Here is a 144179-nt window from a genome sequence, read left to right as displayed (position 1 = left end):
GAGTGATGGAAGAAAGACTATCTATATGCCTCCATATGAAACCTAATTTCTCCAATCTTCATCGTCCTTATGCCAAATATACATCGGTGGTGGTAGAATGGTACTGCAATCAGCTTTAAATGCTGGTCCTCTAAATTTTCTCAATAGTTTTCCACAAAGAACATTGTTTTTCCTCCAGGGATCCTCATATGAGTCCGCCAAGCATCTTCATAATACTTGCATGTTGTTTGAACCCACTGGTAACTTATCTAGAAGCCCACCTTTGAGTTGCTTCAATGTGTTCTGTTAAACGTTTGAGCAGTACTCATGAATAGGTCAAGCTAGTGTTCTGCACAGGTGGTCTAAGTTATCTTTCTCTCTTTCCCAATATTTCGAAATACATGCATCTTCCCAGAGGAAGGAACTAATAATCCTGAAAGCTAGAAACAGATTTTTTTATTCAAGTGCTGTTTTCTCTCATACTTCATACAAAGCTACATAATACAGTAACGTCATTGTGTTTAATACAAACTTTAATATTAACCAACAGATGCATTCTCCAGTCTAAACATCATTGTTAATTGTAATTAATTATAGAAGGAGAGGGTAATAAAATAATCTTTTACTTTGTATTTTTTTTAATATCTTGGTATTTCCAGCTTTCTGCCTGACGTTCAGCAAGCAATCTGTTAAAGACTTTTGTATCAGAATGTAAAATTCCATTCTGAATCGCAAGCAGGGATGCATAGTGTATATGGACATTATTTTCACTTCCTGTATTTTGCAAGTTCATTTCACTGAACATAGTGAAATTACACTTATTATTAACAACAAATACTATTAGGGAGTAAATATATTGACATGCAAGTGTAAGACTCCCAAGGACCCTGAAGAGATTTCTCTAAGATGCTCACTTTTCAGTTTTATGCAATTATTTTACTCACATGGATAAAAACTTCTGTCAATTTGCCATGTTAGATTTTCATAACAGTCTTCATCACCATCAGCAGGGACTTGTTTCATAAAGGGCCTAGCATCCAGCACACATTGATCTATCAATTACTCTTATGATTTTTAACGCACCACTGTTGGTTTTTGAACATTTTTGAACAAATTCTAAGTTGATTTTTGAATGAATCATAAGTTGATTATTGAATGCGTGCATTGTGTATGCAATGTCTTTGCCAGGGGAATCCCAGTCGCATCTAGAAATAAACTATCCTGCACAAAAGGGGACAGGTTTATACGAGCTGAGCGGAATACCGAAAGGGTGGATACCAATTGCTGATTATGTGGTTGACTGGGTTTACAAATGATCAGCGTTGTTATAATTACTAGCGTATTCCATAGATCTAGACTCCCAGAGTGGAAATAAACGACTAACAGGAATAACAAACAACAAAGATTACGTATTGTCTTCTCCGTGTATCCAAGAAAATGAAATTTTTACAGAAAATTTTTGTCCAAACCGCTATAGTACTAAGGGCCAGTTATACAGTCTCCAGCTAGCAGCCACTAAAGTTCCATTCTGGGAGTAGCGCGGAAAACGATTTGTACAAACACATAACGCCTAAACCGGAGAATAATGGCGGGATAACTAAATCGGTGATTGTAGCAGGGTTAGTGAAGTTCATCAGAGAATAAGTTTTGATACTGGCAGGAAGAGTTACAGAATTAGTGATGACAATATTGTTACTTAGAACGAGGAAGGAGAAGAAACGGGGAGTCACACAAAGCTTTTTGCTTGTAGTAGGACAAATAGGTATTTGATATTGGTACTTCATGAATTATATTCTGTCGTGTTATAAAAATGACCATTTGTGCCAAAAAGGTGTGTGTAATAATTGCTGCAATATTAGGCAGGCCCATTTTGTTTTATCTAGCAGACAGTGACAAATACGTGTAATCAGATCGAGAAACCACACCAGTCTTACGTACTATTTGTATTTAACAGCGTTTCCAGTATTAGACGACGACGTTTCTTTTTTTTTTTTTCCTGTAGCAAAACGTTGACAAATTTTGATGAGGACTTAAGGATTGAAGAAACATGTACTACCTTGCTTGTCTCTTGTCTTTACTCACTTTATGTCTCCTATATTTAATTTTATGTCACACAAAACAGCAAGTTATTAGCTAATAAGCAGTCAAGACTGCAAATTTTCTGAAGAGTTCTTGTTCTGCCGGTTACAAATAATCCCATCCCTGGGAGCAGGAGAGGCACCACAGGAGATTTTAATTTCCACTGGCCTGAATATAATTTGATGGCACTCATTGCAAAATATTAGACGTTTGAATTCCACAGAGCGAAATACAGAGACGTGCGATGGAAGAATGCTGTGTGCAGAGGTGTAGCACTGCACTTTGGCACACATAAGATCAAATAACATGTCTTACGTACCCTCTAACATATATGTTGTATGTACCAGACTCTTCAGAAAGATGTGCGCTACAAAATGAACATATTTTTGAAAAGACGATTTTTTAAATTTTTCGTGTCCTACCTCAAACGCTCGAGAGAGGGGGAGTGCCACTATCCAATATTGCCCCGGTTCGGAAACATCAAAGATCTGGACCAGATGCACAGAGCAGTCTGAGTTGTAGTGGGCAGGTTTAGTCTCCACGTGACCCATGTTTACCTTAAGTGATTTTGCGGTTTCCTCTTCGTTTATTGCTTTCATGTCAAATAAAAACAAAACGGATTTCTTGTGGCCGGAAGCTATCAAGTAAATTAAAATACATTCACAGGCTAAAATATGCTATTAGTTTCAGATTTTATTTTGTTTCCGCCTTTCTGACAGTCAAACTATAATCCCCATGCAGAACAATGTATTTATTTTTGTCGGTTTGCTAAAAAAAATTGACTTATTAATATTTTCTGCTGAGGCAGTCAATTTATTTGAATCGAAGTGTTTAATTCCACACTATTGGCTAGTTTCAACTGTTCGCTGTATTTCAAGTTCACGTTTTCATGTTCTAGCACGTATGGCGTTATGCCATAATAATATGCTGTATTTTACTCCTGCCACCTTCAGTATTCCAGTCAACATTGCCAAACCTTTCTCCAAGTCTACATATGCTAGAAATGTAGGTTTACCTTTCCTTAATCTTTCTTCTAAGGTAAGTTGTAGGGTCAGCACTGCATCGCGTGTTCCAACAATCGAAACTGGTCTTCCCCGAGTTTGACTTCTTCCAGTTTTTCCATTGATCTGTAAAACATTCGTGTTAGTATTTTGCAGCTGTGACTTATTAAACTGATAGTTTGGTAATTTTCATTCCTGTCAACACTTGCTTTCTTTGGGATTGGAATTATTATCTTCTTCTTGAAATCTGAGGGTATTTTGCCTGTCTCATTCATCTTGATCATCAGATGGTAGAGTTTTGCCATGGCTGGCTCTCCCAGGACTATCAGCAGCTCTAGTGGAGTGTTGTCTATTCCTTTTTTTTTTTTTTTTACTTCTTTCGGTGCTCTGTCAAATTCTTCTCACAGTATCTTATCTCCCATTTCATCTTCATCTACATCCTTTCCATAATATTGCCCTCAAGTACATCGCCATTGTGTAGACCTTCTATAGACTCCTTCCATCTTTCTGCTTTTCTGTAATGTCTTAGTAGTAGTAGTAGTAGTAGTAGTAGTAGCTTTATTCGTCCATATATCTCTTTTTACAAGGATATAGGACATGTCAAAATATTTACAAGTTTAGACCAATTTAAAATAAGCTAATTCATACACACATTCATTTACAGACTTCTAGTTAGAGACAATCATTGGATTTACTCCTGGTATACAATCCTTTTTTTTTTACAAATAACTTATTAAATAATGTAATGCCACACTGTTCACTCATATCCCACTATCAGTCACTGCACACACTATACACACATTGTTTCATAACTCTTCGTTTACTACACATTCACACTGGTGATTTCTGGGCCATTTTCTGTACCACAACTTCCCATTTGCTATCCTGAAATGCAGATGGATAGGAAACACAGTTGTGTAATGTTCAAAATACAGCATTATAGTTAAGTTGTTTAAATTCCTCTTCTTTGGCACTACAGTCATTGGTGGGCCTTGGCCTCCTCAACAATCCTTCTCCATCTCTCTCTGTTCTCAGCCTTTTTCTTCCTTTCACAAATCCCCATCTTGGCAAGGTCAGCCAGCACATTGTCCATCCATCTAGCTCTTGGTCTGCCCTTCCTTCTGCTGGAATACAGTCTGTCATTCATTATTCGTTTGGGCATCCTGTCTTCCGCCATCCTCTCCATTTGTCCTAACCAACATATTCTTTGAGATTTGATAAATTTCACTATACCTTCCCTTTGTATAAGCTCTTGTATTTCATGGTTGTATCTCACTCTTCAACTTTCTGCCTCTCTCATAGGACCATAGATTTTTTGTAAGATGTTCCTTTCAAATGCCCTTAGGCAGTTACTGTCTGTTCCTGTCTCATTTCTGGTCTGTATGTGGCAACAGGTCACAAAAGGGAATAGTATACTCTCAATTTAGTTGTTCTCATAATTAGAGAATTCTTGAGTATGTTTAGGTTTGCATAATAGGCTTTGTTTCCTGCTTGCATCCTTTCTCTAATGCATTGTCTCATACTATTATTATTGGTTAGGCTTGCAAAGACACATAACAGCTACAAATGTCTTGGTCCTGTCTACTTCAACAAATTACCTGAAAATGCCTACACAGTGCCAGTAAATAAATTTATACTAGTCTTTCAAGGTGTATCAAAAGTAAAATAATTTACTCTGCCCAAGAGTTCCTTGAGTGTGTGATAAATGACCCACTTTCCTTAGAAGAATTAACTATAAATTAACTGAAAACTGTACATATGCCATACTGTGCAAGTATTTTTTTTACTATTTCATGTACTTATTGTTAATTATCTGTTTGAGTATTTATTTGTCATCCACTGAACTATGTAGTTCATTTATCTTGTAATTGACCTATTAGGAAACTTCCTGTTGTTATTTACAATTGCACATATGTGTATTGCATCCATCCTGGATTATTATGTTGTAGTTAGTAACATTTGTCATGTCAAAGTTTATAGTATTATTATTGTTATTATTATTATTATTATGTAAACACTGACAACACCAATTGCATGTAACTAATGCTCAACAGTGGAATAAAACATTTGTACTTGTATTTGTATTTCATGCCTAAATAATGGAAGCATCTAACAGATTTGAAGCATTTATCAGAGATCTTCAGGTGCTGCGGTGTTCTTCTACCTTCAGAATTGGACATAACCATATATTTTGGCTTGTTTTCATTTGCAGTCCAATTCTTGTTCCTTCTACTTCCATTTGTCCCTATATTTCTTTAAGCATTGTTACATCCCTTGTCACAATGGCAATATCATCTGCATATGTGCATATCTGGCTGGACTTCATCATTATTGTTCCTCTTTTATCTACTTTTTATATGATACTATGCAGCACTAAGTTAAACAGGAGTGCAGAGAGGCCATCACCCAGTTTCACTCCATCAAAATCAGAATTTTTATCATCCCATAACATACAAAGTCAAATCACAGATCTGATGTACTGGGGGACTTGTCAACATTACATTTGTATTACAATTACAATTTGTATATACAGTACTACAAAAACAATATATCAACACTCCAGTAATATATAACAACAGTGTTTACATAGTGAACATATTTTTACAGTCATTTGTTTGACACAAAACTGCTAAGCTTAATTTACAGGTGACGTTTCCTTGCTCAGACTTCCACATCACCATTCATAAATTCTTCTACGGAGTAATGACATTTCTGCACTAATAACTTGTGCAGATTTGGTTTCAGTTGCCCTAGCTCCATGCTGTTTATTTGTTACTTTTTTAGTTTGTTGAAGATTTTCATGCTCATATTGTTCAGCAGCATGATCTGTGTTAAGTTATTAGACCATAACACAGTAAGACTAACAGCTGGAGCATTTCATATCAGTCCAGTCAATAGCCCCCTTATGGAAGTGAGCATCCCACTTTTGAGAGTAACCGATCATTATCAACCAGCAACTGAAAAACCCCTGTTACCCAATTCTGTTTCAAAATGAAAGGATCTGGTTTCATATAAACCACTGCTGAACTGGCAAACCAGCTGAGGACATATATACAGAACTTCAACTGTCTCACCCATTTGTATGCAAAGAACCTCATCTCGAACGACTCCATGGTATGTTCAGTAATATGGATGGATATGCACTGGGGCACCAATGGAACTATAGAACTCACCATTTACTGGCAGACTTTCAACTCTGTATGTTATGATTGTCCATGTCATGAAGTCACATATACTGATGCCTCTAAGGTCTGTGACAGAGCCAATTATGTATATGTAAATTCGGGAGGATCTGAGAAATGATTTCTGCCAAATATCTGCAGCACATTTACTGCAGAACTGAAAGCTAAATTTAGAGCTCTCCAATATATCCAAAGTCACCTACACCTTAATTTCCTGGTATATAGTGTCTCATTGAGCACATGTGCATCCAGTAGACCAATGGTATCAACAAAATGTGTTGGTCCACAACATTCACTACCTGATCTATGACCTCAATAGAACAGAAACCTCATGGATCATTTTGCATGATGAATCATAATGATGTGGAAGCAGCCATTTTATATTCACATCACAAATCAATTTCTAAATATCGGTGCTACATTCCGAACATCAGTAAACTCTACGCACTGCCTTTCACACATTACAGTAATAGAAATTCTTCTACGGAATGGAAGGAGCTGTCAAGAAGAAACTTTTTCAGTTTGTTTTCAAATTTTACTTTCATATCTGTCACACATTTTATATCATTAAGTAAGTGGCCAAAATTTTTGTTGAAGCTTTGTGCACCCCTTTTTGTGCTAACGGCAACTTCAGTGTGGAGTAGTGAACATTGTTTTTCTTTCTGGTATTGCAATTATGTACATCATTGTTCCTTTTGAAATGCAGTGAATTGTCTATAACAAAGTTCATATGACATTACTGAATGACAATGTGCAAAATATGTCAACTTACTGATTTGTCTCTCACCGATATTTGCAATTATTCTAAGTGGAAATGTGGCTGAACTAAATTGCTTTAGGAGTTCCAAAATGTGCTTTTTCCAGTTTAACCATTTATTTGGCATGTGCAGAAATATAATGATGAACAAATATTAAGTTACTTGAATTAGATGTTCATGATCATGTGAACAATGTTACATGCATTCTTTTGGAGCACGATAAAAACTGTCATACTGTACATCATTCACTGTCACAGGAGCTACTGTTTTATTCTTCTTCTGTTCTTGGTGTCCATCCAGTAATCAATCCCAGGCTTCCTCTTCCTGGGAAAGATGAGCATATTTCCAATGTCCTAGGAAAGAATTTGCTAACACATTTGTGTAATAAGACTTGCCGCAGTGGTAAGCACTGTTGGGCTGGGCTAGCACTTGGATGGGTGACCATCTGGTCTGTTGAACACTGTTGGCAAGCAGGGTGCACTCAGTCCTTGTGAGGCAAACTGAGGACCTACTTGATTGCGAAGTAGTGGCTCCAGTCTTGTAAACTGCCACATGGTCAGGAGAGTGGCGCGCTGGCCACATGCCCCTCCATATCCGCATCCAGTGATGCTTGTGGTCTGAGGATGACATGGCAGCCAGTCAGTACTGTAGAACCTGCATGGCCTGTTTGGGTGGAGTTTTGTGCTTTTATTTGTGTAATAATTCACTTTATAGACTTCCTCTTTTCGTTTGAAGCAGTTTACATTGCAAAAGAAAAAACAGCACCACCAATGAGAAAGAAACTGCTATACTGGCAACTGATGCTCTCATTACTTGCATACTGTCCGCTAAAACTGGACACTATTCAGAAACTTTTCATCAGAGACAACAGAATATTGCTGTTTATGAGAGCTTAAAAGTGGTGTGGAAGCACCACTGACCATCCCAGGATGAAACCTTAAACATGTTGTGTAAAACAGGATGGAAGTTTGATGTTGCTTGAGAGCAACTTTGCCAATTAAAAGGTTAAATTCTCATCAGTATGGAAGCCTAAGAATTTTGACATTTCCACCATATTTATTATTTCCTCATCATGTGTTGCACTTGTCATTACTGTATTAGCCTAGATGTACAAAACTGAATACGTTGTATCTTTTTAAAACTGAGGGTGAGACCATTTGGAGAAAACCAGTAAATGATACTTTTAAGAACACTGGTTGCCATTTCGTCAGTTTCTGCATGCATGCTTCGACTGAATACAATACTAGTGTCATTCAGAGAAAAAAATGAATAAACTAATTTCGCTTGTTTATTAGACAGATGATCATTTACAAATACAAAGACAATAGTGACCTATGATTGAACCTTGGGAAATCCGACAAGTGATTTCTCCCTTCAGAATAATGTCCCTGGATACATTGGTTGATTCACCAAGTACAACTTCCTACAGTCTTTTGGTCAGACATGACATTGTCCATTAGTTGCCTATGTCAACAATCCCACAAATCTTTAATTTATCTAGGAGATTACTGTGAGTCACACAGTCAAATGCATTAGGACAGGTCACACAAAATACCAACTGGCACAATTTTATTAATTAATAATTGTCAAATTTGGTGAATGAACATGTATATGACTTTCTTGGTAAAACAACTCTTCTGAAATCCAGACCGTGATTTTCTGAGGATAATATTGCTCAGGTGAGATACTATTCTATAATACGTCACCTTCTCAAAAATTTGGGGTATTGATGCCAGCAGTGAAACAGTTCGGTAGTTATTGATATCTCTCCCATCACTTTTTTTTTTTTTTTTTTTTTTTTTTAATAGTGGTTTGACAGTAGCATAAATAACTCAGTCTCTCTGGAAAAATGGATTAAGCTAGTGATGCATTACATATTTCAGCCCAGGCTTATTACATGGGAACAAATCTTTAGTGGTCTATTAGAAACACCATCAAAATCAGATGAGCTTTTATTTTTGAGAGAATATATATTATTTTCTTAATTGCAGAAGGATGATACATTCTTTTGGCTGACTTTTATAAGAGTCGCTTTTTCAACACATTGCTGTCACTATACTTCCTAAAAGTTCTTGAACAGTTTACCTCAGATTCTTAGACAGATTTTTACACATTACTCACACCAACATTTGGACAGACATTGGCTACATATTTTGATATTTAAAGGGTAAAGGTTGTTAGCAAAGATCTCAAAAAGTTCTCTGATTAATTCAGATTTTCCACAATACTTTAGTAAGGGTTTGGGCATATGTAGGCTACATATTTTTTAATATATATTTAATATACAGTGGGGAAATGTTGTTATCGAAATCCCAAAGTTCTTGACTGATTTACTTGAAAATTTTACGTGATACTCAAATTCACATTCAAATGGACACGAGCCACATATATGATAAATGTAGTACTGATTTTGAAATGTGCTTGACCGATTTACTCGAAATACTGACAAAGACTATATATTTTTGCAAACAACAATTTCCATGTTTTCTGTTAAAAATAACTGCAAGAAAGAAAATGCTGTGCTGTGAAAATGTGCAGTTTTGCTAACATTTTCATGTCAGTTTCAAATACAATAGCAGGGTATTTAAATCATTAGATGGGTTCTCACAAATATATTCTTTGTCCTCAAATACAATTTTAAAGAAACATTGTATACACAACAATTCGCTGTTTTCTTCCCTTTCTCACAGATGATTTTTAAACAAAATAAGGATTATTGGCTTATGATTAGAATACTACTACAGAATCTGAATCATCTGGAACATTTTAATCCTACCCATCTGCAGATTAAAATTATACAATATACCATCATTGAAGCTGTTATCCTTACAGAGCCTGCAGCTGGAGAGGTCTCTCTCATATCCCACATACCAATTATACCAATCATTTTCCATTTTCTCATTCATTTTAAGAAAAGTCAACTTCGAATCAAGATTTCATTTGCAATAATAATAAACAAGACTCAAAATCAGAGAGAAAAAGAAAAAGGAGATGGATTGGGCGGAAGGGGGGAGGCAATGGATATAGAGATGGGAAGGAGGACAAGGACAGAGAGAAAGGGAGGAGGAAATGGAGAGAAATAGGGGGAAGAGGTTATGACCAGAGAAAGTGAGGCCAAAGGAGATTAGGAAGTCTATCCAAGTCCCAGGCATATTTAGCAATTGCGAAGCATTGCTGGGTTGACTAGTTAAATGTATTTGCTATCTCTGACTCATCATTTATAGCCTTTCCATTCAATTTACGGAGTGGCAAAATACTGTGCATATCGACAATCACTAACTGATTAAAGACACAACTAAAGAATGGGAACTTCACTCCAAAAGCAGCAGTTATCTTACCAATTACGTGTCACGCACATCAATCTTGATCATGAATATCTCTTGCAACAATGGCAACACCTCACCTCCCTCTCACTTTTGCACATGTTAAGAACCACTGATGCTACTTTATATACTCAAAGAATGCGTCATCCTAACTGACTTATGACGTAAATTGAAATTAGATGCACCTCCAGCTTAAATGCTAGCTGATGATGTGGCTGTTAAGGATATTTCTCATTTTTTAAGAGAGAGGGACAGAAGGCACTGCAATAAAATCTAAAGTATTTACTCATTGCACTGGCTTAGGGAGTGAGTGCGGAGATGGTGCTACTTGGTGGTATCCCAAATCCAAAAAGGCCCTTTTAATATATCATAATGTTTTATGCACATCCCTCTACATATTTTTTGTACTGATGTCAGTGGTGGGCAGGGGGGGGGGGGATGAGAGGTTGGGGGGGGGGGGGTGAATGTGGACGGAAATGCCTCTTGTCACAGATAATACACTGCACAGAGAGGTGTCCACCCTCACATTGGCACACAAATTCCCTTCTGCCTTCTAGATCTAACAACTTCCACCATTACGACTGAGGGTATTGCTTCTCGTTTTAATCCATCTTGTTAAAGTGAAACATGTCAGATATCAACCAAGATGAGAAGCTGGGTATGATTAGCAATCCAACAATTTATTTGTAATATCTTTCATAGACTAAAAATGAATAAAGGGACTGAAACTCATAGCTATGTCCCCTTTTAATCATCAATCATCATCATCATCATCATCATCATCATCATCATCATCATCAACAACAACAACAACAACTTCTACAGTGTGTTTGTGACTATACTTACAATTGCTGACCTACAGGATTCCAACCAATACAAATTGAGGTCAAAAGGCTTTTCTCCTTCCATCAGCCGCCTGTTACAGCCACACTAGGAAGTGTTTTAATTTCACAGGTGCTCCAAACGAATTTCTTCGTACTCTTCCATCAGGAACGATGGGGCGCTGGCAAGACAAGCAGCTGGTGAGCCATTACTTGTCCTGGCACAGTATGAACAAGTACGTTGCTAAGATATTCACACACTGCAAGGAGTGTAGCTCATTCCAGCCACCTCCCCATCACAGATGGTGCACAGAGAACTTCAGTCTGGCACCAAGCAGTCATCTGATGGTGACTAATAGGATGTGCCTGCATCTTGAGCTGTTTAGTGAGGAATGTTTAAGGTTGGTAATGACTGAAATGTTTCTCTAACAAATAGTTTTTGATACTCTGATGGAACCAGAAGGCTTTGCCTTTCTTGCTCGTGCAGTGGTCTCTCCTCTGTTGTGGTCAGGGTACCCACAGAGGGAAAGAAAGGATCATTAGTGGTAATTAATTCCAATGGCAGGCATGTGGTGGGCCCTCTTAGGGAAACAGCATCATGAGAGGGAAGTGAACCAAATGTGCACTTGGTGCGTATTGCAGAAGAAATTGCCACCAGATGGAAGAGGCCATCCTGGGAACATCTGAGAGCACAGATTAAGTCAGCTGCAGATCTTCACTCACTTCAGCACCAATGAAGTTTGTCACTTGGGTTGCAAGACCATTATCAATTCTTTCTGGTGACTAGCGGGAAGTAGTGGAGGCAGCAAGACTCATCATGAGATGCCTTCAAAGCTGTTGATTTGTACTATAATTCCAAAGTCTGAATGGGCCCCCTTGGTCTGTAACCAAGTGTGTGGAATAAACCTTTTCCTGTTAGGTCAGACGACACTCTGAGACCCCAAGGGGAAAACCAGAATCAGATAAACCAATTATTCCAGCAGAACAGATTGAAAATGTGGAGAGTAAGAATCTAAAAACAGCCAGAATATTTGCTATAACGTCCCAGAGCTCCCATCTCTCCCAGAAAACAGTTGTCCCCATATCATACTAAAAACTGAAGAGCTGGTTGAAACCCAAAGTAGAGAGTATGGCAGTTTTTTGACAACACATGGAATGAATGTCAGAAGATAGATTAGGTTCTGCAGGAGGAAGAGTATTTGTGGTGATAAGCAGGAGCATTAGGCCTAGCGAGGTCCAAAATGAATTCAATGGTAAACTTGTATGGGCAAGAGTTACTGGGGTCCATGGACTTAGATTAATAACTGAAAGCATCTACCAACTACAAGATTCAGACACATTGGTCGTAAACTCAATGCTTCATTAAGTTCTTGCTGCACCAGATTTGTCAGCCTCAAGCTTTCAATAACTTCCTCCGTCATTATAATCATGAGATGTTTCAATAGGCTGTTAGGTACTTTAGTCGGCCGAATTACATCATGAAAATGTCATGGAGTCTATGCTACCATAGATAATGTCAATGTCTGTAACTGAAGAAAACTAAAGAGTTGCTGCTTCCAGTAAAAGACAGTCTTGGTCTCAGTGTTTCTACACTTTATAAAATACTTTGTGGTAGCAGTTACATTAGTCAGTCAATAAGAATGATTTCAGAACACTGCACAGAGTACTGATGTCACATTAAATATTGCGATTTCAACATCTCTGCTGTTGGTGATTATAGCCTCATCAACAAACAAACAATTATGTCTGATGAAACAGAAATGTTATCCAATGCACTTACCTATCTATAGAAATTCTGTCATCAAAGAGGCCGCTGAAATCTGAATGTGTAACAATTATGATCAAGACAATGGCTACACCCTTACTAGTGCATGGAAATGGGCACTTGATGCTCAAAGGCAACAGAGAACTCTGCTGAATCACCCACCATCTAACAAAATCAACACTGCTGCCAATATTCTTCAGTCACAGACATTGACATTCTCTCTGGTAGCATACAGAGTTCCCTGACCCCATGATGTTTTTGTGATGTAATTCAGCCAACAAAAGTACCTAATGAACTACTGAAATACGAGGGTTGTCCACAAAGGAAGTTCTATCCACGGCAGTGCTACGATCTCAGTTCCGAGCATGCACAGCAGTTATTCTGACTCAAGCAGAAGACATGTATGCCATTTTCTGATTGCTGCTGCCGACGTGTTCTTTGTGGTGCTTCTTTATAATGTCAGCCGTAATTGAAAATACCGTCGTGTGTGAAATCAGATCTGTGACTCGTTTTCTAAATGCAAAGGAAGTTAAATTAAAGGAAATTCATCGGCAAATCTGCGAGGTTTATGGATAAAATGCTATGTGTGGTTCACACAACTGAAGAGAAGATTAGGCACAACTGTAAGTTTACACTTAGTGCCCTTGCAATGGAAGTTCCACAAATTTCACAATCACTAATTCATGAAATTGTTACTGAAAAACTGAAATTTCGAAAACTTTGCTCATGTTGAGTACCCAAAATTCTTACTGAACAATACAAAACACAACGGATGGGCGGTGCACTTCAGTTTTTGACACAATACAGTGAAGAAGGCAATGGTTTTCTTTCTTGGATAGTCATGTGGGATGTAACTTGGGTATCGTATGACACCCCTGAAACAAAACGGCAATCAATGGAATGAAGGCACACTTCATCCTCAATGTAGGTTAAGTCTAAGCAAATCTCGACACCTCGAAAAGTCATGTGCACCATTTTTTGGGACAGAAAATGCATTTTACTGATTGATTTCTTACCACGAGGTCAAACAATCAATGCACATGGTTACTCTGAGACCATTAAGAAATTGTGCCGCACAATTACAGAACAAACACCGACGATTACAGTCAGAAGGTGGTGTTTTTTTCTATGACAATGCACACCCTCACATGACGAATGGGACCAAACAACTCTTGCAGGAATTTCACTGGGATGCATGTGATCATCCGCCATACAGCCTGAACCTCGCTCCTAGCGACTTTCATCTCTTCTTGCACCTAAAATCTGCCCTTGGTGGTCAACACTTCAACAATGATGATGAGCTAAAAGAACATGTTACCACATGGTTGAATACACAGGCAGCAACCTTCTATGAACAGGGCATGCAAAAACTTGTGCCATGCTATGACAAGTGCCTACAAAATTTCGGAAGCTATGTAGAAAAGCAGTTTAACAGTTGCAGATTTTTGTACAATAAATATTTTTTCTGTATCTGTACACATTTGTTTTATATAACCAAATGGAACTTACTTTGTGGACATATCTCATATCTGCTGACAATTAAAATGGACGAATTCATTGAAAGCTTGAGACTGACAAATATGATGCACAAAGAACTCCATGAAGCATTTATACATTTATTTATAACTTAAACTTGATGGCAATGAAATAGCCTGAGCACCTGAGCATACTATAATACAATGGTGTGCAAAAGTTAAGGGCAAAAAAACTTTTGCAAGATGTGTCACTGACAAGAAACATAATTTGATGGAAGTTGGACTATACATAAAAATACCTGTTACAGTATAGTACATGAGGTGTCTGAGAGACAAAATGTCTGCTTGTGTCTGTGTATGTGCTGAAGGGTGTGTGTGTGTGTGTGTGTGTGTGTGTGTGTGTGTGTGTGTGTGTGTGTGCGCACGAGTGTATACATGTCCTTTTTTCCCCTTAAGGTAAGTCTGTAAGTCTTTTCGCTCCCAGGATGGGAATGACTCCTTACCCTCTCCCTTAAAACCTACATCCTTTCGTCTTTCCCTCTCCTTCCCTCTTTCCTGAAGAAGCAACCGTTGGTTGCGAAAGCTTGACTTTTGTATGTATGTTTGTGTGTGTGTCTATCGACCTGCCAGCGCTTTTGTTTGGTAAGTCACATCATCTTTGTTTTTAGATATATTTTTCCCATGTGTTTCCCTCTATTATATAACATAATGTATGGGTTGTTAGGGACAAAGACCAACCCCATGCAATTGCTGTGTCACTGTGGGTGTCACACTGCACACCTTGCAGTCCTGTTAAATGTGGTTACAATTGCACCTACTGTTTGAAAAGGATCCATTCTTGCCTGTTAAACAATGTAGCGGTCGCCTGCTGCTGTAGTTGACCATAGTCAACCACCTCCTTTCCTTTGGTTAGCAGCAGCAATGGTTCGGAGTGCTCTCCATGCATTCTGTGAGCAATACCCAACTCCTCAGCTGAACTCATCATATTTTGTCCTCATTTCAGTTTCTCAATGATTGTTCCCAGTGTGAAGTCATCAATATGATGTCTTTGGGCCATTTTGTAATGAAGAACACCACCACATTGCAACATAACTGCTCACTGATTAACACAGACTGTCTTCTCCCTTTCCTTCAACTGCATCATACTGCAAAGCAAGTCCCATTTGGCCCTATAGTCAAGCTATTTATTTATAGTATGATGACAGAGAACTATAGATGACTATTTACAACAAAGATATACATTTCTACGGGGATACAATTCTCCCCCCCCCCCCCCCCCCCCCCCCCCCCCGCCATGAACTACGGACCTTGCCGTTGGTGGGGAGACTTGCGTGCCTCAGCGATACAGATAGCCGGACCGTAGGTACAACCACAACGGAGGGGTATCTGTTGAGAGGCCAGACAAACGTGTGGTTCCTGAAGAGGGGCAGCTGCGTTTTCAGTAGTTTTAAGGGCAACAGTCTGGATGATTGACTGATCTGGCCTTGTAACAATAACCAAAACGGCCTTGCTGTGCTGGTACTGCGAACGGCTGAAAGCAAGGGGAAACTACAGCCGTAATTTTTCCCGAGGGCATGCAGCTTTACTGTACGATTAAATGATGATGGCATCTTCTTGGGTAAAATAGTCCCCCATTCGGGCGGGGACTACTCAAGAGGACGTCGTTATCAGGAGAAAGAAAACGCGTTCTACGGATCGGAACGTAGAATGTCAGATCCCTTAATCGGGCAGGTAGGTTAGAAAATTTAAAAAGGGAAATGGATCGGTTAAAGTTAGATATAGTGGAAATTAGTGAAGTTCTGTGGCAGGAGGAACAAGACTTCTGGTCAGGTGACTACAGGGTTATAAACACAAAATCAAATAGGGATAATGCAGGAGTAGGTTTAATAATGAATAGGGAAATAGGAATGCGGGTAAGCTACTACAAACAGCATAGTGAACGCATTATTGTGGCCAAGATAGATACGAAGCCCACGCCTACTACAGTAGTACAAGTTCATATGCCAACTAGCTCTGCAGATGACGAAGAAATTGAAGAAATGTATGATGAAATAAAAGAAATTATTCAGATAGTGAAGAGAGACGAAAATTTAATAGTCATGGGTGACTGGAATTCGAGTGTAGGAAAAGGGAGAGAAGGAAACATAGTAGGTGAATATGGATTGGGGCTAAGAAATGAAAGAGGAAGCCGCCTAGTAGAATTTTGCACAGAGCACAACTTAATCATAGCTAACACTTGGTTTAAGAATCATGAAAGAAGGTTGTATACATGGAAGAACCCTGGAGATACTAAAAGGTATCAGATAGATTATATAATGGTAAGACAGAGATTTAGGAACAAGCCTTTAAATTGTAAGTCATTTCCAGGGGCAGATGTGGACTCTGACCACAATCTATTGGTTATGACCTGTAGATTAAAACTCAAGAAACTGCAAAAAGGTGGGAAATTAAGGAGATGGGACCTGGATAAACTGAAAGAACCACAGGTTGTACAGAGTTTCAGGGAGAGCATAAGGGAACAATTGACAGGAATAGGGGAAAGAAATACAGAAGAAGAAGAATGGGTAGCTTTGAGGGATGAAGTAGTGAAGGCTGCAGAGGATCAAGTAGGTAAAAGGACGAGGGCTAGTAGAAATCCTTGGGTAACAGAAGAAATATTGAATTTAATCGATGAAAGGAGAAAATATAAAAATGCAGGCAAAAAGGAATACAATCGTCTCAAAATGAGATCGACAGGAAGTGCAAAATGGCTAAGCAGGGATGACTAGAGGACAAATGTAAGGATGCAGAGGCTTATCTCACTAGGGGTAAGATAGATACTGCCTACAGAAAAATTAAAGAGACCTTTGGAGATAAGAGAACCACTTGTATGAATATCAAGAGTTCAGATGGAAACCCAGTTCTAAGCAAAGAAGGGAAAGCAGAAAGGTGGAAGGAGTATATAGAGTGTCTATACAAGGGCAATGTACTTGAGGACAATATTATGGAAATGGAAGAGGATGTAAATGAAGATGAAATGGGAGATATGATATTGCGTGAAGAGTTTGACAGAGCTCTGAAAGACCTGAGTCGAAACAAGGCCCCCGGAGTAGACAACATTCCATTGGAACTACTGATGGCCTTGGGAGAGCCAGTCCTGACAAAACTCTACCATCTGGTGAGCAACATATATGAAAGAGGTGAAATACCCTCAGACTTCAAGAAGAATATAGTAATTCCAATCCCAAAGAAAGCAGGTGTTGACAGATGTGAAAATTACCGAACTATCAGTTTAATAAGCCACAGCTGCAAAATACTAACACAAATTCTTTACAGACGAATGGAAAAACTAGTAGAATCCGGCCTCAGGGAAGATCAGTTTGGATTCTTTAGAAATGTTGGAACACGTGAGGCAATACTGACCCTACGACTTATCTTAGAAGAAAGATTAAGGAAAGGCAAACCTACGTTTCTAGCATTTGTAGACTTAGAGAAAGCTTTTGACAATGTTGGCTGGAATACTCTCTTTCAAATTCTAAAGGTGGCAGGGGTAAAATACAGGGAGCGAGAGGCTATTTAAAATTTGTACAGAAACCAGATGGCAGTCGAGGGACATGAAAGGGAAGCAGTGGTTTGGGAAGGGAGTGACAGGGTTGTAGCCTCTCCCCGATGTTATTCAATCTGTATATTGAGCAAGCAGTAAAGAAAACAAAAGAAAAATTCGGAGTAGGTATTAAAATCCATGGAGAAGAAATAAAAACGTTGAGGTTCGCCGATGACATTGTAATTCTGTCAGAGACAGCAAAGGACTTGGAAGAGCAGTTGAATGGAATGGACAGTGTCTTGAAAGGAGGATATAAGATGAACATCAACAAAAGCAAAACGAGGATAATGGAATGTAGTCGAATTAAGTTGGGTGATGCTGAGGGAATTAGATTAGGAAATGAGACATTTAAAGTAGTAAAGGAGTTTTGCTATTTGGGGAGCAAAATAACTGATGATGGTCGAAGTAGAGAGGATATAAAATGTAGACTGACAATGGCAAGGAAAGCGTTTCTGAAGAAGAGAAATTTGTTAACATCGAGAATTGATGTAAGTGTCAGGAAGTCATTTCTGAAAGTATTTGTATGGACTGTAGCCATGTATGGAAGTGAAACAAGGACGATAAATAGTTTGGACAGGAAGAGAATAGAGGCTTTCGAAATGTGGTGCTGCAGAAGAATGCTGAAGATTAGATAGTTCATATGGCTCTGAGCACTATGGGACTTAACTTCTGTGGTCATCAGTCCCCTAGAACTTAGAAGTACTTAAACCTAACTAACCTAAGGACTTCACAAACATCCATGCCTGGGGCAGGATTCGAACCTGCGACCGTAGCAGTCCCGAGGTTCCGAACTGCGCGCCTAGAACCACTAGACCACCGCGGCCGGCGAAGATTAGATGGGTAGATCACATAACTAATGAGGAAGTATTGAATATGATTGGGGAGAAGAGAAGTTTGTGGCACATCTTGACTAGAAGAAGGGATCGGTTGGTAGGACATGTTCTGAGGCATCAAGGGATCACCAATTTAGTATTGGAGGGCAGCGTGTAGGGTAAAAATCGTAGAGGGAGATCAAGAGATGAATACACTAAGCAGATTCATAAGGATGTAGATTGCAGTAGGTACTGGGAGATTAAGAAGCTTGCACAGGATAGAGTAGCATGGAGAGCTGCATCAAACCAGTCTCAGGACTGAAGACCACAACAACAACAACACACAATCTCAAGTTTGTGTTGTAACTATAGACCTTTTGCTATGTGATGTCCAGCTTTCTGCGCATGACTGGGAGACCTCTGGCAACATGGTTCCGCATCTTCATTAATTTCCACCAAACTGGTAATATGTTAGGTTATTCTACCTATCTCATACTTAAGTTTTGCAGCTCAGTGTAGTTGGTAGTGACTCTAATCTCTCCAGTATCGAGTAGAAAAAACTAGATTAGTATACTTTATTGGCAGAAAGGACAAACAAGTCTTCAGAAGTAGTACTGAAAACACTGACTGTCAACTAGTTGAACAACCCATACACGAAAGATATATTTTACACCTTCTTATTACAACAACAACCTATCTTTTTGAGAGTGTCACCAAACAGGCATGTATTAGATTGCGATAAGCAGTAATTGGCACAAAAGACAAATGGTCATCAAGAAAGCTGTGAGAGAATTTGTGTTTGGCAGAACTGATCAAATGTCATTATCAACTTATTTAAGAAGGAAATGAGAAAAATTTAGTTCAGATCTGGTAAACAAAGAACAAGAATTGTAGTGAATGCTCAAAGATGTTGTAAATTGTGATTTGGATAAATATGTTCCAAATAAAGTAATAAACGACAGCAAAGAGCCATCTTGATTTAATGGTACCAGTCATTCAGAGAATGTTTTAACAACAGAAACTACTACTACACTGTTGTTAAACAAGAAACTGCAAGGAGCCTGATAGAGAGAAGTTCGTGGCAAGTCATACATTCATAAGAAGAGCAATGCTTGAAACCTACAATAATTTTCACAGTGACAGCCGGACGAAAATCCTATCAAAAAATACTGCCAAGTTCTGGTCATAAGTAACGTCAATGAAAAGGTCCAGTCCAAAACTTCCATTCAGTTCCTCGTGTATCAGTCTGGTGTTGGAACTGAAGACAGCAGACAGACAGCAGATATTTTAAAGTGTTTTTACGCACAAGGATACAATCAAACCAAAGTTTTACCATCGCAACACTCCCAAGTGAGAGCACATTTGTACTGAAAAACTATTAAAGTTACTTAAAATGAACAAGGCATTAGGCCCTGAGAGAAACCCAGCTAGATTTCACATTGAATATAATGTGGAATTAGATCCTTTCCTAGTTCTAATTAATTGAGAATCTATTGCTCAATGAATAATAGTCTCTGTCACTGGTAAAGACCTTACAAATAAAAGGAAGGGAAGAAGACTGGAGTTTAACATTCCCCAACAACTAGGTCACTACAGATCTACATCTACATCTACATGACTACTCTGCAATTCACATTTAAGTGCTTGGCAGAGGGTTCATCAAACCACAACCATACTATCTCTCTACTATTCCACTCCCGAACAGCGAGCGGGAAAAACGAACACCTAAACCTTTCTGTTCGAGCCCTGATTTCTCTTATTTTATTTTGATGATCATTCCTACCTATGTAGGTTGGGCTCAACAAAATATTTTCGAATTCGGAAGAGAAAGTTGGTGACTGAAATTTCGTAAAAAGGTCTCACCGCGACGAAAAACGTCTATGCTGTAATGACTTCCATCCCAACTCGTGTATCATATATGCCACACTCTTTCCCCTATAACACGATAATACAAAACGAGCTGCCCTTTTTTGCACCCTTTCGATGTCCTCCGTCAATCCCACCTGGTAAGGATCCCACACCGCGCAGCAATATTCTAACAGAGGACGAACGAGTGTAGTGTAAGCTGTCTCTTTAGTGGACTTGTTGCATCTTCTAAGTGTCCTGCCAATGAAACGCAACCTTTGGCTCGCCTTCCCGACAATATTATCTATGTGATCCTTCCAACTGAAGTTGTTCGTAATTTTAACACCTAGGTACTATTTATCGAGTAATCGAATTCCAACGGATTTCTTTTGGAACTCATGTGGATCATCTCACACTTTTCGTTATTTAGCGTCAACTGCCACCTGACACACCATACAGCAATCTTTTCTAAATCGCTTTGCAGCTGATACTGGTCTTCGGATGACCTTACTAGACGGTAAATTACAAAATCATCTGCCAACAACCTAAGAGAACTGCTCAGATTGTCACCCAGGTCATTTATATAGGTCAGGAACAGTAGAGGTCCCAGGACGCTTCCCTGGGGAACACCTGATATCACTTCAGTTTTACTCAACGATTTGCCGTCTATTACTACGAACTGCGACCTTCCTGACAGGAAATCACGAATCCAGTTACACAACTGAGACGATACCCCATAGGCCAGCAGCTTGATTAGAAGTTACTTGTGAGGAACGGTGTCAAAAGCTTCCCGGAAATCCAGAAATACGGAATCAACCTGAGATCCCCTGTCGATAGCAGCCATTACTTCGTGCGAATAAAGAGCTAGCTGCGTTGCACAAGAGCGATGTTTTCTGAAGCCATGCTGATTACGTGTCAATAGATCGTTCCCTTCGAGGTGATTCATAATGTTTGAATACAGTATATGCTCCAAAACCCTACTGCAAACCGATGTCAATGATATAGGTCTGTAGTTAAATGGATTACTCCTACTACCCTTCTTGAACACTGGTGCGACCTGCGCAATTTTCCAATCTGCAGGTACAGATCTATTCGTGAGCGAGCGGTTGTATATGAGTGCTAAGTAGGGAGCTGTAGTATCAGCGTAATCTGAAAGGAAGCTAATCGGTATACAATCTGGACCTGAAGATTTGCCCGTATCAAGCGATTTGAGTTGCTTCGCAACCCCTAAGGTATCTACTTCTAAGAAACTCACGCTAGCAGATGTTCGTGTTTCAAATTCTGGAATATTCCATTCGTCTTCCCTGGTGAAGGAATTTCGGAAAACTGCATTCAATAACTCCGCTTTAGCGGCACAGTCGTCGATAACAGTACCATCGGCACTGCGCAGCAAAGGTATTGACTGCGTCTTGCCGCTTGTGTACTTTACATACGACCAGAATTTCTTCGGATTTTCTACCAAATTTCGAGACAATGTTTCGTTGTGGAACCTATTAAAGACATCTCGCATCGAAGTACGTGCCAAATTTCGCGCGTCTGTAAATTTTAGCCCATCTTCGGGATTTCGCGTTCTTCTGAACTTCGCATGCTTTTTCCGTTGCCTCTGCAACAGCGTTCGGACTTTTTTTGTGTACCACGGGGGATCCGTTCCATCTCTTACCAATTTATGAGGTATGAATATCTCAATTGCTGTTGCTACTATGTCTTTGAATTTGAGCCACATCTCGTCTACATTCGCATAGTCAGTTCGGAAGCTCTGATTAGAGAAGGATGAGAAACGAAATCGGCTTTGCCTTTTAAAGGAATCATACTGGCATTTGCCTGAAAGGATTTAGGGAAATCACAGAAGCTCTAACTCTGGATGGTCAGATGAGGATTTGAATCATTGTCCTACTGAATACAAGTTCATTGTTGTGACCACTGTGTTATCACACTCAATGTTTGTACAGAGTAAAACACTAGATATACAGAATTACAGACCACTATTACTTGTGTCCGTCTCCTGCAGTATCCTGTTTTAAGTTCAAACATTTTGAGATTTCTGGAGGAAAACAAGCTTCTCTCAAAGAATGATTTCAGATTCAGGAAAAACCACTTGTATGACACATGACTTACTTTATGCATACATAATATACCCCATAAACAGAAGTTGCAGATTGTAATTGTTGCCTAGTCGTAGATATTGCTAATTGCTGTAATCGCACTATTTCACTCCCACTTACGGAGCTTGTTAGCACTTGATGTTAGGTTGGCACCATTAAAATGCATTGTAGTAATCACTGCTGCTTGCTGGATCGCTGCTGTGTCTCGATGTTGATCCTGGCTCTAAATCTGGTTGCCTAGGGGTAAAAAGATGAAGTCCTGTATTTTTTTATATGCTTTTGATGATAAATAACGAGCAAAACCCACAAATATTTAAACTTCAAACATTTATTACTCTGGTGGCCATCTTAACTCCACTGTCCACCAAAGACAATGACACAACCCAAAGTAATACTTCTTTTACACGTTCTTTGCATTGTTTATCCACCTCAAACAATAACACACATAGTACACACTTTACCAAAGTGACATTCCGACTGCGCCCCCGACCCTTCTTGCTGCTTGTATTTATAACATTGTCAAAGAACTACTAAAAAGAGATATAGTTTATAAGTCACATGTACATCTGTTATCATAATTTGTGCAGAAAAGTTATTAATTTACATCGAGTAACATAATTTAACATGTTATTAAAATGACAGACAGATTTGTTGACTTGACAGAATAATTCTTTGTTACAAAAAGGCCGTTTTTTTAGAAGTTTGTCAATAGACTTCTCTAATTTGCATAAATAAGTAAATAACACGAATTATTAAGAATTACTTTGGTTTTCGTCTAAAATAGGATTGATTACGTGAATACTGAGTGAAAACGCTCCTACTGAACAAATAGCTTTCACTGGGTGATTTTTATTTAAGGAGATCCAAAATACCTAATTGGCCACTATTTTTCGTACTTCATATTAATTATTTAAGATGCACTTAGTGTTTTTGCATGGTCACATTTGCTGCATCAGTGACCAAGTGATATTAACTTTTGTGTGGGTCAGTTATTCAGTATAATTTAATGGGTTGACTATTTATGGAGACGTGTTATGCAATCATTGTTAACATACACAATAACTTTTCTATAATCATAAATACTCGTTAAACTGATTGAATTTGGAGGGTATCGCATACTTCGGTAAAGTAAAGCCTTTAATATGTTCCGTTACAAGATGCACAGGTAAATTACATCTTCATAGGTTTCAGAAAGACACTGTACGACAGTGTAGACTGATGATTGGGCAGGCCAGGAGAACATGTTGACACCCTGTAGAGCACGTCAAGTTACAACAGTGGTATGTGGGCGAGTGATACCCTGCCGAAAAACACTCAGTGGAATGCTGTTCACGGGTGACACCACAACAGGTCAAATCACAAGACTGACACACAATTTTGCAATCAAGGCACATGGGACAACCATGAGAGTGCTCCTGCTGTCATACAAAATTGCATACCAGACCATAACATCAGGTGTAGGCCCAGTGTGTCTAGCATGCAGACACGTTGGTTGCAGGCCCACATCTGGCCTCCTCCTAACCAACACATGGTCTTCACAGCCTCGTAAGCGGACCCAGCTTCCATGAGAAAACACACCAGACGTCTACCCTGCCTCTGATGAGCTCCCACTTGACACTACTGAGGTAACAATGGTGGGGGTTTGCGATCGGTGGAATGCACTCTCTATGGCATCTGGCCTAGAGCTGTCTTTGAAATAACCAATTCATAACAATCCGCTGTGTCACTGTGGAGCCAACTGCTGCTCAAATTGCTGCTGCAGAAGCAGTATGATGTACAAGAGCCATACAATGAATACGTCGATCTTCTCTCTTGGCAGTGCCACGTGGCCATCAGGAGCCTGATCATCTTGCAACCGTACAGTCTCGTGACCACCACTACCAGCAATCTCGTACTGTGGCTACATTACTGGCAAGTCTTTCTGCAATATCACAGAATGAACATTCTGCTTCTTGTAGCACTATTACAGAATCTTGTTCAAACTCAGTAAGGTGCTGATAATGGAGTCTCTGTCACCTTAAAGGTATTCCCGACTAACATCAACTCACCACGTCCAATCTCAAAGGCAAGTAATGCTCACGATCATTAAAGCGGGTATTTAATTTGATGAGACATAATCTTTCAGATGTAGAAACACACTTATAAACTCCTTGGTGTTGCTTTTTTTCACAACTCCTTTCTCTCTGTCAGTGTATGTGGTTGCTCGAGGGATATTTGACTGATATAACTCAGTACATTATATTGGGCTGCAATGTTCTACAGAAACGAAATAGTGTATCACCAGGGAAGCATTGTAGGACCTCTGTTTTCAATATGTACGACAGTTTATCAGACAGGAGCAGTGGCATTACAAGAATTTTTGCTGACGTTACTGTAGTATACAGGAAAATATCACTTGACAACTTAAAGAGAGGAAAGAAGTAATAAATAGTAGGTACAAATAACTGTGGATGGATGTCAGATAATGTTTATAACAAACAGAAACATCACAAATGTAACTGATTACAAGATCAGTGGTGAATATTTTTAGCACATTGCATCATTTAAATATTTCGGGGCAATACTAACAAGTGCTATGAAATGGGACAATTAAATAAAAATAGTATCAGGGAAGGTTAATGGAAGGCTTAAATTTGTTGGAACAGTTCTCGGAAAACACTCCCTTTGTTAGAAAAGTTCCAGGACAGGGAAATAATGATCCTAGATCCTACTGAAGTATTTGCCTTGGCTATCTACACACAGGTGCCAATGTTTCTGGAGGTCTTGGAAGCAGGAGGGGAAATTTTCAACTGTGATGGTTGTAAGCTCATTTGTCACAGCCTGTGGGATGTCTGTGATATCTTCATTAAGCTTTCCTTTCACTCAAAGAAACAAGAAAAAATTGAAAGGTGACAGGTCAGGCAAATATGGCAGATGTGGGGCGACAATAACAGAATGTCTTGCCAGCTACTTGGTAAAAGATAAAGTGGTACTGGGTCCAGCATTGCCATACCAATCCTCACAATGCCACAAATCAGGATGGTTATATCGAATTGCTTGTCACAAACATTTCAAGACTTCAGTGTAAACAGTTTGACCTGGAGGAACATATTCGTAGTTGTCATTTGACTTTTGGGTACTGGTGGTCCAGGACTTCGCCATTCAGCACTTTGAAGCTTCATGTTAGGGTCATACTGGTAGCACCAACTTACATCCCCAGCAATAATCTTTGACAGAAATGTGGGACCATGTCTCGTTCTATCCAGTCGTTCAGCAGAAATTCTTCATCTTTCCTATTTCTGCTCATCTGTTAGTGTGTGAAGGACGAGTTTTGCATTAAGTCTCTGTTTGCTTAATTCTTCATGTAAAATCTTAAAACAAACATCATGATCCACATTAAGTTGTTCTAATATCACATGCAAGTTACATGACTATTCTTGCAATAACCACCTTAGATGCTCTACATTTGCATTGGTATGTGTTGTGGATGGGAGACCATCTCTGGGATAATCTTGCACTGAATCTCAGCCATCATGAAATGTTTTGTGCCAATCAAAAACACTTCTTGAAAGCGCTTCCCCTGCACATGCTTGCTTAATGCATAACTTAATGTTCATTCTTTGCTCCATTGTGTCATCATAAGTAATCTGCCAAGAACCCAAATGGTGTGTTGTTAAGCACACTATCAAGTAGGCATGACATCAGACATCAAAAGAATTCAGAGACATGTTAGGAATGTAACAACCTGCTGTAACCCTTAAGAAAAGTCACAGTAATGCTCAAGAAATTAAATGAGAATCCTCCAACAAAAAATGACAGAGTTCTCATGAAATGCTCTTAGGTAAATTTAGAGAACCTGTGTTAAACATAGACTTGCTAGCATTATTCTGCCACCATTGTATACACCCCACCGAGATCATTGAACTAAGGTATGAGACATTAGGAATGCACAGTGGCATATAAAAAGTCATTTTTCTCTCAACCACTATGTGAACAACACTGATACGATTAAACTTTTCCTGTGCACTATACAGTGACTTGTAATGTATATATGTAGAAGTACATATAGATCAGCAGTCTCAGACCTGACCACCACCACAAGGCATCTGGGAACACCTACATGTGGACTTTGCAGGCCCACTTGAATGAAGTATGTGGATGGCAATCACAGTTGCAATCTTGAACTTCACATGGTCCAAGGATCCTCCAACTCAACAGAAGCTGCCACTCAGGTGTTAGCCTACATATTCACATTAAAAGATCTTCTGGAGGTTATTGTCTTGGACAACAGTCCCAATTCTGCATTCAAGAGCCTCTGTGCCATTAACAGTATCTGATGGTTTGGCAGCATTGTGTCTTGAAAGAGAATAATGTTTTCTTTTGAAAAAATTCTGTTATTTAGTTGCAGATTTATTTGTTCTTTAATTAACTGGAGTTAATAGTTTTAATTTTTCAACAATGGAAGTAAATTAAATGTGTGGTTTAAATAGACGTAATGTAAGTGACAGATATATTTCCAATTTTAATATAATACCGAAAAACAATGAATTACAACAAAAATAAAGAACACACTTAAAAAATAAGTTAAACAGAAAATAACACCAAAATTGGCAAAAAATAGCACTGAATCCAGATATGCTCCTGGAAATGTTTTGCAGTTTAAAACCTTGTTTCTAAATAACTGTCTCTTGTTTCTAAACAACTTTCAGTACCTGTATGCCTCTTCGATGACTGCCACTTTCTGTTAGGCCTTTTAAACAAAATGTTTGGTTAAATCATGCTCTCTGCAAAATTGTACCAGGAGGTTTACCCCTGCATTCATCTCCCCCCTTACCAGTCCATGTTTTTCTTCAATTCTTTCTCCCACTATCAGATTCCAGTCCTATCACAATTAAATTTCCATCTCTCTTCTCTCTCCATGTACTGTTGTTTTAAAAAATCTCACAATACATTCTTTTCTTCTCTTCCTTAGTTGTGGAGCTAGCAGTTATGCACACTTGTATTATTATGGTGAGGCATAGTTTTGTCCTTATCTTGGCTATGATAATCCTTTTTCTAAGCTGTTGATGCCAATGGCACACTTATTTTCTTGTTCATTATTAGATATACTCCAGCTTTAGCCCTTCTTGGTGTTGTATTTTACTCATTTGACTTGTTCTTGCTGCTACTATAATTCATTAAATAATTTCAACCTATCAAATACTTGCTTCAATTCTCTACCTACTCATTCTATTAATGGAGTTAATATTCCACCCTCCAACTCACAGAAAAATAAATTTATATTTTCTGTAGACTACTTCCTCTCATCTGGGAATCCACATAGTGAATTGTCTTACCTCCAGAATATTTAACCCATTAATATAACAAGAATGCTATAATCATTAAACCATAAAGTACAGCTACATGTCCTCAAGAAATATAACAGCTGTAATTTTTCCTTGCTTTCAGCCATCTGTAAGCATCAACATAGCAAGGCCCTGCTGGCTAAAGTTACAAAACCAGATCAGTCAATTATCCAGACTGTCGCCCCTGCAACCATTGAAAAGGCTTCTGCCTCTCTTCAGAAACCATATATTAGTTTGGCCTCTCCTTTACAATCTAACCTATGGCTGCACTGTTAAGATATGCAATATGTTTATTTAGTGCAATATTATACATTCTAAAGAGTCTCATTGAGGTCCAAAGTATGTAAGGTAGAAATATGCAAGATATATTAAGATGTCGATACATTTCCAAAGAGTAAATGTTGCTAAACTTAGCTGTTTGAGAAGTTCAGATCATGTAGCTTCTATATCAAATATTTACATTCAAAAGCTGAAAGCAGCTTGTTTTTCAGTGACCTCAAGTGATAGACTAATTGTTGTTGTTACTCTGTTCACTGCACACTACTAAACATACTGGATTTTCCCCCCTAAATTAAGACAGATTCCATTGACAGAGAACCACTAAGTAGAATGAGATTTTCACTCTGCAACAGAGTGCTAGTCTGCAATTTTTGCAGGAGAGCTTCTGTAAAGATTGGAAGGTAGGTTAAGAGGTACTGGCAGGAGTAAAGCTGTGAGTACCAGGCATGATTCGTGCTTTGGTAGCTCAGATGGTAGAGCACTTGCCTGCGAAAGGCAAACGTCCCGAGTTCAAGTCTCAGTTGGGCATACAGTTTTAATCTGCCAGGAAGTTTCAACCACTAAGTAATTACTTGAAAAACAATCTGTGTGTATTTGTGCTGTAGCTCAAGAAAGGATTGCTACTCAATCGGCGACTCAACATTTCTGCTTTTTAGTGAGTGGTCTCCTTTACTTCTACCGTATTTTTGCAAAAAACATTCTGTTACTACCCTCTAACTGAACTAATTGTAACACTTGTGCCATTTTCAAAAAAGGTGCCAACTCTGTAGGAAGAAACATCAGGTCTGGTACCCACCAAGTTCTTTTCATAACTGCATCAAAGTAAATCTGCAGATAGGATAATTTTTGTGATAATTCAAGGTTCTATGGTAGCTACAGACGAGCATTTTGCAGACATTCCAGAATTGTAGTACACAATTAGAGCCCACACACGTCAAAGTTAAGGGACCCTCTATATCGATCTAAATGGCGCCATGTCAAAAAACAGGTTCATTTCTGACCAGTACGTCGATGAATTCATTCTCACTCATAATAGAAAATCATATTTCTGTCATACAGTACTCGCGAATTGCCTCAGGACAGTAATGAAAAGTTGGGAAGAAGATTTTATAAAATGAAATGACTAACTGTGTACACTGTTTAGTTTCCAAATTAAAAAGTTCCACAGTGTAAGCACTTGCAATATGGCATATATGCTCAAAACATATCCTTCACTTTTGGAGTAAACGACTTTTGGGGAGGTGTGAGCTGTGGAAACAAAAACCCATTTCTGCTTATTGAAATAAAAATTATTTACTGCTTGATAATTAATGTTACACATTTTAAAGTTTTCGTCAATGTGTATTTATCTTGTTTGGAGCACATTATTCACTTTCTTCTTTGCTCTTCTCACGGTCAGAACGACGTGACTTCTTCTTCCGATGACTGCGATGACCTGGGCTACGACTGCGACTTTTATGTCGCCTGGAACGTTTCTCTGTACTACGGCTCCTTGAACGGTGTCGATGAGATCTGGACATAAAATAAATTGCAAAAAATTAGCAAGTTTGCTGCTTGCTTCATGGCTCACATTCATAAAAAATACCTAATATAATGTGGGATGTGTTGAAAGCTTACGTAGGCATATTGTGTGTAACTCCAGTATTAATGTGTTTTCATAATTTTTGTTTTTATGGTGCATAATAAATTAATAGTTTCCACTCCTCAAGTATCTCTGAGGCAGTTAGCCAATGTTTTTCAACCAGTTTTGGGTAAAAAAAATTATAGGCCATATGTCATATATTGGGCACTGTAACAAACTTTTGCTTCTTAAAGATTATGTTATTAATAGCAACGAGAATACTGTCATTAAAAGGTCCTATTAAGAAAAATAAAGAAAATGAGTCAGACAAACAGGTAACATAGGAATAAGTTTACACTAAATTACAGCCGAAATTGGCAAGGGTACCTATTTTTTCATTGCTAAAATGACACTGCATTATTATTCATGATTAACGGTTAAAGGGGCCAACATACTGTTGTCTTGAGAGCTATTGTAACAGGCCAGCAGATGTGTCGCACACAGTTACCATTCAATCATACATCCAGACTTATGATATAATAAGGAATAAGAAATAAGAAATAAAGGAAATATGAACACCGTTCTATCACCACTATTTAGTATGTTTATAAGGACCCTGGAATCTGAAATTTTCTATTGGAAACCAGTGAATATCAGGTATCAAAAGCATTAGCTTCACTGGAACACAGAATCCACTGAACTGTTAGGACCTAACACACTATTATTCATTTGTTTTTTATTCTTCCCATGGCTACGGAAATAGTATTTAGAATTAAGTGAACAAACAACACATTACATGCTTTTCTATGGGCTTGGAAATGTTTCTTGACTTAATGCACACCACTTTAACAAAAGCTGTAAATCAACCACCAAATCTACAAATGGGTTTATTTTAAATTACTAATAATTGGAACATGTATGTTCAAGAAAGCTTAACAAAGTAAGAAAACTGAAAAATATTAAATCTGCACAGAACAGTTGCCTTTCAATTAAATTTAGCTTTTTCATAAACATTCAGCTATCAGCTGCACTCTCCAGTGCAGCCATAAACTGAAATAATCTGATGTACTGTTACTTCTGCCAGGAATGCTGAATCTAATATCCAGTTTAAATCATTCAGTCACTACATTTGCTCCTGCTTGTATTCTGATAAAAAGCACGATTTCATTCCAAATGACAGCGAAACAATAATAAATTTTTCCCAACTATGCCATGAAACTGCTTGATGGTAACCTACGTCCCAATTATCTGCTGCTACATCTTGCAAAAATTTTTGTACTGTGACAGAATATATATGGATCACCATAGTCTACATTATGTTACCAAGTTTCACAGTCTGCACTACGCCTTTGACTACAGCAATGAATGCTCAAAGTATCCTAAACAGAACAAGCGGAACTGCAGGATGGAATATCAACAATATTACAAAAGGTATAGATTTCTGCTCACCATAAAGATAACCAGATGAGTTGCACACGGGCGCAACAAAAAGATTGTTACACATTTAGTTTTTGACCAAAGCCTTCTTCAGAAAATAAAACATACACACATTCATACAAGTAAGCACATCTCACGCACAAATGATCACCACCAGCACCTCACACCAACCATCACATTAAACGTAAGTAGCAAGCAACCTGGAGTGGGTCGGAGAAGGGTGATGGAGCAGTAAATAGGTGGGAGGAGAGAAGAATGCTGTCAAGTGGAGCATGCAGGGACTACATGGAGGAGTGACAAGGTTGCTAGGCACAGAGATAGGAGACTGCGAGGCAAGAACGTGGGCAGGAACGGGGAGCACAAGCGGAGAGGAGCAGGGAAGGAGAAAGACAGGTGGGCGTGCTGGCACAGGGTGGAAAACAATAAGGAAGAGTCGACATGAATAGGGAGGACGTTATAGGAAAGGGCGGGGGTGACTGTTGGCAGGAGGGTGTGGGAACAACAGGTTACTGTAGGTTAGAAGCAGGATAATTTTGGGAGTGGAGAATTTGTTGTAAGGATAACTCTCACCTGCACAGTTCAGAAAAGCTGGTGATGGAGGGGAGGATACAGACAGCCTTGGTTGTGAAGCAGCCACTGAAATCAAGCATGTTATATTCAGCTGCATGTTGAGCCATGGTCTACATTGCTCTTGGCCACAGTTTGGCGATGGCTGTCCATTATAGCGGATAGCTGGTTGGTAGTCATACCACTATAAAAAGCTGTGCAATGACTGCAGCAGAGCTGATATCTGATACAGCTGCTTTCACAGGTAGCCTGGTCTGTGATGGGCTAAGATAAACCTGTTACAGGACTGGAATAGGAAGTACTTTGTGGGTGGACTAGGCAGCTCTAGCACCCATGTCTTCCATAGGGTTACAATCACTGTGGCAAGGGTTTGGTATTGGGAGCAGCACAGGGATGGACTAAGATGTGGAGGTTGGATGGGTTATGGAACACCACTTTCAGTGGTGTAGGAAGGATATTAGAGAGGAAATCCCTGATATCAGAGCATGATGATAGGTAATGAATACCCTGATGAAGGATGTAGTAGGGTTGTTCCAGTCCAGGACGATATTGGGTGATGAAGGGGGCACTCCTTTGTAGCTGGTTCTTGGAGGTGGTGGGAGGAAATGACACAGAAGATCTTTTTGCACACTAGGTTTGTGGTATAGTGCTTATCTGTCCAAGCCTTGGTGAGGCTTTCAGCATACTGAACAAGGGAGTTCTCATCACTGCAGATATGCCTTCCCCAGGTGGCCAGGCTGTATGGGAAGGATTTATTGGTGTGGGAGGGATTGCAGCTGTCAAAATGCGGGTACTATTGATGGTTGGTAGGTTTAATGTGGACAGAGGTGTGGATGGAGCCATCAGAGAGGAGGAAGTCAACATCCAGGAAGGTGTATGGCAGACTGAGGAAGACCAGGTGAGGGAAGTGGGTGAAGAGGTGTTGAGGTTATGAAGGAGTGAGGATAGGATGTCTAAGGCCGAGTCCAAATCATGAAGATGTCATCAATGAACAGAAACCAGATCACTGGTTTGGGGTTTTGGGATGCTAGGAAGGTTTCCTCTAGATGACCCATAATCAAAATGGCACAGGAGGGTGCCATGTGTGTGCCCATGACTGTGCTGTGGATTTGTGTGTATAGGAGTATGAGGAATGAGGCAGAGAGTTTAGAGTCTGAAGGATGTTGGGAAAGGTAATGTTCAATAGTGGCATGATCATGAGCATGAAAGATGCTGGTGAATAGGGAAGCAGCAACAATGGTGACGAGATAAAGGGGTGGGGATGTTGAAGATAGTGGTTGGTATCTTTGATGTGGAGGTTAGATTTCGGGCAACTGGTTGGAGGTGTTGGTCAATGAGGACCGAAATTCCTTTGCATGGGGGCATAATAATCAGCTACAATGGGGAATTCAAGATTGCTGTGTTTGTCGATTTTAGCGGGCACATAGAAGGTGGGCGGGTGAGGAGATAAGGAGATTCAGGGGAGAGGTTAAGGAAGGGACTAAGGCTTTAAGCAAAGATTGGATGTTATGTATGAATTCCGGGATGGGATCACTCAGTCAAAGTATATAGGAGGAGAAATCACATAAGTGGCACAAGTCTTCAGTTAGGTAGTCACTGCAGTTCATAATGATACTGGTAGAACCTTTGTCTGCAGGGAGGTTGAGTGGACAAAGATTTATTTGAGGCTGTGTATGGCTGCCCTTTCTTCTACTGAAAGATTGTTCTTAGGAAGGGGCCTGGAAAAGGATGGTGAGGCCACATTGAAAGTAAGGAATTCCTGGGAGATAAGCAATGGGTCGTTAGGTGGTGGGAAGGGAGGATCGCAGGTGGTTGGTGGTATGGACTGGGAGAGGCAGGGTTCTTTGTTGGGATTAGGTTGGCTTTTGATGGAAGAATTGGTGCAAGTAAGTGTTTTGATTGCAGGGATCAGGAGGAGAGTAAGTCTTTGAAAAGTCTGACAGGGTTAAATTTGGGTGTAGGGTTAAAGGTGGCACCCAAGCTGCTGGTGATTATAGTCATGTGTGTGACGTGCTTGCTTGTATGATTGCGTGTTGGCTTTTGTTTTCTTTACTGATGACGGCTTTGGACAAAAACTTATGTAACAGTCTTTTCATTGTGCCTGTCTGCAACTCCATGTGTCATTTATTCTTAAGTTTTCAGAGTCTTTCATATACATCACAAGCAGCCACAGAGCATGAGCTTGCCCCAAAGTGAATTTGATTGATTCGTTGAGGGGAAGGAGGGGGGGGGGGGGGGAGGGGGTTATGGGATCAAACAGCAAGGTCACCAGTCCTGCAATTCCAAGTTACTCATGGAAGAGAGAGCATCCGATAACAGTTGACGCATCCAGTCAGAGGAGTCAAACTATAAAATGAGGTAAAATGGTAGATCAAATCTAAAAACTGGAAAAATAGAGGGATAAAAGAGAGATTTTACAGGGGGAGTTGTCATGGGTTCCAGTCTGAGAAAACATGAAGAGTGACCCCTACCACAACCACACTGCCCCTGCTTCAATAGTAAAGCAAAACCTTTTACTTGAAAATAAAAACCTTATATATGAAAATAAAAACAACTTTCACGGAGGAAACAGAGGACCACTTCAACCATCCATGAATCATCTGCTAATATTAAAATTAAGGAATCTGGAAGACTATACCTAGCACAAACGGTCAAAAAAAGGGGACATTCCAGCAATATATGGGATGCCGTCAGTCTGACTCCGCAACCACATTGTGGGGGTGGTTCGTTACATAAGAGGAAACAATGGGTGAGCCTGGTATGGCCAATGCATAGACAGCATAAGACAGTGGACTACTACTGAGAGGAGCGGAAGCAAGAGTGCCAAACCACAGTGGTCTCCTTGCTTGTGTGGAGTTTATTACTGAGAGCAGTAGCGTCATTCCACTTTTGGGCTAAGAGTATTTGATGTAGATCCACATATCCACAGCTGGAATCATGAAAGGGAAAGAGGGGCTAAGTACTGCTTCTCTAGCCAAACAGTCAGCCAGTTCATTCCCTGGGATGCCCACGACTTGGGACCTAAAGAAAAACAACTGAGCAGGAGGCACGGCCAAAGGGAGAGAGGAGGTAAGCACAACAGAGACCAAAGGGTGACAAGAGCAGCATCGGTCGATAGCCTGCAAGCTGCTTGTTGAGTCGGTACATATTATAACACTGTGGAGGGAGGTCTGAGTAAGAAAATGGAGTGCTCTGCTAATGGCTAGCAGCTCTGCTGTGAACACACTACATGTTCCCAGCAATAAATGGTGTTCTAAGCCAGTAGAAAACATGAAAGCGAATCCCACCTTATCTATTGTCTAAGAACCATCAGTGTAAAAGATGGTACACTTTGGAACTCTGCAAGAATGGAACGTACAAGACACCAGGAGACCATAGGGGCAACAGACACCTTAGGACCCTGGAATAGGTTAGTCCTAATCCGTGGTCTAGGCACCATCCAAGAGGGGGGGGGGGGGGGGGCGGCACATTCCAGTGTGCAAATGAAGATCTCGACAAAGGTAAGTACAATGCATTCCAACCAGGTATCCCACCTGTGGGTGGTTATCAGAAAGGACACATACCTCATTTGCAAAGTGGTACACGCCGAACAAAACGAACGTGGTATCGTTCCAGATTAGCCCAGTTATTCTCATCAGTTTGCAGGATGAGGTCCCTATTAAAAATCACCCCCTGGACCATATTCAGAGACTGGTGAGGGGTAATAGACACTGGGACATTGACAAGATGATCACACGCACGAAGAACTACAGATTGGATGGCATTAGAAGATTTGGTCAACAGGGGGCCCTACCACATCTTACTAAGAGACTCCACTTCACCAAACTTGTCCTCTATACTCACCACAAAAGACAATGGCTTTGTGGCAGTGAATGTGTCCCCGTCTGTCCTAGTACACATGAGGTAGTGAGGAAAGTGTTCCATCCCCAGCCTGTGTGCCTGGCACTCCTCCCAGGGTGTAATCAAGGAAGAGAAGGCTACTGGGGCTTACAAAGCAGCATTGAATGATCCTTCACCATTTGAAGAGACCGTTGTTTATGAATGGCCAGATTTTTGCAGCTTGATATGATTCATGCACCAAGCATCAGCCCTAATACCAACCACTCCCCGTGGGCACCACCCAGCACAGCAAGGGCCATCCTTGCTGGGAGTTCAAATGCTCCAGGAAGACAAGCAGCCACTCCTTGGCAATATGGGGGGAGGAAACAGCTCAGGTATCAGTAGTGTAATTCCTGTGTTGTCAGCAGACTCAGCCAGATGGGTACACAACACCTCCACTACACGGACTGGCTACACGTGCTGGTGATCTAGCGGGATGAAGGGGAAGGAAGGAAGGAGGCAGAGGAATCCACAACATAGATGCGAGGGAGGGTGTTCTTCCCCCAAATGGCTCACACTACAAACAGAAAATTTAGAAGTGGAAGTCAAACTTCACACAGGGACCTAAACGATAAAAAAGATGAAAGAGAACAGGCAGGACGAACAAAACTGAAAGCAGTACAGGAACTAGGTGGATAGCCAGGTCGACACAAATCAGAACACAGAGAGGGGCAGTAGGGGTTAGTAGGGAAGGCGCGAGGTTAGGGAGAGAGGAGCACAGTGACAAAAATGCAATCAGAGAAGGAAGGATGGGCTCCAATAGCTCGGGGACCCATGTGCACTATGCACGAACTCACGAAAGAAGCACGAGCTCCCTTGGCGGTAAGGTGAATTAGAATGTGTACTTACTCACAAACAAATTCCAGGGTTTCACAACCTTCAGTTTCTCAAGCAACTTGCAGGTCTATAATGGCATCACCGACACAAATATTTTAGTAGTTTAATGAGTAAATGTAACAATTCAGCAAAAAGGAGAGGCCACAGTCATCTAAAGGCACAATAATGGCTGGCATAATACAGCCATTAAGGTATTCAGATTAATGCTTGGTAAGCATACATAAGTGCAATTAAAACTGCTGTTAATTCTGCTGCCATAATTCATGTTTCAGGATTCAATTGCATATTGTCCTGCATTTCCGAAGATGGAGACTATATAATCAGATATGTTACCTGGGAAGTCTTCTGCTCTGCATGTATATATTATTTAATCAAAAGCTACATCTTCTATGTACTACAACACTGGTCCCATGTGTTGGTATATCCATAGCAAATGGTGCTGTTCTGTAATATGTCAAACTTGTACTCCTGGCACAGAAACTTTTTTATCACCTTCCTCTACACAGGACTGAATACCTTACGATAAACAAGCACTATGGATGTCCATCCATACAACTGAGTCAAAGGGGTTTTCTGCACTGCGGCTTTGTCAATAATATGAGTGTTGTAGGATTTCCAATGAGCTATAGCCTCGAGGAAAGGTTCTAGGCTAAATCCGACAACAGTGCCGTGCGCAGTGGTTCCCCCACTCTTGATCCCTCCTGTCTGCGATTCACTACATTGCTCAGTGTTGGCTTGGCAGCTGTCAGAAATGGAAGTGTTTATCACCGCTCCTGCCAAGTGCAAGGTTCGAGCAGTAATCCAGTTTCTCCACGCAAGGAAGTTACCACCCGTGGAGATTTATCGGCAATTGACTGAAGTTTATGGTGAAGAGTGCATGTCGTTTAGCACATCCACGTTTGCTAAGGACTGCAAAGAGGTTCACAATGAAGAACGGAGTGGAAAACCCGCAGTTTCGGATGCAATTGTCCAGAACATCAATAGTGAGCTGCTCAAAGATCGGAGGGTCACTGTCTGTGAACTTGTTGACCCCATTCCTGAAGCTTCCCATGGCACAACTGAAAGAACTTTAACAGAAACGTTGTATTATTGCAAGGTGTGTGCTTGCTGGGTCCCCCAGATGCTGACTGATAGACACAAGGAGTAACGCCTTGACTGTGCTCGCACGTTTCTTCAATAATGCAATGGGGGAGGCAACAAGGAGAAGTTGTTGGACTATATCATCAAAGGAGACGAAATATAGGTGTTTCATTACACTCCTGAAACCAAACAACAATCTCGTCAGTGGCGTCACTCCAGTTCCCCACCACCAAAAACATTCAAACAACACAGTCGGCAGGAAAGGTTATGGCAACTGCATTTTCGAATTGGAAGGGGGTTCTCATCAATTTTATGCAACCTGGGACGACAAGAAACTCAGACAGATATTGTGAAACATTGACCAAACTCTGCTGAGCAATCCAGAATTGCCAGAGAGCACAACTGAAGAAGGGAGTAGTGCTTCTTCACGACAATGCTCAACCCCACGTCGCTCGCCAAACGCAGGAACTTTTGAAGAAATTTGGAAGGACTTATGCCCCATCCTCCATATAGCCCAGACTTAGCCCCCAGAGATTATCACCTCTTCACTAAGCTAAAGGAACACTGAGGTGGCAAACGCGTCAAGAGTGGTGACGAAGTCTGAGCAGAGGTCACATGCTTTCTCAGCAGGTTGGAGACGGGACTTCTTTGACTTAGGAATACGAATGCCAGAGCACTGTCTACAAAAGAGTTTAGAAAAAAATGGAGACAGTGTTGAAAAATAGACAAAACTGTAAGCTTTTAAACGATGTATAAATCAATAACAATAAACAATGTTTTCTATTTGTAAAATATATGGGAACCTTACTTTTGGTACAACCCTTGTACAAACATGAGAAAATTAAAGACATAACAGAAACTGCATCAGTTTGACCATCTTGTGAGCCAGTTCTGCACTAGTACAAGTGGTCACTAAGACAAGGTCCAACAACGTAATTAATTTCAAAAACACATCATATTCGGTTTTCAAGTAAATGTTGCCAATTCAGTTTGATTTTATACTCTGTGAATTTTCAAATGCTAAAACTACTTGAAAGACATTGACTCTAATTTTTGAATGGCCTGATGTGAGGAGTCTGGCAATAACAATGACATCTTCTGTTTAAATTAAAAGAATATGGAGATGTTGGTTAAAATGAATCTCAAAAATGGCAATATGGTACCGATATCTTGATTACGTAATGCCTAATTAAAATAGAGAATCACAATCAACAATATACACACAGTACTTTTCTATCAAGCTTACAATATAGATGTGTGTGAAACCACTCACTAAACATTAAAGGGAGTGTGTGTGTGTGTGTGTGTGTGTGTGTGTGTGTGTGTGTGTGTGTTTTACTGCCTTAGTGAAACAGTGTCACTTACTCTTACTCTAAAGTTTTTACTGAAGTTCACTTTTAACAAAGCAGACCAAATTGCAAAATAATGTTAGTAAAATCCTGGATCATGTACCTATACCTGTCTCGATGCCTTTCAGATTTGTCCCTGTCTTTGTCTCTGGTCCTCTCTCTGGGCTCCTTCTCAGAAGAATCTTTTGTAATAGATTCAGCTCTGCCGCCTGCCACAGATGCGTTGTCGTCACCATGGTCTCTCAAAGAACTGCGGGAATCCTGGCTGGCTGTTTCCGGAGGCAGTCCACCAGATGTTGCGGAGATGACTGGAGGCAAGTGGCTGACCATCGGCGATGGAGTGAGCACCTTCACATCAGAGGCAACAGGTACAGGTGTTGGCTGCCATGTCTGTCAAGCAAAGTAGCCTTGCTACAGGTAAATCGTTATTTCTGTTTTGAAATTTTTCCATGCTGTTGCTGAATCTCCATGAACGTATTTGGCAGCCAAAGGACATGAATGAAATTATTTTCTAGAAAGATGGAACTGTGAGGTACAACGAAACATCCAGTTTCTAAAGTAAAATCAATAGAAAAGTTAGAATAATAATAACCAGCAAGATTAAATAAAATATAAAAGGAAAAAACACAAACACACACACACACACACACACACACACACACACACACACACACACACACACACACACACAAATGCTCGCGGGCATGATGTTGTTGCGCCTTATCAGACCTTTATGACAGCCTCTCCAATATGAGTTCTGACACTAACATCGCTCCCTGACTCATTTGTGATATTCATTACTGCAGCTGCACACTTCTGACGCATGATCTGCATCTGGGGTCGTTTATTAGTCCCCCACCCATGCCGCCAGTATGGATTTCAACATTAAGAACCTCACAACATTAAGAAATTAGCTGCAATTGCTTAAAATTATTCATAAGTCATTTGCAACTGACTTAGATTAAAACAGTAACTGTTTTGATTGAATGGTTCTCAAATGTAACAGCAGACAATATTGTGGAAACTGCGCAGTATTCTGAAGCAGCTGCTTTTAATCCTTGAGTTTGTCATTTTCAGTTGCAGTTGAAGACCACAAGCACCTGCCTTAAATATTGTGCAGTTTGTGTAATTTAAAGTGAAATGACTGTATACAACCACGTGCAGTGAAGGTAGTTTCCTAACTGAGATTCACTAGGAGAGTTTTAAGCAAATGAAAGTCAACTTAAAAGGAGACAACCTCCAAAAGTACTGTTCAACCAATCCTTAAGTATTCCCATTAGCATGGGATCCTCACGAGTATGAACTGAAAAAGGAGATAGAGAGGTGTGTTTTGTCACAGAATTGTTCTGTAAGCGCAAGTACGTCACAGAGGTGCTCATCAAACTCCAGTGACAGACATTACAAGAGAGCTGTTGTGCATCAATAAGAAGTTTATTGTAAATATTGTCAGAGCTTCCATTCCAAGAATCGGGCACCATATTACTTTGTCAACATATACGGCAGGGAAATTGATTAAAATCAAACATCGATGGTGGCTTGCTGTTCTTTCTATACACCAGTTGTGAATGGCACATGTAAGAAGAAAAAATGATACCAAGAGAAACCATAAGGTGGTTTGGATAATGTAGCTGTGGACTGATTAATAAATAACTTCAGTCTCCTTAAGCTGCCTTCTTAATACCATAAAATTCAACAATTGTGTAGAATATCTTTGTATATGTGAGAATAGCGATGAAAGATCTCTGCCAAACTTCGCCTTCTGTCTCCTTCCCTGTCCACAGTACCTCCTTATATAATGAGAAGTAAATTGTTAAAAGATGACGAAAATCACCACCACCACTACTGGTATCTGAGCAGCTTACAGTTAATTTGGGTGTCATTTCAGGACCAAGCCAGCTTGATTCTGGTGCTTTTATCTTTCCAAGCAATACTCTTGAAATTAGTTATAATTAATGGTACCTCAAAGTTTACTTTTTTTGATAATAACAATGTAACAGTTTATCACGTAAGTAATTAACAGACTAATAAAAAAAATCAGCTTTAATGGGTTGATTGCACTTGGGAAGATTTATATGTAACCACCCACCCATAACTGCAAATAATTTTAGTGAGTTGTCAGCACTGATACAGACAGACTGCACATGGAAAATCAATAATAAATTGCTTAAGACATTACTGTGGCAAATAAGGCTAGCCCATATACCCATAGTTTTGTGATTATTTGCAATCAATACTCGGAAAAAATTGTGCCATGATATCTGTTGCATCATACAAACTTTTCTTTCATTTATAAAACAGTTCTCATGCTAATTAAAAATCCAACTGGGAATTTCCAAAATGGGATGAGGAAAGGCAAATACTCATCACAAAAGAAACAGTGTTGGGTATCAGATAGAAACATCTTGTTTATGTTTATAACTTGAACAACAGTGACCACGTCATTTTTATATGCTATCCAATGCTACCTTTAGACAACAAGTGGTTGTCTTTGCTCATAGTTAATCATTTTTAGGTTATTATTTAAGCCATGTGTTTATTTTCATATTCATAATATGAAATTTTATCTGAAAAATCCACTTTCACCACATTACTACAGAACAAGCAATTTACACAAAAGACAGGATCAGTTACAACTGCAAATATGAACGACTCACATCACAGAAGACTACTAAGTTGGTTGATTAATTAAAATGAGAGTATACCGCACCAATGAAGAGTCACATGCAAATATTTGAAGACTATTTAAAAGATTTATATTTTTTCTTAGTGTTTATTCTGTGGATCTAAGCACAGTCTTGCAAGTGTTGTTAACTTAGGGTATGGACAGTCATTCCCTCCCCCATCCTCCTCCTCCTCCTCAAGACACGAGGGAGTTCAGTTAGTGGGGAGGAAAGGCAATAAATCAGTCCATATATACATAAACAGCAGAGAAGGAATATGGATGCTGGCAAAGTGTGTTCAGTTACAATATTTTTAGAGGGATTAACCATTCATAAAAGCTTAATTGGCTTCTTACTGTGACAGTGTTACTCTGTAGAGTCATGAGCATTTGTTTCTGAGGCTGGAACATGTTGAGAAATATTATGTGCTCAGTTAAAATTCTCAAGTAACAAAGCACTAATTTTAACTAATGCTTGATCCAGAAAAAAAATTTACCCCTTTATTCATTCTCAGACCAAATTTCACTTGAGACTGCACAAGTATTAACCACAATTTCTTAACTGAATATGTTTAACTTTATTGTTTCCATGGAAGCAGTCAAGGTTTTAAGTATTACCTCAAAAAATAAAGTTACAATACATAATTCTTTTTTTGTTAGTTGGCACATGTCGAAATGGTGCAACCCATGATGATTCCTCGACTTGCGCAATAGGGTGGTGGGGTTTCAGGTTCTGCTGCATAGGTCAGGAGTCGACTACACACAGCAGGTGGCTACACGGGTAGCAGGGTTGTGTGGCATGGACTTGGGTGATTTTTTAGGTTAGATGGCCTCGGGCAAGTACAGAAAGGGCAATAGCCTCAAAGAGTGCGGGGCAAAGTCAGGACATGCGGGGACCAAGCCGTAATCTGTATTGTAATTGTAAACTGTCAAAGCTGCATTGGTAAAGTACAGGAACTTCAAGGCTGATAGAAAGCGCCAAAGCTGAAATTGTTATAGGTACGGAAAGCTGGCTGAAGCCAGAAATAAATTCTGCCAAAATTTTTACAAAGGCACATACGGTGTTTAGAAAGGATATATTGCATGCAACCGGTGGTGGCGTGTTTGTCGCTGTTAGTAGTAGTTTATCCTGTAGTGAAGTACAAGTGGATAGTTCCTGTGAATTATTATGGGTGGAGTTTACACTCAACAACCGAGCTAGGCTAATAATTGGCTCCTTTTGCCAACCTCCTGACTTAGCAGCATTAGTGGCAGAACAACTGAGAGAAAATCTGGAATACATTTCACCTAAATTTCCTCAACATGTGACATTCTTAGGTGGAGATTTCAATTTACCAGATATAGACTGGGACACTCAGATGTTTAGGACGAGTGGTAGGGACAGAGCATCGAGTGACATTATACTGAGTGCACTATCCGAAAATTACCTTGAGCAATTAAACAAAGAACCAACTTTTGGAGATAACATCTTGGACCTACTGATAACAAACAGACCCGAACTTTTTGACTCTGGAAGTGCAGAACAGGGAATCAGTGATCATAAGGCCATCGCAGCATCCCTGAAGATGGAAGTAAATAGGAATATAAAAAAAGGGAGGAGGGTTTGTCTGTTTAGCAAGAGTAATCGAAGGCAGATTTCAGACTACTTAACAGATCAAAACGAAAATTTCTGTTCCAGCACTGACAATGTTGAGTGTTTATGGAAAAAGTTCAAGGAAATCGTAAAATGCATTTTAGACAGGTACATGCCGAGTAAAACTGTGAGGGACGGGGAAAAACCCACTGTGGATCAACAACAAAATTAGGAAACTACTGCGAAAGCAAAGAGAGCTTCACGTCAAGTTTAAACGCAGCCAAAACCTCTCAGACAAACAGAAGCTAAATGATGTCAAAGATAGCATAAGGAGGGCTACGTGTGACGCGTTCAATGAATTCGTAAGTAAAATTCTATGTACTGACTTGACAGAAAATCCTGAGAAATTCTGGTCTTACATTAAATCAGTAAGTGGCTCGAAACAGCATATCCAGACACTCTGGGATGATGATGGCATTGAAACAGAGGATGACACGCGTAAAGCTGAAATACTAAACACCTTTTTCCAAAGCTGTTTCACAGAGGAAGACCGCACTGCAGTTCCTTCTCTAAATCCTCGCACAAACGAAAAAATGGCTGACATCGACATAAGGTGTCCAAGGAATAGAAAAGCAACTGAAATCACTCAACAGAGGAAAGTCCACTGGACCTGACGGGATACCAATTCGATTATACACAGAGTACATGAAAGAACTTGCCCCCTTCTAACAGCCATGTACCGCAAGTCTCTAAAGGAACGAAAGGTTCCAAATGATTGGAAAAGCGCACAGGTAGTCCCAGTCTTCAAGAAGGGTCGTCGAGCAGATGCGCAAAACTACAGACCTATATCTCTCACATCGATCTGTTGTAGAATTTTAGAACATGTTTTTTGCTCGCGTATCATGTCATTTCTGGAACCCCAGAATCTACTCTGCAGGAATCAACATGGATTCCGGAAACAGCAAAAGTGTAGGATCCAACTCGCTTTATTTGTTCATGAGATCCAGAAAATATTAGGTACAGGCTCCCAGGTAGGTGCCATTTTCCTTGACTTCTAGAAGGCATTTGATACAGTTCCGCACTGTTGCCTGATAAACAAAGTAAGAGCCTATGGAATATCAGACCAGCTGTGTGGCTGGATTGAAGAGTTTTTAGCAAACAGAACACAGCATGTTTTTCTCAAAGGAGAGCCGTCTACAAATGTTAAAGTAACCTCCAGTGTGCCACAGCTGAGTGTTATGGGACCATTGCTTTTCACAATATATATAAGTGATGTAGTAGATAGTGTCGGAAGTTCTTTTCGCGGATGATGCTGTAGTATACAGAGACGTTGCAGATTTCGAAAATTGCAGCGAAATGCAGGAAGATCTGCAGCAGATAGGCACTTGGTGCAGGGAGTGGCAACTGACTCTAAACATAGACAAAAAGTAATCTATTGCGAATACATAGAAGAAAAAGGATCGTTTATTGTATGATTATATGATAGTGGAAACAAACACTGGTAGCAATTACTTCTGTAAAATATCTGGGAGTATGCGTAACGAACAATTTGAAGTGGAATGATCATATAAAATTAATTGTTGGTAAGGCGGGTGCCAGGTTGAGATTCATTGGGAGAGTCCTTAGAAAATGTAGTCCATCAACAAAGGAGGTGGCTTGCAAAACACTTGTTCAACTTATACTTGAGTATTGCTCTTCAGTTTGGGATCTGTACCAGGTCGGGTTGACAGAGGAGATACAGAAGATCCAAAGAAGAGCGGCGCAATTCGCCAATGGGCTATTTGGTAAGAGTGATAGCATTACGGAGATGTTTAGCAAACTCAAGTGGCAAACTCTGCAAGAGAGGCACTCTGCATCACGGTGTAGCTTGCTGTCCAGGTTTCAAGAAGATGCATTTATGGATGAGGCATTGAATATATTGATTCCCCCTACTTATATCTCCCAAGGAGATCACGAATGTAAAATTAGAGAGATTCGAGAGCAAACAGAGGATTTCCGGCAGTCAATCTTCCCGCGAACCATACGCGACTGGAACAGAAAAGGGAAGTAATGACAGTGGCACGTAAAGTGCCCTCCGACACACACCGTTGGATGGCTTGCGGAGTATAAGTGTAGATGTAGATGTGAGCTATCCAGACCTAATGATCATCACAGCTGCACAGACAACCCTGGCATCCCTCCCGTGAGGCGCAATTTATCCACTAATTCCCTTACTACTGACTTAGTGCCCATGCCCATTATTCTCATTACTCACAACGTTTCACCAATTACTGTATGAATTAGTGTGAGGTGTGCACCTGCACTAAACGGATCATTAGCCACCATTCCCTTGATTGTATACGTGTGTTCTGTTTTTTTTCAGACATTCCCACAAGAAGCCAAATTAATTCCTCTGTGTGTTGATTCATAATGGCATCTGTTCTTTCAGACATGTGCAACAGAACAGACACCACATATATAATTTAGGTGAGGCTAGTCAGTGATCACTTCAGTGCAGATGTCCTTCACCAAACTTTTACGGGAATGGGCTAAACACAATGAGTAGTGAGGATAATGGGCAGGTGTATTACGCCAGTAGTGTTTGAATTAGTGGAAAATTTTGTCTGTGGGAGGCATGATAGGGTAGTGAATGCAGATGCAATGATCACTGTGTCTGTATGACTTAGTAGTCAGAGCGTCTACCTAGTGAGCAGGAGAGCTGGGTTTGAATCCCGATCTGGTACAAATTTTCGACTTTCCCCATTGATGTATATCAGTGCTCACTAGCAGCTAACTGTCATTAATTCCTTTGTGTGTATCAAAAGATTTATTTGTGTGTTTTATCAATGGTACATCTGCAAGTTATACCACTGACGAGTTACCATTCTACAGATGAGCTACACAAAACATAAAATACACGATTAAATGCTTTTCAGCTTTATTTTGCCTTCTCCATGTATATTCAAATAAATAAGTCAAACAACTCTTTGCACAGCCTTGGTCCTTGTAAGATTTATTTAACAGCAGCCCACGTTTCTTCAGTGCTGTTTGTCTGTGCTCCTGTAGTTGGGATTTTGATATGGAGTCTGTGGTTTGTGGAGAAGTGCTTGGAATCCATCACTTAGGCACTTGTATGAACCAAAACATTTAGACACTATAACTGTCCCGAGTAAGATATTTTCTCATATCATGTCCAAAAGTACCTCCATCGAGTTTTCTTTGACAAAACATAGTAAACACTTATCCGTGGCACTTTCAATAGCACCAAATACCCACAGTCATGTTGCACTATTTCTTCTCCCAAATTTTCTTCCCCATCTACGGATTCTTGCCCCCAGGGGACTCATGGCTCTTCTGTGAGTTTGTGCGTGATGCACTTCTGGCCCCAAGTTTTTGTGGCCCTCGCTTTCTTCCCGGTCTGTGTTTCCTTTCCTTTACCCCTCCCCCCTGTCCTCACTCATTCCCCTCTGCTCCTGCCTTCCCCTCTCATGGTGTCGTTGCATACATCAGCCTGGCTGTCTTTCTGGTTTCTGCTATCTCATGTGGTTTTGTTCCTCTTGTTTTCTCTTCACCTTTCCTTTGCCCCCCCCCCCTTTTGGGGTTTGATCTCCCCTTCTAAATTTTGTCCCCGTAGTGTGACCCAACCAGAGAACACCACCTTCATAGCATCTTCAGTGAGTGACCTTTTCACGTATTCCATCTTTTTCTTGATACTATTGTCCTTTAACAGTTTATAAACAGCACAGTAGCCAACCTGTGTGTTGGGGTTGTTATGTATCCTTTTGGTTGATCGCCCTAACAACACAGGGATTACACTTCTAATATCCGATTTGTTAACTTCCCGTGTATGTTTAAGAGCGGTTACTTGTCGCTATCTAGAATTGGAACTTGCAGCAGCAGCAGCCACCATGCCAGACGTCCCTTGCTGCGGTTGTGTGGTGCCCAGGGGGAGACCGCAGATTAGAGTGGGTGGAATCAGGATGTGCGCTTTGTGTGTGAAACACATTAAGCTTCAAAAAGCTGGCCATTCTTCTCTGGCCATCTCTCTAGTTGACAATGGAATTTCAGTGCTGCTTCTTATGACCCTGTTACCTTCCCTTCCCTGACTACCCCTTGGGAGGAGGGCCAGGCTTACTGGCTTAGGGTGAAATCCTTTCCCCACTGCCTGATCTATAACAGGCCTGAAGGGTCACTTTCGCCACCACAAAGCCATTGTTTTTTGTGGAAACTATCAAAGTCAATTTTAGTGAAGTATACTCTCTGAGTATGGGGCAGTTGGGCTTGCTGTTGGTCAAAACTACTTCCACCATCGAGTCTGCAGCCGTTTGTGCCTGTGACCATCTTGGCAACATCCCATTGTCCTGTACTCCTCACCAGTTTTTGAATAAGGTTCAGGGAGGCATCCTTCAAACTCATAAGGAACTACAGGCCAATCTGGAATGGGGGAGCATTAATTTTGTTCAGCTTGTTCAGAAATGCTGTAACGGCAGTCGCATTGATACCAGCACCTTTCTCTAGACCCTCCCAGAGGAGGGCAGGGCTATGGTTTATCAGTGTGATGTAAAGCTGTCCTTCCTAGCACTCATGAGGTTTTTTTCAGTGTTAATGTTTTGGGTTCATGTCCTCCCATTGGACAGTGGGCTCTTTATGTGCTGAAAGTGGACAGCTACTCCATGAGGAGAGCCCCTTTGTTCTGCCGCCCACCTGTATTAATTATCAAGTCCATCACCCTGCACCCTCAGTGGATTACCCGGTTTTTAAGAACAGAAAGAAGATACAGAATTATAAGACCATTGATTGCTCATCCTACACTGAGACTTATTGGAAGTATGAGAGTCCTACCCTGTGTCTGTGACTTCCAGCCTTGGCACTATTACGTATCTTCCCCCTCCTCCTTCCCTCTTATCTCAACCCTCTCCTCTCTCCCTCCCCTGCAGTTCCGACACATTCCTCTCCAGATGCCACTCTTCGTACCCATCCAGAGAAGTGTCCCCTTTCTTTTTTGCCACCTTCCACAGATGGAGCCACACCTTGAGCCCTTTCTGCCACAAAAAGTCGGCCACAGGACCTACAGTATGTGCACCTCAAGGTTGCCTATGCTCTCTCCGTCTTTCACTGGCCCCTGTCCCCTTAATCTATTAAAGAGAATGAGGAGAAGAAGAAGAAACGTAAGTCCCACAACAAGCCCCCCTCCCCCTCACGGCCTAAGTCTGACCTCTTTATTTATGGGTATCACCCTGTCCTTGTTGGTGATGGATGGTGATCCAGCAGCATGACTGGCTTCTGCCTACTCACTTCCCATTTGGATCCCCATTTCGTGCTTATTCAGTGCAATTGTAATGGATGTTACTATTGCCTTCCGAAGTTGCAGTTATGTCCTTTTACCCTGCAGATTGTATTGTTATCCAAGAATGTCATTTTACTTGTACTCACTCACTGGGCCTTAGTGGTTCCTCGCTTTGTCAGAACCAGGTTGGCCCTTTGATGGCTTCCAGTGATGTTTGCACATTGGTGCTTGTCGACATTGTTTGTACATGGATCCCCCTTCACACCACAATGGAAGCAATTGCTGTACTCTGCAGTCACGGTTTGCAGTCTCCATCTTCCTCCCGACAGGCCACCTGCCCTAACTGCCCCCCTTCAGCAGCTTCCCCATCCCTCCCTTCTTCCCTTTCACCTACTTGGTGATTTGAATACCTTTCACCCCATGTGGGGCAATGCTTTTTATCTAATCAGGGTTTCCTCATGGACAATTTTCTTGTGGACCTCGACCCTTCCTTACACTAGTTGTGTATGATGACCTCTCCAATAGCGACCACTTGCCATTGATTCTCTCATCCCCATCCCACCATCCAATGATCAGGTTATCCTGGAGGGCTGTCCATCACATTGGTTGGCCTCTATATATCTATCACAACATGTCAAGTTGTGCTGATGAAGTTTTCCGTGACCCATCCGACACAATTGTTTGCACCACTGGCATTGCTGTCTCCTCCTCGATGGATCCCTTTTGCCCAGACAGTCCTAAAGTAGAACCCAGCTATTCACATCACCATCCATTATCGCCACTGAGCTTTGCAATACCTTAAGTGGCATGCATCCTCTGCCATTCTTATTATCTTTGAACACCTTCACACCAAAGCTCATGACTTAAACAAACAGAGCAAGTGGGTATGTTGGGAATGCTTTGTCTCCTCCTTAGGTTCTCCTTTCCTATCATCACAGGTGTTCGCTACACTCTGCATTCTCCTATATTAACCAATGTTCATTTGGCATCATGGCCCTGCCCTCCTGGGTGGCCTTTGTATGGGTCCATCAGTTCTTGCAGAACACCTTGCAATGGCAGCAGTTTCCTATCCATGTGCCTTCCTCCTCCATAAACTGTGGGCTGATGCTTCCCAAATAAAGGGTGATTATTATTAAACTTTCAAACCGCTGTAGAAATAACATCACTGGTCAGAATGACATCAAATTGCAACGGAATATGATCTGAGAAGGGAGAAAATGTATGGCAGAAGAAAAATAAATAGTTACAAAATGTAGCAATAGATAGCTCCGTAAGCATCATAATTTTATAGTGGTTGACGACAAATGGCAAATGAATCATACAACGATGACCAAAGCGTACATTTGAATAAGCTGTGCTACTCATTGTGCATAGGTGTACAGGTGTGGTACTTTTAGTTATATAAGCAAGGCCATATCGCATCAGATGGGATAAATCGGTTTTTAATTACCCTGAGGCCAAAAGTTGCATAAAGAGCATCAATCAAAATCAGATCAGATTACTAATTTCCATGTGACTGGTGCAAAATGTTCAGTACGCTGTCCATCGTTTTCTGCAACTAGTTGAAATTGAGAAACAGCGTGTTCCAGAAGTGACAGAAGTGTTTTCGGGATCACGTTCAGAATGTGTTGCACAATGTGTACCTTTGATGCAGCTAAGTTTCCAATCAGAACACTGGACACAACATCTTTCAGATAGCCCCACAGCCAGAAGTCACACAGATTAAGATCAGGTGATCGGGATGGCCAGGCTGTAGGGAAATTGTGGTTGATGATACTAGCATTTATGAAATGGCGCTTCAGCAACTGCTTAACTGGATTTGCAATGTGCTGAAGTGCACCATCTGGCATAAAAATGATCCCATCCACGCTGTTGGAGAGCTGGAATGACGTGGTTGGGCTAAAGACACTCCTAGTGCTTACCAGTGACGGTACAGGTAACGGGACCAGAAGCAGCTTTCTCTTCGAAAAAATATAGCCCTATGATAAATCATGTCGTAAACCTGCACTACACAGTGACCTTTCCAGGATGAAGTGGTACTGGTTGATTTGTGTGTGGATTTTCTGTTGCCCACATTCGACAATTCTGTGTATTGACATATCCTGTCAGATGGAAGTCGGCTTCGTCTGTCCACAAAATCTTCCACGGCCAATCATTGTCCACTTCCATGCGAGCAAGAAATTCTAAAGCAAAGGTCTCTCTCTCTTGCTGGCAGGTCAACAGGAAGCAACTCATGCAAACAGGTTATTTTGAATGGATAGCAAAGAAGGATGTTTCGTAGGATTTTATGCACCGTGCTCACGGGTATGTCCAATGTTTGGGCAATTCTTTGTGTGCTACACATTTGTGCACCACCACTCATCTCCTCCTGCATTGCTCTGGCCGTTGCTTCCACTGATGTTCAATAAATTCATTTCCTCCCTCTGCCAGGTTGCACACCAAAAGAACCAGTCTTTTTGAATTTCTGAATCATTTTCTCCAGACCCACGGTAGTCATCGGATGAAGGCCCCCCCCCCCCCCCCCCCCCCAAATCTTTTGTGTCCGGAATTTCTGCAGAGTGACATGTGCACAGTTATCATTCTTGTAATGCAACTTTACAAGCAGAGCGCGATCATCCATTGAGACAATCATGATGAGTGCCACAGACACAAAAGGAGGAAAAGCCATGTACCCAGTGTCATTACACGAACTTCAGAGGGTTGTGTGCAGGACAGGTGTTTTCATTTACATATTCTGACACGTACAGCGCCATCTATTGATCAATTTTCACACTTTTTTTTTCTTCTGCCATACATTTCTCCTCATGTTTGATAATATTCAGTTGCAATTTGACAGCATTCTGACCAGTGGTGTTATTTCTACAGAGTTTTGAAAGTTTAACTTTAATTATAATCACCCTGTATGTTTTAGTCCTTGTCAAGCAGAATCCTACAGTGAGCTTTTGACTGAATGGGAACTCCTGCCCCTCCCCCCTTCCCACCATTCAGCCCATGGCCTCGATTCCATCCATAAACAATTGCTTCAACACCTCAATCATCCAAAACAACAATATCTTCTCCAGATATTTAACCTTATTTTGCTCCAACCTGTTTTCCCTCTCAGTGGAGGGACTATATTGTGGTTCCTGTCATCAAGCCCAGTAACGATCCGTTGATCCTCTGTAGTTACCATCCGATCAGTCTCACCAGTGTCCCCTGCAGGTTATTTGAATGGGTCGTGGTTCGTTGGCTCTTCCAATCTCAGGACCTTTTGTTGCCCCTACCAGAGTAGCTTTTGGGTGGAACAGTCTCCGATTGATCATCTGCCTCAATTGGAAACTGCAGTTTGGTAGAGCTTTTGTCAGCACTGCCACCTTGTCACAAATTTCTTCAATCTTCCTAAGGCCTATGAGACAACTTGGGACTTGGTGCCATCATATCTTACACTGCTCGAGTGTGGTATTTGGATCTCCCTCTTCATTTTTATTCACCAGTTCCTGTCATTCCACAATCAACTCCCCACAGGCCCAAGAGTATGGTGTTCCACAGGGCTCTGTATTATGTATCCTTCTTCTCTGTTGAACCATTGGTCATTCCTGTTCTGTATGTGGACGAGTTCTATATCTGGGCTTGTTCCCACTTGGTGACCTCTGTGGAATAACAGCTCCCGCATGCCATCAACTGCAATTCTGCCTGGACTCATCGTTTTTTGATTCAGCCCCCTTAAATCGCAGGTAGTGAATTCCTGTTGCCTTACTACTGTCCATTGCAGTCCAGAGCTCAATCTCAATGCCGAGCACCTGACTGGTGCCCCATTTCCATTTCTTGGATTTACCATTTGAAAAAAAAAAGCTTTTCAGGAATGGTTTTAAATTAGATTTAAAACTTGCTTCACTACCTGCCAGATATTTTATGTTATTGGACAAATGATCAAAAATTGTTGTCATATGTAAAACTACTCCTGAGCAACTAACGCCTTTAACACTGGGTTATAAAGGTCATTTTTTTCCTGTAGTGTTGTACGTACGCATGTCACTATTTGTCTCAAATTGTGACAGACTATTTAAGATGCTGAAAATTATTCAGTGCGATATTATTCCGTGGAAATATGCAAAATATTTCAGGAGGTTGATATGTTTGTTTTCAAGATTAGTAATTATACAGAGAGCAAAAGTAGCTGAACTTAATTATTTGAGGAGATCAGTAATATTATTCTTCCAGTTAAGGTTTTCTCAGTATGTAAACCAAATAATTTGGAGCATTCTACCCTACTTACTGACTCCTTATCACGCGCTACTTCAATTGATGGTATGGCTCTATATGTTATACAGAACCGAATGTAGTGTGTTTTTTGAAAATTTAGGGAGAGTCCGTTTTCAGAGAACCTCTTAATTATTCTTTGGAAAATATGATTTACTGACTCTTTTGTTGCTTTCTCTCAAGTGGGATTTATAGCAACAATAGTATTGTTTGCAAAAGATACCAGTTTTGCTTTATGACTCAACTGCCCCTTCCACACTGCTCCTCTTGGATCCATTGGAGATATCTGTTTTGCCCTCTGTCAGTAGTCTTGTGGTTGACTCTGGGCTCCCCCACCCCTCTCTCCCCCTACCCACCCCTTTGGTTGGTTAGTCCCAGCTCCTGCTTTCCTATGCCATAGCTATGGTTAGTAATTAACGCAGGTGGGCGGCAGAACAAAGGGGCTCTCCTCATGGAGAAGCTGTCTACTTTCAGAACATAGAGTGCCCACTGTACAGCGGGAAGACGTGCCCAAAACATTAACACCGAAGAAACCTCATGAGTGCTGGGAAGGACAGCTTTACATCACACCGATAAACCATAGCCCGGCCCTCCTATGGGAGGGTCTAGAGAAAGGTGCTGGTATCAATGCGACTGCCCTTACAGCATTTCTGAACAGGCTGAACAAAATTAATGCTTATGAGTTTGAAGGATGCCTCACTGAACCATATTCAAAGAATGGTGAGGAGTACAGGACAATGGGATGTTGCCAAGATGGTCACAGGCACAAACGGCTGCAGACTCGATGGTGGAAGTAGTTTTGACCAACAGCAAGCCCAACTGCCCCATACTCAGAGAGTATACTTCACTAAAATTGACTTTGATAGTTTCCACAAAAAACAATGGCTTTGTGGTGGCGAAAGTGACCCTTCAGTCCTGTTATAGGTCAGGCAGTGGGGAAAGGATTTCACCCTAAGCCAGTAAGCCTGGCCCTCCTCCCAAGGGGTAGTCAGGGAAGGGAAGGTAACAGGGTCATAAGAAGCAGCACTGAAATTCCATTGTCAACTAGAGAGATGGCCAGAGAAGAATGGCCAGCTTTTTGAAGCTTAATGTGTTTCATACACAAAGCACACATCCTGACTCCACCTACTCCAATCTGCGGTCTCCCCCTGGGCACCACACAACCGCAGCAAGGGACGTCTGGCATGGTGGCTGCTGCTGCTGCAAGTTCCAATTCTAGATAGCGACAAGTAACCGCTCTTAAACATACACGGGAAGTTAACAAATCGGATATTAGAAGTGTAATCCCTGTGTTGTTAGGGCGATCAACCAAAAGGATACATAACAACCCCAACACACAGGTTGGCTACTGTGCTGTTTATAAACTGTTAAAGGACAATGGTATCAAGAAAAAGATGGAATACGTGAAAAGGTCACTCACTGAAGATGCTATGAAGGTGGTGTTCTCTGGTTGGGTCACACTACGGGGACAAAATTTAGAAGGGGAGATCAAACCCCAAAAGGGGGGGGGGGGGGAGGGGCAAAGGAAAGGTGAAGAGAAAACAAGAGGAACAAAACCACATGAGATAACAGAAACCAGAAAGACAGCCAGGCTGATGTATGCAACGACACCATGAGAGGGGAAGGCAGGAGCAGAGGGGAATGAGTGAGGACAGGGGGGAGGGGTAAAGGAAAGGAAACACAGACCGGGAAGAAAGCGAGGGCCACAAAAACTTGGGGCCAGAAGTGCATCACGCACAAACTCACAGAAGAGCCATGAGTCCCCTGGGGGCAAGAATCCATAGATGGGGAAGAAAATTTGGGAGAAGAAATAGTGCAACATGACTGTGGGTATTTGGTGCTATTGAAAGTGCCACGGATAAGTGTTTACTATGTTTTGTCAAAGAAAACTCGATGGAGGTACTTTTGGACATGATATGAGAAAATATCTTACTCGGGACAGTTATAGTGTCTAAATGTTTTGGTTCATACAAGTGCCTAAGTGATGGATTCCAAGCACTTCTCCACAAACCACAGACTCCATATCAAAATCCCAACTACAGGAGCACAGACAAACAGCACTGAAGAAACGTGGGCTGCTGTTAAATAAATCTTACAAGGACCAAGGCTGTGCAAAGAGTTGTTTGACTTATTTATTTGAATATACATGGAGAAGGCAAAATAAAGCTGAAAAGCATTTAATCGTGTATTTTATGAATTGTGTAGCTCATCTTTATAATGGTAACTCGTAAGTGGTGTAACTTGCAGATGTACCATTGATAAAACGCACAAATAAATCTTTTGATACTCACAAAGGAATTAATGACAGTTAGCTGCTAGTGGGCACTGATATACATCAATGGGAAAGTCGAAAATTTGTACTAGATCGGGATTCAAACCCAGCTCTCCTGCTCACTAGGCTGACGCTCTAACTACTAAGTCATACAGACACAGTGACCATTGCAACTGCATTCACTACCCTAGCATGCCTCCCATAGACAAAATTTTCAACTAATTCAAACACTACTGGTGTAATACACCTGCCCATTATCCTCACTACTCATTGTGTTTAGCCCATTCCCGTAACAGTTTGGTGATGGACATCTGCACTGAAGTGATCACTGACTAGCCTCACCTAAATTATATATGTGGTGTCTGTTCTGTTGCACACGTCTGAAAGAACAGATGCCATTATGAATCAACATACAGAGGAATTAATGACATTTGGCTTCTTGTGGGCATGTCTGAAAAAACAAACATGTATACAATAAAGGCAATGGTGGCCAATGATCCTTTTAGTGCAGGTGCACACCTCACACTAATTCTTACAGTAATTGGTGAAATGTTGTGAGTATTGAAAATAATGGGCATGGGCACTAAGTCAATAGTATGTGAATTAGTGGATAAATTGGGCCTCATGGGAGGCATGCCAGGGTTGTCTGTGCAGCTGTGATGATCACTAGGTCTGGATGGCTTAGTGGAGAAACATCTGCCTAGTCAGCAGGAGCCCTGGGGGTTTGAATTTCGGAATGGCACAATCTTTAACTTTCCCCATTGATGTAAATTATGAGCCACTAGCAGGTAAATGTCATGCATTCCCTTGTCTTGATTCATAATAGCCACAGGATCAAAATGGTGTCTGTTCTTTTGGACACCATTTTGGTAATATATACATCTTTTAAAAGCCTACAGTTTGCTAACTACACACTCAAAAAAATTACTGTCATGCACTTTTCACTTTCATTTGTGTTACAGAAGTACCTTTTAACAGCAAACCTCATTTCCTGTACCACATTTCTATTTGCTCTAGTATTTGTTTTGTTGAAAGTTAGTCATGATTTATGGTGAAGTACTTGGATTTTTGTACCTACACAAACTGAAACAATCATGTAGTGGAATTATCCCTTCTAGCTCATTCTTTTTGTTTATTGTATTAGTGTTCCATTGCCTCTATGTGTACAACATGAAATGTCCAAAAGTATCTTTCTAACTTAGCAGAATAGCCAACTCCCACTAACCATTTTCTCTTCAACAATTTGCATTCCTATTTCTGCTATTATGCACTCCCGGCCATGCATTTCACGTTTTCCAAAACACGTTTTAGTACACACTTTTCTAGGTTCCTTCCAATTCACAGGATATTTATTTCCAAAACTAGTTACATAATGTAATGTCACTGCAGACTTATACAACTTTCAAAAATTATGATTTATTGTTAGTTTGTCATATGGAATCCAAATACCTTTATGATTAGAACATTCTTACTTAAGATGATTTTTCCAACACTTTCTTTCCTCCCATAGCTATAGTCTTTGTGAACGGCAGAATCACTGTATAATGCTACTTTTCACAATTTCTCTCTTTCTTGGTAACACAATGGTCTACTGTTGATGTGACAATATGAGTGCTAATTCATCAGGTAAGTTGTGAAATTTGAGTTGAATGATTTTTCCTCCTTCCCGTTGCCTCTGATGCCGCTATAAGAACAAGTTTCCTGGTAGCTGAACCATTTTAAATTTCTGAAATTATCAGCCAATGCCAACACTCCCTGCATATTTGAGATACTTTTCCTTATAAATTAATAAAAGTGAAAGATCATTTGAGAAATGTTGTTAACGCGATAGAGAAAACTCTTCCAATCATTCTTGTGCATGTTAAATATATATAAGCCATACTTCACTTGTAAAAAAATGGAAGTGGGCTCAAGACACGACATTTACCAGGAAATTTAGGAAATTTATGGTAAGTTCCTATGGGACCAAACTGCTGAGGTCATCGGTCCCTAGGCTTACATACTGCTTAATTTAACTTAAACTCACTTACGCAAAGGACAGCACAAACACATCTGCCCGAGGGAGGATTCAAACCTCCGATGCAGGGAGCCGTGCGCACTACGACAAGACGCCTCAGACCGTTAGGCTACCCTGCATGGCATTTACCAGGCGCTCACATAATGCAGTGGTTAGGTGGCACAGGCACTTCTAGTGTGGTGAAATGAGTCTGAATGACAAAGAACAAAGTGGGAGACCATCCCTAGGTGAAGAGCCAGCAATAGACTTTCTGGTGCTCTGGTGTGTGTACAAATTGAGGTGATACTGGGAAATGTGAAAAGTCAAGCAAGTCTTGCACATGACTCTGGAAATGACTAAGTTTGCTGTCCACTTAGTTTCACAACTGCTCACCCCCACTCAAAGAGTCTGCTGAACTGAGGCAGCAGCACAAATGTTGCAGCTGAGTCAGATCAAGCCAGATGACTTATTTAGCTGCCTACCACCACTGATGAGAGCTATGCCCCCAAGTAGTATGACCCACAAGGTGAAAGAGCAAAGAAAGCAGTGAAAAAGTAGATTCATTGCCATTTATAGAGGCAAATACTCAACTATCATGAAGCAAGGTGACTTGACCATTTTTTGGGAATGCCATGGTGTCATGCTGAAAGATTTTGGCTGTAAGGAGCAAACTGTCACATAAGCATACTACAAATATTGCCTAATGAGGTTACAGGAGTCTGTCCCAGAGGGTGTTTCTGCCCCTTTACAATGAACAGCAAAAACGCAGACTCCTTCAATCAAGGTCTCTGCCAAGTCATCTACCAACACGGAAAAAGCATCACAATGGAGGTTCAATACATAGAGAAGGATTAACATCACACCAAATTTCTTAATTGAAGTTTTATTTTTTCAAGGCTACAATTAAAACTTTATGTCCACCCCTCACATATGGTAAGTCATTATCTTTATTTTACACCTTATCTAGAAAAAATAAAAACAAGAAATAATTAAATGATACTTACAGGATCATTCCACTGAGAGTCCTGAGTTGGTTCATAAGACTGATAGTAAGGATCTGCCTCTGGCGTGTAGAATTCACTTCCATATGGCTCAATGTGTGGTGGGGGAGGTGGAGGAAATGATGTTGGTACTGGAGGTATTACGCCATGTGGAGGAGGAGGCAGTTCAAATGCTGGCGGAATTGTAGTTGGTGGTGGTACAGTCATGTCTGGAAATGGTGGTTTTCTACTATATTCCCGTCGATCTGCTGTCATAACCTGCAATGCAAATCAACATAAAGGAAGTTATTCAGTGATCGTATTTCTCACATATCTATCCCAAGAAAAAAGATACAAATAACAGCTTTGTCTGATGCAACAAGTGCATGAAAATTCTATACAAAATAAGGTGTGCTGTTTGCAAGAGTAAACTATGAATTTATTTTGATTTCTTCCTTATGGGGGATGATCGACTACTGGATGACACTAATGGCTGTGCCGGTCGTATGGAGTTTTAATGTGTTATGAAATATTACCCATCCTTCAGAAGTCAATTATTTTATCTTTGCTTTAGAGGTAGAGAAAGAGTGGTTAAATGGATCTGTTTTCACTTTTTTATGGTAATGTTCACTATCATACATGATTTACAATAAAAATTTTACTTCCCGAAGTCCCATTGGCACAATAAAATTATAAGCTCCCCAATATCAATTACTAATAATAAAGTGCTCAAGATACACATTCTGACATGAATCTTTTCTCCCATTAAATCCAATAACTTAAGATATTTTCTTGATAAGAACATGAATTCAAGAAAAATGTCCTAAGCGACTACGTTTTCATTTGTTTCTTTGTTGAAAATACACAAACATTACCAAAATCTCAAAATATTAAACAACAATATTCCAGAAAATTATTGTATGATGTTATCACATTTGGATTACTGATGATCAGGTAGTTCGGGTAAAAATCTTCTGTGAGCTATATACACCATACCATATATAAATCAGTTTCAGAAATTTATGTTCATTTAACGAAACTTCATATTTTAAATGCACATGTGTCAATTACCAACAATCATGAAAGCATAATTTCTATACTGGAGGTTCACAACAATCCCTTATAGGATATCTGCTCTCCTGCATAGTAGAAATATATACATAGTAGTTACACACATAAATGAAGCCCATCTTCTCTGCTTGAGTTTATTTGTACTAGCTTCCTGTTTCTTCATTATTTTGGCCCTTGTGTCATCTGATCTTTACATATATGATTTTTATTTTTGGCCTATTTCTTAATGAAGGATGCTCTTTTTCACCACAATATTCAAATACCATCTTCCATTTCTTTATGATCTAATGGTTATCACTGATTTCTTGTTCATCTATTACATGTGCAATCATAACATTCTCTTTTTGTTATTCCAATCTCCTCAGAAAGTTCATCAAGCATTTCTTCCATAGTTCCCATTAGTTATTCAAACCAGATTATTGGTATCCCTCAGAGCAGCTTCTTTGTTCTTTGTCTGTATGAGAATAAACCATTCACTCTCTTTTACATCCCAACTTTTTCATAGTGAAGAATGCAACGCTGGTGACCTGGCAAAACTCAGGTTATTCACGTGCTCTTTACTATGATACTTCCAACTACTATTTTCTCATTATTACTGTTTGGTTACAATGTGATAACTCTTAGTAATAAAGATTCAAGCGTCTACGCACAACAAACAAGAGGAAAACTTATGTATGAAAACTGCTAATAGAAAAAAATCCTTCCAAATATTGATAATTTTTTATCTTTTCTGAAGATAAACTACGAGTTGCATAGTGGTGCTCTCATTTGGCAAACATCTAGGACCCCTCCAGCTGTTGTTTGGATATAAAGACTGCATTGGACACTCTCTTATCATTCACTGAAATAACAGATGTGTTTGGCCAGTGTTGTCTTTTTAGTCAAACAGCCATCTGGGACTTTAGTTTAAATACATTTTAAAGTGGAAATTACTAAATCAACAAATAAAATGCGAGCTATGTTACAATACATTTACTTGCCATGTATTATCTACCTATTGGATACTTCTGCTTCTTACACGCTGAATTGTGTGGTTCACTGATAACTTACTGGGGCAAGAATCTCTCTGCTTCACCTATCCAGTATTCCATATCTAATATACACAACTACACGTAAATGGTAAGCTGATGTATTCAATATCAACAAAATAGTGCAATAAGTTAGCAAAATTCCACATTCTGGTCTTAGACATGCAAATTGGACCCAATGACCACCTTGTAATCCTCTGCCAATGGCATCACTGTATGTGGTATGGAGTGGCATGTGGCCAGCACACCGCTATCCATGTTTTTGTCTGGTTTCTTGACCTTGGAACTACTACTAATCAGTTGAATAGCTTCTCAGTTGGCCTCATGAGGCTGAGTGCATCCCATACCATCTCCCACCAATGAAAAAATTCCTGGCAGTACCGAAATCGAATCCCAATCCTCCAAATGGTAGTCAGCCAAGCTTACCACTAAGCTATGACCAAGCGAGGTAGTGCAGTGGTTAGCACACTAGACTCACTCTCAGGAGAACGATGGTTCAATTCCGCACCTGGCCATCCTAATTCAGGTTTTCTGTGACGTCTCTAAACCGCTTCAGGCAAATGCCGAGACGGTTCCTTTGAAATGACGTGGCCGACTTCCTTCCCCATCCTTCCATAATCTGATGAGACCAATGACCTCACTGTTTGGTCTCTTTCACCAAATCAACCCAACCCCAAACTAAGCTATGGAAATAGATTACAAAACAGTACTTGCAATGGGTCCCTACATGCATGCTGTACACTGATAGTCTAGTGTTGTGGCACATCGAATCCTAGTGGGTCTTTAAAGTTGTTAGTGATATAGCAAACTCTGTTGTCAAATTTGTGCTCACAGTCTATTTTTCACAAAGTTTGGACCAGATGTTATATGGCAGTTTTAATTGTTGGCATTCTGGATTTTGTTTCTGCATACAGCACTTCTCTGTTGGACACTCATTATTGTCAAGATTTTCCTGTTTTACAGTGTTCTGTTCTCCTGCATCATGCAGTAGGATGTAATATGGAATACTTGACATTTCTTCACTTTTGACTATGATCGCTGTTATTATCTCAAGAAGAAATGAAACTGACACAATATATCTGTATACTTAGGTATGAAGGTGACACTGCAAACATCCTTTACCTTGTTTACTCATTACATTTTGAATCTGATCCATGAATGTGCATTCACCAATGTCATTTTTATTCCAGAACCCTTAGAAAAATGGCACATATGTTCAGTTTTGTTTGTTCTATTTGGTAAATAAAGGTATTTTCAACTTTCTCTCTCTCTCTCTCTCTCTCTCTCTCTCTCTCTCTCTGTGTGTGTGTGTGTGTGTGTGTGTGTGTGTGTGTGTGTGTGTGTGTGTGTGTGTGTGTGTGTGCGCGCGCTGGGTGTACATATAATTCTTTTATTTTGTAGATTTATTCAACAGTAAAACACAAGAAAATTCCCACGGACAGTTCCCTATTATCAACAAAATATCTTTGACTTACATTGAAAAAGAAATGTAATAATACAACACAAAATGGAAAGTTACTTAATAAAATTACACAGGATGAAATGTCACTTAACAGAATTTTAAAGCATCATACGTGACAGTTCTATCAGGATGTACCTGAATGACATTCTCCTTTGGTGGTGTGCCTTTCTCCAAATTTCTTCGTGACGCCAACCCACCACCACCTATTACGTCAATAGTACCACCCATTTTTCTTCCTGGAGGTGGGCCTGCTTTCTTTGGTCCCATAAAACCTGAATATTTAGAATTGTCATTGGTGATTGCAACAGGTATGGCACCACGACCAGCAGTGGTGCTTCCAATCTGTGCTAAGCCCACACCAGACTCGTGTATTCTAATACGTTTCTGACGTTCACAATAAGCACGCCATGTCTCTTCATTGAAGCCATAATTGAAATAATCTGCAACAAAGATTTTTTCTTCCGTTACGCTGCAACTAAGCTAAGCCAACATTGAGATAGTTTCTGAAGAAGTGCAGAAGTGATCTTTTAGTTTGTGGAAACATTGTCCCACAAAGTAAGTATAAGGCCATTGGATTTTTCCCTGTGATTTTGTACTAATTCACACGCACCTTTTATTCACACAGGGTGTAAACAATAATTGTTTACAATGTACGACAGTGGTATGGAGGAAGGAGAGATGAACAATTTGGAATAGGAGACTTGTGGTCCATCAAGTCAGGAAACAATCTGAAACTGGCCAAGAAAAACCACCTAAGCTACAGCTCATGCATGCTATGCATAATTTTCAAAATTGTGTTGTTCTATTCATGCAAACTATAGTCCAAGAGAAAAAATTAATATTGCCTTTTGTGTTGAAAATTTAATGTACTGTAATTCTGTACTGGGATATAGTTTTGCTAGAGACTGTGATTTTCACATTATTCAAGGAAAACATCCCAAAGTGACCTTCAAATGCATCCCAATTTCACAATTAGTCCCCATTGGTCAGCATTTTTAGTGTATTGTTCATGGCCCTCCCTCTTTACACTGTACAAAAATCTGTAGCCAACTGACTTATTTCTCATATTCAACCTCTTTTGATCTATTGTGCCAATGGCTTATTCAACTAAAGTAATAGTATTAATTCTGGACTCTTTGTAGAGATTCATTAAATATTGCATTCAGGAATTTATTTTAGCTGAATTATACCATATAATTCTCTACAAATTTTCAGAAAACATGCCTTAACATATATTATTTGAAAATAAAAGTTCAAATATAAAAATTTAATTAAAAAATCAAACAAAATACTCACAACTCAACAGTTTCAGAAAGTTACAAATTACTTGGCCCAAAATGATGGTAATGTTTCTTAGTATTTTATGGGAGATCTTTTTGATTTGAACATTGCCTAGACTCTTCGCAGCTTCAAGTCCAGCAAGCATCAAAGATTTTCTGGTTCGATCATTCTGAACCACGAACTGATGATGACCTCTGTTACTGGGATGTTACTGGGATTTCATCATGAAACTGTGATTTTAAGCTTTGACCACAAGTTCTCAATTGGATTTAGGTTGGTACTGTTGCCAGACCAGGGCAGCACATTAATTTCATGGTTACTGGACCTATTGTTATTGATTTTCATGGTATGACATGGCACACCATCTTGCTGAAAGATGTACTGATGGCAGTTAGCTTCAAAAATATAGTTGATACAGGCAGCAATTCCAACACTAAGACTTCATCTCGGTACTTTTTGTGGTAAAGTTGCCCTTTAACACTGCCAGACGTCCAATACCATGACCTGCCATGCAGCCACACATAATGACACAGATGGGATGTTTCATAGTGGCAGTCATGCACCAAAGCAGTAAGTCTTCACCTGGTCAATGACAAATGAACTTGACCCCATCATAATGATGGAAGCTGAAGAAATGAATTAAAATTTTTGCCATGGCCGAGACTTGAACTTGGGTCTCCTTGCTTACAAGGAAGGTATGGTAGCCATCACACCACCACAGCATTATAATCAGTGTAGCTGTTCGGACTACCCTAGTCCAGCGCTCTCCCTAACACGAACTTCAATTCACATCTTCAGCTGTTTTCCCCTTCTTAGATCAGCACTTAATTCCATCACTACCAAAGGTGCTAATCTTAGACTCATCATTGCAAATGTGTCTAGCTCAGTCTGCTTAAGTTCATTCCCTGTGTGCTAACGCCTCTGCATTTTGTTCATATATGGCTTCTTTCGTGGAGCCCTTGCTCACAAATGATTTTCCCAAAGTTTCTGTCTGGTGGTTCGATCACAACTTCAATCCCTGATATCAACATGGCATTTATGTCTTTCACTGTACTCTGATGATCTTGCAGAGAACGACTGCAGATTCTACGATGATCTTGATTTGCAAATATTGGTTTTCTGCCATTTTTGGAGCAGTTTTTATTGACCCAGCTTCTTCATTTTGGTTGCAAACTTTGCTCTCACCCAAATCTGTAGAGCCTCCACCCAACCTTTTTGCTATTTCTACATATTTATAATCTTTCTCATGAAGTGTTACTGCCTTAATCTATTTCCTTGGTGACCCTAAGCATGTTTCAGTACAGGAGCCACTGTTTTCAATCTTTCATCTGTCTCAACTCCGCTCACACTAAAGAATCATTACATTTCAACAACAAGAACAATGTATTACTACAACTGGATTAAAATAATGATCATAACACTTTTTCTCACTGGACAAAGCCATAACAAACCACTTCCATCAATTGACTTGTCAGAACAGAAGAAATAAAAAACATCTCCACAGGCAGATAAAATACTGAAGGTTTTTTAAAAACATTGTCAGTTAAATCTATTTATTCATTTTCAATAAAAAATAAAACATCACATTCTCTAAAAATGATAAATTTTCATTAGGACCTATCATAACAAAAAATAAAAGTGTAATTTATTAATTTAATATACCAAAACCAACCAAATCCCATTATGTTAAAATAAACAAACATTTCAGCAAAGTATCCAGAATTAATGCTACAACTGTATTTCATTAATATTTTTAAGTAGCTGTTCCTGGCCACACATTTCTGTGGCTCAGTCTGGTTAAATGGAAAACAAAGAAAAGAGAAAGCACGTCTTTCTAATATGTACAGGAACTATACATACAGGGTGGTCCATCTGAAGTTTCGGATGAGATTATCTCAAAAACTATACATCGGGTAAAAATAGTGGGTAAGACAAGTTCGTAAGCTCAAAGGGGGACATCAAATGATACTACACGTTACCTCCAGCCCCTGCCCCCCCCCCTCCCCCCGGGTGGGGCGGGGGAAAACTTTTAAAACTTAAATGGAAACCCCTACTTTTTATTGCAGATTCAGATTCTCCATAAAAAAGGAATCAAGCTTTGTCTGAAACGTTTTTCAAACCATTGACAGATGGCACTGAAATTGAGAAAAAATTAAAATTGTGGAAGAACTCTGATTTATTTTGAATTATCCGTGAAAGACGATTCAAATCGATAAAAAATGTGCACCAATTATTTCGTTATGCCAAATTAAGCTATTTTTGTACAAAATGTACTGTATCTTACTTTTAGCGTTACCCAGGAACAATGACATGGACGTAGTAGAATGATGTTCCTCTGGGGTGCTTCATTAGTGTGAGTCCCATTGCCTCTCACATGTTGGGGTGCTTCATTAGTGAGAGTCCCCTTGCCTCTCCCAATCTGGGGTGCTTAATTAATCGAAATTAGACAGGAAGAAATTTTTCAAAATTATCCCCATTTGCTTCAATGCATAAAGTCAATCGTCTGCGAAAGTTGCCCACAGTTTTGAGCAGCACATACCGTGGTATGGCTGCACACTCTCTTCAAATGCCTTGCTCCGTATTGTTTCTGGTTGTGGACTGTCTTTCATAAACAATATTTTGTAAATAAGCCCACAAGAAAAAAAATCAGATGTTAGGCCTGGTGAACATGGAGGCCACTGAATTGGTCCACTGCATCCTATCCACTGACCAGGATACTGTAAATTTAAAACATTCCGCACATTTTTAGTGTAATGGGGAGCTGCTCCGTCCTGTTGGAACCACATTTGTTGCCTAGTTTCTAATCAACATCTTCCATTAGCTCCAACAAATCATCACGAAGAAGTTATAAATGAGATTCCCCAGTAACATTTTGGTCAAAAAATTACGGTCCTATCAAGTAACCATTTAAAATTCCACATAAGACCATTAATGACCATTTGTGTTGATTGTCAACGGGCCTGTGCCAGTGTGGATTGACAGGGGACCAATAATGACAATCATGATGATTTAATTTACCATTGTTTTTGAATGTGGATTCATCAGTGAACATAATGTATCTAAAAAATCTTATCATTTCCAAGGCCCATTGGCAGAAATTCACGCCTATTTGCATATCTTTCGGTGTTAATGCCTGTGTCTCTGTGATATGATATGCACGATATTTATGTGCCTTCAAAATCCTCAAAACAATTTATTTCGGTATTCCAGTTTGTCTCTGAATAGCACGACTACTAATTTCCGAATCCAGGTGAACACAGGCGAGGACAGTAACGGTACGAGCATCATTTTCATTGTAATCGCGATGTCAAGGTGGATGGTGCATGTATCCATTTCAAGAATGGTGACTGCAGTTTCGAATAATGTTTTCGCTTGGATGTCGTCTGTTTGGCAAACGATCTGCATACAATTGCGCAGCTGCAGCGCTGCAGCGCAATTGTTATGGCATTCACCTAAAATTAACATCATATCAACAATCTCTGTAGGAAGATAGTGAGCCATGTTTCGCTAAAAAATAATTTACTTTTGTCAGTTGATGTTTACGCTTCACAACCTGAAAGTGAAGTGACATCTGATTGCATTGCAACAACCTTTATACTGAGCCATAGTTCACAGTTTAGCCACGGCAACGCAACAGCCGGGTGAGTAATGCAATTGTGATGAGTTCCTTAATGAGGTTTTAATACTATTCCGCCTCCTGGAAAAGAAGAAGAAGAAGAAGAAGAAGAAGAAGAGAGAGCTTAATTTGGCGTAACGAAAGAATTGGTGCACATTTTGTATCGATTTAATGTGTCCTCCTCAGATCATTCTAAATAAATCTGAGTTCATCCCCAATTTTAATTTTTCTCAATTTCAGCGCCATCTGTCAATGGCTTAAAAAAATGTTTCAGACAAAACTTGATTGATTACTTTTTTATGGAGAATCCGAATCTGCAAAAAAAGTGGGGGGGGGGGGGGGGTTATTTAAGATTTAAAAATTGTCCCCCACCCCAACCCATGTGGACAGGGGCTGGAGGTTACATGTGGTATCATTTGCTGTCCCCCTTTGAGCTTACGGACTAGTCTTACCAACTATTTTTACCTGATGTATAGGTTTCAAGATAATCTCATCTGAAACTTCAGATGGAACATCCTGTACATCCTAATCTCCTTTTCCCCCATCTCATTCCACCTCCTCCTCCCCCTATTTTTTCATCTCCTCCTCCTTCCCCCCTCTCTATCCATCACTTCCTCCCTCCTCTTGTCCATCTTCTCTTCACCACTCTCTCCCCATCTCCTACTGCCCTGTCACTCTGTCTATCTGCTCTCTATGTCCCTTTACTCACACCCTCCCCCTCAACCTTGAGCCTTATATACTGTTATTGCAAATTCAGATTCTGTAACAGTATTCTTACGATAACCCAGAAATACAATTTTATTGTTTTCTGTGCAAACCATCAGGGGAGGAAGAAAGCAAGCACAGCACGTCATCTGTATGTGTGAAACTATGAAGTAAATAGATCAAGTACTTTTTGAGACTTTTGGTAACACCCTCATATCATACTGACTGTCTGAAGGTTCATTAGAGTATTGTGGAAAAAGCTGAAGTCAATCAGTCAAGAACTTAGCAAGATTCCCCATTACATATTACACATTTATTTACATATGTATACATGAATGAAATTGGTATATAAAAACACTCATGTAATCACATGTAATGTTGCATCAAATTTCAAAGCAGTCAATCGGCAACTTTTTGATCTTTGTGAACAAAAATGTACAGGGGCTGAATTTTAGACTTAAATTTTCCTGTAAATGTAATGACAGAGCAATGTGTTATGCAAAAGATAATATGTTTAGCTTTGAAAGCATAGCACTTTCATTTTAAGAAAGCCAGGCAAACAAAAAGATTTAGCTGTTAATTTTCTACTGTTAAAATTCACCAAACTGTATGGTAAAATTTACACACACATAAATTTTACTATTTGTAAATGTATGACTAGCTGGTGGCATAACAGCCCAGTCAATGAAGACCAAGAAACCTCCTATGTGGGCTATAATTCATGGAGTCTCCAATTTTTGTAGAGCGGTAGGGTGGAGTGCCATGAACAACATACCAAAAATCCTGATCGGTGGGCGTTGAGTGTGGGGGTGCATTTGAAGGTCACTTTAGTATGTTTCTCTTGAATAACTCAAAAACCGCATCCTCTAGGTAAACTGTTTAGCCTAGTACGAAATTAAACTACATTAAATTTGGAACAAAAATGGTTTCTACGACTAATAATTTGCACAAAAAGAGGAAGACAATATTAAAAATCTTATGTGATGTACATTCACTTCAGTGTAAGTGGTTTTTGTAGGCCAATTTGAGGTAGATTCCTGTCCAGGCAGAGCCAAAATGTCCTGTATAAAACCATTTGTCTAGACTTCTGCATCACTGTATACACTGTAAAGAGTTATCATTTGCATCCTGGATATGGTGACTGTCTTACAAAAACCATTTATAACTTAATCAATATAATTTTTTTAAAATTTTTATGTCTTTATACTCTGCTCAAAATGTGAATTTTTTAATTGTGGTAAGAATCTTCTCATGGAGTCTGAACTGGAACAGGCACACTTACATCACGCAACAATAGGTTTCATTTCTAAAGTGAAGACGAACATTTTTATCAAACAGTAGGAAGTTTAAATAAAAGACTATTTTTGTTTTCATATAAATGAAACTGAATAAGGGAGACACATACATGATGACATAAAATTATATCATGAGATAACATAACACAGACTATTCAGAAAAGCTTCTACTGTTACCTGTAATATCAGCACCAGGCTTTCTCCATGGTTTGTCTTCCAATGAATCAAGATTAAATTCATGTGCAGGCACTCCATTAATGGTGCCTATAGCTTCAAATTCCTCAATGGAAAATTTTCCTGGTTGCTATGGAATTGAAAGAATTAAATTACTGTATTTCAATTCAGTTTAACATGTATGTATGCATCTGGTGATATCAATTCTGTGTCCACATATTAACTTGAAACTGCGAGGGTAAGTCAATTATTATTCACAACTTAGTTAGATTTTTGTTTATTTTGGAAGTACTGTCATTTTACATTGATGACGCATGCTTTGTTTATTTGTTGTTATATCTTTCAATTTTCAAGCTACTAGGTTAGTTCTGTTATGCTGCAGTGCTATTAATCATGACTGCTCCGCTGTATATTTGCACCAAAGAAGAGCAATGTTCACTGATCTGTTTTTTGTGGTTGAAAGGCGTATTGGGGGCTGAAATTCAGCAAAGACTTTCAGTATAGTACAGCAACAGTGTTTTGCCACAATGGAGTGTCTACGAATGGATTGAAAAATTCTGAAATGGTCACACAAGTGTTACGAACGATGAAGGAGCTGGACGACCATTTACTGCCACAAATGAAGAAACAATTGATTGTTCATGTGAAATGATTCTCTTAGACAGACGATTAACTATTGACGAGGCGGCACATCCTCTGCAAATTAGTCACAGTTCTGCCTACGAAATCATCCACAACAGACTTGGGTTTCATTAAATTTGTGCAAGATGAGTCCCAAAACAACTCACACAGTTGCATAAACAAAACATGGATCCGTCAGTACGAGCTGGAGAGTAAATGGCAGAGTATGAAATGGAAACGTCAAAATTTGAAGTGCAAGAAAAAGTTAAGAACCCAACTGTCTGCAGGAAAACTGGTACTGACGGCTTATTGGGATGCACAAGGTCCACTACTGGAACATTATGCGGAAAGGGGCGCAACAATAAACAGTGTACATTACAGTGAGATGCTTACTGCCAGGCTAAAGCTTGCAATTCGAAGAAAATGCTGAGGATTGTTGTCAAAAGGTGTTGTGTTGTTGCACGACAGTGTCTGTTCGCATACTGCTGCCCACACTGCCGAAACGCTCCAGAAACCCAAATTTGAAGTACTGGATCATCCTCCATACAGTCCCGATCTTGCCCCTTCTGACTGTCACTTGTTTGGTCTACTCAAACAGGCATTATGGCACCGTCGATTTGCCTTGGACAAAGCAGCGAAAGAAGCGTTACATTCCTGGCTCGCAGCTCAACTGAGAACCTTCTTTTATGAGGGCATCAGGAAGCTTGTACAATGATGGACCAAGTGTGTTGAAATGCAAGGAGACTATGTCTAAAAATGATGTTCTTGTAAGTTTCCTGTTTGATTACAATAAAATTTGATAACTACTTTGCCGGATAATAATTGACTTCCCCTCATATGTAGCTTGATCATTTATAAATAGTTAAGCTGACTAGGTGTAGGCAACAACAACCACTCGTTAATGAGTCAAGGGTCCTAGCATTTTAAAAGACATATTGTGGTAAATTTTATCAGAGGTACAGATGCCCATCTGCAAATAATGTGAGCTTGTACTTTTTTACAGCACTCATAAAAGTAAAGGTTTCTCTAAAACTGGATAAATTCACATTTGTAAAGAAGAATGTGGAGGCTTTTTCTGACTTTCCAACATATCTCTTGCAATTCAGTGAAATATTTTTCACAGCTTCACAATAAAATAAAATGTCATTTGTAATTATGCCATCTGATGCTATTATGGAAACAATGTAACTGGTGTAACATTACTGTTGGCAGCTGTGTTTTCACCATTACCCAGAGTACACTAATCATTAAGAGGACCCTCTGACAAGACCATGCCTCGAATCCAGCATATAAGCAAGGACAGGACTGGTCTACATCAGTTAAAATGTGATCTGTGGAGAGCAGTGCTACTGGTTTGTCTCAGGAGCTCATCGCATGGACTCTGTTTGCCACAGGCAGAACTTTGATATGGCATGAGCTGACCTTTTCTTTGGGGTATGGTTTTAGCTTGAGCTGTTTCCAAGAGCATTTAATTTAAATCTCTTGTAAATAAACTGGGGCAGGTCCCCACTAGCTCAGGTGCAATTCGCCTTTACAAACATGGCAACAACTCAGGGCTCACAACACTTGCAAATCGAAATTTGAAAACTTTTGTAACTACATGAGAGGTGCAGGTTTTTCAAAAATGGAACACTTACATCTATTAACACAAAACAGTAAAGGTTTATCAGTAGCTAGCAAGAGCTACATCACAGGCATTACAATGTAGCAGGAGTATCTCCTGCGCCACTTGTGTTTACAGCTTTACCACCATTCGATGAACAATGTGAAGAGTGGGATGCTTACTGTTGACAATTGCTGTTACATTTCTCAGCTTGTCAAATGACCGATATGGAAAGACAAAAGGCCATGTTCCTTACAGTAAATCTGAAATTTTATCATAAATAAATATAAATGTAGTCATATTTCCCAAAATACCAGTTACCTATCACATTGTTTTATATTTCATTCACTTGCTTCACCTGGCAAATTCCTTCTGAAGCTCCACAGTGTTTACAGGTTTGTGCATAATGACGCTATATATCAGCATACTTTTACAAGTGTAGTACACTTTTTCTACAATGGGATACTCCACAACGGGAGGGCGGGGGGATTAGTAGCTTGCTTGATGCCTTTATTTCTATACATAAGGTGTACATAAGGATTTTAGGGACCCAACTACACCATCATGGCTTGGGATGGTGAGATGAGAGACACTTTAAACATACCTTCCAACCAAATAATAAGAATAAATAAGTGTCTTGTTAAAATACACTGTTTTCACTTTTTACGATGCCTGGTTGAGATGGCTACTCACCTGGGTGCTCTGCTATGAACTGACTTGAGTACTGCCCATAGGACAATTCGAACCATTGTTCTACTGGGAATTAATGGCTTCTTTTTGGTTCCTCTGCTATGGAAATAAAGATTGATTCTTGCTGCAGTAAGAATCCCATGTCATGTGGACAAGCCCAAGTGGGGTGCGGATGCGTCTCAGATGTTACTTGTTCATGACTTTCACCTCACATCCAAATCATCAGCACCCTGAAACTGACTTTTTTCTGCTTTTCAAATAAATTTTAGCAGTTAATCCAGTCTGTGACAAACAACACTCTACTGTTGTGCCACATTGTAGTCACTAAAAGGTGCCCAGAGGTTGCAGCTATGGAGCACTAAGGGGAAGTGGATGAGTGGCAGCATATCCTCAGTCATGAACTAGAGGCCACGAGGAGGCCCACTGGTTCCAGAGTACTAAGTCGTCAGTAATGGACTCTGCGTAAGCACAGTGCCACAGCAGAATCTAAGTCCACAGGAGAAGGTAAGCAGTCCTATGGTAATCGCAGATCGGCATACGCAAAGACTGAGGAATGTCATGGATCCCTCCTCATACGTAGAAGCCGGCGGACTGAACTACCTCTAATGGAAAATAAAGAAGATTTATATGGTCCTGGCCCATGTTTGTTATGTTACAACACTAAATCGTAATACAACCATGACCTTGGCATGAGGTAATTGGGCCACATGCACTGTGATCATTCTGTCTTTCTTTTGTGTTGGTACTTTGGGACCTCTGGTTGTACGGTCTGGTGACAGTGGGAAGTAACTGCTTACATGCCTAGGCAGTAGCTTTCACTTCATCGGCATGCAGACTGAGTAACTTCATTGTTTGGCTTTGCCCATTTCTTTGGCTTCTTGCAGTACCCAAGGGCAATGTCTTGATTTTACTCAGTTGTGCCAAGTACGTAATTTTGTGGTGTAGAGATGCGTTATGAAATATCATGTATGTGGTAAGTCTTAACTTCTGTAACAACACATCATCTAGTAGAATGAACTGATTCTGAGGGGATATTGGTTATTGTTTATCTGAATGAACAAGAAATTGTGAAGAAACAAGAACAAACAAAACAGAATAGTGCTTCTTTGAGATACGCTAAGTAAAGACACAAATTTTTTATGTTATTTTACAGAACCTGTTAAGCTTCCAAAAATTTTAATTGTTTGCAACATATTGCATTAGTTGGAAGGTTTCAAACCTGGGCCAAAGGTAACAATATAAGCAAAAATGTTCTCGAAGGTGGTGTAAAGAGAGGTAAAAATGAAATCTAAAGAACAAAAAATATAACAATGAAAAAACCAACCACACATTCAGGAAATCTTTTAAGATTATATCAAACAATATGAAAGTCCAGAAAAATGTTAAAATGTAATAAGTAGAAATCAGGAAAATGTAACAATGAGTGACCAGCCTGGAAGCAGACTACGGAGATAAATACATGCTATCTCGTATATACAGGTTGTCCCAGGAGGAATGATCAATATTCAGGAATATGACGAGAATGACCATTCAAAGCAAAAAAAGTCTGGTAAACATGGACTCTAAAATGAATACCTTAAGAGCTATGAGCAGTCCTTAATCTTATACTGAAAAAAAGCCAATTGCTCTTAAAATATGCATTTTACAGCCCATGTTTACTAGACAATTTTTTCTTCTTTTGATCTATACATTATCTCGTCCCAAAATCTGGAAAGCAATGAGCTTGCAGCAGAAGGGATTTGATACACAGAACCAGAGATGAAGAAGGGCTCATAGCTGTTAAGGTATGTGTTTTAAGAGTTGATGTTTACTAGACTCTTTTTCTTTGAATGATGGTTCCTGTCACATCACTAAATATTGACCATTCCTCTTAGGACACCCTGTATATGCAACTACTGTATCCATGACATTGTCATACATATAACACCAATACAATAAGTCTTCGAGGCATGTTAGCACTAATGATTATACACTTATCTTGGTCCCAAGAGTGGTCAGAGATACTGGTCATGTCATTTGTGAGGTGTGTCCACTTGTGTGAATGTGTTAAGTGTTTTCCTTTCTTTTCTGAAGAAGGCTTTGCCAAAAAGTGTAGTTGTAACAGTCATTCTGTTGTGCCTGTCTGCAACTCTACATGTCATCTTTACGGTGAGTAGCAATCTATCATTTCATAACTGTACACACTAATATTCAAATGAATATACACTAAACATGAAAAGGATCCACAATGGAGTTAATGTTGCTATTTCTCTGCAGTATTATAAAATGTTTTCTTGAGGCATGGTTCTACAACCAACAAATTTTTAAATAAGTCATTATACATTGTTGGATGCAAAATTTTTTGTTCAGTGCGCTATCAGCCAATTGTGACTTAACATGTCATTTTCAAGCAAGCATCCTGTAACGCACTGTTCCATGACCATCTCAAACAGATTTCAGACAGTGGTGTCCAGAACATTGTTCGTGTGGTGGGTTTGGCTCAAAATGTGCAGGCAAGGACTTGCAATTGCTCATGACTGAAGGCTAATATTGACAACACCAGTGTGAGAAGTGCATTGTCTCTCCAGCCGCTGCTTTAACTGCTCTAGTATACTACTCAAAATAAACTTTATACAGAAAAATATCTAACAATATTTAAACAGTTGCTTGTTTGTATTATTGTATTCCCCGAATCACAGTACACATACGAAATTAGAACTGACAGATTATAAAGTGTGAAGGATTCAGTGTAAGCACTGGTTACTGCAAATCTTTTCTGTGTCTATGACAACAGTTGTACTCCATTAACCACTGTGAAAATTCTCACTGCACCACAAATTAGGGTATCTTTCCATTCCATTCACATATGGAATGTGGAAGGAATGTCTACATCAATGCACCTGTATGTGTGGTGATCTTGTTATTGTTGTTCCTACGAGAGCATTACTTGTGACAACGGCGATTAAAAACAGTGACCAGAAAGGTAGAAGAGGAAACATATCAAAAATTAATGTAAACCATTTCCTTTTGGTTTATTTTATTTCTCCTAGTATTATCAAAATTTAGACAATCAATAAATGCTATAAGTTTGGAATAGGTATAATGTTAACTTTTTGGTAGGTACTTTATATCAATAAAACAGTTTTCAATGTTGATAAATTAAAAATAATTTTTTTCTCAAGGAGTCGCTTAAACAATGGGGGGTGTCTTATATTCAAGGTCGACTTTTACTCAAGTAAATGTGGGAAGAGTGATTTGTCAATGTATGCTTCCGTAGTTCTGCAGTCCACCTACATAGCCCCATGTGGGTTATATGGTATGGTAGCCCTCCATCCCACATCCATGTTGGTTTTGTTTCGGAACTGCAGAGGTTGAGTTCAGAGATATGTGGTAAAAGAAACTATGCGCCAATGGACTTCTTATGGGCAGTTGGGAATGGGGTGTCAAAGTGACAGAGGCTGGCCATAATGTTCCTTCTAGAACACTGTATAATGTCCCAGAGATTTCCAGAAGGTTCAAGAATGCCCCATTATGTTACAGAATCTCCAAGTGTGTTCTACAATTTTCCAGAATGTTCCATTATCCTGTTCTGGTGGGATACGTTCCAGCTCAGAAAGGTACATGTGAACAAGTGAGATGCCTACATCACTATAATTTTGGAAATGTTTAGACTGGAGCAGGAAAAAACAAAAGTGACACTATGTAAAATAAATTTAAGTGAAAGTGAATTGCTTCAGGTAGTAAACAGTGTACTAAAAAGAATTTCAGTGTGTTAAGTATAAGGGGAGATCAAAAACTTACCATCCAAAGGCTGTACGGTGAAAAACTGGTACACCAATCAGATAAAATTGCTGTAAGCATTGAGGCAATCATCCCACTAACATACCAGGTTGAAGATATATTTGGTAAAACATTCCTGCTGTGTGAAGAAATTTGTAACTGCCTACTGCACATACTCACCCAACAGGTATCACTGACCCTTCAATGTCTTTAAGGGACCAAAAGCATGATTATCATATTGGGAGAGATCAGGACTATAGAGCACGTAACACCTCTGTCACCCATTTGAGCTGGCATAACTTCTGCTTATAAAATTTGCAATACAGGAATGAGCATTATCATGAAGCAGTATTATCCCTTGGCGCACTATTCCACAGTGATGGTTTTCAACAGATATGCTGCCCCATACTCATTCTTCATTCTACGAATGTCTAGTGTTTGTCCTTTGGCAGCCAAGAAATGAATAACAGCACATTGGTCCTGTTTGGACACAACTGGTAATAATATCAACATAGTTCATGTTTTCGCACTTACTGCATGCAGATCAGAAACACACAAATGCCACACTAATCCCTTGCTTATAGGTCAGTAGGTTAGTGTTTATTTACTCGCAGCCGAGTTGCACTACGTTGAATATATGTGGCAGCAACGCACTCACACAGAAATGCCCCTTATAATATCAAAATTTAATAGGATGCCAAAATGTGAAAGAGGAGGAGATCTTGCCAGCAGCGAATTGAAAAGAAGGAAACGAAGAACAAAGAAGAAATGCAACAGATGAGGACCAAGAAGAACATTTAGCTTCACAATGGATGAGAATAAATAGATTAACAGAAAACTTAACAGATGACCAATGAGATGAAAGTAGAGATGAGAAATGAGTGACACTGAGCCAGCAGACAGAAAGAAACTGTGAAGAAACAAGATCATGAAATGAGCTACAAAGAGTTACCGCGAGTGAAATTCGTGGAAGACAACTACCTCAAGTGCATGAAAAAAATAATAGTGTACAAGAATGCTAGGCAGAAGTAGAGATTAAAGTGTTATCTCACTGAAAAGCACTGTCATTGGCAAAATAATGCAAGTGCGTTAGTTCTGTGATACCAAGAAATTTAACAAACTCCAGGAATATGTTGCATAAGTACAAAAATTTGACTAACGCTATTGAAAGTGACTCCACCAGAATTATATCATTACATGACTTGAGAAACTCTGGAATCAAAAATGTGAAAGTGTACAGTGCTTGTTTTCAAATTACATCATTTGGTGCTATTTTGATAAGCAGTGAAGAACATAAATTCAATCCTATGGTTTTGATTAAAAGGATAAGGCTACCATAGACAGAATCTTTGTTACCATTGTCAAACAAATATTATAAATTTTTGTAAGTGTATTTTATTGGTGACAAAAAACTGGAAGTCAATCAACATTGTGCAAATGTAAGTGGTGTGAGTCAAGAAATCGTTGAAGAACTGCAGAAGATTTCACACAAGTACAGGGTGTATCAAAAAGAAGAATCCTATTTTTTAAAAATCAGAACTATTATGTTATTTGAGATATTTGCATGAACAATGTACTGTTGGAAAGAGCAAACACTCGTATTTTACATGGTTCCCACTCCAGTTCTAGTAAAAATGGTGTCAGGACAACAGAAAGCGTATTGTGCAGTGCGGGTCAGTAATAACTGTTCAGCATGACTTTTGTACTAGGTACGGTGTGGATCCTATTACAGCACAGACCTGTGTGCGAAAGTAGAGGCAGAACAAATAATATGTACATGACCAACCAAAAGAAATTGCACAGTGAAGAGTAATTTTATTTATGGACAAGCTTCCATGGACAGTTATGACATAGTAACTTGAGTTTTCCTAGAGAAATTCATGTTTTTTCACTATAATGTAATAATTCTGTGTCCATGTTTGGATTCAGTAATTTATCTTAGGTTACACGTTCAATTTAATTTTTACATGTAACCTAAGATAAATTACTGAATCCAAAAGAGGACACAGAATCATTGCATAACAGTGAATAAACATAATTCATGCTCCATGTGAAGAATTAAAATTAAGTCACCAAGTATAATGAAGGAAAGTTACAAAGAGATAGCTTAGACAATTTTTAAACGAGACACAAACAGAAGATGAATATCCTAAATAGAGAAGACGATCTCCAGAAAATAATTGTTTCAACGAGAAAATATAAATGTGAGATAAGAAAGGGACAGATATAGAAATTGTAATGAAATGGCTTGGCAATTTTTGGGCTTTCCAACACACGATCAAAAACCAGCAGTTGTTCATTTGACAGTGTATTTCAAAAATGGTCAACGAGTATATTTTATAAAATAAACCGCAGGGAGAATGCAACAAGACAAAACTTTCAATGAAGGAAGTAAAAAAACTCCAGTCAAAGGTTATGAAGGAATTTTCAAAAGTGGCACACTGGGACAAGTAAACACATTAAATATAATTTTCCAACTTACTTTATGTGATCCACTTGCAAGAAAATTGCTGTTGCCCGTGTACAAGCATACTATACATAGAATGTAACAAGACAAATATTTCAACAAAGGAAGTAAGAAAATCCAGTCAAGGACCAGGAAGGAATCTTTAAAAGTGATGCATTGACATGAGTGGACACAGCACGTCCAAAAAATGCTGACTGCTTCTATCTCCAAATACTACTACATCTACTACATGGAATACGTAGAAAAACAATTTTCATAGATTTTAAAAATATTGATGGATATGTAATGGAAACATATGGAGAAACATTCCCGTGTTTAGGATTACTGGAAAATAATAACTATTGGGACTTGGCACTTCAAGAAGCTGCACTGACACAAATTGCAGGCCTAGTGCGAAATCTATTATCAGCAGTACTGACAATGTGAAGCCCATTGAATCTAAATAGATTATGGGAGAAATTCAAAGAAAATATGAGCAACGATGTACTGCATCAGACGGGACACATTTATCCAGAATTAAATATTGAGTTCAATCAAGAGATTTTTTTTGCTAAACACTTATTTATTTGGAAGACTAATATTAAACAAAAAGCAAACAACATTTAGTTGAACTTGGAATGCACATCTCATAAAGAGATGTACAATGGTGCACAAAAAGTCATTCGAAGCATAAAACAGAATGCAGCAAGATCTCCAAGGTAATTCAAAATTAATTGGCGGTGCATTTGTTATACTTTCTGAAGATTTTCGGCATACACTTCCAGTTATTCCACAATCATCTCCAGCATATATAATCAATGCATGTTTGAAGAAATCATTTATTTGGCTTGAACAAAGTACAATTAACCCTTTACAAGGTGTGGTCCCTCAGACTGCACAAAAATTCACAAGTCTTTCTCCAAGGTCAGTTATGGCGGAATGATTAAATACACTCCCTACTCTCCTTAAATCGCCAACCCTATAATGTTTGGATGTCACTTTCTTTGTTTTTTATTGTCACATTACTGACATATGCTGGAGTCCCTGAGACTGCGACTCATGAACTACGTACTTGTTTTTTTTTTCCAGAGAAGTACAAAATATGTTCACAGGAATGTGTCTGTTTTAATGATTATAAGTTTGATGAAATTGTTAGTTAGTGGATGCAAGTGTTGGTTAAAATGAAACGTGTCCTGAGTGGTGCTAAAGAAAAATGTAGACCCCAGCATATTGCAGTAAAATCAATGACACCATTTGTAAAAATAAATGTTATATAACTTACACTACAATTTTAAAACAATTTATGCCTTAAGTCTCCGTTTAAACAGATGGGTCCCAGAGACCCCACCTTGTAGTACACAATACAGAAAGTCACTTCGTGAGTTAAGGGTTAAGAACAAAAATGACAGTTCATATTTCCAATGATGAAGGGGCAGGGCAGTTTGCTGAAAAACTTGTGAATGCACTCAACTGAGTGTGCAACTGGTCAAACTGAACTTACAAATGATTTACATAACGCAGACAACAGTCCAAATGAATTCATAGATAAAGTTCATCAAAACAATGTTCAAAATTACACAAATTCAAAATGGAGATGCTGAGTTGCAGATAGGCAGAACAAAAAGATTGTCACAAAATAAGCTTTAAGCCAACAAGGCCTTTGTCAAAAAAAGACCACACATACACACACACACACACACACACACACACACACACACACACACACACACATCTAAAAACAAAGATGATGTAACTTACCAAACGAAAGTGCTGGCATGTCAATACACACATACAAACACAAACATACACACAAAATACAAGCTTTCGCAACCAATGGTTGCTTCGTCAGGAAAGGGGGAAGGAGAGGGAAAGACGAAAGGATGAGGGTTTTAAATGAGAGGGTAAGGAGTCATTCCAATCCCGGGAGTGGAAAGACTTACCTTAGGGGGAAAAAAGGACAGGTATACACTCGCACGCACGCACGCACGCGCGCACACACACACACACACACACACACACACACACACACACACATCCATCCACACACACACTGACACAAGCAGACATTTGTAAAGGCAAAGAGTTTGGACAGAGATGTCAGTCGAGGCGGAAGTACAGAGGCAAACATGTTGTTGAACGACAGGTGAGGTATGAGCGGCGACAACTTGAAATTAGCGGAGGTTGAGGCCTGGTGGGTAATGAGAAGAGAGGATATACTGAAGGGCAAGTTCTCATCTCCGGAGTTCTGACAGGTTGGTGTTAGTGGGAAGTATCCAGATAACCCGGACAGTGTAACACTGTAACAAGTTGTGCTGGCTGTGCACCAAGGCATGTTTAGCCACAGGGTGAGCCTCATTATCAACAAACACTGTCTGTCTGTGTCCATTCATGCGAATGGACAGTTTGTTGTTGGTCATTCCCACATAGAAAGCTTGGTAAATCACGTGGGTGCTTTCACACGTGGCGCTGCCTTTGATCGTGTACACCTTCCGGGTTACAGTACTGGAGTAGGTGGTGGTGGGAGGGTGCATGGGACAGGTTTTACACGGGGGGCAGTTACAAGGGTAGGAGCCAGAGGGTAGGGAAGGTGGTTTGGGGATTTCATAGGGATGAACCAAGAGGTTACGAAGGTTAGGTGGACAGTGGAAAGACACTCTTGGTGGAGTGGGGAGGATTTCATGAAGGATGGATCTCATTTTAGGGCAGGATTTGAGGAAGTCGTATCCCTGCTGGAGAGCCACATTCAGAGTCTGATCCAGTCCCGGAAAGTATCCTGTCACAAGTGGGGCACTTTTGTGGTTCTTCTGTAGGAGGTTCTGGGTTTGAGGGGATGAGGAAATGGCTCTGGTAATTTGCTTCTGTACCAGGTCAGGAGGGTAGTTGCAGGATGTGAAAGCTGTTTTCAGGTTGTTGGTGTAATGGTTCAGGCATTCCGGACTGGAGCAGATTCGTTTGGCACAAAGACCTAGGCTGTAGGGAAGGGACCGTTTGATGTGGAATGGGTGCAGTTGTCATAATGGAGGTACTGTTACCAACAAGCTTTCGCAACCAAAGGTTGCTTCATCAGGAAAGATGGAAGGGGAGGGAAAGACGAAAGGATGTGGGTTTTAAGGGAGAGAGTAAGGAGTCATTCCAATCCCGGGCAAAGAGTTTGGGCAGAGATGTCAGTCGAGGCGGAAGTGCAGAGGCACTTGTATTTCTGAACATGAAATATTATTATTGTTGCCAGTGAATGCCTCTTGATGAAGTACATGCTAGAGATCTTGGAATGGAGGACACCACAGAAAGGGTGCAAAATCCAGACTGAGGCCAGCTGAAACTTTGGAGCAACAAAAAAGTCTACCAGAATGTGGAGACAATCTCAGAGACTATGAGGAAAAGGTGGGTGATATTTCTTGGGCACCTGTACTATCCAAACAAATATTAGATTACTTCTGTAAAAAGAAGACCACCACAACATGAACTAAGGAAGCTTGGAAGGATCTTGGGAGGTCCAACATCATGGGAAGCCTTCATGTTAGAACAGTATATGTATTAAGACAGAATAAAAAGTTTGAAACGGTTTAAAAAGACCAAACACAACACAGAGTGACCATATGAAGGAGTATCACAAACAATAGAAACTCCAGACAAATAGGACAAATTGATCCTAAGTGGTCAATTCACCAATTTTTTAAAGAAGACCAAGCAAAATGGTTCTTTTTTAGCTAGTAACCACAATAGAAAATATAGAGTATTAAGTGTAAATGTAACTGAAAGAGTAGATGAAATGTATGAATAAAGACAGCTTTTCTTTGCAAGGAGTATAATATATAAAGGTAAAAAAATATGGCTGAATACAGTATTTACTCTATTATAGGACAAGGTTTTTCCAAAATTCATCATTCAAACACTACAAGATGGTCTTATATACACATGTTAAACTATTGCAACTCAGATCACTGTTTTTACATTGTTTAATAGATTGATATAGAGGTCATATTTACTGATGAATAATGGGCTACTGAGGTCATGTGCAGATTTACTTTGAAGAATTCAGAAAGGTAGGTAGGGCAAATGATACTCACAATTGGACAGGTTCGAAATTTCCTGATATACTGAAATGCTCGATACAGTATCAACCTTTTTTTTGAACAATCACATGACATTTGTCTCGGGTGGTGTTGTTCCAAGGGATACATGAGAAACTATGAGCTAGCCACTTCAACAGTCTATTGCTCTGCTTAAAATTTGACATTTTTTACATCATAGGATGACATAGAGTTTAATGCTATTATCTTAAAACTCTTGCTGTATCTGAACAGTTTTGCAACCAACGTTTTCACAGACGTATGGATATCACACACAAACATTTGTGGTGCTTGGAAAGGCGAAAGTGATGCCCCTGATTAAAAATTACTTGATTCTGAATGGAAGTCAGTATTTTATTTGATTACAAAATGCTGTAATGATTTACCAAGTGGGTTGCAATTGAGCAATTCAGTTGCTGTTCACATATTAGAATATTGGGTAAAAACATTATCACCTTTGAATTGGCTTTAGAACAAGATGGTGAGATTCATATGAACAAGAAGGTTTATCCAGAATTAACTGTCTAAAAACAAAATAAATCACATTAAACTGACTAGAATTGTTATCACAAGAATAAATTACAGTCGCAAGACCCGTCATGGAGATAGTAACGACAAGATCAGTAGATCACAGGATTAGTGAAAGCTTTATAATTTTATTGAATTATCATTGCAATTATGTATTTGCTGGAGATGTTACATATGACCTGCAGCCTAGAAGATATTGCAGTCCAGGTCTCATAATTGCTCATCACAGAATTATGGAAGGATTGGGGGAAAAGTGATACTGGCTTGGCTGAGAACTAGCATGGGTGCAGGGTGGGGAGTAGAGAACGGGCAGCAAAGTATGGTGTGCTGCCAACCATGGGATCCTACACTGCTGCAGTCTGCCTGAAACCACCTGAATTGACATAAAATTGGACAAATATACAACGACACTATCATTTCTACAGGAGACAATAGAAGTCTAGATAGGGGATGCTCACTGTGAGGTACACAGGGCTGAAAGAGAGTGAGTCATCTGCTGGTTCTGTGCAGCCAATGAGAGAAAGGTGGGCAGACAATACCTTTGGAAGTAAGAAACATTGTAACGTTCCCATGTCAGTTGTTGTTGTTGTTGTTGTTGTTGTTGTTGCTGTCGTCTTCAGTCCTGAGACTGGTTTGATGCAGCCCTCCATGCTACTCTATCCTGTGCAAACTACTTCATCTCCCAGTACCTACTGCAACCTACATCCTTCTGAATCTGCTTAGTGTATTCATCTCTTGATCTCTCTCTACGATTTTTACCCTCCACGCTGCCCTCCAATGCTAAATTTGTGATCCCTTGATGCCTCAGAACATGTCCTACCAACCGATCCCTTCTTCTAGTCAAGTTGTGCCACAAACTCCTCTTCTCCTCAACTGTAGTCAATACCTCCTCATTAGTTATGTGATCTACCCATCTAATCTTCAGCATTCTTCTGTAGCACCACATTCTCTTCTTGTCAAAACTATTTATCGTCCATGTTTCACTTCCATACATGGCTACACTCCATACAAATACTTTCAGAAACAACTTCCTGACACTTAAATCAATACTCGATATTAACAAATTTCTCTTCTTCAGAAACGCTTTCCTTGCCATTGCCTGTCTACATTTTATATGCTCTCTACTTCGACCATTATCAGTTATTTTGCTCCCCCCCCCCCCCCCCCTCCTGCCGCATGTCAGTATAGAAGCAAAATTCAATACGTATTTTGCAAAAAACAGCTACATTCTCAGGATCCACCATAATCACAATCTCAGATATTGCAACCTATTCTGAAGAAACAGCAAAATATTTGAAACAACAAAGACATAAATTTCACAGCTATGTTATTTGGATTGTGATGATTGCAAATAGTTATATCCTGATGACAGGCTTAGTAAGCAGAAAAAGTAATGAAGATAAAAATTAATGTAAACTGTTTCTTTTTATTTTACTTCTTTATGTGTTTGCAAAATGTAGACAATCAATATATGGCTTAGGTTCAAAACTGGTCTAATGCTAACGATTTAAGCACGTGGCGGCATAACACACACATAAAAGACAGTTGTAACTGGCAAGTATTCAGAGCCAGTGGCTACTTCTTCAGGCAGAAGGGTTGAGAGGAGGAGGAGGAGGAGGAGGAGGAGGAGGAGGAGGAGGAGGAGGAGGAGGAGATTAGTGTTTAACGTCCCGTCGACAACAACGGAGCGCAAACTCGGGTGAGGGAAGGATGGGGAAGGAAATCGGCCGTGCCCTTTCAAAGGAACCATCCCGACATTTGCCTGAAGCGACTGAGGGAAATCACAGAAAACCTAAATCAGGATGGCCGGAGACGGGATTGAACCGTCATCCTCCCGAATGCGAGTCCAGTGTGCTAACCACTGCGCAGAAGGGTTGAAGGCGAAGGAGGAGGAGTGAAGGAAAAGGACTGTAGAGGTCTAAGAAAATGGGTAGATTTTGGGAAAGTCATCCAGCACCACAGGTCAGGGGAGACTTACCGCATGGGATGAGAAGGAAAGACTGATTGTTGGCGACTGCATCAGATGAGATTTCAGAACCTGAGAACTTAAAGGTAAATGACAGGGTAATATGCAGACAAAGATTACTGCTTAAACATTGTGCATGAGTTGATAAGAGTGCAAAGCTAAGTGCATTGTACGCAACAGAGGTGGGAGGGGGTCAATGAAAAATAGACGGGTAAGACAATGAAAGATGTAGAAAACTAAAACGAAATGAAGCAAAGACTAGTTACTGTGAAGAAATGCTGAGATGAAAGAAATTAACGTAAATTAAGGCTAGGTGGGTGCCAAGAACCAAGAACATGTTGCAGTGCTAGTTCCCATCTACAGAGTTCTGAGCTACTGGTGTCTGGGGTAAGAATCCAGATGGCAAATGTGGTGAAACAAGTGCCAAGGTCATGATTGTAGAGCATGCTCTGGAACAGGATATTGCGAGTTGCCAGCATGCACCCTCTGCCTACACCCACACATCCTATTGGAGAATTTGGTGGTCATCATGTTGATGTAGAAGGCCGAACAGTGTTTACAGAACAGTTACTATGAGGTGTGTTGTTCCATAGGTGGCTCTCCCTTTGATGGTGTATGTTTTGCCAGTTACAGTGCTGCTACAGGTGGTGGTAGGAGGGTGCATAGGGCACGTCTTACAGTGGGGACGGTCATACGGATAGGAGCCATGGGGTAGGAAGATGGGTGCAGGAGTATAGGACCTGATAAGAATATTGTGGAGTTTGGAGGGTAACGAAAACTATTCAAGGTGTGGTGGGCAAAATTTCAGACAGAATAGATCTTATTTCAGGGCATGGTTTAGGAAGTCATGGCCCTGTCGAAGTAGCTGATGAACACATTCCAGACCAGGATAATACTGAGTCACCAGTGGCGTGTTCCGAAGCCATTTTTTGGAGGGATCAGCAGAACCAGGATGGGTGTGATGGCCCGAGAAATCTGTTTTTTTTTCAACTAGGCTGGTGAAGTAATTATTTTCAGTGAAGGCTGAGGTGAGAATGGTGGCGTATTGCTGTAAAGAGTCTGCATCTGAACAAATATGCTTGCCTTGGATGTCAAAGCTGTGTGGGAGAGAACGTTTGACATGGAATGGATGACAACTGTCAAAATGTAAGTACTGTTGTTTGTTGGTAGGTTTAATGTGGATGGAAGTGTGTAGCTGGCCTTCGGTGAGAACAAGATCAACATCATAGAAAAATGGCATGGGATTCGGAATATGACCATGTGAAATTTAATTGGGAAAAGGTCTTCAGAGATTACAGAAATTTTATTAGGTCAGCCTCACAATGAGTCCGTATAGTAAAAATGTCATCATTGTATCTAAACGAAACCAGGGGCTGAAGACCTTTGGATCCCAGGAAAGTGCCCTCCAAGCGACCCATGAAATGGCTGGCATAGGAAGGAGCCATCCTGGTTCCCATGGCCGTACCCCTGGTCTGTTTGTATATCTGCCCCTCAAAAGTGAAGTAGTAGTTGTAAGTATACAACTCATCAAATTATCTTGTCAATAACTGATTGTTTTCAGTGTTACAACATTTTAGGCAGATACTTAATGTCAAGAAAACGATCTGTAATTCTGATTAGTCAAAATATGTTACTTTTTTTTTTTTTTTTTGTCCCCAAGGAGACTCTTTAAAAATACGGTTTACAGAATATACAACAGTACACACACACACACACACACACACACACACACACACAATGATCAATAACAAAGTGACTGACAGCTACGTGTTAACAAGACTTTAGTCATAGCAACAAGCAATCAGAGAATGAGCTTGATCATTTTTTTCTGTTCTGTTCACCACTGCCATATTGTTCTGCCACCTCAGGTGCTAGTTACCTTAGTTGCAGATGACAATTGCGGTTGAAAGCTCAACACTTGTGATTCATTTTCACAGAGAATTTTGTTTTTCTTTAAGGCACCTTTATTTGATGCAACATAATGCTGGATGCAAATAGAAAAGTGCTAAGGCTACACAAGGTTAACTCAGAACCATAACAGGTACCTATGTATGCATTCTGTATGGAATGGTATGGTTGTTGCTGAAACTACTGTAGTCAGCTGTGATTCACTTTGTATGACTGATCGGGAAACATTTTGTTTAAAAAGTGGATTATACTACCTTCAGTTTCTCTCCACCAACTGCTGATGTAAGAAGACCACCTCGTTTTATATTAAGACTTGTATATGTTGGACTAGTTTTAATGTCTCCAATGACAACCTGCACATCATCATCACTATCTTCATCTTCATCATCATCATCATCTACACCACCAATAATGCCATTTTCAGTTTCTTTACCATCTACAGCTATTGAAAATGAATATGGTATTACAAAAAGCAGAAAACAAAAAAGAAAGAACTCAAACTGACTTAAATAGAAATAAATTGGGTTTTCTACAAATGCCTAATATTAATAGAAATATAATAGATTTGCTTTTGTTGCAATGATACAAACTTAAAATACATAAAATAAAAAGATAAGAACGTGGTTGGTATTCATGCAACGTAAAAAAATTCACATATTTTTCTGTCGGTTATTTCACAAAAGCTTTAAAAGAATTAACAAAGAAACAAGCAGGAGATGCCCAAAAATGTGGATTGGACGAATTAAAGAAGCTGTAAACATGTTTTTCTTACATATAGAGAAAAAGGATCTACAGCCAGAAAATAACAACAGGGGAAATAATAATAATAATAATAATAATAATAATAATAATAATAATAATAATAATAATAATAATAATAATAATAACAATAATAATAATAGCACCAACAATAATAAATAATATAATGAAATAAAATGCAACCAGTTGCATAAAACAAATTTAATTTCTTTACTGGTTTTGAGCACTTGGTGCCCTTCTTCAGAGGCATTATTTGCGAGTGTCAACAATAAGATGCACCTCTTATGCAATTGGGTGCTTATTATTTCATTATATCAGTGTGTATACGTGGACAAGGAAAAAAATTCCTGGGTTTTTCTGGGATTTCCCGATTAAAAACACATTTTTTTTCCCCAGGTGAAAATACATTTTTTCCATGTGAAACCGGAACTGTAAATCCTGTGAACGGTTAAGGTTTTATAAATCAGCATAGAACATCCCTGCACCCCCCCCCCCCCCCCAAAAAAAAAAGTGTCTTTGATGTGCAGCAACATGTACGCTCCATCTTCTCACACTACAATACACTGCATATTTTCATATTACAAAAACATAAATTCAAATTTCACCAAACACAGCACGTTATTTTTTGAACCGTTGAAATTGAGATTGTGATGTGCTTTTGTAAGTCAATCATAGCTCATGTCATATGAACTGACCTGCTGATGACAGCAGATATTCAGAACATAGGACACATGATGTAGTCAGTCAATAGCAACATCACTGTTAAGTAGCCCGAACACATGAATAGAAAGAGTTAATGGTTTAAATTAGTGCACATAATGCAGTTGCAAGAAAAGCTAAGCTTCTGGTCTTTTCTTGTGGGTATTACTGTTTAAAATACACCACACAATGTGCCAGAAAACATTTTTATTTCTGGGCTCGAAATTCTTCTAAAAGGCTGATCCTCAGAGTGTTAACGTTTTAACTGAGAGTCAAATGCTTTGTGATTTAAGAAATTCATCGCACTTTCTCACACACAACAAAATTCATCTTGGATAAAAGGAAATTTACTTTGAAAGTAACACTTTTAAAACATGTTAAAATAGGTTCTTTTTAACACTTGACAGTGTGTGCCAGAAAACAGGCATTATTGCGCATGCACAGTTATGGTGTTGGTTGGCTGGTTTAAAAGAGGGGGGAAGGGACCAAACTACAAGGTCATTGGTCTCTTGTTCCTAATAAAACAATGCCCCAAGTGTAAGAATAAAACAGATGAGACATATAACACAAAACAGAAAGAAAGGAAAAACTACAAGAATGAAGGAAAGGCAACAAACACTAAAAGGAACAAAAGAGGACAAGAAAACAACAAGGAGGTGCTAGAAACAGAAGAGAGTAAAACAAGAAAGCAGATTACAGTGGCTGGCTGACCACTAGAATAAAAAGGAAAAGCCAGCAACTCTGCAACACATTAAAACCTCCACCCTAAAAGAACTAGAGTGGAGGACACACAGGAACAAAGGACATGTGCTAAAACTTAGATCAAATGATAAAAGCCACCCTCACGAATAAAACATAAAACTAAATCAGCCAATGAGGCATTGTCAGATAAAATGAGCAGCAACAAGTCCGGTAACCCAAGACTTCGTCGCTGGGCAGTCAAAGTGGGACAGTGCATCAGAATATGGGCCACTGTCAACCAGGTGCCGCGCCAACACTAAGGCGCGTCTTAAGGGCGCAATAGGTAACTGTGGGTCACCCAAGCATGGCCAATGAAAAGCCAGCAGAGGACAACTGATTCCCTGTGAGAGGCCCACATGGAAGACTTCCACACACTTGTAGTCTCCTTAATGACATGCAGCTTGTTATGCGTACTGTTATGCCATTCCAGCTAAGTCAGAATGCAGGTCAGGTTCAGAGATCCCCATCTCCAGAAGCGGTTTCCACATATCCTGTCGGTAAGTTCTTTGCTTGGGATGCCAACGTGTCCTGGGGTCCACATAAACACCACTGAATGACAGGACCGGTTCAGGGCGTAGATGGATTCCTGAATGGACGCCACCAAAGGAGGGCAAGGGTAGCACTGGTCGATAGCTTGTAGGCTGCTCAAGGAGTCAGTACAGAGAAGAAATGGTTCCTCCGGGCATGAACAGATATACTGAAGTGCACAAGATATGGCCACCAGCTCTGCAGTGAATACACTGCAGCCATCGGGCAAGGAATGCTGTTCAATATGGCCTCTGTGGACAAAGGCGAAGCCAACTGTTGTGACAGTGCCACCACATTTAACAGTGCCGCCACGACAGTACGTGCAAACGGTGATAGAGGCGCTCCGCAACTCGGCTGAGCGCGGGAGCACCACCTAGCTACGAACGGCGCCGGCCGCATGTCACGGCACGGCAGTCGAATACGAGATACTGAGTTGATATCATGTAACCAGCTATTGTTCCTAAGTGAGAGTGTTTGAATATCCACGCAATATTGGTGATTAAAGGTTATAACACTTTTTGGCGACGAGGTCGGATATTTTCACTGAGTTGTGGATTTGTGTGTTCTTGAAGGCGCAGACATGGAACAGCTTATGGAAGCGCTCATTGAACAACAAACGCAGCTGACGGCTCAACAAACACAGCTGACGGCTGCAATTCAGGCGTTGACGTCGCTTACTCATCGTCTGTCTTCCTCTTCTCCGGCTCCATTCCCTCCTTACGACGAGGCCGCTGAAGACTGGGAGGATTATGAGAAGCATTTGCGGTAACACTTCTTGGCTTTTGGCGTTGTCGACGCTCCTATGTGTAAGTCGTTATTTCTATCTTGGATTTTCCCACGGATCTATCAGCTGCTATCTCAGTTAGCTCCTCTGCGGGAACCTGCCCCTCTGTCCTTCCAAGAAATGTGCGACTTATTGTCTAACTATTACCGAAAAGACACCCATGTCGTTGCCGCTTGCGTGGCGTTCTACCGGTGTCGTAAACAGCTCCATCAATCTTACCAGGCTCGGGCGGCGGAACTACACGGTCTGAGAAGAAATGTCAGTTTCTCACGGACACTCATCATGAGTCTTATGCTGATTCAATGGTTAGCGATGCTATTCTACGGCTTGCCCTGATAAAGAAGTTCGGCAACGTGCCCTACAACTGCCAAACCCGTCGTTGTCGGAAGTTCTAAGCATCGCTCAATCCTTTGAAGTGTCTCACGCTGCTGGCATGCAAATAGACGAGTGGTGTGATGTAGGCGCTGTACAGTCAATTTTCGGCACTGACAATTTGCTTGTTTCACAGGAGAACGAAGATGTGGCAGCGGTTCACTCGCATAAACAGCGTTGCGTTGGGCCGCAACGCTCGCAGTGAAAACAGCAACCACAGAAGCAGGTTCGTTCTGCACATCCTTCTTGTCCACATTGTTTCGTATAGCATGACAGGGCCGCGTGTCCAAAATGTTGGGCCACGTGTAATTCATGTAGGAAAAAAGGCCACATTGCTTCTGTGTGTCAGTCCCCTAAAGTTCTCGTCGACGAGGATGAGGCATCGGACATGGATGTTCATTGTGTGCTTTCTCAAACAAGTAAGTTATTTGTTCCTGTTCGTGTTCTGGATAAAGACATCTGCATTGAAGTGGACACTGGCTCTGCAGTAACTCTCATTAATTCTCGCACGTATTTGGAGTTGGGCTCCCCTCCTTTGTCCCCAGTTACGCGAAATCTGAGAACTTATAATAAACAGAAAATTCCTATCATTGGCCAGTTTGATGCTTCCACTGCCTACAAGTCTGTTGTTAGGCCCCTCACGTTTTATGTGGTGGATCATGGGGGCACTGAAAACCTGTTCGGTTATGATGCTTTCCAGTTGTTCGGGTTCTCCATTGATGATGATGTGCACCTCATATCAGAGGATATTCCGTATCAACAGCTGGATGGATTGTGTTCTGAATTTTCGTCCGTGTTCTCTGCTGGTATGGGTCGTGCCAAGGATTTTGAAGGCCACATTACTCTTAAACCTACAGCTCGCCCTAAGATTTTCTGGGCACGCCCTATTCCGGTGGCGTTGCGTGCACCTGTCAAGGCTGAGATAGACAGGTTAACAGCTTCAGGGATTCTCCTTCCTGTTACCTCCAGTGAATGGGCATCGCCAATCATGGTGATTTCTAAACCAAACGGGAGTCTGCGATTGTGTGGTGATTTTAAAGCCACTGCCAACACTCAGAGCCTCATTGACACTTATCCTCTTCCTCGTCCTGAGGAGTTATTTACTAAGCTCGCTGGGGGCCAGTTCTTTTCCAAACTTGACTTATCGGAGGCGTACCATCAGTTGCCATTGGATGCTTCTTCCAAGAAATTTCTCGTCATCAACACTCCTTGTGGGTTGTATCAGTACCAGCGGTTACCGTTTGGCATCGCTAGTGCGCCGGCCATTTTTCAGTGGTTTTTGGAACAGCTCACAGCTTCCGTTCCCAGCTGCATAAACTATCTGGATGACATTGTTGTCACGGGGGCCTCCACTGAGGAGCACTTTCGCAATTTGTGTTCACTGTTTCAGGTTTTGCATTCGGCTGGGTTGAGGTGCAATCTGGAGAAGTCACAGTTCTTCGAACCCTCCATTGTTTATTTTGGTTTCCACTTGTCCCGTGAGTGTGTATGTCCTCTACGTCAGCACATTGCGGCCATTAACGCTCTACCCCGGCCGTCTACGGTCAAAGAACTTCAGGCGTTTCTAGCAAGATTGCTTATTATCACAAATTCATTCCATCCGCAGCGGAGGTAGCTCATCCTCTACATCAGCTGTTACGCAAAAACATCCCTTTCTGTTGGTCCGGCGAGTGTGAGCAGGCTTTTGTCCGCCTGAAGGCTCATTTGCAGTCGGCGCCTTGTCTTGCCACATTCCGTCCGTGTCAGCACTTGGTTCTGGCGACTGACGCGTACAGTATGGCCTAGGGGCTGTTCTCGCCCATCGGTATGAGGATGGGTCAGAACGACCCATCGCCTATGCTTCCAAGACCCTCAACGATGCGCAACGGCGTTACTCTCAAATCGAAAGGGAAGGCACTCGCTATCATTTATGCTCTAAAAAAGTTCAGCGTTTTTTTGTATGGTTCTAAGTTTCACCCCATCACCGACCACAAAACGCTGGTCTCACTGTTCAGCCCATCGGCGTCGCTTCTGGATAAGGCAGCTCACCACCTGCAACGTTGGGCCTTATACTTGTCTCGTTTTCACTAAGAGATTCACTATCGCCCCACGGCCCAGCACGCCAACGTTGACGCATTGTCGCGATTGCCGATGGGCATCGACCCGGTTTTCGATCGTGATGAACTACTCTGTTTCCACATTGATGAGGAAGAACGTCGTGCGGTCAAGGGTTTTCCACTTACAGGTTCGCAGGTCACGTCAGCTACTGCGCGGGACCCGGTCCTGCGTAAGGTGATCGGTTTTGTTCAACGAGGTTGGCCGTACAGGACCAAGGGCCGGGCATCAGATCCCATTCGCAACTACCATGCCTTCGCCTTTGTCTGTCTGTTCGTGATGCTGGTGTTGTTCTGGCCACGGATGGCACATCTCCAAGGGTCGTGGTGCCAGCCTCTCTTCGCAAAGATGTTCTCAAACTGTTGCATGAAGGCAATTGGGGTATTTCTCGGACAAAGTCCTTGGCCCGCAGGCACGTTTATTGGCCCGATATTGATTCGGACATAGCCCACATGGTTGCTGTGTGTGGTCAGTGTGCTCAACAACTGGCTGCACCTCGTACAATGCCCTCTCCGTGGCCTGATCCGGCACAGCCATGGGAACGGGTGCACGCTGACTTTGCCGGCCCCTTCCTCGGTTCTTATTGGCTACTGCTGATTGATGCCTTCATGAAGTTTCCGTTTGTTGTTCGATGTCCGTTGCCCACCACTGCGGCGACAACGCTGGCTTTGTCCAAAATCTTTGCGCTAGAAGGTCTTCCATCCACGATCGTCACGGACAATGGCCCTCAGTTCTCTTCGCAGGCCTTCCGTGATTTTTGTACTGGACAAGGGATTCATCATGTTACAGCACCGCCCTTCCAGCCGCAATCGAATGGGGAGGTCGAGCGCCTTATCCGCATTTTCAAAAGCCAGATGAAAAAATTCCTTAGTGATTTTTCCACAGATGACGCTCTGCTGCAATTTCTGAGTTCTTATCGCTTCACGCCTCTTGGTGATCGCAGCTCTGCTGAACTCTTGCATGGCCGCCAACCGCGCACACTACTGCACTTACTTCACCCTGTCAGGCCTTGTGCTGTGTCCCCTAGTGCGGGAAAATACTCGGTGGGCGCCGACATGTGGGCACGAGGGTATGGATCTCACCCTAAATGAATTCCAGGGGTGGTCAATGCTCTTCGCGTCCGCTGGCTTTGTGAAATACGTACGGACGATGGCACGGTTGTTTGCCATTACGACCAGATGCGCCCACGAGTGGTGGCCATGCCGGTGCCACCACCCCTTCCTTCGCCTCCACCAGCCCGAGAAGCCAGTCCTGTCGCTGATGCCGATCTACCATACGTGTTGATGCAGCCGACATCACTACCGCTTCCGAGTACGCCAGAACCGGCACCAGTCGCGACACCGCGTTCTCTGGCACCATCTCGCAGGAGCACAGCCCCAGGTCCACTACACCTGAGAGTGCTCCCTGCCGCAGTTGGATAAGCAGCTGCAGCAGCAAGTCGTATACTCCTAGCTCACTCATTTGTTACATAGTTTAATTCTTAATTTCTTTGCGTGTTTTTGGTACTTGCATTGTTTAATTCATAAATTTCGGCCGTATTATAGTACTTGAGAGTTGTAGCATCGCGTTTTTAGTACCTGAATAGTGTAAAATCGCGTAGTCTCCTTCCGCCGCACAGCAGCGTGTCAGCAGTGCGCAAGTAGCAGCATTACTGCATTTACTAGGCACTCTTGTATTTTAATAACCGTTTAAATTTTGTGTCGAATTGTTTGTGCTCTCTGTAGATTAATTCAGACGTTCTTTGCACAACAGTTTTTAGCATGGATAGGGACTGCAACTGCTGTGTTGAGATGCAGGCTGAGTTGACATCCCTTCGTTCCCAGCTTCAGGCAGTGTTGGCTTCGGTCACACAGCTAGAGGCTGTTGCCAATGGGCATCACTGTGGAGGGTCCGGATGGGGGTTTGTTGGGGACGACCAGCTTGTCCCACACATCCCCCGATCGGACTACGGCTGTGGCTACCCGGGATACTGCCCACATTGAGGCTGATGCCTCACCTGTGGTAGAGTGAAATGTCGTCTCGAGGTGTGGCAGGGGGCGAAAGACATTCTGGAGGGCTGAACGGAAGGCCTCTCCAGTTTGTCTGACGAACCGGTTTCAGGCTCTGTCTCCGGCTGATACTGATGTTTGGCCGGAGATGTCTGCTTGTCCTGTTCCAGAGGTTGCCCCTCAGTCTGCTAGATTCGGGCAGTCACAGAGGGTGGGCTTACTGGTAGTTGGGAGCTCCAATGTCAGGCGCGTAATGGGGCCCCTTAGGGATATGGCAGCAAGAGAGGGGAAGAAAACCAATGTGCACTCCGTGTGCATACCGGGGAGAGTCATTCCAGATGTGGAAAGGGTCCTTCCGGTTGACATGAAGGGTACAGGGTGCACCCATCTGCAGGTGGTCGCTCATGTCGGCACCAATGATGTGTATCGCGATGGATCGGAGGAAATCTTCTCTGGCTCCCGGTGGCCATCTGATTTGGTGAAGACTGCCAGTCTCGCTAGCAGGATGAAAGCAGAGTTCACCATCTGCAGCATCGTCGACAGGACTGACTGCGAACCTTTGGTACAGAGCCGAGTGGAGGGTCTGAATCAGAGGCTGAGACGGTTCTGCGACCGTGTGGGCTGCAGATTCCAAGACTTGCGCCCTAGGGTGGTGGGGTTTCGGGTTCCGCTAAATAGGTCAGGAGTCCACTACACGTAGCAAGCGGCTACACAGGTAGCAGGGGCCGTGTGCTGTGGAATGGGCGGTTTTTTAGGTTAGATGGCCTTGGGCAAGTACAGAAAGGGCAACAGCTTCAAACGGTGCGGGGCAAAGTCAGGGCATGCGGGGACCAAGCAGCAATCGGTATTGTAATTGTAAACTGTCGAAGCTGCATTGGTAAAGTACCGGAACTTCAAGCGCTGATAGAAAGCACCAAAGCTGAAATCATTATAGGTACAGAAAGCTGGCTGAAACCAGAGATAAATTTAGCCGAAATTTTTACAAAGGCACAGACGGTGTTTAGAAAGGATAGATTGCATGCAACTGGTGGTGGCGTGTTTGTTGCTGTTAGTAGTAGATTATCCTGTAGTGAAGTAGAAGTGGATAGTTCCTGCGAAATATTATGGGTGGAGGATACACTCAACAACCGAGCTAGGTTAATAATTGGCTCCTTTTACCAACCTCCCGGCTCAGCAGCATTAGTGGCAGAACAGCTGCGAGAAAATTTGGAATACATTTCACATAAATTTTCTCAGCATATTATTGTCTTAGGTGGAGATTTCAAGTTACCAGATATAGACTGGGACACTCAGATGTTTAGGACGAGTGGTAGGGACAGAGCATCGAGTGACATTATACTGAGTGCACTATCCGAAAATTACCTCGAGCAATTAAACAGAGAACCTACTCATGGAGATAACATCTTGGACCTACTCATAACAAACAGACCCGAACTTTTCGACTCTGGAAGTGCAGAACAGGGAATCAGTGAACATAAGGCCGTTGCAGCATCCCTGAATATGGAAGTTAATAGGAACATAAAAAAAAGGGAGGGAGGTGTATCTGTTTAGCCCAGAGTAATAGAAGGCAGATTTCAGACTACCTAACAGATAAAAACGAAAATTTCTGTTCCGCCACTGACAATGTTGAGTGTTTATGGAAAAAGTTTAAGGCAATTGTAAAATGCGTTTTAGACAGGTACGTGCCAAGTAAAACTGTGAGGGACGGGAAAAACCCACCATGGTTCAACAACAAAGTTAGGAAACTACTGCAGAAGCAAAGAGAGCTTCACTCCAAGTTTAAACGCAGCCAAAACCTCTCAGACAAACAGAAGCTAAATGATGTCAAAATTAGCGTAAGGAGGGCTATGTGTGAAGCGTTCAGTGAATTCGAAAGTAAAATTCTATGTACCGACATGACAGAAAATCCTAGGAAGTTCTGGTCTTACGTTAAATCAGTAAGTGGCTCGAAACAGCATATCCAGACACTCCGGGATGATGATGGCATTGAAACAGAGGATGACACGCGTAAAGCTGAAATACTAAACACCTTTTTCCAAAGCTGTTTCACAGAGGAAGACCGCACTGCAGTTCCTTCTCTAAATCCTCGCACAAATGAAAAAATGGCTGACATCGAAATAAGTGTCCAAGGAATACAAAAGCAACTGAAATCACTCAACAGAGGAAAGTCCACCGGACCTGACGGAATACCAATTCGATTCTACACAGAGTACGCGAAAGAACTTGCCCCCTTCTAACAGCCGTGTACCGCAAGTCTCTAGAAGAACTGAAGGTTCCACATGATTGGAAAAGAGCACAGGTAGTCCCAGTCTTCAAAAAGGGTCGTCGAGCAGATGCACAAAACTATAGACCTATATCTCTGACATCGATCTGTTGTAGAATTTTAGAACATGTTTTTTGCTCGCGTGTCATGTCATTTTTGGAAACCTAGAATCTACTCTGTAGGAATCAACATGGATTCCGGAAACAGCGATCGTGTGAGACCCAACTCACTTTATTTGTTCATGAGACCCAGAAATTATTAGATACAGGCTCCCAGGTAGATGCTATTTTCCTAGACTTCCGGAAGGCGTTCGATACAGTTCCACACTGTCGCCTGATAAACAAAGTAAGAGCCTACGGAATATCAGACCAGGTGTGTGGCTGGATTGAAGAGTTTTTAGCAAACAGAACACAGTATGTTGTTATCAATGGAGAGACGCCTACAGACGTTAAAGTAACCTCTGGCGTGCCACAGGGTAGTGTTATGGGACCATTGCTTTTCACAATATGTATAAATGACCTAGTAGATAGTGTCGGAATTCCATGCGGATGATGCTGTAGTATACACAGAAGTTGCAGGATTAGAAAATTGTAGCGAAATGCAGGAAGATCTGCAGCGGATAGGCACTTGGTGTAGGGAGTGGCAATTGACTCTTAACATAGACAAATGTAATGTATTGCGAATACGTGTAAAGAAGGATCCTTTATTGTATGATTATATGATAGCAGAACAAACACTGGTAGCAGTTACTTCTGTTAAATATCTGGGAGTATGCGTGCGGAACGATTTGAAATGGAATGATCATATAAAATTAATTGTTGGTAAGGCAGGTACCAGGTTGAGATTCATTGGGAGAGTCCTTAGAAAATGTAGTCCATCAACAAAGGAGGTGGATTGCAAAACACCTGTTCAATCTATACTTGAGTATTGCTCTTCAGTTTGGGATCCGTACCAGGTCGGGTTGACAGAGGAGATAGAGGAGAGCCAAAAAAGAGCGGCGCATTTCGTCACAGGGTTATTTGGTAACCGTGATAGCACTACAGAGATGTTTAGCAAACTCAAGTGGCAGACTCTGCAAGAGAGGCGCTCTGCATCGCGGTGTAGCTTGCTCGCCAGGTTTCGAGAGGGTGTGTTTCTGGATGAGGTATCGAATATACTGCTTCCCCCTACTTATACCTCCCGTGGAGATCACGAATGTAAAATTAGAGAGATTCGAACGCGCACAGTGGCTTTCAGACAGTCGTTCTTGCCGCGAACCATGCGCAACTGGAACAGAAAAGGGAGGTAATGACAGTGGCACGTAAAGTGCCCTCCGCCACACACCGTTGGGTGGCTTGCGGAGTATGAATGTAGATGTAGATGTAGACACCTATGGATGCTGCTCCGGAGTTTTCACCCATCATCTCGTCCAGGAGGCACGTTCCACGCACGAGCTTCCGCCCTGGACATTTTCGACCATACTCTCGTGTCTCTCCGCGGGATCTCCTCGAGGCCTCACAAGAGGCCATGGATGTCTCCGCACTGTCATGTCTCCAAGGAAGTGAGGGATTTTTTTTCCTCAAGTGGGGAAGTGGGGAAGTGGGGAAAAGTGTTGTGACAGTGCCACCAAAATTAACAGTGCCACCACAACAGTATGCGCAAACGGCGATAGAGGCGCTCCGCAACTCGGCTGAGCGCGGGAGCGCCACCTAGCTACGAACGGCGCCAGCCGCATGTCACAGCACGGCAGTCGAATACGAGATACTGAGTTGACATCATGCAACCAGCTATTGTTCCTAAGTGAGAGTGTTTGAATATCCACGCAATATTGGTGATTCAAGGTTATAACACCAACACTACCATCAGCCATTGAGCTGCCTGTGTAAACCACTTCAGAGCCCTGGAACACTTCCAGAATCGAGAGGAAGTGACATCGGAGAGCCGCAGGGTTAACAGAGTCCTTAGTGCCATGCAAAAGGTCCAGGCAAAGCTTCGGCCTACAGCTACACCACGGAGGAGTGCGTGAATGGACCTCTGGAAGAGGTGGTGAAGGGAAGGACTCCTGTTCAGACAGAAATGATTGCACGCAAACCGCAATCGTTAGCCCGTGCCTGGGCCACCTATGTGGGAGGTGAACCAGCATGGTTGGAAAAAGAAGATGGTAATCAGGATGTTCAGGAGAGCTAAGAATGTGGGCAGCATAACTGGCAAGCAGCTGTACATGTCTGCTCTTCAATGGAGGGGCTCCAGCCTCCACCAATACGCTTGTCACTGGACTCATCCTAAAAGCTCCCGTCACTAGTCTAATTCCGCAATGGTGCAATGGGTCAAGCAAACGCAATGCTCAGGGCGCCACCGAACCATAAATCACACTCCCATAGTCAAGGCGGGATTGAACAAGGCCTCTGTAGAGCTGCAGCAGTGTGGAGCCATCTGCACCCCAGTTGGTGTAGCTCAGGCAGTGGAGGGCATTGAGGTGCTGCCAACACTTCCGTTTAAGCTGACGAAGATGAGGAAGCCTAGTCAAATTAGCATCAAAAACCAGACCTAAGAATCGATATGTCTCCACTACAGTGAGTGGACCATCATTAAGGTAAAATGTTGGTTCCAGGTGAACGGTACATCAATGACAGAAATGCATGACACGTCTTCATGGCTGAAAACCGGAAACCACGGGCCAGAGCCCATGACTGCACCTTGTGGATGGCTCGCTGCAGGTAATCATCAAAATAAAATAATAGAAATCAGAGCTCGAACAGAAAGGTTTAGGTGTTCGTTTTTCCCGCTCGCTGTTCGGGAGTGGAATAGTAGAGAGATAGTATGATTGTGGTTCGATGAACCCTTTGCCAAGCACTTAAATGTGAATTGCAGAGTAGTCATGTAGATGTAGATGTAATGCTCAGCAACACTAGTGCTGCAGCAGCAGTATGAAACGCAGAAGTCATCTGCATACAGAGAAGGTGAGACGGAGGACCTGACAGCTGCTGATAGACTTAACGGCCACTAATAATAGACACACTCAATACAGAGTCCTGTGGGACTCCTTTCTCCAGGATATGGATGGAACTATGGAAGGCACCAACTTGGACACGGAAAGTACGGAGTGACAGGAAGTTTTGGATAAGAATTGGAAGCAGGCCCTGGAGACCCCACTCATACAATGTGGCAAGGATATGATGCCACCAAGTCGTGTCGTATGCTTTACGTAGGTCAAAAAACACGGCAATCAGGTGTGCCGTCTGGAAAAGGCTGTTCGGATGGCAGACTTGATGGTCACAAGATTATCAGTGGTAGAGCGACCCTGGTGGAAGCTGTCCTGACATGAAGCCAGTAGGCCACATGACTCCAGGACCCAACCCAACCCAACCACCGACAAACCATGTGTTCCAGCAGCTTACAAAGAATGTTGGTGAGGCTGATTGGCCAATAACTATCCACATAATGTGAGTTTTTTACTGGGTTTGAGCATCGGAATGATTGGTGCTCTGCTGCCATTGCAATGGAAAGATGCCATCGCACCAGGTCCGGTTGAATATGACAAGGATATGTCGCTTGCAGTCAGATGAGAGATGTTTAATCACCTGGCTGTGGATCCGATCAGGCCCAGGAGCTGTGTCGAGGCAATTTGCAAGGGCACTGAGGAGCTTCCACTCTGTAAATGGGGTGTTATAGTGAATGAGAGGACTTTCCCTTCCAGCCACCCTTTGAGAGTGCGAAAGGCTGGGGGTGATTCTCCGATGCAGAGGGTCGAGCAAAGTGCTCGGCAATCACATTTGCATTGGTAGATAACACGCTATTTATGGTAACGCCGAAAGCACCTGTTGCGATCTGGTTGCCCAGACTTGGGAAGGTGACATATGGCACCCAATGGTCGAGACGTATCTCTCCCAACACTCCTGCTTCTGTCCTTTGATAAGTCGGCGAACACGGGTGTGGAGCCGTTTAAAGGATATGAGGTGCTACAGGGAAGGATGCTGCTTAAACTGCTGTGGAGTTTGCTGACTCTCCTTAATTGCTTCACCAACTTCCGGTGACCATCAAGGGACTGCCTTAAGATGAGAAGGGGGGGGGGGGGCACCTTAAAGAGCGAGGGATCGCATTTTCTGCCACAGAAACAATTGTATGTAGTCACCTGATCAACCATCACATTGATGTTACCGTGTGGGGGAGATTCAACGGTGACAGCAGAGGTGAAAGTTTCCCAGTCCACTTTGTTCAAAGCCCATCTGGGGAGGCGTCCGTGGATCTCACGCTGGGGCAGTCGCAGGAAGATAGGGAAGTGGTCACTACCACACAGGTCATCATGTGCTCTCCAGTGGATACATGGGACTTCTGGGCTGCAGATTGATAAATCAATGGCCAAGTAACTAACATGAGCCACACTGAAATATGTAGTGGCCCCAGTATTTAAGAGGCAGAGGTCTGGAGGATGATATACATTGCAGACAGTTATTTCCTGTGTCGTCCTTATTCCGACAGCCACAGCTTTAAGGGGGTTCTGAAGGGGCACAGTGTCACTACAGACTGAGTTTAGGACATAAACACAAACTCCGCCTGACACTCTATTATAGTCACTACGGTTCCTGTAATACCCCTTATAGCTGCAGAATGCAGGGGTCTGCATTGCCGGGAACCAGGTTTTTCTGGAGGGCAATGCAAAAAGCAGGTGTTAAGCTTAACAGTTGCCATAGCTCAGTCAGGTGGTGAAAAAACCGCTGAAATTCCACTGGAGGATTATGTCATCGTGAGACTGGGAAGCCATGGAACATTCAATGAGGCAGTTTACACCTCAGAGTCACCTGCTGCCACTGACTTATTGCCAGAGCAGTCTATATCCAGTGTCTGAGGGTCTGGCGAGATCAAGGACCTCAGCGGATGCCAGAATCTCCACCCCATCCTCAGACGCAGAGCTTGTAGGTAGCAATGGTGTGGGTGCCACCACAATTTCCCTGGTCTTAGGAGTCTTCTTTTTGGATTTCTCGCGCTACTCCTTGGGTTTCCCTGGCTGGGAGGACTTCATTGGCTCAGTCGACGGGACTGAGGATGAACGTGAAGCCCTACGACTAGCTGCTTTAGAGCTCTTCAGCCACTGGTGGGTGTCATCTTTCCCACTAGCAGAAACCTGGGAAGGGAGTGACCCAAGGGATACCTTCCTAGTGAGAGAAGCTGAAGAAGACTTCTGCTTCTCCAACTTAGAAGTGGGGACGGACGTCCCCAGTGATTTGGGGGGTGGGGGGTGTTGCTCCCGAAGTAGGTGGTGCAGGAGGAACAGATACGGAAATGCCCCCTCCCCCCCCACTATCAAGGAAGCAGGTGTAGTGTTCTGGCTCTGAGAGGTGACGGGTTAACAGAGCTGATGGTGCCAGAACTGTTGTAGCGGCGGCGTAAGACGATGTCATACGTACATGATGCAGGAGTTCAAATTTTCTCTTAGCCTCAGCTTAACTCAGTCAGTCCAGCAGGTTCTTGTACTCCATGATTTTCCTTTCTTTCTGGAGAATCCTGAAGTCTGGCAAGAAAGGCATTGGTGCTCTCTGCAGTTGACACAGATGGGAAAGGGGGGGGGGGGGGAGGAGACATGGAGTATTGGGATGTGATGGGCATCCGCAATCTCGACGTATGATGCTGGAAGTGCAGCAGGAAGATATTTGGCCGAACTTCCAGAACTTAAAGCACCGCATCGGGGGAGGGATATAGGGCTTTACATCACATTGGTAGACCAACACTTTGACCTTCTCGGGCAATGTATCACCCTTGAAGGCCAAGATGAAGGTATTGGTGGCAACATGATTATCCCTTGGACACCGTTGCACATCCTGGACAAAATGTACACCTCGCTGCCCTAAACTGGCGTGCAGCTCATCATCAGACTGCAAAAGAAGGTCCCTGTGAAATATGATACCCTGGACCATATTTAAGCTCTTATGGGGCATGATGATTACAGAAACACCCCCCAACTTGTCATAATCGAGTAATGTCTGTGACTGGGCAGAGGATGCTGTTTTGATCAAGACTGACCCAGATCTCATTTTCGACAATCCCTCCACCTCCCCAAATTTGTCCTCTAAATGCTCAACAAAAAACTGAGGCTTCATCGTTATGAAAGATTCCCCATCAGCTCTTGAACATACAAGTTTATAGTAATATGCCTTTTACTTTGTATACCCGCTCATGTAGAAAAGTTTCTAATGATGATAAAATACATGTATGGATGAAAGGACTTGGTGTACTTGCTGAGAATGTAACTGTAACTGGTCATATTACTTTGTGTTGCAATTATTAAGAACAACAGATTGTGCAGTCCTATTTCCTCCCAGTCTATTTTCAAGTCTAATTATGTGTTTATAAACTGGCATGCGGTGGCGACGATGACGATACACCCGTTGACGAGGCATAGTGCTTCACTGCTGTTGCAGATAGAGTTCACAGCTCTTGAACATACAAGGTACAGGGGCGAATAAGATCTGCTGCCATCCTTAGCCTGACATTCCTCCCATGGTGTGGCCAGGGAGGGGAACAATTTGGGGTCATATTTCTGTGCATTGAATTGAGCTCTTGGATGCTTAGAGACTGCTGGTGTTTCAACACCAGCACGAGATGGTGGACTATGCTTCACTGCGTGTCATCTGCCCTGATGCCATCCACTCCAACCAGGGGCCCTCCCCATGGGTACCACATAGCCGCAGCAAAGGCCACTTGGCAGGATGGCTATTGCCGGGAGTCCCAATGCCCCAGGGGGATGTGCATCTACCCCTTGGCATATGTCGAGAGTTAACGGTGCAGGCATCAGCAGAACGATCCCTGTGTGGTCAGGGGGCCACATCCAACAGGGTACATGGTGGTCCCACCACAACGTACTGGCTGCCGTGCTGTATATCAGGTGCAAAGAAGTCCATGGTCATCGTCGTCGCAGAAAGTGACACTGCATAGTACATTGTGGAAAATGCACCGAGGAAGGTGTCCTCGCCCAAGAGATGGAGAACGAGCGGGACTGAGATGCGACGACGAGAAAGTGGGCTAAAGATCTCAATGCGCAACGGACATGATGCACCATGTAAGGTGCCCTTCCCCAATTGGCTAACTCTTTGAGAAAATTTTGAAGAATGGAGGTCAAACCATACAGGAGACCATCACATAAAGGCGAAAATGTGTGAAACTCCTTTTAGTCGCCTATTATGACAGGCAGGAATACCTTGGGCCCATTCTTACCCCTGGACCCGCAGGGGGAGTTATGGTGTTGTAGGAAGCCCCTATGTTTGTACATGTGTAGCCTCAATAAATCTTACATAAAGTCATAAAAGAAACAGGATATCGGAGGAGCACTGGGATTTTGTAAACCATACAAAAATGTATAATTCGACTTAAAGTGCACATTTGTATGTCCAGATTAACAATGGAACAGGCCCCAATCTAATATTAAGCTTTTTGTTGTGGTTTTCAGGATGCAAATTTTCTTGGAGTACCAATACTGTATTATCTCATTTTTGATTCTTTATTATACAGAAGATGAAAATGTGCACTTTGAAATTCAGCAAACAGTTGAAACAAGACAACAGTGTGGAGTGAAACACTCTGTTTCAGATGAATTGATTGCCTTTGCGAAAAATTTCTCTTACAGACCGATAAAAGTAGCTTCATTGCTCTGCAACGTGATTAATGCTAGACTGCCGAAAATGTGGAAATAAAGTAAAATCAGTACACTGAAACTAATAACATATTTTAGCCTTCCATAACTACGTGAATGTATTTTAATTCACTTGATATCTCCTCATCACAGAAATTCGTTTTGCCTCCATTTGACATGAGAACTGTTAACAAAGAGAAAACAGCAAAACCACTGGATATAAACACGGGTCACATCGAGACTACCCCCTCCCCACCACAACTTAGACTGCTCTGCAAATGCACTGTCATTCTGACGGTGTATTGATTCTGTAAATATTAGAAGTTCCACTTTACTGTAATGTATTCACCTATTATGACAATCTCCCGACACATGATCAGGGTAGTAAGTGTTCCATTCAAAACTTTTATGTTTTTTATGTTATACTTTTTGACATATTCCACACACGCGAGAATCATCTCATTTTTGGGTCTATGGAACAAAAACTGAATGTAATCTAATCTAAACTAAACTGACAGCTTGGGCATGCCAGAAAAAATTCTCCAGGTAGCATCTGGCTGATTGTTGCTACTGCTGAAACACCTAAAAGCCAGAAGCGGGAGAAGGTGCTGCTCATATGTGACTCAACTGCGCATATGTATGAGAGAACTAGCAACTGCTCAAATGAACCTAATGTAAACAATTGTGACATCACACTCACTTGAAGCAGTTTGTCGCTATTAAGTATTGCGTAGTCTCCATCCTAAAGCCATTGACATATTTTGCTGTTGGCGGTCACTTATATATGCACTGTTTTTTTGTTGTTGTAAACTGCACATTTTCTTTGCAACTTAAGTTCTATTTATTTTTTTCTCTTGTTTACAGTTTATTCCTGCAGTATACAGTACAATTCTTTGTTAGAGTATCAGTTCTTACCAGTCAAAATCACAAAAATTTAACTGAAAACGGAAACAATGAAAAATTCTTGGAATTCTAAAAAATTCTGAGTTTATCCCAAGTTTTCAACCACATTAAGAAATTCCTGAATTTTTCCATAATTTCCCAGTTGTCCCGGGGATTATACACCTTGTACACACATTTGCTGATGATGTATAAGATACTACTACTACTACTACTACTACTACTACTACTACTAATAATAATAATAATAATAATAATAATATAAATAAAATAGAAAGAAACTTCCACATGGGAAAAATATATTAAAAACAAAGATTCCAAGACTTACCAAGCGGGAAAGCGCCGGTAGATAGGCACAATGAATAAAACACACACACAGAATTTCGAGCTTTCGCAACCGGCGGCTGCTTCCTCAGGAAAGAGGGAAGGAAAAGGAAAGATGAAAGGATGTGGGTTTTAAGGGAGAGGGTAAGGAGTCATTCCAATCCCGGGAGCGGAAAGACTTACCTTAGGGGAAAAAAAGGATAGGTATATACTCGCGCGCGCACACACACACACACACACACACACACACACACACACACATCCATCCATACATACACAGACACTGTGTGTGTGTGTGTGTGTGTGTGTGTGTGTGTGTGTGTGTGTGTGTGTGTGTGTGTGTGTGTGTGTGTGTGGGCGCGCGCGAGTATATACCTATCCTTTTTTTCCCCTAAAGTAAGTCTTTCCGCTCCCAGGATTGGAATGACTCCTTACCCTCTCCCTTAAAACCCACATCCTTTCATCTTTCCTTTTCCTTCCCTCTTTCCTGAGGAAGCAGCCGCCGGTTGCGAAAGCTCGAAATTCTGTGTGTGTGTGTGTGTGTGTGTGTGTGTGTGTTTTATTCATTGTGCCTATCTACCGGCGCTTTCCCGCTTGGTAAGTCTTGGAATCTTTGTTTTTAATATATAATAATAATAATAAATAATCTGAATCTCATCAGAAAATGGTAGTCATGGTAAACAGAACTCCACTATAAAATTCTGACACATCTCAAAAAGAGTGAGAAGGATACAGTAAAAATGAACACACAGCGTGCAGAGCACTACATATCTACTGTTCCTGCAGAGAATAGAAAATCACTAGAGAAGAACAATTAATTGAGGTGTAATTCTTTTTAACTTGGTGTGTTTGTTGACTGCAAGCAAAATTAATTTTAGACTTATAACAATTTCTGAAATTCTCATTGATGAAGAGCAGAATGGATTTAGAAAAGGAAGACCAACTATAGACAATGGACTTTTTTTCTGCAAGTGATAGTGAAAAGATTAGAATTCTACTTGTAAACACACATATCATTTGTAGACATTGAAAAAGCTCCAAGTGTTAACAACAAATAATGACTACTCCAGCACATTTATACAAACCACAGGAAGCTTGTACAGGAAATAAAAGATTATAATAAATAAAAGTAATACAAAGACTAAAGAAACTTTAAAAATAAGGAAATATGACAAGCATGTCCTACACTACTTCCCCTTCCTAGTATCTATATTGAAGCCACTCTACCAAATTGGGAGACACACACAAAAAATGAAATAAAATATTAAAAGGAAGTAGTTTCAATATTTTACTCTATGCAGAGGATGCCTTAATATTATAGTTATGACTTTTTTGGGTGAAAACTGAGTCTGAAACAAATTTACTGAGAGAACAGAATTTGGGAACAATATCAACCTTCAGCTATTGTGAATGTCAAATTTGATGATGCAGTAACAAAGCTCTAAGTGTAGCACAAGTCTGATTTGGTAGTATTGTGGCACCTTTCGTGTGGTGTACGGGTTGCTAGCCCACAGACCTACAACCCCTCCACAATTGTGGTACACAGGCGGTGTAGCCTGAAAGTGGTTACATCAGCAGACAACAGAACTTCCAATCATGCACACTGACTAGGCCAGCAGGTGGCAACCCAAGTGCCACTAGATGTCAATGCCCCTGTGGACCTGTTTGCTTCTGCAGGCCACATGATAACAAATGACTCCTATAGTAACAGCCGGGTATTTAGTACCACACAATGACACTTCATGGCAGTCTTCCATCAAGCTCTCCGCCAGCCACCAACTGTATTTGCAGTTGTTCAGTTACAGTATTGCTCAGAACCTTTACTACATATGAAGCCATAATGAAACAGCCATCATCAACCAAGGGAGCAGCCATTGTCTGCCTTCCCATCACCAGGACTTGGTCTCTGCATCAGAGATGACACTTCATTTGGCAATGAGGGTTTTTCAGGCCCTGTGCCTCAATCAGTTCTGCTGCCAAGTTTTGTCCCATATCAAGTGGTGAACTTAATCTTTCACACATATTCTCTGCCTGTGGTAGACGAGGCCAGTGCACATCTGTCTTTTATGTTGCACAGACTTTGATAATGACTTCCCGCACCAATATCTCTCACTCCGAGTTGTTCATCTTCAATGTGGAATAGATGCCTGAAGTCATATCTTTGCTCTCCAACATACAGCAGATGCAGCAGAGACACCTTATAAAAAAGCTCACCAGCACCTCCAAGACACCACATGGACCCAGCCATCATCACAGGCACTTATTCAGCTTCTACCAACTTCACACACATCCACCACAGCTTCCTGCTTCTGGTGCAGCACCCAAACCCTCATCCAGTGTCATCCCAGCTCTGGATGACCTCACCCCCATCCCGACAAAAAATTGTTCAAATGGCTCTGAGCACTATGGGACTCAACTTCAAAGGTCACCAGTCCCCTAGAACTTAGAACTACTTAAACCTAACTAACCTAAGGACTTCACACACATCCATGCCCGAAGCAGGATTCGAACTTGCGACCGTAGCGGTTGCGCGGTTCTAGACTGTAGCACCTAGAACTGCTCGGCCACCCTGGCCGGCCCATCCCAACACTCCTCCATGGTCATCTGCTGTCAGACAGCACTGCAGCAGTTTCCTTCTTTCCTGGCACCTAAGCCTGTGTCCACATCCACCATCACACGTAGTCCTTCCAATGTCTCTTACCAGCACACCTCTGTAGCTGAGACTCTTCCCTCATGTCTGGCACATTCCATGCCAGAAATGTCTGATCCAGTCTTCAGTTTCTAATCTGAGCACGTTTACTGACTTTATTCCAGGCACCATAACTGCACTTGATTTCCTATTTTTACAGTGTTTCTGCAGTCAACTATGCCCTACAGGCGCAATCATTTCTCCCCCCCCCCCCCCTCATATAGGTTCCCACACCTATCTATGCCCTCAGGGGACAATGCTGCATACTGTAGGATTGCATGTGCTTCCACACACACCTCTGCCTGCCAGCACAATCTTCTGCCATAAAGATATTTTTTTTTTTTTTTTTTTTTTTACAGATTTTACATCCCATGTGCTACTGCACCCAACTCTACCCTACAAGTACCATCATTTCCATATCTAGTGCTTCCACACTCATTTATGCCTTCTGGGCCCACCAGGTTAACATTTCATGTACTCTTGTACTCATTTCTGCCTTCTCAGCTCAACAATCTTCACTTCAAAGTGCTCCCACCCTCACTTCCCGCCTATAGGTGCAATTCGTTCATATGCTTTTCAGAGCTCTTTTGCACCACTGTCAGCCATCCTGTTACATGTGTCAATTCCTATGTTTGCTCTCTTTACAGACTTGATCCAGACAGTTCGCTCCTCAGCTGCTGCCAGTCTTGCCAATCGTTTCTCGTCTGACCAAGCTAACCTCACGGTGGGGCCTGGATCCCAGTCTATGGACACGGCCACTGGATGTTTCAGATGCCTCAGTTCCTTTACACTGCCAACATTGAATGCCAGCGCGATCATCCTGCTCTTTGGCCTGGCCGTGAGAGATGTGAAACTGCATGCCAAATCCATGCACCTCATACCAGATCAACATGGTCTACTGTCTTACTGTAGTGTATCCTTGGAATCTTCCACAAAATACGAAGTGCAGAAATGAATTGTTTGGTAACATGTTATTCAATAATAGACCACATACAATACAAAATTAACAGTGAAAATAGACTAGGCAAAACCAGTCATCAAGAAAACACGGCAGCCAGCAGGATACAGCCCTTCAAACGTGGTTGGTACATTTCACAGCACCAGCCATGCCCACAACATAATATGAGATATGTCACAACAGTAAAATGTGTAGAAGTTACTATGCTCAGCATAGAACAGCAGCACTGACCAATGTATTGAAGGAGATATAGAAAACATTTGTTTTAATACTTTGTGAAAATTGTAGCACACCTACAAAGGCAACCGCTTATAAGATGATATTCTGGTAAAGGAAAAAGCTACAAACCAATGCAACAATAATCTCCTACAGAAATATATGTTAAACGAATTAAACCTACTTTACACATAAATTTATGTAAATTAAATTTATATCTAGCATTATCTATAAATTACTTCAAATCTAACCTCCTTCAGCATCCACCTCCCCTTGTTCTCTTGAAATCTGTGCACCCTCACCCTCAGCTATATTCAGTTCCGAATCTTCTTCACCATCTTTAATCTCTGGTGGTGCTATCGTGGGAGGTTCTGGTGCCGGCAAAGGCTGAACAAATAAATACAGATTTATTGAAAATGTAAGACCTGAGATACAACAAAAGCAATCTGAACAATGACTGGTAGGACAGTAAAAATATACGAACATAATATGAACATGGTATAAAGAGAAATCCTGTTAACATGTACAACACAAATTGTTTCTTCATTCATGGAACATACAAATCACAAGAAAAAGACAGATAAAATACTTACAAATATGTAACAAAGAAGGCAAAAAATTACAACTACTGCCTTTTCTTGTTGTTATGGTCTTCAGTCCAGAGACTACTTTGATGCAGCTCTCCAAGCTACCTTACCCTGTGCTAAGTTCTTCCTCTCTGAGTAACTACTGCAACCAACATCCTTCTGAAACTGCTTAGTGTATTCATCCCTCGGTCTCCCCCTAACATTTTTATCCTCCACGCTCCCCTCTAATACTAAATTGGTCATTTCTTGATGCCTCAGAACATGTCCTACCAACCGATCCCTTCTTCTAGTCAAGTTGTGCCACAAATTCCTCTTCTCCCAAATTCTTTTCAATACCTCCTCATTAGTTATGTGATCTACCCATCTAATCTTCAGCACTCTTCTTTAGTACCGTATTTTGAAAGCTTCTATTCTCTTCTTGTCTAAGCGATTTAAGGACCAAGTTTCACTTCCATACATGGCTACACTCCACACAATACTTTCAGAAACGACTTCCTGACACTTAAATCTACCTGTACTCGATGTTAACAAATTTCTCTTCTTCAGAAATGTTTTCCTTGTCATTTCCAGTCTACATTTTATATCCTCTCTCTGTCGACCATCATCAGTTATTTTGCTCCCCAAATAGCGAAACTCGTCTACTACTTTGTGTGTCTCATTGCCTGATTTAATGTGACTACATTCCATCATCATCATTTTGTGTTTGTTGATGTTCATCTTACATCCTCCTTTCAAGGCACTGTCCATTCCATTCAACTGCTCTTCCAGGTCCTTCGCTGTCTCGGACAGAATTACACTGTCATCGGCAAAACTCAAAGTTTTTATTTCTTCGCCATAGATTTTAATTCCTACTCCGAATTTTTCTTTTGTTTCCTTCACTGCTTTCTCAATATACAGATTGAATAGCATTGGGGAGAGGCTACAACCCTGTCTACAGATTGAATAGCATTGGGGAGAGGCTACAACCCTGTCTTAATCCCTTCCCAACCATTGCTTCCCTTTTAAGCCCCTTGACTCTTATAATTACTACCTAGTTTCGGTACAAATTGTAAATAGCCTTTCGCTCCCTGTATTTCACCCCTGCCACCTTCAGAAATTTGTCAAAAGCTTTCTCTACGTCTACAAATGCAAGAAAAGTAGGTTTGCCTTTCCTTAATCTATCTTCTGAGATAAGTAGTAGGGTCAGCATTGCCTCATGTTTTCAAACATTTCTACGGAATCCAAACTGATCTTCCCCAAAGTCGGCTTCTACCAGTTTTTCAATTTGTCTGTACAGAATTCGTGACAGTATTTTGCAGCCGTGGCTTATTAAACTGAAGGTTTGGTGATTTTCACACCTGTCAACACCTGCATTCTTTGGGGTTGGAATTATTATATTCTTCTTGAAGACTGGGGATATTTCACCTGTCTCATACATCTTGCTCACCAGATGATAAGCTTTGTCATGCTTGGCTCTCCCAAGGCTATCAGTAGTTCTAATGGAATGTTGTCTACTCCCGGGGCCTTGTTTCGACTTAGATCTTTCAGTTCTCTGTCAAATTCTTCACACAGTATCATATCTCCCATTTCATCTTCATCTACATCCTCTTCCATGTCCATAATTTACCCTCAAGTAAATCACACTGGCATAGACCCTCTATACACTCTTTCTATCTTTCTGCTTTCCCTTCTTTGCTTAGAACCGGTTTTCCACATGAGCTCTTGATATTCATACAGGTAGTTCTCTTTTCTCCAAAGGTATCTTTAATTTTCCTGTAGGCTGTATCTATCTTACCCATAGTGATATATGCCTCTACATCCTTACGTTTGACCTGTAGGCATCCCTGCTTAACCATTTTCCACTTCCTGTCGATCTCATTTTTCAGACGTTTGTATTCCTTTGCGCCTGATTCATTTACTACATTTTTATATTTTTTCCTTTCATCAATTAAATTCAATATCTCTCCTGTTACCCAAGGATTTCTACTAGCCCTCGTCTTTTTACACCCCCCCCACCCCCCCCCCGTATGAACCATGGATCTTGCCGTTGGTGGGGAGGTTTGCTTGTCTCAGCGATACAGATAGCCATACCATAGGTGTAACCACAATGGAGGGGTATCTGTTATGAGGCCACACAAATGTGTGGTTCCTGAAGAGGGGCAGCAGCCTTTTCAGTAGTTGCAGGGGTAACAGTCTGGATTATTGACTGATCTGGTCTTGTAACATTAACCAAAACGGCCTTGCTGCGCTGGTACTGCAAACAGCTGAAACCAAGGGGAAACTACAGCCGTAATTTTTCCCAAGGACATGCAATTTTACTGTATGGTTAAATGATGATGCCATCCTCTTGGGTAAAATATTTCGGAGGTAAAATAGTCCCCCATTCAGATCTCCAGTGGGGACTTCTCAGGAGGACATCATTATCAGTAAAAAGGAAACTGGTGTTCTATGGATTGGAGCGTTGAATGTCAGATCGCTTAATTGGGCAGGTAGGTTAAATAATTTAAGAAGGGAAATGGATAGGTTAAAGTTAGATACAGTGAGAACTAGTTGAGTTCAGTGGCAGGAGGAACAAGACTTCTGGTCAGGTGAATACAAGGTTGTAAATGTAAAATCGAATAGGGGTAATGCAGGAGTAGGTATAATAATGAATAAAAAAATAGGAGCACAGGTAAGCTACTACGAACAGCATAGTGAAACCATTATTGTAACCAAGATAGATACTATGCCGACGCCTACCACAGTAGTACAAGTTTGTATGCCAATTAGCTCCGCAGCTGATAAAGAGATTAAAGAAATCTATGATGCGATAAAAGAAATTAGATAGTGAAGGGAGATGAAAATTTAGTAGTCATGGGGAACTGGAATTCGATAGAAGGAAAAGGAAGAGAAGAAAAAGTAGTAGGTGAATATGGAATGGGAGTAAGGAATAAAAGAGGAAGCAGCGTGGTAGAATTTTGCACAGAGCATAACTTAATCATAGCTAACACTTGGTTTAAGAATCATGACAGAAGGTTGTATACATGGAAGAGGCCTGGAGACACTGGAATCTTTCAGATACATTATATAATGGTTACACAGAGATTTAGGAACCAGGTTTTAAATCCTAAGACATATCCAGGGGCAGACGTGGACTCTGACCACAATTTATTGGTTAAGAACTGTAGGTTAAAACTCAAGAAACTGCAAAAAGGTGGCATTTTAAGGGGATGGGATGTGGATATGCCTTCTCTTACCTGATTCTAAACAGAACATAAATGAACATTTCCATTACTTTGGTATGTATGCCCTCCCTTCTTCATTAATGTGTTATTCAAATGAAGGTGACTGTGATTTTTAACATAATTACTATTATTTTAGGTCACAAAACAGTAAGGTCTTCACTGTCCATACATAAAATATAAAGAGAAAACTGTTATTAAAATGAATTAAAACAACAATAACTTCTAAACCCATTACAAGAGCAACAAATGTGGTCTTGTAATATACAAAAAATTTCCTTCCCAATATTTTGGAAAGGAAATTAGATAACAAACAAAAACTTAGATCCATGTCACATTTCAAACAATGGGCAGGTGCTATGGACGACACTAACTACCTCTCAGGCCAGCAAATAAAATGCACTCAGTTAAAATATTGTGTCTCAACACCCTTGTTCTGCATGTTTCAAACATTGGTGGGTCCCCCTGTTGTAGGAGAAAACCGTGCATTTGGGAACAATGTCTCATCCTTAGCTCATTAAGTACTATGTCTGTTCATGATGACTGGAAGAAGGTAAGCAACCAATACACTGAAGATTTCACTAACTGTGGCTTTTAGCCCGTCATTTCCTGCCCTCCTCGTCACATATGTGGTAGCTGTTCAGAGGGAGACAGAAACGGTGCTGGTTGGAGAGAAGAACTCTCCATTTTAGCCCTGTAACCATGATCATTTCCCCAGGCCCCTGCATGCTCTGACACACAGGAGAAAATTATTTCCTTCTTCTCCTCCTGCAAGAGTAGTAGTGTGAGCTGACGTCCTGATCCATTCTGTCTGCTCAGTGATCTGTTCAATGGCATGAAGGGCATTCTTAGAACTAGAATATAACTGTCATGTCATATGGTCCAGTCCCCACAGGATAGCAAAAAATACCATATAACGGAGAGAAATTTGCTGCGGGAGCCCTATCAGAGGACATATTTGGGGGAGGTGGGTAGGGTGGGTAGGGTGGGGAGGAGGGGGGGGGGAGAAGACACATGACTGAGCAGTCAATTAAGACCCCTACTTCGGGCCATCAATGTAGACATCAATAAAATGTGGTGGTCAATTTAGGATTACATAAAACTTATTTAAAAAATGTCACCTGGCATACACGCCTTCCTGCATACACCAGTTCTAAAATTAACCTGCACCTCTTTCGTAACTATTATTACGCACATGAACTGTGACAGCTGCCAGTTGCGTTGTAGTTAAGACCACAGATGAGGAGTGGTATGTCCCCAGGATAAACAATGCCACCTCATCCTTTGCCCTGTGACCATAGTAAGGTCACCCTTTTCTGTGGAGGATATAGCCACCAATTACGGGAAAGGCAGTATGTTTAAAACATATCTGCTGCAGGCAAAAGCATGGGGCCTTCACTGTGAAAGGAGTCTAAATTCCTGCATGGTGTCCTGAATCCATTAATATGCCACTGAAGTAAGAGAGCTGTTTCAAAGCTATGATTTTAATCTCCTCCTGGCTTCATGCCACAGTCCTGAGCCACCATTTGCCCAGGGGCTTGCCCATACTGTCTTGAAGCTTCTAGGTCCATGATGTTAGTCTCTTCAGTCAGCTGTGCCAGTAGTACACACATGATAGCACCTGGCACATCCTGTTGACAACATTTTGTGGTCCTTTCCTTGTCTCTTTTCCCTTCACATCCTGTTAAAAACATTTTGTGGCCCTTTCCTTGCCTCTTTACCCTTCACGTGTGATGGAGGAAGGGTAGGCACCCTATTTTTGGACTACTTAATCCACATTTAGGTTTAAAATAGCCTTCTTCTGTCCTGTTTTATGGCTACCTATGTTACTGCTAGCTTTAGCAGGTAAAATTGCAGGTACATGTGCTGCTGTTGCTTCTTATTTTCATGGATGTTGTCTGCATCGAAACTTCTACTTTAGATTCTGGGTTAAGAAGTATGGATGACAAAGGTTGGAGGTTTAATCTTAAAACTGCTTTTTGGGTTCAGCTTAGAAGCTACATTTTGTTACTTTAATTAATTTTTTTTCCTCTCGACAGCCTTGGCTACATACTGACGGTCTCCCGGAAAGATTTGATGCATACAGGTGGAACCAGATAGTCAGTGCCATGTTCAAAGGGTGCTTTTCCATGTGTAGCTTCTCCTTTAGAACTCATTGCTGTATGCTCAAAATGTTGACACTTTAAACAGCTCATAAGGTTAGCAAGGTAAAGACTGACTAACCTTACAGGTGAGCAAGCTTGCAATGATATATTCAGGTTGCAACAGAGTACTAAAACTTTCAATGAAAGTGGAAGTCTTCACTAGTTCTCCATTATTTTGTGTCTTATTATTTGTTTTATGTTGACTATTCCAGCTCACATCTATTCTTGCTTAATTTCCAGGATATCCATTTCAATTACATAACGCCATCTAATGTGGCTGCAGCTACACTCTTTCTACAGTTGAGAGAGTAACAGATGCCAACTGCTATATTGAATTGACTGATTTTTAATGACTTTTGTAATAATTCCACCTTCCCTTTTCTATTCGTTTCCAAGCAAGTTACTATTTTAAAGTTAGTTCACAGATTTTAGGACACTAATAACACACCTAAAACTAAGTTTTTTAAATGTGCCCTCCACCAACTTCCTTTTCTTTTGGGGAGGGGGATTTCATACACCCTGTCATGTGTGTTTATGCTTGTTGTAGGATCTACTGACATCTCATGAGCAACTATGGGTCCATCCAGAAAGATTTTCAATTGCTTGGGCAGGAGTTAGACAACTGTTTCATCTCAATAGCTACCCACACTTTTGGCACGTAATGCACATATTTTAATAGTGTTTGTACCATCGCCATGATCTGGATGGTAAAGCTAAGATTCCCATTCCCTGTGATACACAGTCTCTCACAATCTTCGTGTATGGTGCCCAATGAAACATGCACAGAGCTTATGATTACAGAAGACTGGCAACACTAACCAGATGCTTGTTCAGGAACCAGAGGTTCCAAACCCACACTCAGTCAATGAAGGCCGTGCTCCCTGAAGCGTTCACTCAAATAACATGCTATGACAGGCAGTGAAAAACTTTTCTATGTTGTTTTCCCTCTGTGGAATGTATACAGGATGGATATTAATAAAACCAGCAAACTGAAGGGATGGATTCCTGACTGGAAATTGGGGAGAAAATGTCCTCTCAACATGTTTCCAGATAAGCATTGTTGCCACAGTAGATGGCACTACGAAATGAAAGTTCCTCTGACCACGTGCCTTGTGTGTTTAACACAGTGTACTGTTATGCAGCAGAATGGTCTGGTATTGTCAGAAACAAGCTGAGATGGTGTTTGTGTACAGTCAAGCAGATGGAGATGGTCAAAAGGCAGCACAGCTATACCAAAAAAAAAAAGTACTTTCAACTCACCAACCACATCACACAATGTGTCAAGAGCTGTTTGGGCATTTGTCTGATCATGGTTTCTGTCAAACAGACTAACATGCACGGAGGTGGCAGATTGTGCCTATTCCAGCTTTGGAGGACCGGGTTCTACGGGATATTGAGATGACCTCTAGAGCATGCTCCAGCAAGTGGCCCGTCAACATGGTGTAAGCCAAAGTATGATCATGTGCATCCTGCATGCCAACTGCCACTCTCCCTAGTACCTGCAATCCCATGGTGGTCACTCTGAACATCTATTCTGACATGGATGCAATGCAGCCCAGTACTGTGTTCTGTGACCATTTGTTGTAGCTGCATGCACACCATCCATTTCCAGACATGCGTTCATAGGATCTTTTTCCCTCCATTTCTAGTCAGGAATATGCCCCTGCAGTTTGTCGGTTTTATTGATGTGGACCCTGTGTAATGCACACATATATATCTTATCTTCCACTGAGGCATGGAACTGTGAAAATACTGTACTGTATACCACATACTATTTACATTTGTAGAAGACCACTACAGAAAAAACCATAAGGGGAAAAACAGATCCGCGGGTAAATGCAAAAAGTAATTCTAAAATATACAGAGGGGAAGGGATATCATGGATTAAGCAGCATGAGTGTAGCTTTTACGATAAGTTGATCCAATTGGACTGGGGGGGGAGGGGTTGAGGTTAGCATAGAGATTGACGAGAGACAGAGTGTGTTAGAATGATTCCAACCTATGCAATCCGGGGATTTAGAAAGAAGATCTAGACGGTATGACTTGTGAAGCAGTCACTGAAGTCATGGCAAGTTATACTGAGCAGCACATTTTGCCACTGGGCGGTCAACTTTGCTATAGGCAACAGCTTGGCAATGACCACTAGTTCAGGTAGACAGGTGACTGGTAGTCAAGCACATGTAAAAAGCTGTGCTGACGTCACAGCAGAGTTAGGCGAAATGTACTTAAGGTGTACAAAGCTCCTCCAGTGTGTCCTTGTTACTGTCATAGACGATCAGGTGACAGTGTAAAGTAGCCAATGAGAATTGATTTGTTTTCAATATTGAGGCCTGGAGGAAAATTAAATATGCTGACAGAATAACTTGTATTGAAGTCCGAGGTCTATGTTGGGTTGGAATGTGACAATTTTGTTGCGAGTTGGTGAAGCCAACTAATATGAATGGAAGAAAACTTGACATTTTGAAAGACTGATCTGTAGTGAAGCCCGAGACCTAGGTTAGGCTGGAGGGTAACAATTGGTTGGGAGATGGCAAAGCTGACAAATGTCAATATGAATGTCATTATAGATTAATGTGTAGCACAGCCTGTGATATACATTTGTCACTGCAACAACCTACTTGTAGATCCTGTTTCCAATTCACCGAAAATTTCGACAATGTGGTTAAATTCTAATCTAATAGAACAAAATACCAGTTAACTTCATTTATGAATGACAGGAAATTATGAAGCAGCATGATGATTGGCTACCAAGAACCAATTCACAATCTGTAATGTTCACTTCACTTCTCATTATTCATCACACAAATAGTTACCAATAGCATCACACAATAAAAATGCCATAGTACACTGAAAGCACATTTTTGCTCTGAATTGATATATGGCATGAAAGCTTTTCCAGGTTCCCTGCCTCTGACAGGGCATGACTGATGACACTGGAGTAGGATGTGCTGTATGAATGCACTGGATAGATTTGCACCTGGGTCATTCACACAGATGTGATACATGTGGTAAAGACTTGAGAATAAGAATGTCATTAGGATGATATTTTGTAGATCAGGTGAGCAGTGGAATGTCATTCTAGGAAAGACGCGAAGGATGTTCAGAAGTTGAGAGCTTGATGGAAGGTGGTCAATGCTCTATTGGAAGGCATTAAATTTTTCCACGTTGGGTGATATTCAATAATAAGGGATGTACTTTGAGAATCAGGTGCACACAAGGATATGACAGGAGAGATCTTTCAGTGGACTGGCCTTTAGGGTACCAGTAGTGTGTGTGTATGTGAAACCTCTGTAAAATGTTTAGAAATTTTTAAGAGGCAATCAGGGAGGTTGAGATCAATGTCCAGAATGGTGGCATGCCACGCTGCACTGAAGATCATATTGGGGTGTCTCCAAGCACCGTGAGTGATATAGCCATTCTTGCCAGTTCAATATTTGTTGCAGACCACTTTCACAGTGATGCAATTTTAATGGACAGAAGGGTGTATCTGATATTGTTTAAACTAATTTATCTTTGTGCAGTCAACAAAACATGTATTGACATTGTCTTCCAGTTGATAAAGGAAGGTAAGTTATTAACATTTTGTCAATAACAAGATTACTCACATTCTGCCAACAATGTGGTCATTACAGTGTGAGCAAAATAGGTGTAGTAATATCTGTAATACAGCCATTCTGCTTGAGCCACAGACATCAACATTGGCATTGTTCTTTGAAATGAAGATCGTCACGACAGACTGATATCTAATATAGCCTGGGTTCCATGTTGGGTTGGAAGACGACGAGTTTGATTGTGATTTTTTCAAACCTATGAACACAAAAACACAATATTTTTTAAAAAATTGAGGTTATTCTGACAAATGATTGGCAATTGTCATAGTTCCATTGCGAGTTGGCAATGTTAACAAATATGACCTAAGGGTTGAGATTTGCTTAGCTACCCATGGCTGTGCACGTCAGGGGAGAGTGATAGCAGAAGTCGAAAACTGGAAAGGGGGGAAAAAAGAGACTGATTTATTTGAGACATTTATTGGGCATAATGAGTGCACATGGGGTATGATATTAATGCAGCTCTAAAGTTACAACTGATGCTTGAAGTTCCCACCATCAGATGCCAGGCACATCTGACATCTGAACGTAGACTGCCGGACACATTAGGAGTTTCTTTGATTGTAGCAGCTGTGTAGATAAGTCTTGCAACGAGATTTATTTCAGGCTCCACAGGAACAGGAAACATGAGAGATTTCATGGCTCCCCAAAGTAATAATCAGGGCTCAATAAATTTGGTGAGTGTGGAGGGCAGATAATCAATCCAACACACCCAATCCACTGAAGCAGGAATAACTTGTTCAAATGCCTAAAAACACCTAGTAAAAAATAAGCAGGTGCCCTACTGTGCCGGAACCCCACACTGCACCTCAAATTTGATAATCTGTGGTAGTCCAGTGGAACGGTAAAAGAAGTGGTCTGACTAAAAGCTGTTGCTGACAAAACCAGCCCACACATTAACTGTGATGTGATGCTGTGCCGCATGGTGCCACACATTGTGGAGCCTTTTCTGGTGCCCATAAATGCTCACTGCTGTCATTGAATATGCCATGCCTGGTGAAAATGTCCTTACCAGGGAAACGAAAGCTGGGCTACTTTGTTACAGAAACCACATTCTGAAACACACAGGTGCAGAATGCTCATTAGGGTGTAATAACTGCACCCTGTGGAAATAAAAGGTCTGCAATAAGGACCTGGTCTTGAAAACAAGCTGAACACTGGTATAACACGTTCTTAACGCCAAGGCAACAGCACTTACACTGGTTCTAGATTAGTCTCCATGGCATCGAACACACTTTTTGCCCCTAATGAATGAACATGCCAATTGAGACCTACCCTCACTAGCCCTGCTACTTCTTAATGACCCATACTCGCACAAACTTTGATGCAGTCATTTGGTCAATGTCTCTCTGGGATTATGCATCCAACAGCTTGTCTGTTGCAATTACTTATACCATACATCAAGGGCACGCCTGTAAGCTCACTGTCTGTTCACCTTCCTGTGCTCCTTGGATGCTGGCTAGCACTCGGATGAGGAAATCCTCACGTTCCCCTCCAGTACTCCCACGTACAGCGCCAACACCTAGTGGCATACGACGACATTGGCAGCCTTGGGTTTCTATGCAATTCTTAATCCTTATGATGTGCCCCACCTCCCATAGAAGTTTGCTGCCTTGTTTCTGAGACATCCTGAATAGATACAGCGCACAATCTGATGTTATACTTACATTCTCACTAAAAACTCCTATTTCTCAATCTGTCAATACCTAAGTTGTTAAAATGAGACACGTTTTATCACATCTCTATCACCACTCTGATTACATATTGTGATGAGGAGTAGTTGTGTCCGATAGGATCACTGGTCCAAGCTGAAGAACTGTATCAATTCTACACTATTTCTGAGCAAAAAATTGAGCTGGAGAAGTACGGAAAGCGGAATGTCCTTTTCAAAGTAATCCTCCCAGGTTGTGCTTTAAACGATTTAATAAAACAACAAAAAGATTACCTGGATTGTCAAATGAGGATTTTACCCCAAATCCACACAAATACAAGTCCAGTATCTAACAACTGTGCCAAATCCAATAGATAGCTAACCCATTCAGGTGGAGAACCAACACGCCATTTTGCCAAATAACTGAAAACTCATGTACTACTTCAGCACACGTCCATTGCTGATGCCTGATCATGTAGTAGTCTGCTACAAATGAGGTTAATATCACTCTGATGACATGCCACTTTCTGCTTAGAGGTACTCTATGAGACTTGTGTCACAAAACAAACTGATGTGAATAATTTTGGACTTGTGTGAACTGAGTCTTACCTCCAAATCAAGGAACTTTCTCAATATATAAATTGTTTGGTAGGAAGAGGTGCACAGCCAATGTCCATTAAGTAACATTTTCACCAAATCACAACATCTTTCATGCCAGAATACATTCTCCCAATATGTGGAACTTTAATCACTGTATGAAAGTCAGTAAATAAATTCTTAATATAAAACTACTGGTCCTAATTCTTGCCTCAATGGAAGCACTGACTCTACTGAATAAAATGTGGTAGTCCCTTCTTAACATGATTCTCCAGTTACTCTTCGAACTTAGTGATACTTCCTTTCCCTGCTTAGAAGGAGCTTTTTACACTCTTGACTAGATCACTAAAAAATCTTCAGCAAAATTTGATACTTTTCATAGCCTTTTCATAAGAGCCATAGTTCTAATGTGTTATATATTCCTAGAGGGAAAAGAAGAGATGAATGCAGGAAGCAGATTCAGTAGGATGAGGCTGTGGTAGTTATTCAGAGATGATGAGGCTTGCACAGGATAGAGCAGCTTGGAGAGCTGCATCAAACCAGTTTTCAGACTGAAGGCAACAACAGCATTTCTATGTAATTCTTTTAAAATTGGAAATATCAAATTAGAGGGACCAGTACGATGCTCTGGACTGAAGAGAAACAAACTTGATCAATGTAACTTGCATTCTTGAATGTGAGTATCTAATCTCAACTCTAGCTCTGGTTAGTCCTTATACAGGCCCGATAGTCCAATATTACACGACTGCCACTTTCTGATGACAAAATTAATGTATAATATGACTTTTGGAGTATTTTTCAAGTTTAATACACCGGGACAGGGCAATACAAAACATTACATATTCAAGAATAGGCCTACTTGTCGTATTGTAATAAAAAAGTAACTCGTGGTTTCGAAAGTAACTTCTTGATTAGAGTTGTTACTTAAAAACCAAAAAGGGGAAGTACGCATAAACATATATTTGGTAAAACATGCCGGCTGTCAATAGATGCGTTTCTCATAATACGTGCCTGATCGCCGAGATCTTCCAAAGTGTCGATCTGAGAATCAGTGTTATGAACTGCGTCCGGTACGTCTTTAGGATCAGTTTTATTATCCCTTTCTGGGGCATCTTGATTCGAATCCCCGTACAACCACTGATCTTCATTCCCTGAATCATCTGCCATTTCTTGAAACACTGACTGAAGCTACACGAAAGTTATACCGTTTCTGACACACAAAAAAGTCACGGAATATTATTACACCGAAAAAAACATTACTGTATTTTCACGGCACTTTCGACCAACAAACCGCTTAATACTCATGTAGCGACATCATTTGTAAACACGCAAAGAATATCCACACAGACATGATCAGTAATCTTGACAGTAGACAAGAAAGGTCTATCGATATACGGGTGAAAGCGGAGAGCAGAAGCACATCTATTATTCCACGGACATAATAGTGTTTCAGAGATGCTGGTGCTACAAAACTATTTAGAAGTGATAAAAACTGTCCACGACATGTGGTGACACAGGGAAAAGTACACACCACAGCCAGCACTGTCATGGACATTATAACCTTCCTTGAGTATCACTCATTAGTTTAGATTGGATTCAAGTGTCCTTCCCGGTTTCGTCTTTGCAGCCAAGAGAGTGGTCATTACAGGTACGCGCAAAGTCAGTGAGGCATAACCCTCAGCAGCTATCATTAAAATACGATCTAAACGTGGCGCCAGATCTATTATTCGGCGTTACCGGTACTGCGTAAAATAGCGACGTTGCTACTGATATTGCAAAAGACCATGGGAGCGGATAAACTCGGAACCGACCAAACCTTGTTGCGTCAGATGCTCAAACACCACCAGCCGATTATTACACTGCAGGCTAGGCAAGGGACCGCCATCTGAACTACGACGACACAGAAAAAAGGCAGAACTACTGCGGTTTCGGTAGGCTGGTTACTACGCATCCAAGCCACGGGCTCCTTATAGCCTACGTGGTCGATAACAGTACCTTGGTAAAAGTATGGAATAAATACTCGTCATTTTAGCCAAAGGGACCGCAATTTGGCAGCCACCATCTACGAGTAGAGGTCCGTGCTGAAATACAAGGTGACATGGTTCTAAAAGCAACCATCGCAAGACTTGGCCTCCACTGACTGCAGACCTACTGCTGGCTCTAAGTCGAATGCTGTGGACTGCGTGTTTTCCAACTGGTGGGTCGCCATCAGGCTCACTTTAGCTGCAGCCAGCCTTCTGCCCTGGTGGGCAGCCTTTCGTGACCAGAGCGTAATACAGTTCAACCACCTCACTATCGCAATACTCTCCTTCTCGCTTTGGCGGGTGCTACTGCTAAGGGCTGTCTTCCTTTGTATGGACAATAGTGGGATACCACGACTTCTGGTGGGTCCTGACCTGGACTGCAAGCTATGTCCAGATGGCACAAGTGCTGCACCATACTCCACACATCAGTGTTCCTGCTGAGCCACTGATATAACAACAGGCCATGGCTGCCTGTTGTGTCGGCACTTACCCAGTCACTGCCTTCATCAAACGCACTGGGGGTGTTACCACCACACAGCATCACTAAGTACTGTAGTCTGTTCTTCAATGAAATGTCTGACCAGTAATGATGTGTCTCTGAGGAACCATTAGTCATCGTCCTGAAAACAATCCCCTATCTCAGTTCAACCCTGCCTCTGTAGCAGTCATCCGCCTGGGTCTCTACATTTGGTGACAGAAGAGTGCACAGCAGCATCAACCACTACCAAGATGAAGAACTGTTTTATTTCTGCCCTTCAACTTTCGTGTGAATGGGGATGGGTACAAGGCAGGATTATCACTGATACTTGAAAGTAACATTCGTGAAGTCAGAGGAACTGGCTGATTGGTACAGCTTTGTAACAATACTGGTGAGCACTATTTGCAGCCAATAAGCTGTATGCAGTGCAACCTGTTAGGTGACAGTCGGCAAAGTGTTTCACATATCATTATTAGAGCCTCACTGATAAGGAATTTACTGTGTGGCATATGATTAGGTGTATTGTTTAAACTAGTTTTCTATGACATAAAGTATTTGAGCCATTATTTTATCCCAGTATTTTAGTTCTGCGTCAAACTTGATTGAGTACTGTAGATTAGTGGATGGGGTACCAGAATGGCAGAGTCCAAGACACAAGGCGTTACTGGAAAGAAGGTGGTTCAGTCATTAACAAATCAAATAGTGCAGATAACACAAAGATCCATAGGAAAATGATTTCTATGAGGGAGGATACTGCATTATCCAGTTTGACTGCTCTGTTGTTGAACGAAACTGCTGCTGCTAGTTTGACCACTTCCCTTTTTGGGCAAATCAGCTGAGGATGAGATGTCTCTCCTGAATCATCTGGTAGCAATGGCTGTGCAGGTACCACGAAAATCCTATCCTGTCGATCAGGACAGCAACAGATCTGGAGGAAACACGTATTGCGACACAAGGATTCACAATCGTGAAGCATTCTCTCTGCTGACAGAAGCAATGGCAAGGGTTGAGTTTTCAATGGATGACTAGATAATGGAAACTGCTAAGCTATGGTTGACAGGGAAAGTGAAAGCGTTTGTTGGATATAATAAAGATTTGAGGAATGCATTGACATTTGATAACTATAAGAAGCTGAATAATGCGAGATTTTTCCATGAGCAGTTGAGTGAGATATCACAAAAACAGATTGAGTCAATGGCGAGTTTCATCGATAGGATAAGAAAAACCATTGTACATACTTAAGAACTGATGGAGAACAAAGAACAAGTTTATCCTCCAGGAAGTTGAACATAGAGCACTAGATGCTCTCCTGAGGGGCCTACCACCTGACATGTCTATGAGGGTTTGGGCAGGTACCACGAAGGAAGAGCATTTGAAGGGAATGGAGAGGGTAAAAATGGATGAATTGTTACTGGAAATCCAGGATCACTTTGCCCCTCATTGCCCTTAATGAAGCATAAAATTCCAAAAGGAAACACAGCACATGTATACAAAAATCTGTACTACATACCTCGGAATTTACAGTCACTTATGGAGAATTCATTGGCAAATAACTAAAGAACGACATAATAGAGGCGAGCACTAGCGCTTGGGGAGCAGATATCATAATAAAGAAATTGACTCATGGAACAGAAGAGCATATATTTTGCTGTGGCTATCGATATCTAAATAAAGTAAAACAATAATAAGTGTATACCCAAAAACCAACATTATGGAAACCCTTGATAATGTGGAGCAGTGTCGATACTTCTCCACAATAGTTTTGAGGAGTGGGTACCATCAGCTGGAGATAGTTCTGTAGAATCGGCCAAAACCTGCATTTTTAGACCCCTGGCATCATTAACAATAGTGAGGAATGCAGCTTGGTTAGAAGAATGCACCGACCACGTTTCAACGGTTGTTGGATGGGGTATTAAGGGTACTGTAGCTGTGACAATGTGTAGTGTATCTCGATGTTATGTTTCCAACATATGTGAAAGAACATGTACAACAGTTAAGGGAAGTTTTTAATTGATCATGTTCTATGCATCTTATATTAAGTATGGAGAAAGGAAGCTGATTATTTAGGACATGTAATTAGTCAATAGGGGGTAAAGGCAGATCCCAGATCGATGCAGGCAGTGCAAGGTTTTCTAACTCTACAGATGAGTAAGTCATTGCAGTCATTGTTGGGGTTGGCGAATTATTTGTGAAGGGTTTTGCGGTTATTGCATGATCACTTACACAGTTACTGAAGAAGAGTATAAAATACCAGTGGCAGCAGATTGCCAACCCGCATTTGAGAAGCTGAAAGAGGCTTTGACGTCAAGTTCAGTGTAGATCTTTCTGAATTATGAAATTAATTTGTGCTGTCATGTGCACTTCCAGCAGACACTGGGGTTGTTGGAGCAGGGTGTAAGATATAGTCGCTTCTGTCGCCTTTTCCTACACGAAGTAAAAAAATATGATGAACTTTAATATAGCATTCCCAAAATGCAGCAACATTCTACCAAAGAAACAAACGACTGTTATCTCACTATTCATTCCCTCACCAAGAGGAGAGAGGAGACGCACATAAAACTTCGTTGTTTTGAGCCTTGTGAAAGCTGACACTGGGGCCAGGGGATCCCAACTAGGCTATAAGCACAAACAAACCTTAACAACCTGTCACAGAAATAAATGAAGTGCTGCCTCCCTCCCAAAATGCGACATAATCTGCCACAGAAGCAAACAATAGAGGCTAAAAACACAACCTTTCAGTTTTCAACAGGCCATAACAATATGTTACTAAAACAAGTTATATGAAACTTTTCCTCTCAGCTAGTGTATCTCATTGCTGATTGTGTCTGTGTGGTTCACTTATTCTTGTCAAATGCACATGCATATATTTGTGCACTTTAAGAACTGATGGATAAATTAGTTTTAAGGAAAAAAGGGAGTGAAGTTCTAGCCCCAGTGAAACTAAAACTGGGCATACAAAATGAGAAACTAGGGGATTTAGATAATTTAGTTGTATTTAATATATTGTATACTAAAAACGAAAGAAAGGACGATGAGCATACATGCACTAATTAATTTTGCCATATCTATAAATTTAAATAATCTGTAAGTGGAATGGGCATTGTTTAAGATGGTGTTGAACAGTAGGTACAATAAAATGAAATTCAAAGAGCTGATAGAGTTCACTCATGTTAATAAGAAGAGTGAATAATTCCCTCTTATGGAGTTAATTATACAATGTGCCACTACTATTCCCCTCCACACATTTTACTGGAAATGAGGGTTTAATTGCATGAACAATATAAAAACAGAAATCAGAAACAGTCTTTCTATGGAAAGAGTTAGTAAAGTGATGATTAATAATGAAGAAGCATCTTGCAGTGAGTTTGATTTTGAAAAGGCATTTAGTGTGTGCAATATGCATAAAAATCAACATATTCTGATGTGATGTGATACAATGTAATGCAAAATACGTAAATCAGTACTGACAGTTTACTGTAATGCAGATATTATATGGAATGTGAGGATCTATACCTGTAAAAGTTAATTTAAAAAAATAATAAAATTTCATTTAGCTGATTACTGTTAGTTTCAAATCAATGAACAGATATTTAATTTTTAAAACCCTCATTAATCACATAATTTATAACATTTTCTACTGGCAAAATTTTGCACAAACTTTAAACATTTTACACAAATGTAAATTTTAATATGTGTATTTCTGTGACATTATTTTAATTTCTAAGATTAACACTGATTTTGAGTCAAATAATATATGGTGAGAAATATCCAATGGCTTACACCTTGCAACAATTAAACGAAGTTGAGAATAATTACAAATGAGAGGGGGATATTGAAATTTCTGTATGGGGTAACAAACTTTAGCTTCTACCTATATGGCAAAAAGTTCAGGGTAATAACTGATCGCATAGCATTAAACTGATTATTGGGGTTGAAGGATCCTTCAAGCTGACCTATGAGGTGGGCTTTGAGACTAAATGAGTTTGACTTTGCAGTGATTCATAAACCAGGCAAGAAGTATGGGAAAACAGATGAACTTAGCAACAAAGTTACAGTCGTACAAGCACTATGTCACAGCCTTTCAGGGCATCAGATAGTGCAAGCTGCTGACACAGACTCTAAGCTGCCATGGTTCATTGCGCACAACAGTTTGTTAAGTAGGTCAACTAAACTGGGTCTTTGCATAGTAGTATTTGCTGAGGTGAAAGAAGAGGTATTGAAGGAAACACTCAATCATGTGTTATCTGGGCATGGAAGTTGTAGGCCAACAGGTCAACAGGTAGCACAGTATTAAAGTTGAAGGACAAGGAAAAGGGATGTAGACCAGTATGTAAGGAATTGTGAAGCATGTGGATGATAGGCAGATCTATGCCATCAGCAAGTACTGCTACAGATGTTACTGGAGCCACCAAACCCTTTGAGATCATGGGAATGTATGTTTTAGGACCTTTTAGTCTGATGTCAGTGGGAAACCATTATGTTCTGACTATTATTGATCATTTCTCACCATACATTGCAATAATCGCCATTCTGAATCAGTAAGAAACTCCAGTGGGCTGGGCAGTAGTTTGACAGAGATCCTGGGTACAATATAGGGTGTGACCTGGCAAAGATTGCATCAGCAATGAGACATACCAGTGTTGAGTTTACGTTGGTTCTGAGACGCCATGACCGAATTAATTTAAACTCTTCTGTCGTGAGTGTTAATTTGGAGTTGGAACGCCTACTTGGGTTGTGTCACATATTGGTTTGGTTCCTGTTGATTCTCTCAGTAGGTGGGATTATACTAGACATGGCCTACACTTCAACAGGAAAGGGAAGGGTAAACTGACTGGGCTAATAGAAGGAAATGTAAGGGGGGAGGCACTGCCATGAGTGGTAATATACCAGTTGTCGTAGGTGTTGGAACAGAACTTTTTTTAGGATAGATAGGACAGAAGGAAGTCAAGTTCTGGAAGAAGTAAAGATTGAAACAAACCTTCAGTTTTAGAAAGAAATTAAACAGCTTAATCCTAGCATATTGGATCAGTGAACTCAGCTGTTGGTTAAAAATTTACAGCAATGAGCAGAAATTTTATTTCCACCTGATTTCATCTTGGTAAATGTGGAATCCCAACTATCTTTAGTGCATCAAAATATTCGAGGGCTTAGAAGTACAATTAATGAACTACTTAACTGCAATGAAGAATTAGAGTCATCGAAACCAGTTGATATAATGTGCCTCTCTGAACATCATGTGACCGCTGGTATAGATATGTTAAACCTTACAGAATTTAAGTTAGCCTCTTACTTCTATAGACTATATATGGAGAACGGAGGAGCAGAGCACCTTCAGGAAATTTCAACCTGTTTATAAAGGGTCTTGAAGATTTCTTATCTCATCTAAAATTAAAACACAAAGAACTAGTGGTTGCTGGTGATTTTAATATAGATGTCCTAAAAAACACTGTCAGCGAACAGTTACTAAAATCAGTTACATTTTCATTCAATTTAATGTCTACTGTAAATTTCCAAACTTGGGTATACAAATGTTCTAAGACTGCCATTGATAATATGTTTATAGACAATTCTAGGCAACTAAGCCACATTACAAAACCAGTAGTAAATGGTCTATCTGACCATGACATGCAACATCTAACATTAAATTTTGAAAATTGTCAGGGTAAAACATCTATCAGAATTGAGTACAGAAGCGAATAATACAGTCAAAAACTCATAAATTTAGGAGATAGCTCAAAGAAATTAATTGGATGGATGTTTACAGCATCCAAGACACAAATGGAAAATACAAAACATTCATTAATAAAGTTAATACCTTATATGAAAATTGTTTTCCCCTAACTCAATTTAAGCAGAAGTCTAATAAGAAACCATGGATCACACAAGGGATAAAGATATCATGTGAGACAAAAAGGAAACTCTATCTGATATGTGGGGACACCTTTGATACTAGCATTATAGCTCATTACAAAAATGACTGCATAATATTGAAGAAGGTTATCTAGAAATCTAAACACCTGCATTATGTGAAGAAGATAAATACATCCAGCAATAAAATAAAAACAATATAGGATATAGTTAACTCAGAGACAGGTAGTACCAGAAATGATGAGGAAAAACTAGCTCTAAAAATAAATGAAACCCTGGTAACAAACGCATGTTGTGTTGCAAACCATTTAAACAAGTATTTTGTCTCTGTTACTGATAGCATGAGGTCGTCAGGTTCAGTGAATAATGCAGTGGAATATCTGAGACCAGTGCACACAAGCAATCTCAGTAAAATGGAACTGACACTTACTTCACCCAAAGATATAGAATCCATCATAAAGTCCTTGAAATCAAAGCATTCTAGTGGTTATGATAACATATCAACAAAGTTAATAAATGAGTGTTCATGTCAGCTTAGTCATATTGCAAGTTATTTGTGTAATCAATCACTTATCACAGGAACATTCCCATACTGGCTTAAATTTGCTGAAGTTATAACTCTCCACAAGACAGGGGACAAAGAAATGTCATCAAATTACCGACCAATCTCACTTTTGCCAGCTTTTTCAAAAATCTTTGAAAAAGTTATGTTCAATCATCTACTTAAGCAACTTATTGAAAATAACATACTGTAAAAGTCACAGTTTGGGTTTCATAAGGATTCTGATATTGCAAAGCTACTTACACTTACAGTGAATATGTCCTTAATTCATTAGACAACAAATCAGAGGCAACTGGCATATTCTGTGACCTGTCAAAGGCTTTCGACTGTGTGATTCACAGCATTCTTGTAAGTAACTTAAAACATTATGGCGTCACTTGTAGTGGTGCAAAGTGGTTTCAGTCATATCTTACTAATAGAAAACAAAAGGTGTCATTACATAACACTTCAGCAGTAGGCAATCAGACATCATCTGTCTGGGAAGAAATTACATGTGGTGTTTCCTAAGGTTCCATACTAGGTCCAATATTTTTTCTCGGGTATATTAATGACCTGTCATCTGTTACATTACTAGATGCCAAGTTTGTCTTATTTCCACATGATACAAACATTGTAATAAATAGTAAATCAAATATAAATTTAGAAAGGGCAGCTAATCAAATTTTTACTGACGTTAATAAGTGATTCATAGCCAGTTCACTGTCATTAAACTTTGAAAAGACCCACTATATGCACTTTAGAACTTTCAAGAGATTTCCTTCTAGTGTGTGTATAAAATATGATGACATGGAAATAGGAGAAGTTGAGAGTGTAAAATTCTTGAGATTACGACTTGATAATAAATTCAGTTGGGAGCAACTTACTAACGAACTGCTAAAGCGCCTACACAAGTATGTGTTTGCAATGCGAATGATGTCAGACATAGGAGATATAAAAAACTGGCATATTTTCATTCCATTATGTCATATGATATCATATTTTGGGGTAACTCCACAAGAAAATTTTTTAGAGTACAGAAGCGTATAATATGGGTAATGTATAGTGTAAATCCAAGGACTTTATGTTGAAAACTATTCAAAGAACTGGGCATACTAACTACAGCTTCACAGTATATTTATTCCTTAATGAAGTTTGTTGTAAATAATACATATCTTTTTCCAACTAACTGCTTAGTACACAATATCAATACTAGGAATAAGAACAATATACATAAAGATTTAAAATCAATTACTCTTGCCTAGAAAGGAGTCCAGTATTCAGCAATGCATATTTTCAATAAGTTACCAGCAACCATTAAGAGCTTAGTTTCAGACAAGGCACAATTTAAACATAATTTAAAATAATTTCTGGTGGCCAACTCCTTCTATTCCATCCATGAACTTCTCAACAAGCGCAATAGACAATTTTAATGAAAATTTATTATACTTTAATTTTTGACAATACTTGGTTGTGACAGTGAAGTAACTACCTACTGTGTGAATGATGGATGTATCGAAAGCAGATGTAAGTCTTAAGTCTATAAATAGTGGAAGTTTAATTTTAAATCTTGTAGATAATTTTACTGTTCTTAACTGAGGTTAATTGAAATGAATATAATTTACTTTAATTTTTGACAATACTTGGTTGTAATAGCCAAGTAACTAGCTATTGTGTGAATGATGGATTTAATGAAAGGAGATGGAAGTATTAAACTTGTAAATATTAGAAGTTTAATTTTAATTCATGTACATAATTTTATTGTTTATTGACTGAGGATCATTAAAATAAATGAAACTCAAGTTTTTCTAATTACATTTTCAATCTTTACTTCTCCCAGAACTTGACTTCCTTCTGTCCTATCTATCCTATAACTCCAGCAAGCATTGTCAGTCAGCTTCAAACATCCCTCTGTGCAGTTGACACTGGTGTTTTCCTCTCGAGACGGGGAATGCATGGTGACTCCTTTCATGAACCTCACTTGTAGCAGGAGACAATAGGCTGTGCGGGCTGGAAACCAACCCACAACATTCTTACTGGTGACAGAGTTACACGAATGCATACAAAATGCAACACATAAGCTGTTGAGCCCAATGCTACTGTCACAGATCAATACCTAATGGCTTATGAAAGGTTTAGTCACACAGCAATACCAAATAAACTAAGTCTAGCATTGCACTACTTTGCAGTGACAGTGGAAGTGACAATAAATGGTGAAACGTCCCCTCAGAATAACTTATGAATTACTGTGCTGATAAACCTCTTACGTTATTTGATTTACAAACAGCTGAACAGACCTCAGCGTACTCAGTTTTATCTTTACTTATTCTGATCATCACGAAACTGACACACAATATTTCAGCGCAACGTAATCTGACTTTCGATAATCCCTACAAAAGAATGGCCCTGACTAACAATAACCTTTACCTTTCATGAATCACTTACCTCACAAAATTCTTCGTTACTCGAACTACTGCAATACAGCGAACGCCAATACCGCCAGCTAAATAAAAGATTCTAACTACTGCTAGGCATAGTTAGCAAATGAAAGAGTATGATAGAGAACAAACAATGTATTTACACAATAGCATTCAAAAGTCATCATATATATATATATATATATATATATATATATATATATATATATATATATATATATATATATATAATTTAGTGACATCCAATTAAAGAAATTTCCTTTTTCTGATGGACACACATCCAGATTGTCCACTCAAAACTCTGGCATCTCTCTCTCCACATCCACCACTGCTGGGGGCTCACCTCCAACTGCACAACGCTATGTGCTGTTCACATCAAACAGCCCAACAGTATACAATCGAATGTTCCAACAATGAGTCCAACGAGCCACAGACTGCATACAACACAGTCACTGATTTTCATACAAAGCTCAACGTGGCGTTACCAACATAAAAACCTAAACAGCCTACTTACATAGCCCTCATGCTCCCCACAAAAAAGTTTTACAAATTGTTTTGGGCAGTGGCCAAGACAAATTTGCTATTTTTATATTAATGCTAATAAATATATCAAATGCACACAATTATTGATACAATGTTGGTCAAAAGCAAAAATTGTTCTCATACAGGCAGTCCTGATCATTCATCACAGTAGTAATTACTTTGCACAAAGTCTGATCAGTAAAAGCAAATGCACATGGGACTAGTGGATTTCCATGCAGTCTTGAAGAAGCAGTGTTGTCCTTCCAATGGAAAGACAGTGCTAACTCTTGATAAGCAGACAGGTAATGGGCCACAACGGAGCAATCCCACAGCAGAATCAGTCGAAGTTTTGAAGAATATTGCTAAGTAGGTCATCACAGAGCAGACCCCCTGTAGTCCTGGTAGAGATTATGGTATTGATGGGCCACCAAAGGTGCAGACCTACTGTAGTCCTTTTAGAGATAATAGTATTGGTGAGGCATCAAAAGTGCAGACCCAATGTAGTCCTTGTGGAGATGATGGTACTGGTGGGCCATCTAAGGCGCAGACCCAATGCAGTCCTTGTAGAGATAATGGTATTGGTGGGCCACCAAAGGTGCAGGCCCATGGTAGTCCTGGTAGAGATGGCCAGCAGCCATCTGTTAGGGCAATGCGGCTGCACAATCACCATTGAAGAGTCTTGCAGATAATATAACAAGTCCATGACACAACACTTGTGCAATCACAAAACTTTTTGGAATGTCCTTAGCACCAGCAATGCTGTTAACCAGTCCCTTGCTGAATTATCACCACATGTGCGAGCACTAAGAGTCCTTTTTTTCTCACATATTGTGCATATACTATGACCAACACAAAAGTGTGCAGTAAAATGAAAATACTTAATTTGAAGAACTTGTGTACAACAACAAATTTATGACATGACAATACAATTGTAAAGGTATGAAAGACATCAATTAAAGAACATAATAATGCAGATAACATTTTTAGTAATAAATGCTTTACAAAAGAATAGAAATAAACATGTACATCAGTTTAAAGAAGTTATGACATAAGTAAATAAATAAAATAATGAGAATAGTTTTCGAAACATTAACTTCACACATGAGCATTAAAACAGAACAGAATAAATAATGTTTAAAAATCTTCACAAAGTAAATAACATATTATTAATGCAAATTATATGTAGCTTAGTATCAGAAAAATTCTACAACATAACTCTTATCAGCTAAACACATAAAGACAGGAAGAACACAAATACACAAGGGTACACAAACAAATAGCGGAATAACACAAAAGGAAAGGACAGGGTTTGTTTTCAGTGTAATATTTGGTACTGCAGTATTTGTACTATTTGATTTGCAAACAAAATTTTCTTTACTTCTCAGAGATCTTCCTTAGTATATCATTTGTTTCCAAGAAAATCCTACCTAAACCTGTTGTCCCTAAACCTTACTTTTTTTTTGTTCATATCCTCTTTCAAAATAATTATTCGTCATTGTACACTACTTGTTTGGCCAAACCTTTTTCTTGTAGCTTCTCAATGCATTTCTTCCAATTCATCATGAATCATTCTCTTATACAGCCTACCACTTCTTAAGCTAACTTAAATCTACTGAGCTCAGATATATATACTAGAGAATGAGGCAATGCGGCAGCATAAAATAATTAACACAAACAGCAATGACAAAAAAATGCAAATTGGCAAAGCGAGCAGCAGTATATCTAAATTAGCAAAGCAAATACAACATTACAAAAAATATGTGTCAATGTGCAGCAATAAGAAAAATAGATCAGTAGTAAAACTGCCTTAATACAATGTAAAATTCAGTAGGACAATGCCTGACAAATGCAATTACTCATACCTAAACGCTATAAAGCTGAAACAGAAAAAATATTACAGTAAAGATAGGAAATTTCTAATACCTATTTCACATCTTAATACTAGAGTGATGCATCACGATAACTTACTCTACCAAACAAGTTACCAAATCGTTGAAAAAATTATGTATGCGATTTCTGTGAAGTGAAATGTCTATTTGTGCTCCCTTTTTTAAAGGAAGTAGATCATATAATTATTATTTAATCCATCTGTAAACGGAAAATAGTGATATTAATGCATCTATTACATTTTATTTTAACCAATGCTGCAGTGCAACTAGAAACTAGATATTAAACAAAATGAGCAAATATATATGTAAACCAAAGCATGAAGCATCATTCACTAGCCATATGGCATTTCAGTAAACATCAGCAATTATGAGCTCCAAAGTGTAATTATATGCCTTCAAGTATGAGCATGTCGTATTTGCTATGCTTTCTACAAAGAAATGTGAATAGCGAGGTTAATAGTCTGTTTTGTCTCCACTTAACGGCTTTTTTCCAGCTGACTCTCGCACAGCTGGGCGCCCACAATGCATTACATCAAGGTCACTTACCTTCCTTACCGAAATATTTACGACAGCAGTTTCTGCTACAGTGACAGTCTCATATAAAAATTTCACAGGTTGAAAATTTATGTTACAGATGTACAATAATAACATCATAACACCTCAGTCAAATATCAAAAATGTCGTAGCTTTCTTCAATAACTTCAAAACCTTTAAAAAATAGCTCTCTTTTCGTTTCAATAAAGTAATCTACTTCAAACGTACTTCAAAAATCGTGATCCCATACCAAATACATCATTCAAAGCTAACATAGTATAACAATGGTTCATAAAGTACAGACAAAATACAATTTCATAGTAAGTGTGAAGTTATCCAGCTGTGTAACTGACGTAGTAAAAAAAAAATGTTTGTCTCTCTCAGTTAAATGATCAGATAGCTGTGTAATTCTGTGGTAGAGAAATATGGTACCGATCTGTAAAGTTGTATAAGCAAGTACCATATTATCTAGGGCTCCTAGCGCTTGCCATGTGCTTAGTACACAAAGTAGGCATGTACCCCCTGAAGATTATTGTAATTGGTGATACAGATTACAGCAATGGAATGAAATGTATCACAGAAAACCATCTGTAATGGAAAAATCTTTCAAAATAAATGTTTTAAGTACAACAATTAATCACTGAAATGTATGTCCTGTAATACTAAACTGTATGTCTTGCTGGTAAGATAATTTCTGTCATTACTTGGCAGTAAAAATGTGCAAAGTGTCGTAGTTATAGTCCTCCATAAACACAGTTCTGCAGAAGTCAAAACAAACAGTCATAAACAAAAGTGAAATGCTTTGCGTATAGATATCGTAGTTATTACGCTTATTGCCATGATCAAGAAAGTACTGTACTGTAACGTATTGTTCTGCTACAGGAAAGGCTATCTCATTGTAGCTACACCACAAAGTTACTACTAAAACATGTTTTACTTTCCAGAAGAATTCAGAAAAACTGTGCAGATATAAAACAGATACAACGCAAAAGCAATAATATAAATTGTGTCACTCATAATAGCGTCGTGATATAATTGTGTAGCTGTCTAATAAACTAAATACTAAGTCGTCTGTAATTTCACGGAAAGTACTTTAAATCCAGAATGTATTTTCAAGTAAACCAAAATGTTGCATTAAAATCTCATTAGCATTGTTGCACGTTAACTGTTTCTAAGTGTAACAAAGAGTACTGTGTGTGAACTTTTGGATGGCAGACCTCTCCCTAGTCCTCAATCGGTAGAAGTCGGTAAACGTCGTGAGGCTTCAGTACGCACACAGTTTCGTCTGCTGCCAACATTACGTAGCTGGCTGTGTTGTACAAGGTAGCCATTGTCGTCTGTTTCGTTATTGTTTTGCACTGTACTGTTCTCCGTGTTTTTATTGTGCACTTTTGCTAAACATTATCAGAATGAGTGAAGAGGCAGTTGCTGGCCAATCTCGGGAGTCGCCAACAACCCCTACCGCTAGGTCTACAGTTAGAAGGAAACCAGTATTACGTAGCGATGTGCGTGTGATTGAATGCTGCGAATGGGAAAGGGAGCAGAAAAAAATTGCTTCAGCCCATTTACAAATCTTCAGTGAGAGCTGCGACATACACAGGACAAAGCATGCGTAGCATTAGAAGATTCAAACAGTTTTCCAAGAATCATCCTGGCGTATCACCACAAACGCCTGGCAAGAAAAGGTGAGTTTCCATTTCAGATATTTTGTTTGCGATCACTTTGAAGGAGCCCCTTATTTCGTCCAAATTACCTTATATTTCATTTTTCCTTTCTACGGTATTGCTTTGTATGGAAACACCACTGGTTACTGTATTATTTCGAAACACATTCATATTACAGTACATTTTCAAATTCAAAAAAATACATGCAGTGCAGAAGGCATTTTCTTATAAATCTTTCTCTCTCTTTTAACTTAGGAAAAGAAGTGGAGAAATCTAAGTCATTATCGAAGATTTCAACCAGCGTGTCATTCGCGACACGATAGCGGAATTTTATTCAGTGCAGAAGATTGTGCCGAGCCTGCGAACACTGCTTCCAGTTTTGCACGACGAAATAGGCTGGAAGTGGAGTATTGTCTCGCTGAGAAAAGTACTTGTGCCTATGGGATTCATATGGCGTAAGGTGGAAAACAAGAGGAATGCGTTGCTAGAACGTCCAGACATTGTGCACTGGCGATCCCGTTTCATTGTTGACATGAAGAACTTCAGGGAAGCAGGCAGAGAAATATTTTATCTCGATGAATCGTGGATCGATAATAACTTAACGTTTAATAAATGTTGGAGGGGAAGGGTGACTTAAGTGAAGAGAGTGTCGTTGGGGGAGCTCATCGAGAAGACTGATAGATGCAAGTGTCGGATCCAAGAATGGGTTCTTCAAGGAAGGGCAACTTAAGTTCTGGGCAAAGTCGACAAAGGGCGATTGTCAAGGTCAGATGAATTCGGCAAACTTTGAGAAGTGGTTCGGAGAGAAGGTACTGCCAAATCTTCCGCCTAATTCAGTAATAGTTATGGATAACAGGCAAACAGAGAGAACTCCAACGAAGTTTGACACGAAAGTGCGAATGCTGGAGTGGCTGCAACGCAGAAACATCCCCTGTGATGAGAGTATGAGGAAGGACAAGCTGTATGCAAAAGTACTCGGGCGTTCGGAGAAAACTCACCAAAGTTTCATTGCAATCGGATGAATGGTTTGTGAGCGCATAGTAGATATATATACATGTATATATGTACATGACGATTTCAGTTCCGTTTACGAACAACATTTTAAGCGAGTTTTACTTCCAAACCTTTCGTCTGCTTTCGTGTAAACATGACGCGCGATTTGTAGTGCCAGCACTGCAACTGGAAGGCGTGCCTTGTGCCCCCCTCCCCCCCCCCCCCCCAGGCCGGTTCCTCACCACTCGCCAGCCGATGCTTGCTTCTCCCTCTCCCCGCAGTCCCCTCACAACTCTGCCGTCTTACAGTTAACACACTGTACTAGTAATGTGAAGTGAAAAATATAATGGCAAAGACTAAGTTAAATAGCAGATTATCTCTCAATAAACGATTTTACATGTGAAGAGTGGTGTAATCCTTTACCTTTTCTCAGTATGCAGAATATTAACTTGAATGCAATTATCATGTGGTATAAGTCGGTAAAGAATACTGCAATTTTCCTCAAGGTTAGCTTATGTTATATTTCTCAGGTCCAGCCAGAGCACGTGGCCGCCTGCGGTGTGAGTCATTGTCTGTTACCTTTGTTGTCACGCGTCGTCACTGGGATTTGGAGATCTAATCTCTACAATTTCAGCTTGTCGAGAGGGCCCTGCCCTGTTTGAATCGCGCCAGTTCTGATTAAATTCTGGTCTGTTGTTAAGATTATATCGTCAGTCGTCATGCCGGTAGTTTCTGTAATTTCTTTCTTGTCGGTCACGTGGTGGAGAATTTCACCCGGAATCGTAACTGCGCGATGGACCGTTGCGTCTGAAATTATTGTGTCTCTCTTGATAATAATTATTTTGGTTCCCATATTGTCTGTTTCTCTGACTGTCTGTGTCATAGTCATTACTGCGGAGAGGTGATCTTTCCCTATAATTATTATTACTCTGCCAATGGTTGTCATACGGGTGGTGTCTATTTTGGTCACGACTTGCGTTGTAAGAATAGCCTTGTCGTGTCCAGTTATTATTTCTGTCATCGTGGAATTGTGACAGACGTGACCTGTAATGGTTGCTTTCCTGTTTTCGCACCCCGCGACTGTCGGTGTCAATTTCTAACTCTTGTAAAAGTCTCTAAAAGCCTTCGATGTCGTTTTTGCGACGTCCTGCCAAAATAATATGTAGTAAATGTTCAGGCAATTTGATTAAGCAAATGCGGATGAGTTCTGAGGGGTTTTATGGGTTTGACATGTACTGATTCTTGTGCAACATGTCTTCAAAATATTTGACAAGACAGTAAAATTCAGATTGTTCAAAGTGTTTCATCATTATGATGCTATGTTTTACTCAGTCTTGAGTAGCTTGAGACCAGTATGCTGAGAGGAAGTCATGATAAAATTCTCCTACACTGTGACAATCGCGAATGACCGATCGCATTCTGACAGCTGGTTCATTCTTTAATTAGCCACACAAAAATTCCAGTCTGTGCTCTAGTGACCAACTGGGAGGAAAACAATGTCGTTGCCAGAATTCTTAAATGTTTTGAATTTACGTGTAGTAATGAACAGCTTATAGTCAAAATCATCATGTCGGCAAGTCGCATATCGGTCATTGTTACATCGTGTCGGCGGTTCCATCTCAAAATTCGGTGCACCTTGCCAATATCTTTCATAATTTCCGAAATGACCTGTGTTATTATTTTGTGGATTTTCTATGTCCCTATTTCCATATTGGAGCGCGAGTGTTCTCTGAAATATGTAATTATTTTATTACTTGTGCCAACTGATCTTTTACTTCCCGGATTTCTCTTTAGTGTTGCATATTAATTTGATTCTGATTTTGTTTAAATTTCTTAATTTGTTCATACTCTTCTGTATCAGTGAAGACTACTGTTCTTGTGTCATTCAGATTATCATCTACCTTCGTAGATAAGTTAGTGAACTGAGCCAAAAGCTCGGCTACTTTCTCCGATGATGAACTGATTTCCTCAGTACGTTTTTTCTGAACCAAGTTTTAGAATTTCTACTGTGTCCTCTTAAGTTTTCCTTAGTTTATGCAAGTTGCGGAACCGTATCGGTAGATGTAACTGAGTCAATTTTAGCCCGCAAAGTAACGTGATTTTCATGAACAATAGTTTGCAGTTCCTTTATGGCTGCTTCGAGATTCTGTAATGCATTTTCATGCCACGAAAAAATAGGTTGAAAATGCTCACAAATTTGTGTTTTTACGTCGTTACTACTTTTTGAGATTTAGATTAGACGTTAAGTAACTCAGCAGTTAAATCTTCGAGTGTTTCTTCAAGCGTTGTGTTTTACTTTTGAAGCTTTTGCTGTGTTTGTCTGATTTTGTTCCATTGTGTCTAACTTTTGAAACTATTGTCCAATTTTTTGCATTAATTGTAATAACAATGCACCGGTGTCTGGAACATGTTCCTCTGTACTTTTTGGCAGTGTATTTGCACCGGCAACATTCGCATTTTTCAAAACAGAAAATGTGTCTTGACTTGATTGGGAAACGGGTACTGACGCAAAACCTGAATCTACAGTATTTGCAAGATCGTGTCGTGTCATTTCGGATTCCTGGGGCGAGCTGTTGCCGACCGATCGATCGACAATACTACCCCGTTCACTAGCTGTTTCACTGTCTACACCTGGTCCATTTCCCTATCCACAATTACCAAATTATTATGTCGAACATTAGTAAATTGATTATACGGTGGCGCTAACACACTACTCTCGTCTTCACTGTCATTTCTGTTTACTTTGGAGCCTAGTATTAGGTTTTTCACACGCCATAATTGTCACAATATTTCACACGATAACACAGAAAAGCACAATTTGAAGAGTAAAATAAGATAACACTTTAATATACCACTGAAAATAATATCTAATTAATTGCAAGCACAGCTGCGAAATATTTGGTGCAAATCTACATACATGCCACAACTGTTTTACAGTACAACAATGAAAAACTACAACTACAAAGTAGACCCTCTCTACAATTAAGCACTAGCAATAAACAATAACTACACTAATTAAACAAACTACAAGAAAATATCAGAAGATTCCAGTGAGGTATCCTTGGCTAAGGATCGACATATGAAACGTCCCCTTAAAAAAGCTTATCAATTACTGCACTGGTAAACCTCTTACATTATTTGAATTACAAACAGCTGAGCAGACCTCAGTGTACTCTGTTTTATCTTTACTTATTCTGATCATCACTAAACTGACACACAATATTTTAGCACAACGCAATCTTTCAATAATCCCTACAAAAGAATGGCCCTGACTAACAATAACCTTTACCTTTCATGAATCACTTACCTCACAGAATTCTTCGTTACTCGAACTACTGCAATACAGCGAGCGCCAATACTGCCAGCTAAATGAGATTTTAACTACTGAAGGCACTAAGTACTGATAGGAATAGTTAGCAAATGAAATAAATATATATATATATATATATATATATATATATATATATATATATATATATATATACAATTTTCTGACATCCAATTAAACAAATTTCCTTTTTCTGATGGACACACATCCAGATTGTCCACTCAAAACTCTGATATCTCTCTCTCTACATCTACCACTGCTGGCAGCTCACCTCCAACTGCACAACACTATGTGCTGTTGACATCCAACAGCCCAACAGTATACAATCGAATATTCCAACAATGAGTCCAATGAGCCACAGACAGCACACATTACAGTCATTGATTTTCATACAGAGCTCTACGTGGCGTTATCATGATAAAAACCTAAGCAGCCTACTTACCATGTATAAATGTTTCATCAACCACCCCTACCAAATAAAGTGGGGAGAGGTGCATGTGTGTGCCGGCCGATATGGCAGAGCGATTGTAGGCGCTTCAGTCTGGAACCATGTGACCACTACGGTCGAAGGTTAGAATCCTGCCCTGGGCATGAATGTGTGTGATGTCCTTAGGTTAGTTAGGTTTAAATAGTTCTGAGTTCTAGGGGACTGATGACCTCAGATGTTAAGTTCCATAGTGCTCAGAGCCATCTGAACTATTTTGTATGTATGTGCAAATAAAGACTAGGGAGGTAAAGCTGATCTCTGAGGATGGGGGAAGACACGCTTCACTGTCTACAAGAGAACTTCATCAACATCAAAGAGAACAGACTGCAATATGTCCAACCCCAGTGACCCAGACTACCACAGACACATGCAAGATTCAATTAGTTTTAGGCGAGACAGAGGACATTTTCCACACATTATATGGGAGCCTTAACGGGCCACCAGTGACTGGTGGGAATAAGGCCATATTTTCAACAAACAGGGCTATATTGGATTTACTCCACATATGACGCCATTGTAGTGGTAGGCAACTTCTACGAGCAGAGGGGACTTACATGTATGATGCGACTGGAACTACATAGCGGTGGTTTGCTTATTAAAAGGATGTCTTGTGACATAATGGGCCCTTCATTCCACTTCCCAGCTACTGTTACTGGGACTGGCACAATGAACATAACTCAGAGACTGTTGTTCTGGCCAGGCAAACCGCCAGAGGTGTTCCCAACACGAAACCTACTCTATTTCAATGCTACTCTAGAGCCCGACTTCATTCTCTCCCTGAGCCAACCCATAGCAATGGAGCAGGGATGTATTTCTGTGGAATGAATGCTTCACGATGTGCAGCAATACTTGAATAACGAATGTCAAATGGTCATGACCATGAACATCACAAATTCCAGCACCATGATAGATTTGATTCTCTGCAGCCTGTTTCTATCTTAGATTGAGAGCCACCCACCCATGCGACTCTCAGATACACCAACTACCAGTGGGCTGAGCTACCTGTTGAGCATAAGATACAGCTAAGTAGGACCATTTGCAATGAAAAAGAAATTGTTAAAAAATTTGTTGAGAGGGAAAGAATTCCCAGTGTTATTTGTAATTTGTTATGTAAAGGGCCAGTTTAGTAAATTAAGTACATATTCAGTTCTGATATGCATAGGGAGTTTTCTGAGAGAATCAGTGCATTGTTAAGCTTCTTAAGAAATGATAACTGGGAGTGCAGAACCTGGAAACATTATTCTCTTAGTTTGTAAGTTGTCATTTAAAGGAGTTATTGATCATGGAAAAACGTAAAAGCCATTAGGCTAATACAAGCCAGTGGACTTTGTGGTTTAAACCGACTACTCTTGAGGAAAATGTACTGTATTTTTATCAGCTTGAGGGTGTATGCTGAGCCCTTGAAGAATGACTATGTGCTAAAATCCGAAAACCATATCTACCAGAGAGTGCAGGTGTAGTGCAACTGAATAAAATAGCAACGCTGACACAGATGTTGCAAAAGGTGTGCATGGAATGACCGAACACCATTACGTCAGTTGTAGCAAGGCAACCAGCCACTTATCACATTGCATGTCAGGCAAGGGACTGGCACTTCAATAACGATGACAAAGCAGAACGGTAGAACTACTGTAGCATTAGGGGCCAGTTAGTACACATCTAAGCCATGGGCTTGTTATGGCCTATATGGTTGAAAGCAGTGCTTCGGAAAACATGTGTACACCGAGCCAGTATAAAAACTCATCATTGTAGTCAAAGGTATAACATTCTGCGAGTCACCATCTATGAGAAGAGGTCGATGCCAAACTATGAGGCGGTATGTTTCTAGAAACAGTCACCACAAGATTTGGCCTTCACTGACTGCTGACCTGCTGCTGGCATTTAGTCCAATAGAGTGGACTCAGCGCTTTCCAGCCAGTTGGACACCAACATACTGACTACAGATGCAGCCTGCCTTCTGCAATTGCCTTCTACACTAGTGTGGGCATACTGTAGCCATCCCCCCCCCCACTAAGGGTGGGTTCTACAGTTGACGGCTGTCTTCTTCTACAAGGACCATGGATGGATACTATACCTTGTTGTGCGTCCTGCCCTGGGCCTCAGAGTTGTGCCAAAATGGCACACACTCTACTGCATACTCCACTCATCGGTGTTCCTGCTGAACCACAGGCATCAAAGCAGGCCACAGCCGCCTGCTGTATCAGTGCCGACCTCCTCACTGCTTTCAGCAAATACTCTGTAGGATATTTCCACCACAGAGTGCCATTAAAAGTGTTGTAGTTTCTTCTTCAATAAAATGGTTGACTAATCATGATATGTCTCTGAGCAACCATCAGTCAGCATTTTGAATACTGACCCCTGCCTCAACTCAACCCTGCCACTGTAGAGGTCATCCACTGTGGGTCTCTACATAACGAACAGATAGCGATGAGATTTTTTGGGTAAATCTCAGAGTAGACCTATAT

At 40.6% G+C, this 144179-nt stretch overlaps 1 protein-coding gene across 8 annotated transcripts; it reads right to left on the bottom strand.

Moving 5' to 3' along the window:
- Nucleotides 1-29595: 29595 nt before the first annotated feature.
- On the bottom strand, nt 29596-122479 carry LOC126334978 (pre-mRNA 3'-end-processing factor FIP1). 8 transcript variants are annotated; one of them, XM_049997775.1, is made up of 8 exons: nt 121963-122479; nt 109416-109551; nt 86501-86643; nt 68659-68785; nt 61720-62024; nt 58048-58302; nt 39142-39386; nt 29596-29840 (listed from the first exon to the last, which is right to left on the bottom strand). In XM_049997775.1, the coding sequence occupies exons 1-8, from the start codon at nt 122116-122118 to the stop codon at nt 29693-29695; spliced, it is 1515 nt and encodes a 504-aa protein (XP_049853732.1). In that variant the 5' UTR covers nt 122119-122479; the 3' UTR covers nt 29596-29692. The 8 variants fall into 8 exon arrangements, with proteins under 8 accessions (XP_049853732.1, XP_049853726.1, XP_049853725.1 ...); XM_049997769.1 differs by having other exon boundaries at nt 39148-39428; nt 86501-86688; nt 121963-122375; XM_049997768.1 differs by having other exon boundaries at nt 39142-39428; nt 86501-86688; nt 121963-122373.
- Between the last annotated feature and the right edge of the window lie 21700 nt (nt 122480-144179).

Source organism: Schistocerca gregaria, chromosome 2 (genome assembly GCF_023897955.1).
Source record: "Schistocerca gregaria isolate iqSchGreg1 chromosome 2, iqSchGreg1.2, whole genome shotgun sequence".
Taxonomy (NCBI): domain Eukaryota; kingdom Metazoa; phylum Arthropoda; class Insecta; order Orthoptera; family Acrididae; genus Schistocerca; species Schistocerca gregaria.
Note: the sequence above shows the minus strand (reverse complement) of the source record. Positions and strands in the feature narration are given on the sequence as shown.

Coding starts and splice junctions, on each gene's coding strand:
- LOC126334978 (XM_049997768.1), bottom strand. CDS start 122,118: ATGGCAGATGATTCAGGGAATGAAGATCAGTGGTTGTACGGGGATTCG. Junction 109,552..121,962: donor TGGAAGATCTCGGCGATCAG/GCACGTATTATG, acceptor TTATTTGTTCAG/CCTTTGCCGGCACCAGAACC. Junction 62,025..68,658: donor GCCTGGTGCTGATATTACAG/GTAACAGTAGAA, acceptor TCTTTGTTGCAG/ATTATTTCAATTATGGCTTC.